Here is a 116,591-nt window from a genome sequence, read left to right as displayed (position 1 = left end):
AGATTAATATATAAAAGTCACTAGCAGTAAATCAGTTCAGATGCAAAATAAAGGTCACCAGAGAACAGGGGATTGATATACCTAGCAGCAACCAACCTGAGGCTAAATTGCCAAAATTTCACCCAGAAAGTTAGTAAATATCTATATTTCTACAAACTAAAGACAAATGGTAAAAGCATGTATTAAGTAGTCTTTATTTATAATAAACTGCGGTATATAATTTTCAATAGGATACAGTTAGGTAACTACATCTTGGGCACATCTGATCTTCACCCACTAATACCATCCCAAGATCTCCACATAAAAGGTAACGCATTCAAAACATTTTTGACCCATCACAAATTTCTTTGGGGATATGTGACGAAGGAGAATGAAAGGTTGCATAGTTTACATTATCATGTCGGTCTTAAAATCATCCAGAGTGAACATAAAATCCACAAAGTCAATCTCTCTCACATTTACTACAGCTTCCTTGAAACAGTGTTTGTGCAGAACAAGTCGAGCACGTGTTAATAGTGCATAGAATTCAAAACTCATGCTCATGCTCTGCCTGGGTTTGGGGCTTTCCAATGGGCTTGTCTCGACTTCTAAAAAATGTATAAGCATATCATATTTATGTCAACTATGCTTCAATGGGCATTTAGAGTAACAATAATCAGAGAGATATAATGCTAGCTCGAAGATAATACAAGAACTAATCTATCTCACTGAGTTCTGACTTTCGGGTAACAATAATCACCGCGAGGGATAATGCTAGCTCCACGATACTAATACTATGTCTCATTGAGTTCAGACTTCTGAGTAAGCACAAGCAATCAAACAATTCAAACTCAAACCTATAGATAACTGGCATAATGTACAGAAAACTCTTTGGGTCAAGTCACTGAGTAATGGAAATCTCTAAGCACCCTTGTCTTGGACTTGGAATCCCCCTGTTCCTCCACCTCCAGCCATAAACTGCTTGGTGTACACGCGGTGCCTTCGTTCCCTTGCGTAGATTACCCAAAAGATCAACGATAACATGACAGCTGCAGATACCATTACCAGCCCAATGTAGATCCAGCTGCTATGTTTTCGAAGGCCAGGACAATTCCTATTACTTATGTCAGTGAATGTGTCCCTGACAAATGTGCAGTCTTGCAGATCAACCAAGAATGGACCATAACGATACAAACCATAACTCACATTTACTGCAGCTTCCATTTGGTCGTAGAAGATGGGAGTCAACCGTCCAGGGGTTATACAGATGCCTGCCGTGTTAACCTCACACACATAACTCTTCCACACCTGCTCAAAACAAAGTTCAAAGTGTTGCTCCTTACAATGCTGACATAAACATTACCAAACCTGGAGAAACTGAAGGAAGCATGTAAATACTTCATTAACATTACGGTCATTACCTGTGTGGCATTCTTCAGTTCCACCTCACCAAGGGCACACTTTCGATCAGAGAGATCGGCGTTGTATGGGTTGCAAAGAACAGGTAATAGAGGGCCAGACTGATTGAAATATAACGGTCCAAGTTGGGGTACTGGATTGTTAAGATTTGAGAAATTGTTGATGACCTTGTCTACCATGCTCACAAGGTTGTAGGTTGTATCCTTGCTGCGTGATGAGGTCTCTTGAGCAGTAGCATTGTCCACACAAGGGAGTAGATCATCTAAAGCAGTATGGGCGGTGGGGTGCTGGACCCATTCATCCATGGAAACACATGCATCTGCAACCACACTATGCACATACGAAAACAAGTTAGATGATATGAAAATGAAAGTCATGAGTTCCACAAGTTATTTCATCCATTCAAAGTTCAAAGACAATTACTATCTCTAGTACCAACTATGTCAACAACCCACTTCAGGATCAATTTTCCCCCAACTTTATGCATGTATAGCACAAAATGAACTAGGAAAGAGTTATTTTGTTATTTTCCTTGGGAAACTAGGGCAGTTTTCCAGGTGGACCGAATATCTAAGAGCAGCCTTTCTATCCAACCAAACACGCTCGAAAGACTTGAAATGCTTCTGTTTTCTTTTCTTTCTTTAAGAGAGATGTATTTAATTGAGCTTAAAGCATAAGTGATAAACCCTTAATATGTTTACATAAAAAATTCCCTGACAAAATTTTATATCCTTATTTCAGACTGTATCCAAATGAGGGAGTATCTAAGAATCACCAGTCTCTGTTAAAACTTATAAGATACAGCTTCCTCACATAAATGTCTCATGCATACATCACGACCGTCAAATAAATTGGATATTTCAGTTTGCTTACACGTGCCAGGAAATGAACCTTCCAACTTCAAACGTTTATCATGTCCATATTCAAACACGATCAATATGCATGACGATGCATCTAAGCAATCAAACTTTAGGGCACTAATATACTCTGTTGGAGTCTATAACGTTAGCCTCTAAAAGAACAGGGATAAGAAAAACAGAATAAAATTATCTCCCAGAATCATTGAAGTTGTATAAAAAATTTTACCTAATAGGTCCAACTACAATCATAAGACTATCTAGAATATAGAGAATATAAATCCATAATAAAGTCCATTAGTTAGTTTACATCTGAAAGGCTGAAATTAACATCTAAATGTCACATTGAAGGGTAAGATGAAAATCCAATATAGGTATAAACTGTAAAGTAGGAGTAATGTGATGTAATCATAACAAACAGTACTTACTTATGGAGGAGAAGAAATACACCACACAAAATGAATGTGCCCGCAACAAGAATCCACCCAATAATCACCAAGCTGCACAAAGTATGTGAGTGTTTGTTTAATAAATGTTTAAGGAGCTTTTTATGAGAAAGTAAAGAAAAAGATAAAAAAAAGGAAAGGTTTCAGGGGATTCACTTACAAGTATACAAAAGCCTGCATCCCCAGAATGGAGAATACTGCAACAAGTATTGAGGGAAAAAATGATTTAATGTTAATAATCAGATCTTCAAAATCCCTGCCTCTAATCAAAAGAATCAAAAGACTTACAAAATCCAAGAAAGGCCAAACAGAGCATAACAGCAGCAAGGACAATGAGAGCCAGTCTTCTGTGAAACATAGCAAAAGATAAATGTTATCCAAAGCATTGTGGTCAAAGTTCAAGGCTCAAGAACTTTTACTTACACGCTATCCAATCCATCGTCTATACGATCTGAATTCTTTTCAGTTGTATCAGAAAGTTTAGTGGCAGCAGAGTTGAGTTTCGTTATAGTCGTGTCAATGTTACTCTGAACATCTGATGGCAGAAAGACGGAGTCAACTCCAATCCGCTTAGCGGCACCAAGATAACCTGACAAATTCCGGAGGCTTTCAACAGTAGTATCCGCCTGATTCACAACATAATCGAGTGTCTTTGTTGTACTGCTGTGGAACTTTGCCTGACCAGTGTACAGAACAATGCATCCAACACTAGAATGGCCGGAAAAACATTGAAGGAAACCATCAGTTCATATGAATTATAGGCAGTACTTCTCCGTATATGTGTATTGAGAGAGAGAGAGAGAGGGGTAGGTTACATTGCCGCAACAGTGAAGAAAATAAGGAGGATGAGAGAGAGAGCATAGGCTGTTCTCGAATAACCATAAGGCTCTCTTGGGCAACAGCAGTAACAGAAACAAATAAGGGTCAAGCTTAGCCCAAAGATCACGAACCACAGACCAGCAATGAGAAAGAAGGGAACCGCAGTCCAAGCAACAGACTACATCACAAATTAAACATCACCATTAAAATATGCACTACTGAAAAACAAAATCAACGCATATATTTCAAACAATCACAAACATAAGAACAGGATTTGAGAAACAAAAGACCCCACACAATATCAGCAAAACCCAAAAAATCAATAACAGATAAAAAGTCCATGTTTTTCTATCTGGCCCTGCTTTATCTTTCTACTCTTCATCCAATTTTGGTCTTAAGCAACATCAGTATAACTTAAACATCCCCAATTACTCATAAATTGAACGAAAACCTGAATGCCAAAAAAGTAAACAAGCAAATGACCCAGAAATGATTGGTTTTAAACATCCACAACCAATCAATTACAGATGTAAAGTCCCAGTCTTTCTTTCTTTCTGGGCCCTGCTTTATCTTTCCACTCAATTATTCATAAATTGAACTAAAACCCAAATGACAAAAACAAAACCAGCAAACAAACAACCCAGAAATGAACACAAATTAGAGATTCCAAGAACTCACAGCCCAGTAATGACCATTGCTGATATTCCATCCACCAGTGTACTTATGAAAATCATCAAGAGGGTCCTTCCTGCGAGTCCTCTCCTTCGCCAGAATCAGAGACGAGTTCTGCAGATTCTCATCCGCAAGAGACCTTCTTGTATCCATTGTCATCACATCTCTCTCAACATCACCACCACCTACACCAAAACCAAATCAACAAAATTCAAAACCAAACCATAAAGCACCAATTTTTTAAATCAGAATTACATTCCGGACAAGAACAGAACCAAAACCCTTCAACACAGTACCTCTGCCTCGAAATGTGTGAGAAATGTGAGTGTTTCCGGAGGTGAGAGCGATGAAGAGGAAAAGGGAGAGGAAAAGAAGCAGTTTTTTTGAGTTAAAGATTGACATTTTGGGTTCTGGGTTTTGGGTAGAACAGAGTGAAAGCCTAGAAGAAGACCAGCAGAATGTGCAGAAGCTAAAGCGGAATAAAGGAGAGCCGCGTAGAGGGTTCTGTTGTTTATGGAAGAAGAAGCGTCTGTTTGTGTTTAAGCGAGTGCGAGAGAGAGAGAGAGAGAGAGTGGCGTGACTGCCACCTATATTCTCTGTCGGTATTTCAGTCCCTTACAATAATGCCCTTTTCGTTTTTCTCTGATTCTTTTTTTCAAATTTTAGATTTTTTTAATTTTTTTTAAATTGAGAGTGAGGTAGAAATTACGTCAGTTACGTTAGAGAGTCAGTAATACGCCCATTCAGTCTAAATTGGGACCAAAGTCCTTAAGAATATCCTAACAAAGTTTGCCAAACTAATCCCTCATTGTAGGCGCATGAAATTACATATTTCAATCCACCATTTACTATTTTTATATTTTATTTGAAGTTAATTTTAGATTTTTTTGAGATATTATATCTTCCACCTTTTCTTTTAAGTCACATAATTGAGCTATCTATTTCTGTGCAAAAATTTCTATTTGAATCATTTGACTGTTATGGTGTTACACTTTTACATTCGAAATCTGCACGTGTGTATTTTGATTCGGTCCGTGGAATAACTTTTATGATAAATCTATTACCTGAAGAAATGAGACTGACTGAATCAACTAATTGGCATTAACATTGAGTGACGGTAAATATTGTTCATAGTTGGATCTTAAACCCTTTTTGAATGTATTTTATTGAAAAAAAAAATTATGTATAATAAAAATAAAAAAGAACAAATTGAAATTTCAATCGTAATTTTGACAAAACACGAATCTTGGATTATAGTATCTGTTTTCCATTGAGACTATTTCTTAATAAACATCTACATAGGGTAAAAATGGAAACAATGCCATTTGGCCTTTGAAAATATCTTGCTAGTACATTTATAGATAGTTGTTGGGAAATACATGATTATTTGTGGTATGAGAATTTACATTAATTGAGTAGTAGTGCTAATTAAGATAGGGCGGTCAATATTAGTTGAAATCATGATTTTTTATTTTTATGCTTATCTAGACTACTATCTTAGTGAAGAAGAAATTTGAAACGCGTGATAATCCTCTTGACCTTCTACTTGATTACGAGTATTAATGATTTGTAGATTAAAGTAGCAAAGTTTTTGATTTATATGGTGAAACAAGAAAGGCAGAATGAAAGAAAAAGTATTGTGGTCACGAAATGATCGATGAAGATTTATACTTATTATATTGCAGGGTTTCTTCTTGATTCGACCATTCATATTACAAACTAGAAGATGATGAAATTGCTACATTTGAGACCATATATAGTCCATTTCGTCTATATTTATGTATGGCTTGGGTGGCATGCATGTGGATCGTTTGCATCAAATGAATAACATCACATCACATGCAATATGGCATATGAGAATTGCTCTAAAAAGATAGTGGTGGAGTTGGGTGAAAGACAAATAATCTCATCAAGTATAATTTCCGATATGGTTCATTAAATCTTTCAATTATATTTCTCTAGACCTACTCACGAATCGAACTGAGATTCAATCCGTTTAAATTTGAAATAGCTCATTAATTAAAAATGAAGTTCAATTTGCACCGACATAATCATCCGAGTGGATCAAATTCGGGTTGCTACAAGTCTAATTGTAATTTTTTGTTTCTGAGTTGTGACCTATTGTTAATTTATAATTTCAATATTGTAAAAGTCATGGGTTCAATTCATGCTGACATATGTAAAAATGAACTGGCTAAATTTTTTTATATTTTTTTTTAAAGAAAGTCTAATATTAATTTCATGAATTTTTGAAAACGGGTGTTTTGTGAAGAGATAAATTGGGTAAAACCGTAAAACGTCCTTTCTTTTGGACAGTTATTGTCAAAGCCTTAATTATCATTCTTTTTTTTTGAATGGAAATTTATTAATAATCTTGAAATTAATAAGTTAAAAGATAATTGAGTGGAGTTTTTGGTCATTGTGTAACATGATATTTAGAGAATGTTGCTACAACGTCGCCACACGTCCTTTAAATGGTATACACTTCATACTTTACTTTATTCTATAATTTTTTTTTTGAAACGTTCTATAATTTTTAATAACGGGGGAATTTGCTTTTGCTTCTCACTCAGTCACTCCAAATTCCAATCTTCTATGCGGCAGCAACCAAATATTGACAGCCACAAATCTTGAGGACGAATACACATGATTAAACAACTCAAATCATCTTCTTCACAACGGTCACAAGTCATAACACGAAATTGAATTTCAACCATTTTTTCTTAATCATATAATTAGCTCATTGAAAATTATAACGATAGCAACATTAATTGATTTAATTTGATGGATTGTCATTGCCTCATTGCATTGTGAACTCATCATTCTGATAATGGAGGATTGGCTGGACTCCTCCTTCGGGTCGATAAACACGAAAAATTATCGTGTAAATCAGGTTAATTATTTCGGAATTTGAGATACGACTTGATACTGTTTTACTTTTATCAAACCATCTTAGACTGAGATTGCTGTAATTTTTAAAAAATGCATAAGCTCATTTTGGGTCTAGTACAAGACTTGAGATGCATGAGCTAATGTTGGGCCTGACCGCGAGGGATAATGCTAGCTAAACAATACTAATACTATGTCTCATTGAGTTGAGACTTCTAAGCAAGCACAAGCAATCAAACAATTCAAACTCAAACCTACAGATAACTGGCATAATGTACAGAAAACTCTTTGGGTCAAGTCACTGAGTAATGAAAATCTCTAAGCACCCTTGTCTTGGACTTGGAATCCCCCTGTTCCTCCACCTCCAGCCATAAACTGCTTGGTGTACACGCGGTGCCTTCGTTCCCTTGCGTAGATTACCCAAAAGATCAACGATAACATGACAGCTACAGATACCATTACCAGCCCAATGTAGATCCAGCTGCTATGCTTTCGAAGGCCAGGACAATTCCTATTACTTATTTCGGTGAATGTGTCCCTGACAAATGTGCAGTCTTGCAGATCAACCAAGAATGGACCATAACGATACAAACCATAACTCACATTTACTGCGGCTTCCATTTGGTCATAGAAGATGGGAGTCAACCGTCCAGGGGTTATACAGATGCCTGCCGTGTTAACCTCACACACATAACTCTTCCACTCCTGCTCAAAACAAAGTTCAAAGTGTTACTCACAATGCTGACATAAACATTACCAAACCTGGAGAAACTGAAGGAAGCATGTAAATACTTCATTAACATTACCTGTGTGGCGTTCCGCAGTTCCACCTCACCAAGGGCACACTTTCGATCAGAGAGATCGGTGTTGTATGGGTTGCAAAGAACAGGTAAAAGAGGGCCAGACTGATTGAAATATAACGGTCCAAGTTGGGGGCGCGGATTGTTAAGATTTGACATATTGTTGATGACCTTGTCTACCATGCTCACAAGTTTGTAGGTTGTATCCTTGGTGCGTGATGAGGTCTCTTGAGCAGTAGCATTGTCCACACAAGGGAGTAGATCATCTAAAGCAGTATGGGCAGTGGGGTGCTGGACCCATTCATCCATTGAAACACATGCATCTGCAACCACACTATGCACATACGAAAACAAGTTAGATGATATGAAAATGTAAGTCATGAGTTCCATAAGTTATTTCATCCATTCAAAGTTCAAAGACAATTACTGTCCATCTCTAGTACCAACTATGTCAACAACCCACTTCAGGATCAATTTTCCCCCAACTGTATGCATGTATAGCACAAAATGAACTAGGAAAGACTAAAGAGTTATTAAAGCACATAGAAGGGAGCAGCTTAAACAAAATGACTTTATTTTGTTATTTTCCTTGGGAAACTAGGGCAGTTTTCCAGGTGGACAGAATATCTAAGAGCAGCCTTTCTATCCAACCAAACATGCCCGAAAGACTTGAAATGCTTCTGTTTTCTTTTCTTTCTTTAAAAAAGACGTATTTAATTGAGCTTCAGGCATAAGTGATAAACCCTTGATATGTTTACATAAAAAATTCTTTGACGAAATTTTATATCCTTATTTCAGACTGTATCAAATGAGGGAGTATCTAAGAATCATCAGTCTCTGTTAGAACTTATAAGATACAGCTTCCTCACATAAATATCGCTTGCATACATCACGACCGTCAAATAAATTGGATAGTTCAGTTTGCTTACCCATGTGCAAGGAAATGAACCTATCCAACTTCAAACGTTTATCATGTCCATATTCAAACACGATCAATATGCATGAAGATGCATCTAAGCTACCAAACTTTAGGGCACTAATATACTCTGTTGGAGTCTATAACGCTAGCCTCTAAAAGAACAGGGATAAGGAAAACATAATAAAATTATCTCCCAGAATCATTTAAGTTGTATCAAAATTTTACCTAATAGGTCCGACGACTACAATCATATGACTTTCTAGAATATAGAGAATATAAAACCATAATAAAGTCCATTAGTTAGTTTACATCTGACAGGCTGAATTAACATCGAAATGTCACATTGAACGGTAAGATGAAAATCCAATATAGGTGTAAACTGTAAAGTGCAAGTAATGTGATGTAATCATAACAAACAATACTTACTTATGGAGGAGAAGAAATACACCACACTTTATAAATGTGCTCGCAACAAGAATCCACCCAATAACCACCAAGCTGCATAAGGTATGTGAGTGTTTGTTTAATAAATGTTTAAAGAGCTTTTTATGAGAAGGATAAAAAAAGATAAAAAAGGAAAGGTTTCAAGGGATTCGCTTACAAGTATACACAAGCCTGCATCCCCAGAATGGAGAATACTGCAACAAGTATTGAGGGAAAAAATGATTTAATGCTAACAGTCAGATCTTCAAAATCCCTGCCTCTAATCAAAAGAATAGAAAGACTTGCAAAATCCAAGAAAGGCCAAACAGAGCATAACAGCAGCAAGGACAATGAGAGCCAGTCTTCTGTGAAACATAGCAAAAGATAAATATTATCCAAAGCATTGTGGTCAAAGTTCAAGGCTCAAGAACTTTTAGATTTTACCTACACGCTATCCAATCCACCGTCTATACGATTTGAATTCTTTTCAGTTGTATTAGAAAGTTTAGTGGCGGCAGAGTTGAGTTTCGTTATAGTCGTGTCAATGTTACTCTGAACATCTGCTGGCAGAAAGACGGAGTCAACTCCAATCCGCTTAGCTGCACCAAGATAACCTGACAAATTCCGGAGGTTTTCAACAGTAGTATCCGCCTGACTCACAACATAATCGAGTGTCTTTGTTGTACTGCTGTGGAACTTTGCCTGACCAGTGTACAGAACAATGCATCCAACACTAGAATGGCCAGAAAAACATTGAAGGAAACCATCAGTTCATATGAATTATAGGCAGTACTTCTCTGTATATGTGTATTGAGAGAAAGAGAGAGAGAGAGGTAGGTTACATTGCCGCGACAGTGAAGAAAATAAGGAAGATGAGAGAGAGAGCATAGGCTGTTCTCGAATAACCATAAGGCTCTCTTGGGCAACAGCAGTAACAGAAACAAATAAGGGTCAAGCTTAGCCCAAAGATCACGAACCACAGACCAGCAATGAGAAAGAAGGGAACCGCAGTCCAAGCAACAGACTACATCACAAATTAAACATCACCATTAAAATATGCACTACTGAAAAACAAAATCAACACATATATTTCAAAAAATCACTAACATAAGAACAGGATTTGAGAACCAAAAAGACCCCACACAATATCAGCAAAACCCAACAAACCAATAACAGATGAAAAGTCCAAGTTTTTCTATCTAGGCCCTGCTTTATCTCTCGCTCTTCATCCAATTTTGGTCTTGAGCAACATCAGTATAACTTAACCATCCGCAATTCCTCATAAATTGAACGAAAACCCGAATGTCAAAAAAGTAAACAAGCTAATGACCCAGAAATGATTGGTTTTAAACATCCACAACATATCTAAGAAAAACAACCAATCAATTACCGATGTAAAGTCCCAGTCTTTCTTTCTTTCTGGGCCCTGCTTTATCTTTCCACTCAGTTAATCATAAATTGAACTAAAACCCAAATGACAAGAACAAAACCAGCAAACAACCCAGAAACGAAAACAAATTGGAGGTTCCAAGAACTCACAGCCCAGTAATGATCATTGCTGATATTCCATCCACCAGTGTACTTATGAAAATCATCAAGAGGGTCCTTCCTGCGAGTCCTCTCCTTCGCCAGAATCAGAGACGAGTTCTGCAGATTCTCATCCGCAAGAGACCTTCTTGTATCCATTGTCATCACCGCACCTCTCTCAACAACATCACCACCTACATCAAAACCAAATCAACAAAATTCAAAACCAAAACATAAAGCACCAATTTTTTTTTTATCAGAATTACATTCCGGACAAGAAGAGAAGCGAAACCCTTCAACAGAGTACCTCTGCCTCGAAATGTGTGAGAAATGTGAGTGTTTCCGGAGGTGAGAGCGATGAAGAGGAGAAGGGAGAGGAAAAGAAGCAGTTTTTTTGAGTTAAAGATTGACATTTTGGGTTCTGGGTTTTGGGTAGAACAGAGTGAAAGACCAGAATGTGCAGAAGCTAAAGCGTCCGTCTGTTTATAGTAGAGGGTTTTGTTGTTTATGGAAGAAGAAGCTTCTGTTTGTGTTTAAGCGAGTGCGAGAGATAAACAGAGATAGAGAGTGGCGTGACTGGTGGAAGGTCTGTCGGTATTTCGGTCCTTACAATAATGCCCTTTTCGTTTTTCTCTTATATTTCTTTCAAATTTTAGATTTTTTTTTTTTTTAATTGTGAGTGAGGTAAAAAACCACATTGGTTACATTAGCGAGTTAGTGATACGCCACCTAATCAAAGATATCCGAACAAAGGCAGAGTAATCTCCCGTCGTAGGCACACTAAATTTTAGATTTTAATCAATTCTTTCTTATTTTAATTTTTTTTTGAGATATTTTATCTTCCACTTTTTCATTAAGTCGTAGAATTAAGCTGTTTATTTCTATGCAGAAATTTCTGCTTGAGTCATTTGACAATTACGGTATTACACTTTTACATTCGAGAATTACACGTGTGCATTTTTATTCGATTCATAGAATAACTCTATGAAAAATCTGCTATCTTAAAAAATGAGACCAGCCGAATCGACCAAATTGACATTTATATTGGGTGAAGGTGAATATTGTTCATCATTGTCGGATCTTAAACCCTTTTTGAATGGTTAAGGTATTTTATAAATAAAATAAAATAAATTATGCATAATAAAAATAAAAATGAACATATTGAAATTTCAAATGTAATTCGGAGAAAACACGAATCTTATATTATAGTATCTGCTTTCCATCTAGATTATTTTCCTAATTACTAAACATCTATATAGGGACAAAATAAATACAATGCCATTTGGCCTTTGAAAATATCTTGCTAGATTAGCATCAATGTTGTACATTTATAGATAGTTGTTAGGAAATACATGATTATTTGTGGTGTATGAGAATTTACCGATTTGCTCACTTAAGAGACAGTTTTAACGGACTGTGAGAGACAAATGTACCTCAAACACATGTATTAAATATAAAAGCAAAAATTATAACAACTTAAAACTGTGCATTTATTTTCAGCCATCAGATTCACTTATCTCTCAGAGTTCCTTAAAAACCGTCCCTTAGATGAACAGGCCTTTGAGAATTTATATTAATTGAGTAGTAGTGCTAATTAAGATAGAGCGGTCAACATTAGTTGAAATCATGATTGCTATCTTAGTGAAGAAGAAATTTGAAACGCGTTACAACCGTCTTGACCTTCTACTTAATTACGAGTATTAATGATTTGTAAAGTAGCAAGGTTTTCGATTTATATGGTAAAACAAGCAAGCCAGAATGAAAGAAAACGTACTGTGGTGACGAAATGATAAGGATTTATACATATTAGGTGGTAGGGCTTCTTCTTGATTCGACCATTCATATTACAAACTACAAGATGATGAAGTTGCTATATTTGGGACCGTATATAATAGTCCATTTCGTCTATATTTTATGTATGGCTTGGATTGCATGTGGATTGTTGAATAACATCACATCACATGCACTATGGCACGTGAGAATTGCGTCTAAAATTATAGTGGTGGAATTGGGTGAAAATCAAGCATAACTTTTTATATGGTCCATTAACTCTTTCTGTTCCATTTGTCCAGACCTACTAATGAATCAAACAGAGATTCCATCAGATTAAATTTAAAATAGCTTTAATTAACAATTTCAATTTGCACCTATACGATCATCCGGGTGGATCAAATTTGAGTCATTGCAAGTTTAATTGTAATTTCATGAAATTTTTGAAAAGGAGTTTTTTTTTTTTTTTTTTTTTGAAAGAGGTTTGGAACCCAGCCTAACTGAGTAGCGCGCGTAGGCAAGATGCCAAGCATCAATCTCCATGCAAATAATTTTCGGAGGAACATTAGCCCTCCAAACTGCTTTCCAGTGCCACACCGGAGGAGATGACGTCGATGCTCTATCAGTTCTACCTTCAATATTACAAGCAACTCGGTATCCACTTTTAACGCTATATACCTCTTTTTTTTTATCATAGTGCCACATCCAACGATCATCAATTTGTCGCAAACTTAATGGAATACCCAAAATAAAATCGCTCTCCATCTTAGTAAATAGCTCGTCAACCAATGGCTCAATCCACTCACTGTTCTCCGCATCGATGAGATCTGCAACTCTCCACTCAGAGGTCCCCTCCATTGGCCGTGAAAAGGGTCTGAAGGAATAGGCCAAAGGAATCCAAGGATCCCTCCATATATTAACCCTAATTCCGCTGCCAATTTGGTATCTCATTCCTTTTCCAAGTACTTCTCTGCCCGCAAGTATACTACGCCAAGTGAAGGACATGTTTTTCACAGGGGAAGCATGTAGAAAGTCTGAATTTGGGTAATACCTAGCCTTGAAGACTCTGGCTGCCAAGGAATTCGGGTTTGTGAGGAGCCTCCAGCCTTGCTTCGCCAAGAGAGACAGGTTGAATAACATCAAATTTTGAATAGTCCCCCTCCTCCTTAGAAGTGCATAGCTTTTCCCAAGCAACCCAATGAATTTTGTGAGCCTCCCCCTTATCTCCCCACCAAAACCGAGCCATGAGTTGGTGTATGTCACGACACAATTGCTTTGGGATTTCAAAACAACTCATCACATAGGTTGGGATAGATTGGATGACCGATTTGAGAAGTACTTCCATCGCCACTGCACTTAACATTTTCTCCCTCCATCCTTGGAGTCTTTTTTCCACCTTTTCTTTTAGAAAGTCAAATGCGTCAATTTTGAAGTAGATGACGTCCATAGGCAAACCTAAATATTTTTCATGTTTATCCACCCGTAAAACTCCTAACAAACCAGCAAGAAATTCCTGTTTATCCAATCTGACATTCTTACTAAATGCAATAGAACTCTTCTCATAGTTGATCTTTTGCCCGGAAACACGTTCATATAGCTGGAGAGTATTTCTCAACTCCAAACTCTCATGCTCTTTTGCTTTAAAGAAAATGAAGGAATCATCGGAAAAAAATAGGTGATTTATACTAGGGGCACCTCTACAAACCCTAACTCCATTCAGCTTCCCAGTCTCCTCAGAAACCATGAATAAGCGAGATAAAACCTCTGCGCAAAACAGAAATAGATATGGGGAAATTGCATCACCTTGCCTCAAACCCCTTGACGGTAAAATCTGTCCACTAGGATCCCTATTTAGTATGAATGAATAAGAGACAGTACTCACACATCGCATTATCCAAGTCACCCATGCAGTATCGAAACCCATTTGAACCATCACGGCCTCTAAAAATTGCCAACTAACCATGTCATACGCCTTGCTCATGTCTAGTTTCAAAGCCCCAAAGCCAACCTTCCCACTCCTTCGTCGTTTCAAAAAATGTGCAATTTCGAAAGCCACAAGTGAATTGTCTGAGATTAGTCTCCCCGGAACAAAGGCGCTTTGAAAAGGACAAATGAATTCAGGTAGAAGACGCTTTAACCTGTTGGCGAGGACTTTCGAACCAATCTTATACAAAACGTTGCACAAACTAATTGGACGTAATTAGCTCATATTCTGTGGGCTCTTCACGTTTGGAACCAACGTGACATGGGTGCAGTTTAATCTTCGCACCTCTTCATCAGACCCCAAGAAACTCCTCACAGTCTCCACAACATCCCAAAATCTTTGATAATTAAAAACATGGTGAGAAACCATCTAGACCTGGTGCCTTTGAAGGATACATTTGCTTCAACGCTCTAAAAACCTTATCTGCTGATATATCTTTTGTTAATTGTACATTCATCTCATCAGAGATCACTCTAGGAACCACACGTACTGTTTCATTAATCTCAGAACTGAAGGAATTAACTCAAAATGGCAAACATTTGCAGCCGGCCCTGTCTCTCACTCTCTTCAGCTCTGGACTCACCATATAATAACCTTTTAATTTTTTCTCAACATACCCTAGAGATCTCAAATTTTAGTTTTCTAACCCAGGTTTAGTGCATAAAGCAGTTTAGATCATTTGTTGGAATATAAATATTTTTTTATATTACATATTAAAATAATTAATTTAAAAAATTTTACAGTCTGATACTTATCTTGTAAGTGTATCAATTCTTTTAAAAGCGTCGATAATAATTCTCTTTGATTTTTTTTTTGCTGATTAACAATTGTCATGATTGGAATTAACCTAAATTGAGATAAATTGGGTGAAACGTCTTTTCTTTTGGATAGTTATTTTCAAATTGGAATTAATAAAACAAGTTGAAATTAAGATAATTGAGTGGAGTTTTTGGTCATTGTGTAACATGATATATTTAGAGAATGTGCTACAACATCGCCACACGTCCTTTATATGGTATACACTTCATACTTTACTTTATTCTATCATTTTCTATAATGGAGAATTTGCTTTTGCAAGTCGCTCCAAATTCCAATCTTCCATCTGGCAGCAACCAAATATTGACATTTGACAGCCACAAATCTTGAGGTCGAACTAGGGATGGCAATGGGGCGGGTTGGGGATGGGGATCACAATACCATCCCCATCCCGAGGTCATTCTCAACCCCCATCCCCACCCCAATCCCCAATAAAAATATATTGGGGATTCCCCGTCCCCATCCCCATTGGGGACTAAGCCTCCAAACCCGCCCCAAATCCCCAATAAGAATTTAATAAATAAAATAATTTTTTCTCATATTGTCTTTTTTAAAATCAAAATCTACAACAAATAAATTTAAAACATGATTAAATTCAGAAATCATAATTTAGTGAGTGCAAAAGTCAAAACACAATTAAAGTAAAGTTGTAGCCACTAAAGTAAAGTAGTAAATGTATATATTTGTGATTTATATTATAAAAAATAAATTAAAATATATATAAGTTAAATATATGTATATATTATTGGGGCGGGTTTGGGGATGGGGATCACGAACAATTCTTAGATTCACCCCTAGGGGTGAATGAGCATATTCACCTCTGTTGTCGATTAACATATTTTTACTTAATAAATTTATAATCAAACGGTTTATATCTTAAATTATCCTGTAAAGATCATCTCTGTAAAAAATCAATCGAATCGGAAATCGTTTAATTATCTAATTGAATCAAACAAATGGATGGTTCTAACAACACTTACTACTGCTATGATGAACCGTCCATGTATTTCATATAAATGAATAACTAAAAGGTCTTCAATTAGATTGATTTTTTACAGAGCTAATCTTTATATTACGTTATACAACATGAATGGTTGGATTAGAAAATTATAAAGTTATTATGCGTTAATCGCAAGAGATGGTGAATTTGCTCATTCACCCTAGGGGTGAACCTAAAAATTGTTCGGGGATCACAATACCATCCCCGCCCCATCCCCAATCTTAGATAGCGGGGATTGGGGATCCCCATCCCCATTCCCCATTTGTCCCCGAATTCTCCCCCCATTAGGGGCGGGTATCCAATGGAGCTCCTCCCCGCTGGGGATTTTTGCCATCCCTAGGTCGAACCCACATGATTAAACAACTCAAATCTTCTTCTTGACAACGGTCACAAGTCATAACACGGAATTGAATGTCAACCATCTTTTCTTAATCATATAATTAGCTCACTGAAAATTATAACGATAGTAACATTAATTGATTTAATTTGATGGAACACGAAATTGAATTTCAACCATTTTTTCTTAATCATACAATTAGCTCACAGAAAATTATAACGATAGTAACATTGATTGATTTAATTTGATGGATTGTCATTGCCTCATTGCATTGTGAACTCATCATTCTGATAATGGAGGGTTGACTGCCGACTCCTCCTTCCGGTCGGTAAAAACGAAAAATAATCTTGTAAATCAGGTTAATTGTTTCGGAAATTGAGACTGTATTATTGAACTATCTTTTTTTGGCAATTTATTTATCTTAGACTTAACAAATGCATGAGCTCATTTTGGGTCTAGCCCAAGACTTAAGATGCATGAGCTAATGAGCCCTGGCCCAATACTTTGCTAAGTGTGGACATTGGATTGGGATCACCAACTAGATTCAAGAAATGGTATGTGGCCCAACCCAAGATATACAATAGGGAGCAAAGGGATAATGAGTCTTGAGTTGTATGGTATAGAAACTTATAAAGGGATATGAACATTCAAAACACAAGGTCATAATACATGTATCAACTGTCTCAGACCATATCAGTTCATAGCTCACACCCCTTTGCAATGGCTGCAATCTTCCAAACACTGCTCCCCATTTGTTCTTCTTCAAGCTCAAGGCAGACTCCATGGAATACTCCCTCCAGACCCATCTCAGATTCCATGGCCTCTTTGCCCATTTCACACTTATATAGGCAGCAAGGGCAAGTAGCAGTCTCAGTTGCCTTCAACCCTTCTGGGAATTTTGACCTCCCTCTATATGATGATGAAGAAGGTAACAAACACCCTTTTTCTCTAAAAATAAAAGGTTATTAGTAAATTCCTAATGTGGTGCATTTTTGTTTATCCCTTTATCCAAATTCTAAGTTGTTTTTGTGGTGCACATTTGACAGACGCATCCAAGGTTGAGCCTCCAATGCCACCAAGTGAAGGCAGATTTGAGATTGTTATTGACAATGATGTAATTCGTCGTCTCGACTTAACTCCATTTCATACTGTAACTGGCATTACTAATCCTTCATCAGGTACTTAAGCATCAGATAATGTACAAGTTGAAAAGAAACTCACATTTTTGTATCTAGAATTTCTGATGAAAGTTTTGTCCTGCTACTTATGTTTGTATAGCCAAGCCAAAAGAGTACCTTGAGCGTACAATTGGCTTTACCATTAATTACGCAAGAGAAGATCCTCGCGATCCTCGAGAGCTATCCGAGTTTCCTGATATAAGGCTATGGTTTTTGAGACTTGATGCTGCTTATCCTTGGTTGCCTGTGCTCTTGGATTGGCGAGCCGGAGAGCTAGCTCGTTATGCTGCTATGTTGGTGCCACATCAGGTAATAGACTAAGAGCAAATAACAATGTCACAGTTTGAGAGACCAAAAAGAAGCAGGCTTGTTTAGCTAATGGCATGACTTTCGGAATCTGAATTTGCAGATGAATATGAGGATGGGTGTTGTGTTCAATCCTGAGGCACTAGAACTGTTTGTTATGCAGAAAGTTTTTGTTGTGTACTTGTGGCTGAAGCAACACAACATTCCAAAGCCTAGATTGAAGACTAGTGACATGGCTAGAATGCTCGGGTTTGGTATTGGAGATGAGCTTTATGATTTGATTGATAAACATCCGATTTCCACATCATCAAAACACAAAGCCTAAAGTCCCAGCTTAGTGTAAATTTTTGAACTGTGACAGTATATCAATGTCAGAGAGCAGCTGCTACTAACATCCATGAGGTCATCATCCTTCAGAGGCACACCGATTCCTTCAAAGTTGATACAGGTTTCGTAAACCTTTGCTTGTAAGTTGTCTAAGGAAGGGGCTTCATACATTTCCAATATATGCATATTGCTATGAAACTATACTGCATAAGAAAGTATACAATGAAGTTCGTTAGACAAAAGGGTTAACTAGGAAAAGCAGAAGCAGAAGCAGCTAGGCAATCCAAAAAACAAATACTGAAGCAATCAAGTGCAAACAAATTCATAGTTCATTCACAAAAATTGGAAAACAGATTTAAAGCTACATAATTTGTTAGGGTGCTGGTGGTTAAGGATAGAAGGAGCTGCTACCGACATGCACGAGGTACTCATTCCTCAGCAGCACACCATGATTTGTTTTAAGCTTTAATTTGAACTTTTGATACAGGTTTCATAAAACAATTTCCAAGCTTTTGTTTAAGATCAAAAAGGGGTTCATACATTTCCAATATCAAACTGTATAAGAAAATTAATTGGTCTGTACCTTAGGCACTGTAGTCATGGATAAATTTAACCGTGATGCATAACTGAAAGTCACTGTAGTCTTGGAGAAATTTCCAAAATGTAGACAGAACTAAAGATGAAATCGATAGAACGTGATAACAGGTTAGGCCTATCTCAATTATCTGGGTCTCATTTATGTAACTGACTACAATCAGACGATGCAGAAGCAGCTAGGCAACCCAAAAAGAATTACCAAAGTACTTAATTGCAAAAGAAGTCATAGTTCATTCAGAAAAGAAATTTAAAACTACATAATTTGCTTTCATACTCAAAGTTATAAAGTGCAAGTTATCAGTGCAAATCAAATGCCTTCAGTAAGAAGTCTATATCATGTGTTAACATACGGGGAGTTTCTGAGGTTGCTGCCACAAGTACTTTTCAGAGAGATCAAGCAGGCTTTGACTACCTGGTTCTGGCTCTTGAATCAAATCCCCAAAATATTTTAGGGAAATCAATCTCCTTTTAAGACTCAAAATTCGTCCAGATTCCTCCACATATTCTCTTTCTTATTTGGACATTTTACCCAGCTCACGGGAAAATGTCTTAGATTGAAGAAGAATGTTGTTGCACCCCATAGGAAATATATGCCATTCTCCCATTCACCACAATCAGTAGCCATCCGAAATTTTTTTTGAAATTTTAGTTCAAGCATTTGGAGATTTATGGTGTACTCTTGCATCCACTCTTTTTTATTGCGGTCTTTCATCACCCTTATGTCAATATTTGTACCAGATGAACTATCCACTATGGCCACAGATCCTCTCAAAGTAACAAATTTCAAGTACCGCAATTCAGATTCAGAGTTTGGTAATGTGGCCGGGTAAGGAGTTGAATAGAACTCTTCTTTTGTGAAGTAGTCAAAAGAAATTATATGATTCACTCCTTTGGTTTCTTCTGTGGCCATTTTGTGAAAGAACCATGCACGTCTTTATACAACAGTGTGCAAATACCCATATTTATACTTCAGCTTAGACAGGCATATTACAGACAGTGTAACCGACTCAAAGTAGCTAGTATAAGCGCGAGAGAGGCATCTAAAGATGCAAAATCCGCACCAAAATCCAAAGATATAAAATCCACAACAAAATTCCAAGTTGCAAAAGTGTGCAAGTAATTCCATATATAAACTACTTATCTTGAATTAGCAATGATAATCTAACATTCACATTATGACTCCCTTTAGCTTAACAAATTTATCAATAAGGACCTCACCTTTCCTAGATTTTTTTTTGACTTTGTCAAGGGGAACCCAAAGGCTTCCTACAGGCCCAAGATATACCCCTTCGACCACCTTTCCTAGATTATTGCCTAGAAGATATTGAGCTTACCCATAATTCACAAGATTGCCTAAGTGAGACTTCATCTTCCTAAACACCTCTGTATTTCAATCTCCTAACTATATTCAATCTTGCTTTATGGCATTAAGTGTCCATACACCTAATTAATGCAATCATAAATAACATTCCTCAACAATCACAATCTTTCTGCAGGGCATTAAGCATCCACACACCTAATTAATTCAATCATACACAACATTTCTCAAACATAAATTCGCTAACTGTAACCATGCTATGCTTGCTCAAAATGATATTTCAAGTTATTTTATGCTTTGAATCATTTTGGGCTTACACAGTTAGCAAATAGATTGATTATGCTGTTTTTAATATTCGGTTGTCATGGATTTTGCTTGCAGGTTTGCGCTTACTACTTCTGTTCCTGTCATGGATTGGTCGCCAAGACCATTTGCTATTTTTTGATGGCTCCCAATAACCAATCAAGTGGTACGTGCTGCATTTGAGTGGATTTGTGCGGCAATACACCAACAAGAATAAACCAAGTCCAGAGTTTATATAGAAAAGAGTTTTTTGCTTTCACAAGGTTTTTTTTGTCTTCATACTGCTTCGTCTCAACCAAACCGTTTTTGTAACCAAAACAGATCAACACCCACCCCTGCCGAGGAAGCCATTTTTTGTAATGTATTTTGCTACTTTTTTCATCAAAAGCAACCTAATTACGATACATTATTTTGGTTAGTCTGCAGTAGTTAATAGTGAAGAGGAGTTCATTAGCTGGTAGTTTCTAGCTGTTTCCTCGATCAATAATATTGGGGTGCAATTTCTTTGGTTATGTAACTTATATATATATATATATATATATATATATATATATATTCATTCATTTATTTATTTTTATACCTTGAATGTAATGTAGATTATGCATTTTCACATGCTCACTGGCTGATAGTTTGGTTATAATGTGTGAAGCATCATGATAAATATAATAGACATAGAATCAATTGCACACACGAGCACCACATTTCCGCACACGGCCCCGTTCACATGGTCACCTACTGATCAAATATCATTTGGTCAGTCACCGTTTGATTGAGATCAGACGGTTGACAGCTCTCATCTTAGATTTCATCACTTAGCTGTCAACCGTCCGATGTCAATCGAACGGTGACTGACCAAATATTTATTTGGTCAGTAGGTGACCAGGTGATCATGACTGTTTCCCCACATAGGCAAACTACTTTTTTTCTTTTTTTGGAAAGTGTCTGACTAGTTTAATAAAAGCAAACGGCATGACAAGTTTAGTGACAATCATTTAAGTATTTAATCAAAGGGTCACACTAAGTAATTAATGAAGCAAACAACTTAATTGTGCCAACTGCCATGCATGCCCAACAAAATGAATGGGATGAAATCAACTGTCCTCATTATTCTATCTTATTTTGTTCTCTCAACATGATTGGTCCACAGAGATTAAAAAAATATTTTCTTAATCTTTTGTTCTATTTTTTAATCTCTGTGGACCAATCATGTTGAGGAGACAGAATTTGGATACAGGAATCTGGGCACAAGTGATTTCATCCCCAAAATTAATTCAATTTGAGTCAAACAGTTCATAATGACAATAACATTCCACTCACAAAGGAGAGACTTATGTAATGACCAAATGATATTGGGCCGCCCAATATACTATGAATTAGGAGGAGAAGTTGACTTATATATATGAAAAGTCAATCAGTGATATCGTATTGTTGTCAATAGTATAAATCTACACTAGCTTAATGATTTTTTTTCTTGCTTAGTAAGAGAACCATGCACATGTAGCTAGCTAGATATGTGATTAGGATGTACAATAACAAAGCTTTTCAATCACATAGCATACAAAACTTTTTCAATTGCATGCGTTGTTCTGAACTTCTGATGAATGAACGCACAGTGTGAAAAAAGTCATGCTCAACAACAGCACTAGCTAGTAGATAGCGCTCCCACGGGAGAATAATTCAGTAAGCACCGAAACATATATATAAATGATAGAGAATTTAACTAATGAGATATATAGAATTAGTTGGATCACTATATAAGATAGTAATTCAATTATACTGAACATTAGAAATTTAGAATACACCTACTGCTAGAAGCTGATTCACAAAACCATGCCAGTTTCTCAAAACTTGCATATCTACAAATTATTGGTAAGAACATTCTCATACCCACTTATAAACTTCCCAATTAAAATTTTTTTTTTCTGCAGACTTGCTGTCTATCTTCAAATCCATTTTCATGCCCACCTATAATCTTTACATTTTATCTTTTGTAAGATTTCATTGCAATTATCTTTTGGATGCGTATAATAGTACATTAGTTTCCTCCATCATCTCAATGATTGAATTCAATGTTAAAAGTACATTAGTTTCCTCCATGCGTATAATATTACATTAGTTTCCTCCATAATAGTACTTCGAAGTTGATGAACGTTCTTAAAAGAAAAAAGAAAAAAAATTGAAGGGGTTGCATTTGTCCAATGTTAAACAAAACTTAGGTTCTTTCTTCCTTACCATATAGATAAACAAGAAGAATAAAATTGACATGATATGATGGTCATGAGAAAACTACTTAGAAACACATGCACGCATTAAAGGTAAATATCAAATCTGGCTTGGACTCCGTTATTCAGTTATTACTATACTGTTGATTTGAGTTGCAATTCATGCTTAATTTCATAACATAATCCTGATTCTTGAGTCATAGAACGTTCTATTATTCCCAGTCATCCAACCATGCACTATTTTGATGATCAGATCGTAAATGTTAATTATGCATTCCAATAGTGTCGATATGATTTGGTTTTCATATTATAGGCTAGATCCCCCCCCCAAAAAAAAAAAAAGAAAAAAAAGAACTACTCCAAGGCATCTGCGGCGGTAATCCTTTTAGATGGATGATGCACAACAGCTCCCGCACATCTTGGAGGATAAAAATGACAAGCGTAGTTTAACTCCATCTTAAGGTTTAGTTTGGGGGTGAAATTTGCACACCCCCTTTTACATTCTGCACAGTGCACACCCTTTCTAATATTTTAATATTTTCTGATGTTCTCTTATGTTTGTTTCCCATAATACCCTTCTTCTCCAAGCACTCAGTGCCTGACTTTGCTTCTCTCCTCTCTTCTTCTCTCTTCTTCTTCTTCTTCTCTCTTCTTCTTCTTCTTCTTTCTTCCTCCTCTGAAAAAAACCCACCATTAACAGACTCAACCTTTAAAACCAACCCACCATTACCAAAGACTCAATCTTTACATCACACCCAACACCCAAAGACTCAACCATTAAAACATTTGAAACGCACCACAACCATAGAATCATCCCCACACTCGATCTGCTTCTCCACCACTTTCTGTACGGACAGCCACTCCGACGCAGTTCAAAGCTCCCGGTTCAAGGTCTTCGATCGCGATTTCCGACGCAAACAGGTTCTACCTCCTTCTTCTCCTTCACTTTTCCTACCGAGTCTCCCAATTCAGAAACTGGATCATGCAATTACTGTGTCAGTTAAAATTGATTTGATCCCGAGCAATTTTATGTTGGCTACAGCTTGATCGAGCATCATGGTTGTGCTCCTTCACCCCCAAATAGCTCATCCCTAGGTTCCGAAACGCCGTGAAATCACACAATGGAAAATGGATGTGGACGTCGATTTGACCCGGTCTGAGGAAATTCGGGTCGACCTGGTCTTTCGAGTTCATCATGAACACCATGACTCTCTCTTCGGCGCGTAGCACGAGTTGAGCAAGCCGTCCATGAAGTTCAATATGCCGAAGAAGCTGACCGCCGTCGATTTCTCGGGGAAGAACTGATCCAGGTCCTCGATGAGGATCACCGACTTGCTCGTGGTCTGTAAAAGAAGCATCTTCAACTCCGAGTCGTCTTTAACCCTAGAGAGGTCGAGATCATAGACGTCGTAGCCGAGAAAATTGGCCATGGTGGCGATAAAGCTGGATTTCCCAGTGCCGGAGGGGCAGTAAAGCAAGAAGCTTCTCTTCCAGACGCGGCCGAGTGGGTTGTAGTACTGCTTGGCTTTGAGAAACGACTCCAAATCGGACTTGATCTTTGATTTGAGATCGGCTTCCATGGCAATCGTCTCCAGCGTAGATGGGTGCGTGAACTGCACGGTCCTCCACCGCGCGTTGCGGAAGTCGTCGTCGACGTTCATGTACAGCAGCAAATCTCGCTTCCGCTGGTCCAGCTCGTCTGCGACGACGTGGATGTGCTGCAAATACGGCCGCAGAATCCGCCGCTTATCAGCTTTCCGAACCTTCAACACCAAATTCCAGTAGTTATTAGAACCCTTGCTTACTTCGCTTTGCCACCTGAACTTGGCCCCGAGAAAGTCGTCTTCGATGGTCTGGTTGGGGTCGAGCTAGAGGACTATTTCGTTGGGCTTTTTTCCGGTGAAATCGGAGTCGTCAATGGAGGTCAATGAGTTGAGATAAACGGTGACCTTGCAGTAGAGCTGATTCAAAGAGGAGAGAAGCAAAGTCGGGCACTGAGTGCTTGGAGCAGAAGGGTAATATAGGAAACAAACATAAGAGAACATCATAAAATATTAAAATATTAGAAAGGGTGTGCAAAATGTAAAAGGGGGTGTGCAAATTTCACCCCCCTTAGTTTATGACTTAAAGCAAAACGACGTAGTTTTAAGGATTCCGGTTTGGTTATGTTTTTTTTCGGTTTTCGACACATTAAAATCCAAAAGCCGTTATGTTCAGTTCGGTGTTTTTATTTCGGTGCTTTTTTTTTTTGTTCATTTTTTTTTTCTTCAGTTTTTGGTTTCGCAAACCCACCCCTATCACTCGGTCTGATTGAATCAGCTATAATCTCTCAATTAGGTCTATCAGCGTCATCTTTGTGTTGTCCACCTTCTATTGATCATAACTTCTTCTTTTTCATTGTGATTGAAACTCTAATTAGATAAATCAAATCTTTCAGGTTTTCTAGAAGTTTATGAAATTTTTTTTTTAATTGCCGGAATCAAAATCCAATAGAAAGTGCATTCCAATTTAAATTCAATATTCATTCTTAGAAATATGAAAAATATAAGAATTTGATGAATTTTGTGGAGATAAACCCAAATATTGGGTAAGTAAAAAAGATTTTGAGGAAAAGAGAAATGATTCTCCATGTGGAGTTTGCCACAAAAATAATCATCAAGAAAATGATTGTTTGTTTTGGGGAAACTACTATAAGTTTGGCCATATAGAGGAAAACTGATTTTTCAAGAAAAATCACTGAGTAGATTTTTCAGAAGAAAGTGAGCAAAATGAATGGTTCTTCTATGCTTGTAACTCGATTATTGAAGAGAAAAACAAAAAGTAGTACATTGACAGCAGAGATACCTAGGAGTGGGCAGCACAAAGGCCCATGGAGAGCAGATAAAACAGGCTCTTCACCCTTGCGACGGGGAGATGGTGGCCAGGAGAAGCCATCCTATACATGGTTAGATCAGTGTCGCAATGTTCGTACACCACAGAAATGGTGGAGGCCGTCTTAGGATCATGCCACCTTGATCGAGCTTCAAAATCATCCTCCTCATGCCTAACTAGGTTGACGACGAAAGGACAGTCAGCGAGCGCACGTAGAATTGTAATCTCCTTCTGGGCTTCGAGGATTCCGTCATCGTCGTAGGCAGCAATTATGACGGCGCGCTCGGTGGTCTTGTCTAGTCCTCCAACCAAACGGTGGCATTTTCCGGTCCTCAGCTCCTCGCCAAATGTGTACCTCTTCATAGCTATGGCGGATTGAAGCCTTGCAGGTAGCTTGAAGAAGGAGGAGGAGGGTGGTTAAAGGTTGAGTCTTGGAACGGGTTGCTTTTGGGTTTTGGATTTAGGAATTGGGGCTCCAGGCCTCTTCCTTCATATAGCAAGGCACCTTTGTGGATTGGGCCTTCTTATACCGTTCGCTCCATTCCAATTTTGGGTTTTCTATTTCCTTTTATTTGTAGAATCTAGAGTTAATTACATCTAAGTGCATATTTGAATGTTTTTTTAGCCATAAGGCCACCATATATTTTTTTTCCCTCAAAAGGCCACTAGATTAAAAAAGGTGTTAAATTTTGAATATAAAAACTAACATATTTACATAAATGCCACTACAGTAAAAAGTCAAGAATCATTCTCTCTCCTCTCCGGCTAACTCCTAGAAATTGAGAAAGCTATTCTCAAAGACTAACAAATCTATGAACGTAGAGGATACAACCAAAACAAAAATGCTACTGCAATCGAGAAAATAAAACTTATATATAAAAAGTATGCAACGTTCAGTAATGATATCACTATGTAAAAATTAACTTCCATAGTTGTCAAAAGTCACTACTATAGTTGTGAAAATCTATTATAATAGTTGTATAAAGCTACAGTCGATGTAGTAATGCTATTGTCATTTTTCAATGGTGACGTTCTAAACCCATAGGCATCATTTTGCCACCTTCAGCACGTTCAACATTTCTTGGTTGGCCAAATAATCTCTTGGTTAATGGAGTCTCTTGGTCTATGGAGGCTTCAATATCCAAATTCACATGATTTACATATGCAAAAGAATTCTGCAATAACATAGATACAACAAAATATTAGTATTTGAAATGAAAATTAAAAACAACAATTATCGTTGTGCCGCAAACGTGGCACTCTTTATCAACTAGATAATGAAAATTAAGCAATCTAAAAAGTTACTTTCATAGGTACAAAAATCTATTATAAAATATGTATAAAGCTACTGAACCAGTAATAAGAGGGATCACACTTGATGTGACTATGAGGTGAAAGGAAGGTAACTGATAAGAGGGATCACACTTGATGACTCTCCCCTTTTCCTTCCTTACATCACAAGACATGCACTCACCACAACAAATGTGGGCAACAGCCACATTTGTATTGCCACGAGCTGAAGGAAATGTTGAAATTGGGGTAGTTGGTGTCCATATCTCCCGCGTACAAACACAAAGTGTGGGTATGTTTTATTTTATAATTGTTAAAATTTTCTTTCCTGCAAACCCGTACATGACATGGTCCTAGCTTTTAATGAATTTATATATTTTCATTTTTTATTCATGAGTGGGTGTTTAAAAAATATTAAAGTTCATGGGAAACAGAACCTGATATTCGTTTCTCATCTCTCTTATCTATTCGAAACTCTTATCTTCTTCCCTTCTCCTTGAACTCACTGAAACCATCAGTCTATCTCTCGATCTTCTCTATTTTCTCTCTTCTCTCATCTCTTCTCTTTAGTTACAGATTTAAGCGCTGGAAATTAAATGGGTTTCTTCTTTTCCCTTGCTTTTTAATTACTTTGTTTTGGTTGATAGTGAGAAAGTGGGTGGATTCAACACGAAGGTAGCCGCCATGTATTGTATTCTCCGCCTCCTAGATCTGGGACAACTCAGCAGTAAAACTATTGTTCTTAGTTGTATGATATCAAATTTGGTAAGTCTCTTGTACAGATCAGATTCTTTGCTCTATATATATATGTATTCAGTTTGCTTTGATGTTAATACAACCTCTTTGATTTTGAAGGTCACAGGTTACTGGAGGCCTAGCTTGTGGAACTCCTCATATGATCAGTGCTACGATTCAAGGCCTTGCTTGGTTGGCTTATGAGTTTTCTGACCTTGTTTTCAATTGCTAGCAATTTGCTACGATTAAAGTTCATTTCATTTATAATTTCTTTTAGATCTGAACAATTGCTTTGGTGCGTCGTCGTTTTCAGTCTCGGTAGAGGTAAGTTTGATCCGAGTTTGGATCTGGTATACTTCCTCTGTGGGTAAGAGTTGCGGCCTTGCCTGTCTCGTTTGTGAGAAGTTGATGGGGCTAAGAATTCTGGCTGATCTGCTGGTCGGTGGAAGTGGCCTTCGTCGACGACTTGTGGGACTGGGTATAAGGCGAGGCTTTCCTCATATGTTGTTGGGTGATGGTGATGCTGAGGATGAGCTCGTTTCTTTAAAGCCACGGAGGAGGGCAATGGTTCTCAATTTGGGTGCGATTGCTGGTGGTGCTAATGGCAGCGGTTTGGCTGACCAGATCAACCTCATCAGAATATGATTTCAGGCATGGGTCTACGCCTATGATCTCTAATCCAAGATCTCAAATTTCATCACTGAGTAGAGGCTGAAACCATGGCAGTGACTGAATTCAAGCCGATCATCATTGAACCCATTCATCCCCAGAAATATGAAATAAAATGAATAAGATCAGGATATTAGCCATCCATCCCCAAGAATACTCGATATTGGACCAGAAGCAATTAAAAAAAAAAAACAATTATAATAATAATTCCTACCCACCATTGTTGTTAGTGGTCCCAATGTATAAGAGCTTCTTCAGAGAAGCCACAGACAAGTAAATCGAGACTATTAAGGGGAAAGCCAACCCTCTACAGAGCACTGACCCTATTAAATGTGGCTGTAGTGTGGCTATGGCTGCTAGACACACACATGTGTGTCCTTTGAGGTCTTTTTGTCACGCAAGCTGTGTGTGGCCTTTGCTCATAATTGTAGCAGTGACTGTCGATTCCTTATATTATTTGAAGAAGTCAGATCTAGCTGTATGACTACTGTAATAAGTGATTTGATTCCTGCTGGATGCACTTGGAACTTTTAGTTCAATTGCTGCTCATGGAATTTAAACATTCAGCTCATGGGCATTGGATTTTCCTTGAATGATTAGCCTTTGGTTTAGATTTTGTTAGAGAGTTCTTTACAACTTGAACTTTCTTGAAGTTTCTAATATGGCTGTCTCAATAACTACTTATTTCCTCTGTTTATCTGCAAACTTATCATTGCTTGCTACTTGTTCAACTAGTATTCGTTTCCCCTTCTACTGCATTCTTAATTTGCCTTGGTGAATCAGGCGACCCTTTGTGAGAAGTTTATTAAATATTGGCTTTATTTAATTGGTGGGCAAAATCCAATTGAATGGCCCATGGTGATCACGTGGGCAAGGCCCCTAGGTTAATTAGGATAACATATATATATATATATCCATGTCTGGATTGACTAGGGTATATATATATATATGCTGCTGCCTCCAGAAATATATAGAGAGGGAGAGTTAACCTAGTTATTGGGTTATTGGGATTTTGAGTAGAGTTTATTCTAAAACTCTAATTGTATTATCTCCAAATTGATTATAGTAGAATTTCTCGCCGGCTCCGAAGTGAACGTAGCTCAATCACATTGATTGAGTGAACCACTATAAATTCTTGTGTTCTTGTGTTTGCTTTCTTTTTCGTTGTTTGGTCGCTCATCTAGTTCCATATCAATATTGTATTTGTTACGCTTCCGCACAACAAACTGGCATCAGAGCTCTGGTTCTGAATTGGGAGTTGATTCATTGATTGGAAATCATGGTTGACGAGAAAAAGAAAGGGACTGAGTCTTCAGGTTCTTCGCGTTGGTCGACTTCCAGGCCATCAATTGGTAATGCCAAATTTGAAGTTGAAAAGTTTAATGGCACCAACAATTTTGGCATGTGGCAGTGTGAGATGATGGATATCTTGTGTCAACAAGAATTGGATATAGCTCTGGAAGATAAACCTGCAGACATAGATGATGTAGAGTGGGCGAGAATTAACAAGTGGGCTTGTGGTTCTATCAGAATGTGCCTTGTTAAAGATCAGAAATTCTTTGTCATGAAAGAAACTTCTGCAAAAGCGATGTGGAAGAAATTAGAAGACCAATATATGATCAAGAGTGCTGAAAATCGGTTTCACCTGAAGAGGCGGCTTTTTCGATTTAATTATCGACATGGTGTTTCTGTGTCTGAACACATCAGTGATTTCAATAAGATACTTGCAGATTTGGCTAATTTGGATGTGAAAATTAGTGATGAGGATAAAGCGTTGTGTTTACTAAATTCTCTTCCTGACGAGTATGAGCATTTGGTTACAACTTTGTTGCATGGAAAGAATGATGTGAAATTTGATGATGTGTGTAATTCATTGATAAATAATGAGTGCAGAAAGAAAGAGAAGCAACTTCAGAATGTTTCAGGTGAAGCACTTGTAGTAAGGGGCATATCTGATGAGAGAAAATCTATTGGAAAAAGAGATAAATCTCGTTCCAAGTCAAGAAGTAAATTTCCTGCAAAAGATGAGTGTGCTTTTTGTCGCAACAAAGGTCATTGGAAGAAAGATTGTCCTAAGTTGAAGAATAGAGACAAGAAGGATTCTGAAGTGAATGTTGTAAGAGATGATGAAGATGACGACTTTGATTTTGCTTTGAGTTGTTCATCAGCTTTTGAAGATTTTGAAGAAGATGAGATTGAGTTTGCTTTGGCTAGTTCATCTGCAGTTGGTTATTCTGACAAGTGGATTATGGATTCAGGTTGGTCACATCATATGTGCCCTAATAGGGAATGGTTCTCTACTTTCAAGGAGTTGAATGGTGGAGTAGTTTTGATGGGAGACAACAGTCCTTGCAGAACAAGAGGAATTGGTACAATTCGTTTCAAGATGCATGATGGAGTAGTTAGAGAATTAACTAATGTCCGGTATGTTCCAAATTTGAAGAAAAATCTTATCTATTTGGGAACTTTAGAATCAAAAGGGCACACAATTACATTGAAAAGTGGAGTTGCTAAAGTTGTCTCTGGTTCACTTGTGATTATGAGAGGTGAAAGGTTCAGAAATTTATATTTTCTACAAGGGAGCACAGTGATAGGTGAAACAGCAATATCTGAGACTACATATGATGATGATGCAGACAATACAAAATTATGGCATATGCGTCTTGGACATGCTGGTGAGAAAGCAATGCATGGATTAGTGAAGCAAGGTCTATTAAAAGGTGCAAAGACAGGAAAATTAGAATTTTGTGAACATTGTGTCTTGGGAAAATAGACTAGAGTTAAATTTGGCACTGCAGTTCATCAGACTAAAGGTACTCTAGATTATGTTCACACTGATGTATGGGGACCTACCAAAACTGCATCTTTGGGAGGTAAGCATTATTATGTCTCTTTTGTTGATGACTTCTCTAGAAGAGTATGGGTGTACACCATGAAGCATAAAGATGAAGTCTTAGATATATTTGTGAAGTGGAAGAAGATGATTGAGACTCAGACCGGTCGAAAAATTAAGAGGCTCAGGTCAGATAATGGTGGTGAATACAAATCTGATCCGTTCTTGAAACTATGTGAAGATGAGGGCATTGTGAAACACTTCACAGTTAGAGAGACACCACAACAAAATGGGGTGGCAGAGCGCATGAATCATACTTTATTGGAGAAAATTCGGTGTATGTTGTCTGATGCTAGATTAGGCAAAGAATTTTGGGCTGAGGCAGTTGTGTATGCAAGCCACCTTATTAATAGGTTACCTACTGCTGCACTTGAGGGAAAAACTCCCATGGAGGTATGGTCTGGTAAACCTGCTACTGATTATCATTATTTACATATTTTTGGTTGTCCTGCTTATTTTCATGTCAGGGAAAGCAAGCTAGATCCAAGGGCCAAGAAAGCTATATTCTTGGGATTTAATGAGGGTGTTAAGGGATTTAAGCTTTGGTGTTCAGATGTGAAGAAAGTTGTTGTAAGCAGAGATGTGACTTTTGATGAGGCTATTTTGGTTGATCAGAACAAGCAGAAAAATTCTGATGAGCAGAGAATGACCGTAGAGAGTTTGCAGCAGGTAGAGTTAAAGAAAAAAATTGTTGAAACTCGACTTGATCCAGTGAGTCCTAATGTTGATTCAGATGATTTAAATATTGAGGACATGAGTATTGAAGTAGAGGCTCCAACCCAAGAGCCTACACAGCAAGATGGACCAATTGCAACTACAAAGGGAAAAAGGAATGCTCAAAAGCCAGCTTGGCTTAATGATATGGTGACTTATGCACTTCCAGTTACTGAAGAAGAAATTCCTACTACTTATGAAGAAGTTGTCATACATGCAGATTGTGTAGAATGGGAAAAAGCTATGGGTGAGGAGATGAAGTTTCTTCACGAGAATAAAACATTGGAGTTGGTTCAGTTACCGCATGGGAAGAGAGTAGTTGGTTGCAAGTGGGTGTTTGCTAAAAAGGAAGGATCATGGTATAAGGCTAGATTGGTAGCTAAAGGCTACGCACAAAAAGAAGGAATTGACTACAATGAGGTATTTTCTCCTGTTGTTAAGCATTCTTCTATTCGTATTTTATTGGCCTTGGTTGCATAGTTTGATCTTGAGTTAGCACAGCTTGATGTAAAAACTGCTTTCTTACATGGTGAATTAAAAGAAGAGATATATATGACTCAGCCAGAAGGATTTAAAATTGCTGGTAAAGAAAATTGGGTCTGCAAACTGCATAAATCATTGTATGGTTTGAAACAATCTCCAAGGCAGTGGTACAAGCGGTATGATAAATTTATGTTCGGTCAGAAGTACACTCGGAGTCTTTATGATCCATGTGTTTATTTTCGCAAGCTACAGGATGGAACCTTCATTTATTTGCTCTTATATGTTGATGATATGTTAATTGCATCTAAGAGCAAGGTGGAGATAAATAAATTAAAATCACAATTGAGTGGTGAATTTGAGATGAAGGACTTGGGAGAAGCTAAAAAGATTTTGGGCATGGAAATTGAAAGAGATAAATCAAGAGGCAAAGTTTGTTTGTCACAGAAGCAATATTTGAAGAAGGTACTGCATCGGTTTGGCATGAATGATAAATCTAAACCTGTAAGTACACCTCTTGCCCCTTACTTTAAGCTTAAATCTACTATGTCTCCTAGCACAGATGATGATATGAAATATATGGCTAAAGTTCCTTATGCTAGTGCTGTTGGTAGCTTGATGTATTGTATGGTGTGTACTAGACCGGATATTTCACAGGCCTTAAGTGTGGTGAGCAGATATATGCATAACCCAGGTAAAGGTCATTGGCAAGCAGTAAAGTGGATTCTACGGTATATTCTTGGTACTGTGGATGTTGGATTGGTTTTTCAGCAGGATAAGACGAGTCAGTGTGTTGTTGGATATGTGGACTCTGATTTCGCAGGTGATTTGGATAAGTGCCGATCTACTACAGCTTATGTGTTTACTCTTGCTAGTCGACCGGTGAGTTGGAAGTCGAATTTGCAATCTACAATTGCTTTGTCGACTACAGAAGCTGAATATATGGCGGTAACAGAGGGTGCAAAAGAAGTTGTTTGGCTTCGTGGTTTACTTGAGGACTTGGGAATTATTCAAGAATATGTGGATATTTTTTGTGACAGTCAAAGTGCTATTCATTTAGCAGAGAACCAAGTTACTCATGCTCGATCTAAACATATTGACTTGATACACATTTACGCAAGCGTACGTATCATTGTCAAGATAGGGAAGTATTATGCCCAAAGTTTATCGTATCACAGGGATTAGTGGCTAACCCACAATCCTTGGGTAATCGGAAATAAAGACGCTTAGCAAACAAAGAAAAGAAAAAGAAAATAAATAAAAATGTTAATCTAAGGCACCAAGCCCTAGCAATGCTCGGTTTTGGTTCTAACCAAAGCCTAATCACAACTAAGAGCCTAGTGATGATTATCTACAATGAGTCGAAATTCAATATTTTGAGAGATGATTTTAGATTAACAAAATGTAATGAAATGTAAAGCAATTAATAAAAATGCAAAGAAATTAATAAAAGTGTAACAAATAAATGGGAATGTCGGGTGCTAGGGAGGTTCCTTTACCAAATTTCATGTGTCGGAAGCTAATTAATCTAATGTAGATGCATATGTCCTACTTTGGCGGTAGTCGTATCCAAGGCGGTTCAAGGCTCAAGGACCTAAATTCCCTTTCATGGTATTCCTACTCCGGTTCAAGGGCCGTAGGAACTCACTTGGCATGAATTAGAGCCGGTTCAAGGGTCACTAATTCACATCAAGAGGCGTAGAGATCGAGGAATTAGACTACTAAGCGATCCGCCAGCGCAATCACGCAACAGGTGTAAATCACTATGCTTATAACCCCTCGAATACGAAATTGAAGGTTTCTAGCTTAGGAATTAGAGGGGGTCAAGCCTCTAACTCCGTCCTAGACATGCTCAAAATACACACCCTAGAGTTGACTAGGCTCCTAGACATGCATTTTAACCCAACAAAAATAGATATAAGCATCCATCATATGAAAATTGCATCATTATATTAAATTAAACATCTTTTACACAAAATTTGGGTTAGGGACACAACCCTAACCACCAACAAGGAAATTACTCACAACCCATAATCATAGACATCAAAATTACAAAATTCAAATAGCAAAGAGTAGAGAAGTGTGAGAGAAAACAAGTATAGTCACAAATAGCTAAAAAAGCTAGTATGACTAGCCTTGAATTACAACTCCCACAAAATACCCAAATATTGAATCTTGTAGAGGTTGAGCCCCTTGATGGATCCTTGAAGCTTTTGGTGAGTAAACCCTTCAAATCTCAAAATAAAATAGAAAGAAAAGAGGAAAAATGAAAACTAACAAAAATAGAAAATGAAAAATGGAGGAAGAAGATGGGAGAAGAGAGCAGCCCAAAGGGGCTGCCTCTGTTTTTTTTGGTGCGGCTGCTGTAGCTGCTCTCTCTAGGTTAGTGAAATTCATCTCATATATATATATATAGATGGCTGTGGCTGGTCGGGAAACCCAGAAGGAAGAAGGGTGATGGGGACATGTGGCACCATGGGATAGGAGAGAGGAGAAAAAAAAAGGAAAAGAAAAAAAAAAAACAAAGAAAGAAGAGGAACAGCACGTGGGAGGGGAGGAAAATATGCTGATGCTGATGTCATGAGGGCTTATTATTATTCTTTTTTTTTCTCTTTTTCTTTTCTTTTCTTCTTTTCTTCATTCTTCCTTCTTCTTTTTTTTCTTTCTTTTCCCTTCTCATTGCATTTCCGCAAATACCATCGGAGGCAATTAGATTTTGTTCCCTTGATGGCATTGACCACAGTTGACCCGTATTGACAATTTCGTCCTTTTGTCGGAAACTCCAATTTACTCCAATTTCGCACAATTTTCTCACGATTTCCGCAACGTACTCCACTTATTTCCTACACAATAAATAAAATTGGATTAATTACATTATAATTGGCTCAAGGATTAGCTTACTTTTTAGTATTTTGGATACAATTACATGCATAGAAATGCGTGTAATCACATATTAATGTCAAATTTCACAAGATTCGTCAGATGGTGGAGGACGGTGATGTTCAACTCCTCAAAATTGGAACTGCAGATAATCTTGCTGATATGTTGACAAAGTCAGTTCCACTGAGCAAGCAAGCTTGAACTTGATTGGTATTTGTAGAATTTGAAATTCCCTACGGGGATGTCGAAGCGGCGATTGTTTTTTGAAGTTCTGCTTTGGAGAATTTACATCAAAATAAAGCCAAGGTGGAGATTATTAAATATTGGCTTTATTTAATTGGTGGGCAAAATCCAATTGAATGGCCCATGGTGATCACGTGGGCAAGGCCCCTAGGTTAATTAGGATAACATATATATATATCCATGTCTAGATTGACTAGGGTATATATATATATATGCTACTGCCGCCAGAAACATATAGAGAGGGAGAGTTAACCTAGTTATTAGGTTATTGGGATTTTGAGTAGAGTTTATTCTAAAACTCTAATTGTATTCTCTCCAAATTGATTATAGTGGAATTTCTCGCCGGCTCCGAAGTGGACGTAGCTTAATCACATTGATTGAGTGAACCACTATAAATTCTTGTGTTCTTGTGTTTGCTTTCTTTTTCGTTGTTTGGTCGCTCATCTAGTTCCATATCAATATTGTATTTGTTACGCTTCCGCACAACAAAGTTGACAGCAGTAAAGGATGTGGAGTCAAAACCAACAAATGATGCGGACATGGAACTAACCAACGATGTGGAGTTGAAACTAGCTAATTAAGGTTGTGGAATGGGAACCAGCAAATCTAAGCTGCAAAATATATGGAGTTCAAACCATTATAGGATGGAGAGGCATCCCCTACTAGTTTATTACTAAAATCGAGAGGCAGCTTCTTACACGACTTCATGTCATTGACGAATATAATTACTATTTTTCACTTCATGTGTCTAGGGTTTAACACTTTAACACATAGAATGTCCATTCCTAACTCAAACTATATAAAGGTGGGATAGACAATCCTTATTTGTCTGTGTGTACCATATTTTGTCTTTCCCATAACGGATATCATTGATCATCCCACGAGTTAAGTCCACACTTAGATCAACATCGATCACGTCCTCCAGAGAGGGTCATATTGTCCAATAACACTGACAACAACTGGTATAGGGCTTGTGCAGTATAACAAAAAAAGGGGGAACCGAGTACTGTCTAACGCGATGTCTTATCATTGGTTATTTGAACAATAATTAGTTTATGGGAAGAAGGTCTAGAGTTGAGATCAATTCAGAACGTGATTGGGAAATGTGCTACCTTATTAGCTATCATCGATCGACAGAACCAACCATCCACCCGCCAGGCCACCTCTAGTCGTAACATGATGATTCTTACTCACAATTAAGTAAGAAAATGAGAAGAGAAGTTGAGATGTGACGTTACTGGAGGAGAAGTGGAAGAGGGTGAGAACAGTACTATTTAGGGTTTGATGTGGAGAAGAACAAGGTGTTGCTGTCTATGCAGTTTGAAGATGTATAGAGGAGTAATAAAAGGCAAAAGACCAATGTGCGTGGTTGGGTAAAGGAGCCAGACCTTGCGTTAAATACGTATACAACCATAGCAGCTAACTGTCACCCATCAATACATATTACACCACAATATGCTTGAACTCAATTTCACTAGTACGTACTATGTGATAGCTAGTCAAACCTCAATGTCTAGTACTTGAAATCAACGGCAGAAATCTAATGCATGATTCCAGTGAACTTTGAGGCCTAATGCTTCAACATATTGATTCACAAGATCGAAATCAGCCATGTAATTGATTGCTTCTCCATAGAGATTGGGTCAAAAACATATATAGCATGTATATATGCGAAGTTAAGTGTTGTGAGTTTTGGGGTACCATTCAAAAACAAAAAAAAAGCAACCGACTCAGAAGAATTAAGAGACCGAATAACAACAAAAAAACTATAAGACTCGATCGGGTATTATTCGATCTCATCGGCTTATGTGATTACTGATCGGGTATTATTCTGCATCTGATTAAGGGCGCAGTTCCTAATCGAAAAAGTTGTGCTCAATCGCGGCAGCAGCTGACAGCCTTTCTACTGAAGAGTAGCTCAACAAACGCTGCAGATGATGAGAGAGAGAGAGAGCTAGAGTTTAATTAATTCATGATACATGTATGTAGAGTCGCTTGAATGAACACGAGAAATGTAGAATACACTTACCGCCAGGAGCCGATTGCCAGAAACACCAAGCATCGGGAAACGTCGGAGGAGGTTGGCTCTGCGAAACCGAGGGACAGTCTCCCAGTCCAGAAAGCCAGCTACATTTGCTGGTAGAAGGTGAAGGCGAGGAGTACCGCGTATACTGCATGCAAACACAAAGTGACAAAACAATCAATGAAAAGTCGATCTATGGATGCCCAGCTACTATCTAGACCATCATATATACGATATATAGTAATTAGGGTCAATCATATATACCTGAAAATCTTGTATAGCTGACCTAGATACTGTGTCCCGGTATCCTGCTCCCTGGGTTGAATTAGAGTCCTGTTTGAATCAATAAGGTTCATTCCAGGGAACAAAACCCTGCACCTATCTGCCAACTCGGCTGCATGTAATTAAAGAGCTCTTAACAGTCATAAAAGTGACAGTAGATACTGACAAGTTAACAAACAGAAACCATACCAAATTTAGTGAAGTACATCCCCGTTTGATTTGGTGCTTAAGCATTCACATTTTCATAGTACAAAACTAATGTAAATCCGGGCTAGAGCATTCACATTTTCATCACACACACATTAAGATCGGACTAGAGCTCCTAACATGCATACAATGACATTAAGTCAATTTCTGGAGATTAACAATTTGCTCATGACAACATATGTTCATTCATAAAATTAAACCACTAATTAAATGAATTTCATGATAAGGACAAGAACTAATCATAAGATTGACTCATTTCTATAACAAATTTTCATCAAAAAATGACTTCGCGTCATGAATAAAAACCACAACACACTTTCATTAATCACAAAAAATTAATGTCATTACATGGTAAACCCAAATAAGAAATTACTGAGAATCCATCAACATACTCACAAAGAAATTCATCGATTATAAGAAATTAAAGCAAGAATAGAGTATAATTCCAATATATTCATGCTCGCCACACTACTTAATATATGATGTGTAATCACACACTTTGTCTATCTTAATATAACTATAAGTCGACTTATAAGGGTCACACTAATTAAAATAGTTATATTAACCGTACCATATATTAAAAATCTTTACGCAAGTAAAACATAAATGTAATATAGTTGTCGGATAAATAAGGTCAGAAGTTTCTAGAAAAGAGAGGATGAAAACTGCACTTTGTACCAACCAAGAATGCATCCGACAACCCACATGTCGACGGCGGCGCCGTAGCTTGTGGAGCCCATGAGTTGCTCCGGCGACTGGTAGTAAAGATTTACCTTTTCGATGTCTCTAGTTGGAGTGACGGGTTCCGGTCGACCCACCCTTCTGGCATCCCTGAAATCCACTATTTTGACCGTCAATAACCCATTGTCGGCGACCGCGATGACGATCTTACTGGGCCGTATATCACGGTGAAAAATACCCAGGCCGTGAGCGTCGGCCAAACCCTTCAAGATTTGGTATGTGATCGATTTGACGACCCGGAGCTCCAGAGACTGTTCGGGGTTGGCGTCCAAGAACCGCCTCAAACTTGTCGCGGCGAGAGCTTCGTAGACCACCGTGACGGCGAGTCGCTCACCGGAGTTCGGAATTTCCTCCACTTTCTTGATAACATGACCCGACCCGGATAGCTCGTCCAGGAACCCGCATTCGCGCCGGGCAACTTCAAGGCCCCTCCGATTGAATTCTTGGGCGATTGGATTTGTCCAATGTTAAACAAAACTTAAGTGATAGGAATAAGTACACTAGTTTCCTCCATCATCTCAATGAGTGAAGTTAATGAACGTTGTCAAAAGACAAAAAACTCAAGAATACTAAACAAAATTTAAGATATAGGAAGAATTAGGTTCTTCCTTTCTCACCTTATAAATAAACAATTCGACTAAAATTAACATGATATGGTGGTCATGAGAAAGCTACTTGAAACACATACATTAACCACAAGCCAAAAGGCCATGCCAATACAAGTGCACACACTAAATCCATTGCATGGATCTGTCACGAGAGTGTGTTGAAAAGTGTACCTACAAGTGCATGTGCTTATACAGTTATACTAAGCACTAGATTAAAAGTAGCATTATGAATGTTTGTCTACTCCTTTAATTGATAGAACACCAAATTTTCAACAACAAAAAAATTTCTTATATAAACGTTTATTTTTTTGTACTTTAGAAAATCTTTAAATTAAAAAAAAGGGATCGAAATTTTGAATTTTTTTAGTTTGAGAAGCGCTTATAAACCATGCATATTGTTCCTCCAATCCTCGTGTTTGGTTAGCTTTCATAGCTTTGTCTACTTTGAGTGTGTGGATATATATATATAGACACACACACGCACACATACATACATACACACACTCTTTTTCCTATTTACGATAGGGAAACGAAACCCTAACCTAAAGCCTAAAGGGAATTAAAGGTAGAGTTGGGATTCGGTGATTCAGTTAAAAATACAATATATCTATATATATGATCTGCACATGTATAAACTATTGAATATTGGCTTTATTTAATTGGTGGGCAAAATCCAATTGAATGGCCCATGTTGATCACGTGGGCAAGGCCCCTAGGTTAATTAAGCTATGTATGTATCCCTATGTTAATTAGGGAATATATATATATATATATATATAGATGCCTTGCTGCCGCTGGGATTTTTTTAGTGGTGTGAGAGATTAGACAATTAACCTAATTGTATTTGGGGTTTTGGGTAGAGTTTATTCTCAAACTCTAATTGTATTCTCTCCAATTGATTATAGTGGAATTTCTCGCCGGCTCCGAAGTTGACGTAGCTCAATCACATTGATTGAGTGAACCACTATAAATTCTTGTGTTCTTGTGTTTGCTTTCTTTTTCATTGTTCGGTTGCTCATCTAGTTCCATATCAATATTGTGTTTGTTACTCTTCCGCACAATATAAACAATATGTAAGTATGTACATTTTGTAAAACAAAACTAAAGACAAACAGAACAATGGACTCAGAAAAATTCAACTACTGTACATGACACCTCATTGAATTTAAATAAGTGAGAACGTAGTAGATAAGGCAGGAGATTTGCATATAGGACACACGTTTTTATATCCTAGCCATTGTTTGATGCAACAAATGTGGAAGCTGTGTCCGCAATCCAATGTTCCTAGCTCATCTTCCTCTATAAAATCCTCCTGTTATGAAAACCAACATGGTAATTGTTATTATTCACATTGATAATATAATCATTTTTCACTTGGCCACAGAAACTATATAATATCCGAAGAAGATGAAACTATAAACAAAGTACCTGGCAGATGCTGCAAAATTCTTTCTGAGCATTTTCATCAGCAAGCAGAAAATAATTACTGCATTTGAGAGATGCAACAGCTGCTTCCTCCGATAATCCTGTGCTGACATACCCTATATGATCTTCTAAAGCCAATAGTTCCTGTAAAGGTGGTAGGAGAAAATAAAGAAGTATTGATATATACAAGTAAAGCATTATTCATCAATAAATCTTTCATGTAAGAATACCTCATATGACATGTTATCCACATCAAGCCTCATGCCTCCAAAGCGATGGCGCATTTCAATAGAAAAGTACACTAGTGATTGGTTAACAACTTCAGCGTTCTGCGCATGTTTTATGAGGTAATCAATCAAGTGCAGAATTAGACTATAGGAATGTAATCAATTATGCAACAAAGTTGAATCATGCAGAAATTTAAACACGTTGCACATATGTAGTCGATCAACGAACTAGACAAACCTCTGTTACAAGTCTGAAGTCCACTGATCCATTGTCAGCCGTTACCCTAAAGACGGAACTTGAACCTTCTAACAAGGTATCAGCCGGCCTATGTATATATAGAGTCGATTCCATGAGGAGTTGCCTCCATATATCAATTATTTGGTTCTCACTAGGGAATCCACTATCATCAAAAGTAGCAGGAGCTTCTTCTATTTGAGATGTTGAATCTCCACTGGCGTGGGGAAGCTGAATGGCAGGCATTACAGAGTGGAAAAGATTCGAAGGCACCCCCAAAAGACCTTGAGAAAGAGAGAATCGGCAAAGAGGAGTGGATCCGAAAAGCAATGTGGTGCAATTTCCAGAGTTAATAAGGTTTGGAGTACTGTTGGGAATGCAACTTGTTAGGCCTCTTACTGTGGCTTCTGAATTAGGATGCCAGTTCCTTCGGACCATTAGTCTTTGCGACGAGTTATGATTGACCATTGATGAAGTACACTCTGCCTTGTTTGATACCTGGCTGCTTGTATGCGCTTGATGTGAATGTGATCTTTGGGATGAGGATGAAGATGAAGATGCCTGCAGAAGATTCACCATGTATTAAAACTCAATACTAACGGTCATGGAACCCAAGAAACACTATGAACAGCATAAATTCAATGCCATGGCATTGAAAATCTATGAACATTTGAGGCCTATTGTTTCCACATATTGGGTCACAACCAACTTGTATCAAGTAATAACAATACGAACATTATGCATGCTAGTATTAATGTAAAGGTTAAATCTTTATGCTTTAGGATACTACTAAAAAAAAAAAAAAAAACTCACAGGATGAGATAAAAGATGGCCATTGACCCTCTCGGATTCAAAATTGGCAAGCAATCCAACACCGGCATTATTCAGCTGAGGCCCTTGACTTTCACCCGGAATAAGGTGTTTTATAAAATGTGCAGCAGAAGTCATCCCTCTACTACATTCACAATTCTCCTCATTGGAACACTCACATATTCTGAGCACAAGATAAGAATAACTCAATGAGTCACTAAAAGGGTATTCGGTTATTGATTTGTTACATGTACAAGTTTGATTCACTTACATTGGCTGCTCAGATGGTTGTTCTTGAGGGGAATCATCGACATTGGAACAAGTCCCACGCATAATTACAGACTGAAAGAATTGAAATTACAATAGGTTTCATTGAAACAGAGATATATTAATAAAGATTAGTGTTAAAAGATTGAGAGCCAGAGATGTAAAGAATCAAAATAGTGGAGGAAAATGGGTGCTGCATCGTGGGGTGGCTTAGCGATTTAGGTGGCGCGGGATTTTAATGGTAAAATGACGAGCCTCTCAAGACTGTAAGGTGGTTGTACATTTTGTGCTTTTTACCTTTCATTAAAATAGCTATGCTGTTTTACCTTACATTACACCTAGTTTCAAATGTCTCGAATTGTATCCTCAAATAACAAAAAGTAATTTTTTTTCTTTTCACCTCATTCTAAGATACATTTTTGTTACGGTTGCTAAGAGAGTCCAGTTTAGGGAGTAAAAGAAAGCGCCTCCACCCACTAGATCTAGAAAAAGATTTTTTTGCTTCTCCGTCCGGCAGCACGTCCTAGCGACGTCATCGTCGGACGGGACCTCGTGTTCTAGCGCCGTTTCGGCTGCTTGATTGGTTGGTGGACGATTTGGGTCTGAAATCCGGATCAAGGATGGGGAAAGGAGATTGGGATGGTTGGAAGAGTGGCCAGGTTCGATGGTGGCTGTCGAGGTTAAGAGGGTGGTGCAGGCGGCATTCACCGCTACCGGGAGCTAAGGCTCGACGGAGTTGGGGGCCGCGCAGCGGATTGAAGCTGGGATCGGTGATCTTTCTGCCAGGGGGAGATCGATCCGATCTGAATCGATCGGTGGTGCCAAACCCATTGCAGATATGGTATCTGGCCAATGGGCATTGTTATCTCCGGTCTGGCAAGTGGCAGTGTATCCACAACAGTGCTGCGGCGGCAGTGAAGGCTCTATCGACGGATGGTGGTGGGTGTGCGACGGTGGGAATGCGGCTGGAACTTTTCCGGGCTTGGTGGGGCTTTTCCACATCTTTGGTCGGGTCTTGGGCCTGCGTCATGGTGTTGGGCCCAATTAGGGCTGTATTGCTTTTAATTTTCAGTTTGTTTGGTTCTTTAGTTGTAATTTATTTTTTACTTTTAATAAGTCCTGACCATGTTTTGGGTTGGAAATGTGGGCTTCGTCCCGGCCTGCGCACCTTGCGTGCCATGTCTACTCTAAGTAGGAGGCGAGTTCCTTGCTTTGTCAAATGGTCGCAGCCTCTTAGTGGCAGAATGAAACTAAGTGTCATAGGGTTATATTTCCGGTGGCAGCATACTAGGAAAGCTGATAATGTTGGTTACTCATGGCTCCGAGTGTGCATTATCTTTCCAGTTTGTCCCCTCAATTGTAAAGCGAATGAAGTAAACCGTAGAGCACTCTTCACTAAATGGTGCATGTTAGAATGCATATTCATAGATGAGACGCCTGTTATTATCTCACGTGGGTCTCTTGAGGCTTATTGTAATTTGGGGTTAAGACACTATGTCCCCGCCCCCCCCCCCCCCCCCCCCGCGTGTATTCTATGGTTTCATTAATGGTTAAAGCGTGAGAGCCGCTGCATCAGCCATTTCTTTCAAAAAAAAAAAAAGATACATTTTTGTTTATCGGATCAAGAAATTGTAATTTTCTAAACAACATGATGCAATGCGCAAAAAAGATAGTATTATTGGTAAAATTCATTAACACTCAACTTAGTCAATTTTGGTTCATCTTTGGACTTCAAAATAATAAACATAACATCCATTGATGAATATCTAATGACGTAACATTAAACATATCCTAATAAATCTCAAAATTCATAGTAGGTAGCTCAAATCCAACATGGAAGGACGACACCTCTAACCAAAGGATCGGTACCGGCCATTAGTAATTCGATCGTGAGTCCGATGACAAGACAAGTAGTATTGTCAAATCAATCACTGAACGCTAAAATGTTATCACTTGAGCCAATTTGTGTCGAGGATGTGGCCCAAAAAAATGTCATGCACCAACTTGTTGACTATACTTTGTAATCGAAAAAAGTACTTGTTGACTATACTTGGAGAAACAAGTACTATCTGACAAATTACTAGCTATGGCTTACTTGCACCAGCTATCTCGAGCTCCATGGTTTTCGAGTTGAAGTCTTCAACCGTATTCAATTTCTTCGATCTTGCTCTCGAGCTCCATGGCAAATGGGGTCGCACCCATGTGCCATCCAGCAGAAAACGTGTTAGGTATTTTTTTATTTTTTTTTTGAAACGGGAAACGTGTTAGGTATTTAAGTAAGCCTAGTATGGGAAGGCCTACAAGTTATAACCCAAATAGAGGCAAACAGAGAGTAACATATTTCTTCCTTCCTTATACCAATAATGCAAAGAGTACTAGCTTGTGGTGGAGGACAAGTTTACATAAATTTCAAAGCCTCCGCATGCACTGTGTTATTGTTTCTATCTGCATGTGTGAACAAGACGGTGGTCGGTGGGATTCTCGATCATTTCCCAATCTGCGTACATTTCCAAGCTCTAATCTGTCGTGCATGTTCTTCTTCTTCTTTTTTGATCAATTTTTATGCATGTTCAAAGACCTGAATTATGGAGGAAATATTTGGTAAGGGAGGATCATCTTCTTCGACCTATGAATAACAATACTATTAAGCAATCGCGGTTTGAAGAATTTGAAAAAAAAAGGAAAAGGCCAGAAGAGCAAGATAAAGACGTAGGTAGCATCTTTTTCAATATATGTGAAACTCAGTCTTTATAAATTGTCTAAATTCAAACAAAATATGATTTTTTACATTGATCCGCGCTGAAGGATGGTTCTAGTTATATATTTTATGTGATGAAACTCGCATCTAATGTGGTGTCGTCCATCCTAAACTAGCCCATACCACTTTCTAACGTGAATTATATGTGCTTGACATGGTAATGCTATTTGCATTAGTTCATGAAACCCTAATGGATGGTGTAATCAAATCGATATGTATCTAATTGATTCATTAAAGAGTACCAACCTAGCATTCATATATTATATACATAGAGATATTGCATCGATCTTGCATGAGATGTTCATGCTCTTTTTGGTCCTAGCTAACTACCAATATTTAATTTTGATGCATGGTATATGTTGCTAGCATATATAAAAAACTACGTAAATTAAACTCCGTGTCCTACTATAAACCTATCCATTGGGTCCAACATTAATTTCTGTATTCATTGTCCAAATCATAACACATTTCTGGCCGGTTCTGTCCATCAAAAAAATTAACCGCTTGAGCTAGGAGAATAGGCTGTCTAGCCTGGTTAATTACTTGGGTTTTTTGCTAATAAGAATATAATTTCATCCATTTGTTAATTAACTAACTGGATGTCCAATTAGATTATAATCATTATATCTCACAATCGAAATGTACTAGAGTAGTTCCCCTATTGAATAATTCGATTATCACGATAGTACGTAATATTGTTTCATCAATTAGTCAAGAGTTTTGAATTCTTGATCGATATGTAAACACGTAATTAACATGTTAAGTTATCTTGCGATTGAAATGTACTAGAATAAAGTCTCTCTATCAAACAACTTAGTCAATTTAGTGCATGATATCTATATGCATGGTGTACGTAAATCTTGATCTATCTATTTCTTAATCGATCATGCATTAAATCATATTGGATAATCTGGTTGTAAATCAACATTGGAACCAGACATACCACCACAAAACATGTATCTAGATCAACGAAATGTTCAGCGTTGAAATCAGTGGACAATGGCGGTCCATGCCAATTTCAAACATTAGCTCAACCCTAAAAACATGTGATGTCTCACTGTCGGCTCAATCTATATGCACATATCCACCTGCATGTAATCAAATCCAACTTGATTAGTTTTCAAGTAACTTACACATTTATTAATATTCATCCCATGACTCTTTAAATCTTATAATTCGTTTCAACAATCATTTGTATTCAACAAATAACAGTCACTTTATGTCGATGAAAGACAGTCTATTCTGATTCTGAAACTTCTGAGAGGGACTAAACAAGAATTCATTCATTCTTTCTGCATTAAATTTGTAATAACTAGTTTAGACAGCACGTACAAATGAGAATAACTAAAAGGGATTAACAAATGGCAGCAGGAGTTGAGAGAATACTTTAAGAGTAATTAGTTTATAATTAACGATCATTTAAGTATATAATATAGTAGCTGGTTAGGTCATTTGACAGCAGCCCCCAATTTGAGCATTTTTCTATGACAGAAAGCACAAACAGAACTTAGCATGATCGATTATCCATTGGGATTGACTCTTGAGTTAATAATAATCTAACTAATTAACTATACTAATCAAACTAGGACACACATGTAGCTCCAGAACAGTGTCTCTAAAGTGACATCATAATTAGTGAGGTCCAGATTGGCTTTTAACTTCACTGATCGATGAGTGATTAATCATTCGAGAAAACTCTTTGGCTTTGTTCAAAAGGTGAGGTTCTGTTTTGTATTTTCCTACGAGATGAACAACGTGTTTCTGATAAACCCTAAAACCACTCCGTTACAGAAACTAAAAGCAACGGAAGGTTTCTAAACCCTAAAACCATTTCCTCACCAAAAAGAAAAGGCAACGAAAGGTTTGGCTTAGAAAGTCATCGCAAGCATAAAGTAGGTCTGTGGTTTCGACAAGGTCCCCACCGGGGATGTTTGGCTGACGGCGAAGAAACAGACATGGCTCGTGGCCTCGTGATACGGCGGTGACCGGGTGGCCAAGCTCCTCGCCACGTAGTAAAGGGTGGGGGCCGCCAGATGTGGACGTCCACGTGGAGTGGGCCTACTGGTCATCACTAGGTTGGGCAGGGCCGGCAGCCAATGGCATGCAAGAGACATGCTGCCACGTCGGGTCGGCGGTGGTTTGGCGATGTGAAACGGTGACTTTGTGTTTGCCTGTCGCCGTCAAATTAACTGTGGTTGTTGCCTGACACGTGGGCTGCTGCCCGGCCACTCTGTTTTTGAAGGGTTGAAATGGGGCAGAAATATTCGTTGATGATACTTATATCACTAGAGTCACTAGTAATGTCATATTTTTCACAAAAACATCTATTAGAATTTAACCACCATTGTTAAAAAGTATTATAGTACTATGTTGATGTCATATATGTTGGTTGCATTGCTCTCATCGTGCGACAAAATTATCACTCATTCATGTGTTGAGGAGATTATTAGCTTACACGTTGTATAAATTCATACGACTGAACAAGATTTTACATTTACTACAAGTAATTACCAAAAAATAAAAATAACAATAATTGAGTTATAATTACAAATCATCAAATTTAAAAACTAGGTATGATCTTATGGTGAAAAACTGAAAATGAGGCAATGCAATTGATTATAGTGATATTTGTAATGGATTACGACTGAAAATCCTTACTAAACAACCTAGATCAAAGAAGGAGAAGTACAACATGTTTTGGAACTTATTTAAATCAATCTATTCCAGAACCTTATTTTCACTACTCCAAAGTGGAATTTCGTGGAATTTCATTCCACTAGTACTTTAAAGTGAAATTTCTTTCCACTTACTATAGAAATGATGAAGGCCTTGTATATATATATATATATATATTTTTTTTTTCTTGAAAGGTCCCATCGCTCCCTTACTATTATGCCCTACCATATAACCCATAGGTTATTTTTCACGAGATAAATATGCACGTCATATCCATTCCTATAGACATTTGAAATGATTAATCACCCAAAGTGGAGTACCTCTCCTTGTAGTACGTAGCCATATGACTAAATAAAGTAGTCATGTATCAATATGCATTCCATTCTTCAACCTCAACCCAAAAGCAAGCTATGTAGCTTCGTTGACTAACCAAAATAATCAGACTGTCTAATCCCACAATCGAAAAGACCTACTTTGTTGCATGAAAATTGAGGCACAACATGAAAAGCTAGCTAGCTGTTATATTGTGATTGATGCATCATCCATCTGAAAAGATTGAGCAAAGACTTCCCTAACCTCTCAAATGAGCTTTAGAGTTTCTCATATTTTCCGGGAATGAAATTAAATAGCTGATATTTTAACAAATCATTGTATGTCTTTTCTAATTTGGTGTTGGTGGGATGATCCTCCACATTTTATAGTATCATATTATAATAGTAATATCAGAGATCTGCCTCAATTTATTAGTTAGTCTGTTGTTTGTTTTTTTAGGAGGTTTTGGTTTTGGTCCCCCTCTTTCACTCTTCTTCTTTGATTAATAAAATGGTGCGATAAGGAGACTTTTTCCTCTCCTATCCACAATCTTTTAGCCAAAAAAAAAAAAATCAATTGGTAAAAAGACTTCATTACTTATTTATATAACAAAATGTACCATACATACAACGACATATTCACATAATTTGACGATACGTAAATTATAAGTAGTATTTTCTCTTATCTACTTCCAACTTACACACCGTTAAATTATGTGTGCATATCATATATGCGTGTATAGTAGAACTTCCCTTTATATAAAACAAGACTTGAATTTGAAGATCGATCAAGATTCATGAAAACCCTCATTATACCCCAAAAAGATGGGACTATTGAGAAGCAAAGCAAATGCACTTTTCCCATACTTCCTATATATTATTAGGGCTTTTTTTCAAAAAAAAAAGATCGACAATGCCGGGTCCCCATAATTTTATTTCTGGTCGAATTGGGTCTCCATGATAAATTGATCCTATTAAATTAAGCTCATGTTGGAGAAGTTAACGGGGGCCTACATTCATATTTGTACTCAACTATTTAAGCAGCTAGCTAGGTACCATTTCTTCATTCACAGAGCTCCCCTACTTAAACTTAAAACCGTTGAACAGAAGGTGAGAGAAACCTGCAGAAAAAAGAGATCTTTGTTCCTGACAACATTTACTAATTCCTCCAATCCTTAGTTCCTATATATTTGTATTTAGTGCTACTAGCTAGCTTCTCCATTTTCTTTTTGATAGATCATCATAAGCTTTAGTCCAAATGAGTACTACTGCATCTCTAGCTGTCTATCTTCTTCTTCTGTCCCTGCTCCTTTCTCAGGCTCAAGGTATGTATATATATATGCACCAGTTATGTATGGTTGCAAGTATCAGATGAATCAGGATCTTGTTTTGGCATCATATACTTGTATTTGAATTCGTTCTGAAATGAGTTTCTGGCTATCTTAAATTGAAGGGATCCGATTGGAGAAAGGATTTATATCAGTCAAGCAACAGAACAAGAATATACATGTGGGTACTTTTTCTCTTTTCTTTTAGAAGTTCCTTACATTTTCTTCCCCTATATACATGGATCTAAAACTAATTAATCTAATTGTTCTTGAATATTTCAGGGGGATAGTACTGTTTTAACCCCAAAAAGCGAAAGCACTGCAGCTTCTGGTGTACTCAGCAAAGATTGTGGACGTGATGATCGCTGCTTATCATCAGGTACTACTAGCTTGAAGAAAATTAAAGTTCCTAGATCTTCTTCTTCTTCTTCTTCAGCAATATCTCCGTCCGAGAAGTCCCCATCATCACACTCGCACCACTGGTTACCAAGAATTCATGAAGATTACTGTGGACCTAGGAGACACAGATCCAAGCACCATTAGTTAATTAGATTCGATCATATATTCCTTCCTAGCTAGCTTCATAGTTAGATTAGATGTAGATAGATCCATTTCATTCTTCTCGATCTTTTTTCATTTTGTGATTCTCTAGCTATACTGCATGTTCTTCACGAGAGATCAGTTGGGTTTCATAAGATTGGAACCTCTAGCTTAATTACCATGTATTAGTCAATCTAGCTACAGAACAAAATTTGGTCCCATGCCAGCAGAACTAGTCTAACTATTGACTTGTATACTTAATTAGTACTAGTTACTACATGTTTACAAGCCTTATGATTAACTAATATATATGCTAGTGCAACTAACACACACACACACACACACTCTTCTGGAGAAGACTTTGACATAGTATTTAATTAAAAAATATATAAAGACCCATACCTAAGTGGCTTCATTTCTATTGTTGCAGGAAGCAGTAGAAAACTAATCACTGTGACATCTTCTACTACCACTACCTCCACTACCAAGGTTGGTTATTGTTCATCAATAACGAATACTGATTAACTAATTGGATCAGTACATAATTAGCTAGCTAGCAATTGAATAATTAATTCGATCTATGTATTTACAGAATGAGAAGAATATTGTTGGTAGGAACGTTGGGCATCCGAAAGCTGAGTCGTCATCAGCTACTAATTCCGATAAGCACCATGAGGAGGAGAAGGAAGAGGTTGCAGCAACCGGACACCAATACCCGGACCCCATAGACATGACCGAAATGGATTATTCTCCTGCCAGGAGAAAACCTCCGATACACAATTGATCAATATCAATATAAATCAAAACTAAGTACTACTCCTCAGAGTACTGTTAGACCAATAAATAAAGAGGATATATTAATATATAGCCAGCTAGCTAGAATTAGTATTTAAGTACTATTGGACAGCATTACAGAAATGCTGCAGAATTTAGGGTTAGGAACTTAGGAATGTATTAACTTTTGTAATCGTAAAGTATTATTCTAAAATTCTATTAGCGCTTGATTCTCATCGTTATTGCTGCTTTTAAAGTATGATTTGGAATTTTGGATCCTTCTACTGGGATTTTTCTTAAGCACTTTAAGCAATAAGAACGATTGGCAACTATATAGATAGAAATGTTGAAGTCCGGCGTGGTGTTCACTGATTGAGTAGGAATGCAGTAAGTTCGATCATGGCATTGGGCTCATGGGGATTCCGCGCCCACCATATTGATTGCAGGGTACATGTGGGCTCACATGTTCTACATGTAGGCTCACATGTTCTTTATTGGGTCAGTATCTCTAGTGGCCCATAGGAGACGTGAGACTACGGTCAACCAAACCACCATGCTCAGTAATACATTCATTTATTATTTTTTGGTGTATAACGCTATCTCATGGGATTCAAACTCACAACTTTTATTTTATAGTAATATTATCACCCTACCCTATTAAAACTTGTCAGGTCATATAAAATTAATTGAATAATTGAATATTTAAAATATAATTTTTTGATAAAACATTATGATAAATTATAATTATGTTTTATAATGCGTAACAGTTTTGTATTGAGTGGTGGTATCACCACTAAAGTATTGGTAGTAAGCAAATTTGAATCCCTATCTCATACATTGCATGTTAAATCAAATGACAAGAAACTAATAAATACTCTTAAAGCAATTAGAGGATCATGTATATACACCTTTTGTTGTTGGCAGCTGGCATGGTTGGATTCTTGAATAATTAATGAAAATTTATTAGATAAATATTAGTTAGCTACAAAATAATTCCATTAAATGGGAAAATCTAACTTATGATCATGAGCTCATATCCATGATAAATCTGAGTGGTGTGCTAATCAAATATTTTTAGAGTTATGATTTAAATAGATTGTCTATTAATGATTATCATAGATTTAATTCATTCAGGATCAATTAGCTGCTACCTAAAGATGATGATCAAGCAAGTTCTTTTACAATGTCAATCAAAAAATTTATCTCTGTTAATTAATATGACGGCCAGATAAGATATGATTGAGAGACAGAATCTGTGTATATATTTAGGATAATTTATAATCAAATTGTAATTTGATGGATGATAGGATCATGAGATCATGATTGATAATTTGTTCGGTACGCATGGAACTAATTTCCTAATTGACCTCTTGCTTTCTTACTTGGTCGTGAACTTGTGATTGTTGCATATATGATTGTTAATATACTCCACTAATAATGCAATATACGTTACCAGAGAATGAAGAAGTTAAGGGTTGTAGGACTATATATAGAGGCCAGATTCTGTACATTTTTGACACCAACAGAAGTTAGAAGCAGTAGCAGAATTACCTAGCAAGATGAAGTTTTTCACTATGCTTATGGCTTTGCTATTTCAGTCCTTTTTGTTGCAAGCCCAGGTGAGCTTACCACCACCTCCCATTCCTAGCCCTGATCCTTCCCTGGGGTTAGTACCACTAGGTGTTCCTTATTATTATAGTTATATCCCACCTCCTCCTCCCGTTGTTCTTCCATCACAGCCACAACCGCCACCATCAGGACCACCTCCCATTCCCAGCCCTGATCCTTCCCAGGGGTTAGTACCACCAGGTGTTCCTTATTATTATAGCTATATCCCACCTCCTCCTCCCGTTGTTCTTCCCCCACCCCCACCACCTCCCGTTGTTCTTCCCCCAGCGCCACAACCGCCACCATCAGGTCCTAATCCGGCTGATAGAGCTCTTTGTACTGTGCAATGTAGTGCTGATTGTGCCTCGATCTTTGGTCCATCGATACAACCCAATAAGTTTCGGCGCACCCCCAGAACTCCCCCCAGCAATCCCACAACTCCTGGCACTCCCACAACTCCCAGTACTCCCGCAGCTCCAGGCACTCCCGCAACTCCGGGCATTCCTACAACTCCTGGTACTCCCGCAGCTCCGGGCACTCCAAACACTCCTGTTACTCCCACAGCTCCTAGCACGCCTGCAACTCCGGGCACTCCAAACATTCCCAGTCCTCCCGGTTGGAAACGATTCGAAATACCAAGAGATATTCCTAAGGCGGCTTGTATACCTGTGTGTATTGGAATATGCATGAATATAAGCCCCACACCCCCACGCATGTTCTAGTCAGGTATGCTATAATTTAGTAAGACATACTCTGCACAAGTTATGGCGCTCTGCGAGTATACTGTTGACCATATATATGCAATTTCAGTGAATGATTTGTTAAAATATGTTGCAGACCAGAACAATGATGCGGACCAGAAATCATCAGTGTTCGACTTCAACAGTACTGCTACTGATGATGGAATTGGATTTCGATATTCTAATTAACTATCTGTCACATTTAAAATTAGTTTCTTATAGTCTGTTAGCTGGCAAACAATATTGTAAGCATGTAATCGGCTTGATTGCATCATGAATAAATGATTCTTATTGTCTCGTTAGTACTAAAGTTGGAGTTTAAAAAGTAGCAAAAGTACGTATCTCAACTGTGAAATATGATTAATTTCGAATTTAAATTTCAACTGGTGAAATATTATTAATTTCGAATTTAAATATTTAATTGAGCACCTGGACAAGAGAATTCTTGGGTACCTTGGTGTTTGTCATACCCTCATTTTGTTAAATATTTTGGACCATTGGATTAGTAATATATCCAATGGTTCAAAATATTTAACAAATTTGTAACTTGTTTAGCCCTTAGCCTTTCTATTTATTTTTTTTTGCCTTTTTTTTCCATTAGGGTTAAGTTGGAACAGGAAGAAGCAAATTGTTTTTTTATCTCCAGCAATATTGCACGCAGCCGCATATCAAATTTCAAAAGAATCAATGGGAAGAAGAAGATAAGAGAAAGAGGAGCTGATTTTGAGAAAGGCAGCCACATATCAAATTTCAAAAATATCAATAGAAAGAAGAAGATAAGAGAAAGATGCATGAGCTGATTTTGAGAAAGCTTGTTTTGATTTTGAGAAAGCTTGGTTTGTCAAATTTCCAAAGGTTGAAGCTTTCATTCACTCTTAGCAGCATACCTGGTGAAGCTCTACAATTGACTAGGTACGCAAATGCTTATACCGCAAAGTTGATCTCAGTTGTTACTTTTCTTTAGTCTTCATACTTTCTGATTTGAAATAGAACTCCATTTTTGCTTTTGGAGAACATTGTAAATTATTATTTATTTCTTTGCAATGGAAATTTTTGTTTGTTTACAGTTTAGATTTGAGAGACAGCTAGAGTTATTTTCTTTTGAAGTGGAGAATCTATCTTGATCTGTTACTTGAGTTTTGATCTGTTACATGCAGGCACGACGATTTAAGTTATTTGGGTAGTAAGGTATCTTACCTAGTATCAAAGACAAAGGAGGGCATTGACATTTTGAAAAATGAACTCGTTAAACTAGAGCCGGTATTGGAAGAGATTTTGAATCAACAAAAAGTAAAATCATTGTTAGTTCAAGCGGTTGTGATAACATCCTGAAAGATCCAATCAAGGTCAGAAGCAAAGGTATGCAGGGTATTGAAAGCAGCAAACGACCTAAGAACAACTGAAAATGTAGTTTGTGCAAGAACTACGGACATACAAAACCTAGATGCCAAAAGAAAAATAGGGTACGTGGCAGAATCAGTCATGTAAACCGTGATAAGAATTTCAATTCAGACAATGTACAGCAGCCTCCCAAAAAGAAACCAAAGGTTTGACGATTTAGTGAGATTGGCAGTTGGATAAACATGTATTTAGTCATCTTCTTGACAACTGTTATGAGTACGTAGTATATGTTGCAATCTTAATCTTTTCTTCCAACACCAGAGTTTGTATTGATTATTTTCATTATGAATGAAACGGTATAACTGGATCATTTTCTTGTCGTGTGAGAGTCTCACGTTATTCTTTTGAGCTTATACAATTAAGATTATGACATAGTAGGGTAGCTGGGATCTAAAATGACATAAAGATCTCTCCTCGAGATGGTCTGAACTCTGAACCTTTCACTACTCCAAATTGGTGGGCTTTCTCTTGATTAAAACTCGACATCATCAATCTTATTCAAGTCGACCTTAAAGAGATTGGGCGTCACTTGGATTCTTCCTCGAATGGATTTGCCTCATTGAGATCTTCTTTGAAGGGATTTGCCTCATTGAGATCTTCTTTGAAGGGTTTTGCTTTATTGAGATCCTCTTTGAAGGGTTTTGCTTTATTGAGATCTTCCTTGCTTGATTCTTCCTTAACTAGATACCTCCTCCTTGACAAGATTTCTCCTCCTCAAAGAGAAATTTTCTCCTTAGCAAGATTTCTCCTCCTCGAAGAGAAATTTACTCCTTAGCGAGATTTCCGCTCCTCGATGAGATACTTGCTCCTTAGCGGGATTTCCCCCTTGAACGATAGATTTCCTTATTGAGTTTTGTTTATGGGTTAATTTGGTGGTAGTCAATTTGGTACTTTTTTGCAATTCACTACCTAATGTGTAGAATCGGTTGAGGAAATTTAGACCTGTGAATTTGTAAACTTAAATTTATTATTTATAAGGACTTAAAATTAATTCCCTAAAGACTTCAATTTATAGTTTGAGGAAACTCTGTAGAAACTAAGTTTGTAGCTGACTGATTACTTAATGTTACCACTAGGGGATTGCACTCAGGTATCTTACGTATACAATGAACTCAAGTATCTTTGGTTGCGTAGTTTGTATAAGTACCAATATTTTGTTATGACAGTTTAGTGATGCAATGCCTAACACAAACACAAGATGAGTTGTAAGTTCCACAAAGAGGAGTTAAGGTACCAAGTATTTGAAATGGCTTACAATCGTCTTAGACACACAATATGGAAGTTCGCTTGCTTTTTCGGTTGGAATGAAGAACTCTCTAGCTATATGCATGAAAACTATACATACACATACATATGTGTTGTGCATTAATATCAACCTCTCATTACTTACATAATCTATAATAGAAATTTGATATACACACAGTGCGTCATGTATGTCTTATAACAAAAACTATCATTTCGCGTCTATGTAGAATATAAACTTGACATACACGTAGTGCGGCATGTATGTCTCATAAAAAAAGACCATGATTTTGCATCTATCTAGAATAGAAACTTGATATGTACGTAGTGCGGCATGTATGTCATACAAAAAACACTATGATTTTGTGTTCTATCTACAATATGAACTTGATACACATGTAGTGCGCGATGCATGTCTTATAACAAACACTATGATTCGCTAGACGCAACTACATTTTATGAGAATACAAAATACAAATATAAAGATTAATTTCAGTTTACCCCCCTGAGATTTAGGGGTGTCATCATTTCACCCCCTCTACTTTCAATTTTGAATTTTTACCCCCTAAACTTTCTAATTTCAATCAGCCGTGTCCATTTTCTACTATTCCGTCCAAATTGGACGTTAAGTTTGACTTTTGAGGGCTAAAATGGTCATTTCAACATTAAAAAAAAAATTTCTGTTTTTTAGTTTTTTTTTTTTATAGTTTTTTTTTATTATTATTATTTTATTTTTTTTTCTGTTTCTTCGTTTTATTTATTTATTTATTATTTTTTTATATTATTTTGTCTTCAACCTATGCACCACAAGTTATAATAGGTTTATAAAAACAAAAAAATACTTTAGGTAGTTGAAAGCCTCTCGCTGGTCTACGATATTTGTGACATATCTCCGATAAGTGAAGAATTAAGGATATATCCCCAATAAGTGAAGAGATATCTGTAAAAAAAATAATTTTACACTTTATTTGTAAATAAATATCTGTAAAAAATGATTTTACACAAATATTTCTTCACTTTATTGGGGATATATAGATATTTACAGATAAAGTGTAAAATCATTTTTTACAGATATTTCTTCACTTTATTGAGGATATATCATAAAATTCTTCAATTTATTGGAGATATATCACAAATATCGTAGACCAAAAATGATTTTACATAGATATTTCTTCACTTTATTGGGGATATACAGATATTTATTTACAGATAAAGTGTAAAATTATTTTTTACAAATATTTCTTCACTTTATTGGGGATATATCCTAAAATTCTTCACTTTATCAGAGATATATCACAAATATCGTAGACCAGCGAGCTGCTTTCAACCACTTAGAGTATTTATTTTGTTTTTATAAACCTATTATAACTTGTGGTGTATAGGTTGAAGACAAAAAAAAAAAAAAAAAAAATTAATTTTTTATTTTCTTTTATGTTGAAATGACCATTTTAGCCCTCAAAAGTCAAATTTAACATTCAATTTGGATGGAATAGTAGAAATTGGACACGGCTGATTGAAATTGAAAAGTTTAGGGGGTAAAAATTCAAAATTAAAAGTAGAGGGAGTGAAATGATGACACCTCTAAACTTTAGAGGGGTAAATTGAAATTAATCATTTAAGTTACAGCATCTCTAATATAAATACATCAACATTAACGGTATAAGCACCAAAATCACTCATCTCAAAAAAAAAAAAAAAGCACCAAAATCACAAACTTTTTCCGCACTTCAGATTTCAGAATAATACCCAATCAAAACTCTTGGTTTGATTACCGCGGGCTAGCTCTATCTGAATATATGCTAAACTTTTGCTATACTATTGGCCCAAAATTAACATTTTCTTCCATCTATATTGTAACCCCTAAAGCAGGGTTTTTCCATTGCTTGGGAAGAAAGTAAATAGTGCACAACACAAAAACTATTCCACATTCACAATTCACTATACCAGACAAAAACATCCCTAGAAAACTTACTCTCACTCCCATCCATAACATCCCTATATTTACCCTCCATAACATAATAATAATAATAATAATAATAATAATAAAATCTTTTAAAGGTAAAAGATTTATAATTTACAGGGTTTGTGAGACCACCAATTTTTAGTATGCCAATATTTTTCCCTCCCTGGAGTCATCATCAGCATCGTCCTTCATTCGCCACATAGTGACAGAGCCGACGACGACCCACCGCCCAAGTTGGGTCAGCAGAGCCGCCGACGACACAGACGCCGAGACCATTCTCGTCTCGGAGCTCCCAGGGCTAAAACGGCCAATTCCCCTCTTGGGCTCTGCGCCGAGACCTTAAAGTTTTGGTCTTTCTTGGCCAAGCAGGTAACTTTTTTTCATGATCGTGGTTTTTTCCGAATTGGGTTTTCCGTTTTCCGGTTCCGGCTTGATGGGTCAATCGGGTTTTCCGGTGGGTTCGGGTCTGGTGATTGGTGGGTGCTGGTCAGATATGAGTTTTGCGGTTGTGGGTTGCGAAAGTTTGAGTCTTTTTGGTGGTTTGCTTGGGTCTGAAAACCCTAGGATTTTTGGGTGTGTGAGTGAAGGGTTTCAGGGTTTGGTTCTGTGAGGTTTTGAGGGATTTGCTTGGTGGGAATTGTGAATTGAGTTGGTTCAGTTGAAAGGGTTTTGTTATTATGGGTGGAGTTTTTGGTTTTTGATTGATTGATTGATTATTGGCTTGAAGTTTGTTTAATGAAGAAAGTGTCTGCTGTTTATGATGACTTAGTGGTAATGGATTGAAATGGGTTATGGGTGCTGTCAATTGGAACTACCTATGTAGTGCTGATATACATTATAACTTATGGTTGGTTGGGATTTCGTGGAGCATGAATTTAGCTTTAGATTTCATTCACAATGTCATAGTGTTCAGTTTTGTGTTGTCTTGCATGTTTGCAGACTTGGAATTGAGTTTAGTTCTGTTAGGGCAGAATAATGAGCAAGAGTTTGTTTTTAAGTGAAATTATGTTTACAATATTGGTTTTGATTATGGAAAATTGTACAGGAGGAGAAAAAGTACAATAATTTTGATTTCTACTCTTGCCTCTTTGTAGGGATCAGTGTGAGCTGAGAAAAATGGGAAGTAATGGTGCTGAACATATTCCAATGAGTGAGCAGATGGATGGGTGTGAACCCACGATTGAGATAAAAATAAAGACATTGGATTCACAAACCTATACTCTCAAAGTGGATAAAGAGGTACACACTCTTTTGGTAGTTCTGAATACTTAAATATTTCCGATGAGGGGATGCTGGTATTAATTGGTCTGTGAAAGATTTCTAAACATTCTGTTTTCTGAACTGCAGATGCCAGTTCCTGCTTTGAAAGAACAGATTGCCTCTGTTACTGGTGTGCTATCAGAGCAACAGCGGCTAATATGCAGAGGAAAAGTTCTTAAGGATGATCAGCTTCTCTCTGCCTATCGTATCCTATTCTGTTGTTGTTTTGATTGGTAGAAATTGAAGTTTTTAGAAACCTTGTGGCTCTCTATGTTACTTAGGATGTTCTTTCCGTTTGTCTTTCCTGATATATAACTGTTCTAATATGTCACCAATTAATTTGGGATGTTAACTATTTGTGGCTATAAGTTACTGCATAAGATGGGTTTAATATCATTTTATCTAGTCAAGCTCATATGCCCCTTTCTACTTTTAAATACATTTCACTCACCAGATTTTGATGTAAAGCATTTGAAATTGTTTTCTTAACATTATTTAGATGTTGAGGATGGCCACACCTTACATTTGGTTGTCAGACAACCTATTCCACCTTCATCCGAGGGACTACTGAATCATTCAGGTTGATATACTTCATATAATGATATTCCTTAAATGTTTTCTTTAGACAAAATATTATTGACCGCATCTTCTATGGATATTGTGTTATAAGCTTTGGACATGTTAGCAAAGCTTGTTTCTCTTTTAGATCTCTTGGTTCAATTATTAAATCTCACAGCTGTTATTGGCATGCTTTCACTGTATGTAGCAACTGATCCTGCTTCTAGTACAAGCCGTGGTCGATCGAGTGTCTTCATTGAAAGTTTCAGTGTGCCTGTTCAGGGGGATGGAGTTCCACCAGATTTTAGTCGGGTAAGTGCTTAACTGAATGATTCATGTTTCCACACGTCGAATTATGTCTTATTTTGATGGTTTTCTTATTTCTGCTTGTGAGCAGTTCCTCTCTGCTGTTCTCGGCTCTGTAGGAATCCCAAGTATTGCGAGTGGCAGTGAAGGCGTTGATGTCACGGTAAACTTTAAATTTAAAATTTAGAAGCTAATCCCTATATGACTAAAAGCATGTCTGTAAATGCACACTTGACTTATTTGGGTCTGGTGGGTGCCATAGTAAAAGTATTAGCCATGACTTCTTTGCATTGTTTGATGTTAAAAGAAAAAGAGAAATTCCAATGGCCTTTTGACAATTGATAAATATTGTGTATATGCATGGATCAACATTCATATATCAGTTTTTGTTAAATTTTATGTACTTCTCTGTGCTTGCATATTAAATTTGGTATGTGGATGGTTGATATGCTGCAGGATCCTGGGACACAGAGGCCAGAAAGGACATCAGGTTTGAGCGGTTTGTTTGATTTATCCCAACTTCTATCGGAGCAAGCTACCACAAGGGCTCAATCTGATGGATCAAATGGCACTTTTGGTCACTCAGCACCATTTTCTTTGGGGAATCTGCCACCTCTGGCAAGTTTGAAATTTCAACTTTCTCAGTATATGAATCAGTTTGAAAGAAAATAAATGACTTTTTCTGCTTTATTGGCGGTCCTTTTAGGTGATTCCTGATTCGTTGAATACTTTATCTCGATATCTGAGTCATATAAGGCGCGACTTTCTGGCCATTGGTGAGTTGTCTCCATACAAGTTCTGATGATAATTTATGTTTGTTTTAACTAGGCTTCTGGTTTTCTAAAATTGCTTTCACTCATTCACTAACAGCCAGAGATGGAGGACGCAGTCAAGAAGCTATTCATAGGAATGACGAAAGTTCCAATTCCTCGTCAGGTCCCGGAATAAGACGAGAGGGGATCCCTTCACCTGCATCATTGGCAGAAGTCATTCGTACTGCTCGATTATTACTCATTGAACAAGCCGGAGAATCTCTACTTGTGCGTTCTCAAGTGTAATTGTAAATTTCCCATATATTGTCGCAAGTATATTATTTGGTCTTTTAAATTCGATAATGTGCTGGTAGCTTGATTTTATTTGTTGTCCTCATAAGTGATTTATTATATTGTTTTAGAGTAGAAGAGATAAGTGGACACCTCCATCCACCATCCCATAGTAGTCACAAGCTTACAACTCTTTGATTTTATTATGTCAAACAAAAAGACATAGTGATTTTTCATTTTATATCTTGGCAGCGACTTGCAAGCCAGTTGGAGAATCAAGCGAATGTGACGGATCCCTCAGCACGGATGAGAACCCAAGCCAGTGCATTGAGAACTGGAACTTTGTATCATAATTTAGGTGCCTGTTTACTTGAACTTGGCCGTACTATGATGACATTGCAAATGGGCCAAACACCGGTATTTTCTGAATCCAAATTTTCTTGCTAATTCATCCAAGTCCTTTTGAGTTTTAGCTGATCTATGTAACTTTTTTTGGCTCATCTCTCATACAGTCTGATGCTGTGGTTAATGCTGGACCTGCAGTTTTCATATCCCCGACTGGTCCTAACCCTATAATGGTTCAGGTAATTTTCTACAATTAAACCAGAGATTCAAATCTCTCTTCTGAAGTTCTTCTATCTGTACTGATTGAAACTGAATGATATTTGGCCAGCCTCTTCCTTTTCAATCAGGAATGAGTTTAGGTGCCATCCCCATGGGAGCTCTACAGCCTGGTTCTGGTCTACTTAATGGACTTGGTTCTGGTTTTCATCCTAGGCGTATTGATATACAGATACGAAGAGGTACCTTTTATATATTCCACGTTCTGTTTAGTTCTTGTTTGATGTAAAATATATGCCACTGTTTAAGTATTATTTACTTTAACCATTAGGTTCACCAACGACCACTGCCAATGTCAATCGAGAGGAGCATCGTGATCTTCAGCAACCTTCACAAAGAAACTCAGCACCAAGTTCAGGTGGTGAAAATCCTGCCAATCAAACACCGCCAAGTGTCTCAGATGGTTCAGCTTTGGCTGGAGATTCGGGTGTGAGGGTAGTGCCAGTCAGGACCGTAGTTGCCAGTCGCCTACCATCTGAGTCTGCTGGTAGTTCGATTGGGTTATACTATCCATTTCTCGGAAGGCTTCAACATGTAGCTTCTGGAAATGTGAACGGTGAGCGAGGATCTCAAGCATCTGGTGATCATCATCCTGCCGGCCTTCACACTGATCGGCAGTCTTCTGAAAACATTACAGATCCTGCAAGAGACGGTAATATATCCATTTTTTTCTGGCTCCCTCAATGAATGTACCCTGCAATATACTAGTTGAAGTTAATCATATCATGAGTACATAAAATGCAAATATGGTAGGCTAAATTGCTTCCCCGGGATTGATAACGGTGAAGAGCAGGCCCTGGGGTTCTTTGGTTGGGGTACCTAGTTTATAATCTTGTTGTTTGCAACAAAATGGGAAAATGGTGAAGGGAGACCAATAGGCAAAGAGATTTGAATAGTGAGTAAAAATATGTTGGACTAGTCAAGGAAGAGGAGCTGTGGTAACTTGCCACATAGGCCGCACAATCATGTTTCCAAATTTAACCCCATTAATCTAGAAGTAAAATTATGATGTGCATGCGTCATTGCTTTTATCTTATTTTTTGTACTATTAGATGCTCAAAAAAGCAACAGCAGGTTTCATCTTGTTCATAAGTTTCAAGGATCACCATGTCTTGAAATTGTTACTGTAATGTTGCAAATGGCACGTAAAAGAAATGGTTGATTTAATATACAATCATGTTTTAGAACCCTGTAAGATCAAGGTCTTACTCACTCGATTTGAATTAGTTGTTAGCTCATACAGGAACTGGATTTTAGTTTGTTTATCTCTTCTACTTTAGTTAACCAAGATGGTGAAGTAGCTATATGAGTTGAATACTTATTACTGGCTGTGTCCTGCAGGATCAACTCCCAATATAAGGCAACCAGATCCCCCCACTGGACGAAGTGTTAGTATCAGCTTTTTATCGTCTGGTGGGACCCAAAACGATCAAGAATCTGAGAGGCAGGTCCCAAGTGGTATTTTAAATTTACTTAGGGCTCTCTTTCCTGGTGGTGAAATTCACGTAGAAGATGGCAGTGTACAAGGAATGAATTCTAGTTCTGTATCAGATCAGGCAAGGACTTCTAATGGTGTCGCTGTTGCTCCAGAAGCTGAACCAAGGGTTAGCGAAGAAGGAATATTTTTGTCTAATTTACTTCATCAAGTAATGCCATTGATATCTCAAGCAGCAACTAGAGAGCCAGGTCTTGTACCTGCAGAAGCGGAAAACTCTTCTGAGCACACAATGGCCCAAGACTCTTCCACCGTGGTATGCATGTTACACCATCTATCATTTCCTGGCCTTCTATGCGTCATGTATCGCTTTGGGTTTCTAATTCAATTAACATTTTTCCCATCATGGCCAAAGGAAGAATAACATTGTATATCTTGTTTTTAAAGCTAAAATGAAATGTTATTTAATTAATAGGAGAACATGAAGTCATCATGTATTTATTTTGCAGGCGGAAAACTCCAATGTTGGGACATCGCGTCGACATAGTCAGAGTGATTGTGATGAGCCTCCTAGTTCAAAACGTCAAAAGGTGCTGTTGATGAAAATCTTATCCATTTTTTTGTTGTTTATTCTCTCTCTCTGTTTTACTGATTTGTCTAAGGTTGCCATACGCCATAGTTGTGTCTTAACTCAAATAAAAGCCTCTCACATTTTAAAGTTGATAGTGGAAGCATGCAGCATACAATTGATGATTAGAACTAAGTCATGGCTTCTTAAAATTCGGAGTGAAGGTCATTGGCATAAACTTAAACGTGTCACTTAGTGAACTTGAGTTCAAGTACTACAGTTAAAGAGTGAAGGTCAGCCTTTGTGGGAACAATATTTTTACGCTGCAGAATTAGGAATTTATAGTGATAATATTCTTGAAGTTTAAGAGTTTCTCTTGGTTTTGTGAACTGACAATATGGCTTTTAAAATGCAGAAGGAGTAGGTTACCTGGTATAAGCAGCTATCCATGGTCGTGAAACGTGATCAGTTGTCAATGTCTTGAGTTATAATCAATCCTGTGCTTCTGCCGCTGGCAAATGGTGGCAGTACTCATTGTGTCAATATCGGTCTTTTTTTTATTATCTCAAGCGAGACTGTAAAACTTATTTTGAGTTATGGATTTGCTCTCGGGACATGATTTTGAAGATATATAAATATGAGAGAGTTATTTGACTTGAAAATTATGAGTCTGAATTTCATCTTTGGTAATTCATGTGCAGTTTTGAAGTATCTTGTATATCTGCTATGCTAGATCAGCAGGTTGAAATGTGAACCATACCTGGCTGATTAAGTCTACAGAAAATCCGAGTTGGCTCCATGGTTTTGTATATTAATATAACCCGAGCCCTTAGTTGTTGTTATTGTCAGAATTTGCTTGAAACATGAAGATTAATGCTGCAGTTCTTTTGTTATATATGAGTGCAGGATGAAACAAAGTATATTACCTTCATTCCAAATAATCTCGAATATCATAACTGATATACTCCATGAAAAAAAAAAAAAAATACATTCAATCTTTCATGCGTTACACCAAAAATAGAACACTGAATTAGGGGCCTTCGAAGGTATTCTCGGGACTGGCATGTGAAAACCATTAGAAGGAAAATTCTTCTATGCACTGACAGTGTAAGTGATCCAACACTTATTAGGTGAATTCAACGCTTGATATTTATAATCAATCTTTCTTTTATTTATAACCAAAAAATGCATTTGATGTTACCGTGCTTTCTATTCATGTTGATTTAAGTGCGTCGGTGCTCCAAATCCAATCCATGTATCAACATTCATTTCGGTTTCTAAAAAGTGGCCCAAAAGTACCATCCATTCTGGCCCAAAAGAGAAAACCCGTCCAAGCCCACCCAAACCGACCCGAATTCGCGCCCTTATAAACCTATAGTAGACGCAAAAACGCAGCTGATACATCTTTAGGGTTTAGAGCTTTTTCTGCCGCCGCGCCTCCGCCGAAGCTCACCTTCATCTCTCCGATCCCGAGAAATCAATCATGGCCGAACAGGTTTGCTCTTTCTCTCTCTCTACTCCGTGGTTTCGATTTGATCCCAACCGTTAGGGTTTAGTTCTCACTAACAGTGTGATTTGGTTTCAGACCGAGAGAGCTTTTCTGAAGCAGCCCAAAGTGTTCTTGAGGTAAATTTCTCAGCGTGATCAAGATTTGGTTGTATTCAATTTGATTGTGATTTGTGTTCTTATGGAATTTTTGTGGCAATTTTAGCTCGAAGAAAACAGGCAAGGGTAAGAGACCTGGAAAGGGAGGCAACCGATACTGGAAGAGCGTCGGGCTGGGCTTCAAGACTCCCAGGGATGCCATTGAAGGTATTACACTCTCAATTTTGTTTATATATGTTGTGAAATGGAGTAGTGTGATTATGAACATGATGGTTTATTTGATTTATTTGTGCCGTTTGATCAATCTGTTTCGATTTTGGCGTCAGTGTTTGGATTGAAAGATCAGTTCTTGAATGTGTACATTCTGTTTGATGTCATGAAGTTTTGGTCTCTGTTATTGGATGGATTGAATTCTCATAGAGTTGCCGAAAGGGTCTTTAGTATTTGTTTCTCATGTCGATCTTTCTGATATTAGTCTTGATGAGAGAACCCTTGTTATATAAAATGTTGTGGTGCGATGTATAGGCAACCTCGCAGGGCATTTGTTGAACTTCTATGCAGTCAGATTCTAATTTACACTAAATGCATAAAACCTTTTACCTTCTTTTTTTCTCAGAATTTGTGTAAATCTTTTCAGATAATATATGTTAGTTTTCTCAAAAAAGAAGAAGATAATGTATGTTAGTTATAGCAGTACTTTTGGTTAGAAAATTTAGGCCAACTTGGGCAAATGTGGGGTGTATAATTTCTGTTGAGTTGAGTAATTGGATGATGAAATCTTTGTTTGCCTCAATATTCAATGTTGTTGTTCTATCCTATAATATTGGGAGCATTTAGCTGTTGCTTTGTCGTTTTTGCTGATATGAATTCAATATTTGTGGTTCTAACAGGGACTTACATTGATAAGAAATGCCCATTCACTGGAAATGTGTCTATCAGGGGTCGTATCTTAGCTGGTACTTGCCACAGTGCTAAGATGAATAAAACCATTATTGTTCGACGGAATTACCTGCATTATATCAAAAAATACCAAAGGTATGGTATTGAGGTTCATTTCTTTCTTAATTTCTACCAGTTACGTTTTCTTTGTGTTAAAGAAAAGCATGCTCTTTTATGTAATACTGAAATGTTTTCTTTTGTATGTTGCTTAAGATATGAGAAGAGGCACTCTAACATTGCTGCACACGTGTCTCCATGCTTCCGTGTGAAAGAAGGGGACCATGTTATCATCGGGCAGTGCAGGTCAAATCTCTAATTCACTATTTCTCTTGATAAATATAATCTGATACGTGTGCATGGCTCATTTTTTGTTTCTTTGTCTATGTTCAGGCCATTGTCCAAGACTAAGAGGTTCAATGTGCTGAAGGTGATTCCTGCTGGATCATCTGCTGGTGGCAAAAAGGCTTTCACTGGAATTTAAGTCTGATTCTCATGGTAGGGTGATGTTGTAGATGTTTTAGGGTGAACTGATTATAGACTTGAGAAGGCTATTAATTGTGCTGCCCGCTTTTTCCTCTTAAAACTTTGATGTATTCTTTAGATTTTGGAGTTTTGAAGATCCTCTGGTATCAAACTAGCAATGTTATCTATTTATCTAAGATCTTATAATTTGCTTCATCTATAGGTTTGACCTTTGATCTAAAATAACTGTTTTCTGCTGGAAAATTGCTTCTGTTATCTTAGTTCTCTTTGCATTATCAGTTCTTATGTATAGTCAATTTATTTTTTTGGCAATCGAGCTGTGATGAAATGGAACTCGAAGGAGTCAAACCAACCTGTTTATGCATCTTCATTGGAGGGAAAGCTTAGCTGTAGTGTAATCAGACAGAAAACAAAAAACTCTTGAAATGATGGATTCTTGAACACCAGTGTTTAAAGCTTAATGCATGACAAACTTTGGGAATGACTGACAAATCTCAGCTACAAAAGAGAAATATTATTGCACTTTCGGAATGACTAACAAATCGCAGAAACATAACCAAGGGCCATCCATGCGACATCCAGATTCCTTCCAGCAAAAAGCTAGCCGTATGTGTCAAGCCACGGTGTTTGTTCAGGTGGTTCTATAGCAAATCGGCAAACAGGACACCGGCGGTTGGTCACCAACCACTTAACAATGCAGCTCCATGAAAAAGGTGCAAGCAAGGCAGTTGACTAGCATTAGTTTCAACCTCATATAGTGCAAGAAAGGCAATCGACTAGCATGTGAATGACCTACCTAGTCCAAAATTCTTGTGTCAGTGAGACCACCAAGCAAGCTCTTCTCAAAATCCAGATTACTCCCGCAAATTCGTATTAAAACCGTGGAACATATTCAGATGGTATAACAAACCGGCAAAGGGGACAATTATCACTTCTTTTCAGCCACTCAAGGCAAATTTTATGAAAAGCATACAAGCAAGGCAATCGACTAGCATTACGATTAACAACAGTCATCATATAACACATGTCCCGCATTGCGTGGATTCCATTTTATCACGTAATGTCTTTTCACTTGCCAGACCAGTATGATGCACAACCACAACCCCGTCTATAAGCTCCACATCAATAACACGATCAGGAGGCAAAGGAGAGACGACTGAGTTCTGAACTAGTTCAATTACCTTATCTAAAACAGAAGACGGATTTTCTCTAGGAAACTCGGTTTTAATAAAGTCCTCGATCATACGTATGGAATTAGATTGCTTGGCCGTATCCACATTACATAACTCTGAATGACGGATCGAGATGAACTTTTTAGCTTTGATGATATCAAGTCCTTCCCGAACATTTTCAAGTGTTCCAATAGTATGGTAGGTTTTCTTGATGAATACAAATCGGATCCTAAGCGCATCAGCACTCGTTGGCTCATCGGTAGAGCTGCATGGTACTGTCTTCCATTCCACTTCGGTTGCCGGATAATAGTAGAGGGTAACATCTCTGAACTTTGATTTTGACAGTGCCATACTCGCGGAATTTTGTAATGGAGGACGAGGAATTTTGAGAAGAGTTCTCTAATGGGCAGGGCAATGTATTCTCTTGTGGTGGTGGTGGTGATAGCTAGAGCAGGCACCAGGCACCAGATGGTTCCTTATATAGGCCAATTAGTTTAGATACCTTCCCGTAAAGGTTTCATATACCTATTAGCAATACCTATTAACAGGTTTCCTATATCTGTTAGTATAAGAATTTTTTGTGTATTGGCATTCCCTATACAAAACAATGGGTCTTAGGTCTAGGTTAGAATTGTGTGAGTATTTGAAGCAACGAGATGAAGATCAAGACCTCAGCTGATCCTAGATGATTCTCTGAAAAGGTAATTCATTCATTGCATCTCATATAGCATGGTTGTTTTTTTGTGTGATTGCATGAAGGGATTGAATACTGTGTTTCAATCCTGAAGTAGTCAGAAAGGTATTTGTGCGTGATTAATGTTAGTTTGCCATTATGGACGAGTTTCAATTGAAATCAATCATACGTCTGATTTATAGGATTGCATTTTATTTGATTATTAGTTATGCATAGCATTTTATTTAGGGATGAAAATCAATTTTTATTACCTAGATATTCTTTAGGAATATTTCTTTACTAATAGAAATCAATTAGGTCTAGAGTTTTAAATTCCCTTGATGTCTTGGGATGTTGGCTGTGCATGCAAATAGGAGAAAAGTATTTTCTTTCGTCAACGCTTCTAAATATTATATTGTGCGTCCATTGTTAGTTGAGAGAGTTTCTTCATTCATAGAAAAACTCATGATCTTCATTGAGAATTATTAGTTCACTTGTTCCATGTTGAAGTGAATTGATAAGTCAATCAAACACCTTCATATCATCTGCATGTTCAAGAACCCCACGAGGTCAATTGGGAGGAAGTGGCGTGCCTAGTTTGTGTGTCAAAGTTAGGGAGACGAGTGAAAGCAGTTCTGAAGGTAGAGAAAAACAAGGTGGTGTTCGTGCAACCTTCTAGAGGAGTCTAGTGGGAAATAGCTGAGGTCAGAGCTATTTGTGTTGGTTGTAAGTTCATATTTGTAGTGAGTGGCTTCACACTTGCCCTTCAGCAGTTAAGGCCCGCAGTTGTTTACCTCAATTCGAGGGTTTTATTGCGTCAACAAACTTCTTCTGTTTGTGTTCTTTATTTTCATTGTGCTTGTTTAATGTGTTGGTCTCTTCAAGATTAAATTTGAAAACTCAAAATCTGGGTCATAGGGATTGATAGGCATTATCAATCCCCTTGTTTGGTAATTTTATTCAAGTTAAAATTGAGAATAATTTTCATCGAAGCCTATTCACCCCCTCTAGGCTTAAACGATATCTATCCTAGTACTTTCAAGAACAACATTCCTTATTCATGTACAGAATCACATTAATCCTAATCTAATGAGATATGAACTAGGAATCCCTCAATGAACTAGGAATACTAATTGAAATATCATTGCCAAGTCCGATCTAGAGTAACAAGTTGCTGCTTCCTTAAGTTGACATTGATAAGTCACAGAATCTTTCAAAGGTGATTCCAAATGTATAGAACATATAGGAGCCCAGCAAGAGTGAAAGTGATCTTTAATTTATTCAGTGCAAGTTTTTGAAACCACAAAAAAAAAAAACAAAACAAAACAAAACAAGAGCTACAATCCCATGGCCAGAAACAAAGACAGTAGAGCCAACTGTAACAAAAACTTTTCAAGTGTCTCCAAAAAACTTACTACCCAATTTTCTATCTCCCAACTGAAATCCCGGCATAAGTGAATATCTCCCAATTGTCTATCGATCAAAAGTTCAAAACTGAAAGTGTCTTTGTAACTTACTCCCACAATTTTCTGTGGAACTCAATATCTCATACAGAATCAAATCAATGAATGTATAGGCACCACTAAACAGCAAATATAGTCTCATACACAATCTTACGCACAACCTCAATTATTCTTGCCACAATCTTACGCACAAACTTTTTGTCTAATGGAGGAAAATGGGTGTTAATAACGTCCACAATCATGCGCACTGAAAAAGATTGCATAACACTAGCAGCATCCTGGTTACATAACTCGAAACGACGGACCGTAATGAGCTTTGCTGATTGGGGCTTGCACCAAATATTCAGAACTTCTTGACTCATTGTAAAAACATGTTTGGTTTCCTTACAGAATAAAAATCGGATCGTAAGCGCATCATCACTAGGTATTATCTCAGCCGAACTAATGACAGAGCAGCCACTTACGCTATTATTCCAGTCCAGACTGCATCTGCCATAAGGGTAGATGGTGTCCGCTGACGTTCTCACATACATAATTGAAGAGTGATCCAATTCAGTCATGTTTTGCCAAGCTACTGCTTCGGTTTAGCCATATATAGTTATATACTGTATATATACTGAAGCAACTAGGACTGCAACTTTGACATGGATCTCAATCTCTGCTAAGAAATCTCTTCTATTTTTTTTTTTGTGAGTTTTCTGTTGTCTTGTGAAAATGCGTTATAGTTTGCTTCCAGGCTTCCAGCTAGGACATGAATCACCAGCTCACAACTGATTTTTATTCTTTATTTTTTATGAATCACCAATAGTGAAGGATTCAAATAATTGCTACATGTGGAACTTTTGAAAACTTGTTTCTTAGCAGAGATTGAGATCCAATCTAGATTATGTTCGGATGACCCTCCACTATTAAAATTTATCCTCCATATGAGCATGTAATAGGATGGAATAAAGGGTTGAGTAAACCATATGAGCGATTTGTAAGAAACACCAAGACTCCTATTACATGTTGTAATAGGATGATTAAAGTGATGAAAATACTAAACCCTTTACTCCCAGCAATATATTGTTTCACATTAGACTAACCCTTCACTGACAAAGGACGATGATTTGGGTGTCCAAGTCCTTAACTATCTCGAATCTTTTGAGTTCAAGTTTGAAGCAAATGTTTGGAGGACAACACTATTTTACTGCTCTATGACCTGACCGAACACGTTTCATACAGTCAATGTCTACACACATACCAGAAATAGAACATTTAGGTCTCACATTAGAAGAGTGCCTGCAGATTTTCCTTATAGGAGAGGGTATGTATGTGACCTTGCATGCTTTCTATTTCAATATCAGCACATTTTTTCTGACTTTCCAGTTTCAGCGCTTCTTCTTAACAATTAGTTAGAACTGTTTTATTATTACATTCATATTATCTTAGTATTTTAATTTGATGAACAAGAATTACCAAGCACGTTCAAAGAAGATTGACCGATGTTGTAGCATTCTGCGGAAAGGTACAAGTTAAGGAACCATGAGATCATGTCCATCAAGATCACAATGATTCGTGTTGTGAAAATGCCAAAGTTAAAACGCCATATTTTAATTATATCTCCCTAACATGACCGGCCAGTTGTTTGAGGTTTCTGTTTGAAACCACTAGTTATCTGGTTACGCAACTAAGGCCAAAACAAGCCGCACAAATTTTGAGGGCACAACTCTTGGGCCACGTATGAGTCTCACTAGTGTGTTGTGTCATCCACAAGCTCAAGATTCTCCTTCAACCAATACTTACCAACTAATTAATTAAAGGTTCCCCATAAAACAGAGCTCGTCACCTTGGCTCGACTTTGAAGCAGAAAGTGCTTCTGAATATGACATCAAAGAATTACAGCTAAACTAAATTCCATTTCTTCACTATGTTCACATTGGCAAAAGAATTTTACCCAAAACTGTAAATATAGTATTAGTGGACAACTTACTGTTAATAATATGTAGTGGTGTTGTAGATATAGACTAGTATTGTGGAAAACCTTTCACATGGGCAAAAGGCAATAGCAATGGTGTACCCAAAAGAGCAAATTATCATGCACCTAATGAACAAGGGGCAGTATTTTCATCTGTTCCATATAAGAGGAGGAGAAGATATTTTCTGGAGATGTTGTCAATTTGTTAGTGAAAAAGTTGGAAGCAAAATAAAGGAGGGACAAAAAAAATCTAAGGTCATTGTCTTGCATGATCACTTTCACATTGAACATACCTTTCTATTCACTTTAAAACTTTTGGGGTCAATTATTGTCAATTAAATAAAACAAATTAAGTTTCATCAGTTGTGTTTGAAGTTTCAACCTAATAGATTTGATTTTTTTGATACGAACGTATTAGATTTGATACCGAATATGAATTAGAGACATATGGGAATAGAAACAAAAAGAGCACAGGTTTTAGGATCTACTTCATACTAATACCTAAATTTATATTTATAAAATAAACAAACAAATTGCAAAGAGAATATAAAACATTCATATAAATCAACGTTAAAAATATATAGTGAGTCTTTTAATGAGACAAAACACAGTATATTTCTCCTATTCTTATATCTTTAAAGACTATTAATTATTCCACAGCTGTAGTCTTTTTCTAAACATGCTATTGGTCCAACTTAATTATGATACATAACCTTTTCCAGGACATTTCTTTGAAAATATCACACACCCGAACCACACATGGCCTAAATCCTCTTATATAATTATTGGTGGTTAGGCACTAAAGATAAACCTATGATTTTAGTGGTTAAGACGTTTCAAAAAAGTGGAACCCTTTTGGTCATGTTAGATGTGATCCTAGTCAAACACAATTTTATAGATATTAAACAAACACAAAACTTTGGCATCTTTTACCTCCAATAAATTTGAGAAAAACAGAATGTGCATGAAAATACAGTACCACGTTTAGCTTACCTCACTGGCAAGCAACAGCAAGACCAAAATATTTTTTCATTTTTTATTTTATTTCATAGAATAATAAATATTAACAAACTGATTTTCAGCCACATTTTCACAGAAAAATCTGAAATTTCCGTTCTTTCTATCTGATAAATACTACTAACACCAAAACAGAGGCCCCCATTTCCCACTCACATATTCCCAGAATCTTCTTCTTCTCTCCACAAGCTTATATTTTTTCATTTCTTCCCTCTCTGTTTCTCTCTGTTTCTACTATTTGATTCCTTCACCAACTTTGCTGAGAATTTAAGCACTGAAAAAATAGCACCTCCATTATAATCTTCTTCATCTCAAAGCACAAAGGCATGTGTTTGAATGATGCAGAAATGGGAAACATGGAGAACAATAACATCAATACCAACAACAACAACAACAGCAAGCAGCAGTCTTTGCATTGTGAAAACGAGAAGGATAATTTGGACAGGGAATCTCCGGTGATGAGCTCCGATCAACAGAGCACCGTGTTGAATTCTTTTCAGGTGAGAATTCAATCAAATTCGTGTTCTTTGATGGCTTAGCTTTGTTGGGTTGTTGTCAAGTTTGGAACTTTTGAGGACCCATTTGGTTAAAATTGAGTTCTGGAATTTGGGTTTCTTATGTGGTTCATGATTCTGAAGTTTACTGTAGTAATTGGTTTAATACTGTATCATATAGGAAACTTTTCAGCTTGATTAATAATGCGGTACTGTCTTTTCAGTTCAATTTGGGTCACTGGAATTGTTTTCATATGTTAAACTGTCAAAGACCAACCCTTTTTGGTAAGCTGTAATTAATTGGTTTGCTGTGATTGATTGGAAAATATGGAAGGTGAACTTTTACCAAAGATGTGTGTTTATTTATTATCAAACTCTGTGTAGAACAAGGCAAAAGAGATTGATTGATCTTTCTTTCTTTTTATATAATGCCTTTGTTTTTAGCAGTTCATTTTCCACCCTTTTGTGGGAATCCTGATGTGGTTGATGGTTATGTACTAATTAGATTTTGTTCTTTAATCCGAGGTTCGTTTTCTGGTTGGTTTGTGCTGCAAAAGTTTAGATATTAGTTGGAGAAACGTTTGGGTTTCCAAAGTTAATTGTCCTTGATGCTTCACACTCTGATTCAAGTTTCATTATTTTGTTGTTCTTTCAGCTTGAAAGCATATCTGAGGATTCAGTAGCTGTAGACCGAAAACAGAACGTGTCACATTTTGTCCCTGCCCTTCGATCAGGAGAGTGGTCTGATATAGGAGATCGTCCCCATATGGAAGATACTCATATATGCATCAGTGACTTGGCTAAGAAATTTGGTTATAATGTACTCAATGATGAAGCTATCTCCTTCTATGGTGTAAGTTCACTTACCTTCTTCTGTTTACAACAATTCACACCATGGCAATGCTTCTTTAGCTGTGCATTCTAAGTCATGGTTGAATGATGCGATGCCAATTTGAACAAGCAGGTATTTGATGGTCATGGGGGAAAGGATGCAGCGCAATTTGTTCGTGACAACCTGCCAAGAGTCATCGTTGAGGATGCTGACTTCCCTGTAGAGCTTGAAAAGGTGATAACAAGGTCATTTGTTGAGACAGATGCTGCATTTGCAAAAACTTGCTCACTTCAGTCTTCCCTTGCTTCTGGCACAACTGCACTCACTGCAATGATATTTGGGAGGTAAGGAACTCTTTCTTCCAGTGTACATAGGCTGTCATTTACACCGTCTCACAAGCAATGTATTGAAACATCTGCAAGCACTTCCGATTAAAGTATAGGAAAGGAAGAAACAGCCCATTCATGTGGTGTACATCGGAATTGAATTACTTCATTTTGTTACATCTATTCGTTGTTGGCCCCTTCTCATGTCTAGTTCTTGATACTGCGTAGTTTGTATTTATCAGAGCTTTCATTGGAATAGACACATTTTGCTTGTTCCTTGAAAAACATTGTTTCTGGACAGGTCTTTGCTCGTGGCGAATGCTGGAGATTGCAGGGCTATATTGTCGCGAAATGGAGCAGCTATAGAAATGTCAAAAGATCATAGACCCTGCTGCACAAAAGAAAGGATGCGAATTGAGTCTTTGGGTGGATATGTTGATGATGGTTATCTGAATGGTCAGTTAGGGGTCACCCGTGCATTAGGTGATTGGCATCTTGAAGGATTGAAGGATGAGGGTGGAAGGGGAGGACCCTTGAGTGCTGAACCGGAACTTAAATTGACAACACTGACCAAAGATGATGAATTTTTGATCATTGGTAGTGATGGAATATGGGATGTGTTCACCAACCAAAATGCTGTAGACTTTGCTCGAAGGAAACTCCAAGAGCGCAATGATGTGAAGCTGTGTTGCAAGAAAATAGTAGAGGAGGCAATAAAACGAGGCGCAACCGACAATTTGACACTTGTTATGGTGAGTTTCCACTTGGAGCCACCTCCACATCTGGTGGTAGAAAGGTCTAGAGTCAGACGTAGTATTTCTGCTGAGGGACTACAAAATCTTCAGTTCTTCTTAGATCGATAGATGAACTAGTGTGTTTCATTTGTTGATGTTTCTGGTGGTGGGCAAAGGTTAGAATTGATCAATAAGAAGTTCGGCTCCTGTATATGTCCAGAATGGGACTGTGGCCTTGCTTCCTGTATTTCTGGTGCTTCAGTTGGTTCTACAGAAGATGAGAAGGATACAGAAGACATTCGTATTACCAAGTTTTGAGATAACAATTTGTACACTATTAGAATATAATGGAGATAAACTTTGAGGGAAGGAATTGTTTTACATATCAGAGGTGGCTAAGGCAGTTCTGAGTTGCTTATAAATTGTTCTGTAACTGTACTTTTAGCTTTTGAATTATGTATATACTTTTTTTCTCTTTCCAAACATTTGGACATTTGGTGGTTTTCCCTTTCTCTTCTTTTACGTTTCATAAGTAGCACCGGATTTACCCAGCTACTATGCGTTTGCACACAAATTAATCAAATTGATACTCAGACTCAAAGAATGCACTAAAAGAAGAATTTTTGTTAATTAATTCTTAATCATTGTGTCTATGCTATACCAAAACCATACATGAATTTGTGTCTATAACTTCTCAATTACTGTGTGTCTATGCTATACCAAAACCATCCTTTCCCACTCAACTTCTCTTTAATCTCAGTTCTGGCAATGCGTATCAAAAACAAAATGGCACAAAAAATAGCAAGAATTAGCATCAAGAAAACGCTGTTCCATCCCCTGGTCGAAATATAGCCAGCCAAAAGTGGACCAAGAGCTGCCCCAACGGACCCCGTACCATCTATAATTGCGGTTACAGTAGCCAAGGCACGAGAATTGCCTCTGATTAAGGTCTGAGTACCAAGATCAGCAGCAACAGCTGTTGTGATGAGCGCATATGGACCATTCACCAGCAGTCCGGAAAGAAACATCAGAAGAATGTTGGCAACCATAGATAAGCTTCCATAAGCCCGGTAGAGAACAAGGGCTGGAACTGAAAGTAACAAAAATGCAATCGATGTAACAGCCCGAGCTTCAAGCATATCTGATATCAATCCCGCTAAAATTCCACCAAAGACTCCTCCAATATCAAATATTGTTGAAAGGTTTCCAGCAGTTTTGTGTGACAAATGCACCCCAGCAACAGCTACAAGGTAAAACAGAATTTATGATTAATATGAGAAGTTCATAATAACACCTTAAACTACAATAGGTAAATTGGAACCTCTAACTTATGAACACTGATTGCTTTTATTCTATTCAGCATTTTATACAACAAATGCATTCTTCCTTTGAGCTAATTTTTCGTGATCCAAAAACACCCACATTGCCACAACAATTCAGTTAATCAAAGACAAACTCCTGAGTGGAAGAATTACCTGTGTGTCTTAAGTAGAAAGGTAACCAGTACAGGAAAGTGTAGGACACCAGCTTCGAAAAGAAGAGGCAGAACGCAAATGGTGCAACACCCGGTAATCTCCACGCCTCCAAAAACCCAATTGCAGTCAAAGACTCCGCATCAGCATCAACATCTACATTTTCTGCTCTAAGTAGCCCAGCTTCTTCTGATTCCACTTTCTCCACATTCTCCACACCATTAACCTCCACATTCATCTCAACCTCTTCCTTCCCGGGAGACTCAAACCCCAAGTCCTCCGGACTCACAGGAAGAAACAAAAACACCAAACCCCCAACCAAAATCACCAAAAGTCCAGGCACAACAAACGACCAACCCCACCCAAATTCCAAAACCCCGGAAGCAATAACCGATCCAACAATGTTCCCAACCGAAGTATGGGAACTCCACACACCCATTATCAACCCCCGCTTCGTCTTCCCAAACCAATTCCCCACAACTGCCACAACACAAGGCCAACCTATCGACTGAAACAAGCCACAAACAACTTGCACACCCACAAAATACCACAACATATGCACATTGCACCAATACCCTAACCCGAAAAGACAAGTCAAAACTCCACTCCCCAACATCCCATAAGCAAGAAACAACCTCAGATCAATCCTATCACCAACATGCCCTGCAAAATACATCCCAATAGAATATGCAGACAGAAATGCAAGATCAAGTTCTCCGAGCCTGTGGGTGCCCTGAGGCCCATTAAAGGGAGCCCACCCGGTGTCGAATGAGCTCGAATTGGACTGGAGTTTGGGACCAAGAACGCTCTTGACGATGCTGGGGGGCTTTCTGGACGCGTGGAAGGAAGCGTAGGCGAGGAAGGTGATGATTAGGACTGAGATTTGGTGGAAAGCTAGGGTTTTGTTTGGGGGTTTTAGGGTTGGGAAGAAATTGAGAGCTGGAGCTAATTGGGTTTTGGATTCCATGCTCAATAGAGCTAAAGGAGTAAACTTTAGTTACAGAGAATCATAAAAGATGGAGTCTTTAAGTTGCAGAGAGGATTCAATTACTGCAAAGAAGAGAAAGAATGTATAAAGCCCTCAAATTGTACCTGAATTGTTGATCCCAAGTGTTGATTGTGGCAGAGGAGAGGAAAAGGATGAATCTTTGATTAGGGTTTTGGGGATTGCTTTGTGTGATTGAGAAAGAATGTGTACAGAAGAATAAGGGTGATTTTGGATCTGTAGTGAAGAAGAAGAAGAAGAAGGGCACCAGATTCAAAGAAAATGAGGCCTTGCTGGTGAAGGGTGAAATGTCTGAGAAGCTACCTGTATTACCTAAAAAACAAAATTAAAACTTAAAATGAAGGAAATAAATTATTTTTTTTTTTTTTTTTTTGGGGGTCAAATTTGGAGGGAAAGGAAATTGGATTGCGCCCTTATGTTCCTTTTCCCACAAGGAATGATCTGAACCTAATACAGGTATGCAGCCATCTGCTGCTCAATTGAGCTAAGAGTGACATGTCTAGCACTTTGTTCAAAATTGTCATTGCATTACATTGATTCGAAGTCCCAGAAACTAAAGAATAATCTTTTGTCATAATCAGGGGTGGTCTTAAGATTTAGAAGGTGTAATGTAAAAAATTTAAATAGTTTTCAACTTTTCGTTATGAGATGTAATAAATGCATCAATGACAGAACTGCACACTGAAGTTATAATTGTATAAATTCTCGCTTGACGTACAACAATCTCTTTTGATGTATCTAGGCTATATCGTATTCATATTGTATACGACTCTCTTCCTCAACTCTAGTTTTGTAGACATTGTCTGATGAAGATACCCTCTTGAAATTTGACTAGCCTCCTGGTGAGCCAGTTCCACCATTACAGCCGCATTGAAAAGTTTGCTTGTGCTCATGTCCTGCACTCATTTCCTGCAAATTCACAGAAAACCCGTAAGGTCCCGTTTGGATATAGGGATTTGTAGTTGAGGATTTGGATTTGAGTCTCTAAAATCCAAATCTTCCCGTTTGGCTATCTCATTTAGTGGGTATTTGGATTTCTCCAAAATCAGCCCAGGGATTTCAGATAGCAAAAGTTGATGATTTCAAATAACTAGGGGACCCTAGTTATTTGAAATATTCAGGTCTTCAACTGGAGAAAAAAAAAAGATCGCAGTCTCTCTCTCTCTCTCTGGTGGACGAGCATCTGCCGTCGACTTCATCTCGTCTGAGTTAAGTTGCAGATTGGTGCAGATTGCTTTGATGGTCGACTTTGGCTACGTTGGATGCGGTAATCTAATATTGCAAAATCTAAATCTTCACATATCCTTTTTCAATCCAAACAATAAAATTTCAAATACAAGTATTTCAATTCTACAGATTTCAAATGCATCAAATTTGAAATTCAAATCCAAATCCAAATCTTGTTTCCAAACGGGGCCTAACATTATTTGTGACTGTTTTCTTAGCAATAGGGATAGACTTCGGTATGGGCCTGATAGATTTTTATTTGGTGAGTTGGGCCTTCAATCTCATTTTTCTTTTGGATGAGAGGCCCTCTAGTCTCTTTAGTTCTGTTTATTCTTGGGCTTTTGGGGGTAATTGATCAGAGTCCAAAAAAATTTCTTTTTTCTCTTTCAAAAATATACGTATGTAGTGGTGGACTCAAAATTTAATTTAAGCGGGGGCGAACTTGGATCATAATAAGCTAATGAGCAATAATCTTTATGAGAAACTATAAGATAATTGTATAATTTTTCCAAAATTATGTATAACAAGCTCAATTACTACTCCTTATAAGGAAAAATCTTTTTTTTTTTTTCTGTTTTTTTTTTTTAAAAAAAGGGAAAATCTTCTTAATATACCTTCAAATTCACACTAGCAACTAAGGTTTCTATATATAAAAGACCGTTTATGTTATTTGAGTGGGTGCATTAGCCCACACTAGGCTATTGCTGGGTTCGCCCGTGGACGTATGCCACGTCTTAAAGCGGGGCTCACACAATTTTCTTTCTACCAAGCGAAAGAATAGTTTGCTATGTGCTCAACGCACAACTTCGTCGTAAAAAATGACATTGGTATATTCTGCCAGGTCATTATCCTGAAGAAACCATAATCAATATGGAAAATGATTTGTGGCCTCAATGAGGCCTTAGATTTATGGCCTCAATATTAGATGTCATGCCATGTCACCTACACACATCACCTATTTGTCAAATCATGCCATGTAATTCTTGAGAAAAATACAATTTTAGCCTTCCAAAATCTAATGACTCCAAGTTATTTTGATTTTTTTTCTAAAAGAAAAAACTATTGTCTTTTTTTTTTTTTGAGGAGGTCTTTTTTTTTTCTTTTCATTACACTCATGCTTAGATTTAAATAACAATGTCAAGAATAGAAAAAATTTCATGTAATTCAATCAATAGATTTGCACATACATTTGATCAATAGATTTGCATAATACATGTATATGAGTTCAACCTTTGTTGCGTTTATGTAAATTTTGAAAATATAATGTGAAAAATACATAGTTATATCATTATATATGTTCTTATGTTCATTCTTTTCTCTTTATGTAGCTAGGGTTTAAACATTATATTTTAGTTTATTATTTTTTGTTTGTTTATTTTCCTTATATTTAGATTGTAGATGATAATTAATGAATGCTACTAACATGAATTTTTTTTCTTACCTCTTAATTTAGACATATGTATTTTCCAAATTCAATTTATTAATGCTATTTTTTTTGGATGAAATTAATCAATAAAGTTATTACCTATTTCTTGACACCTAATTCAATATATTTATGCTATTAATTTGGAAAGAAAAATTATAGGAAAGAATTTAAATAAATGAAGAAAATTATTGGTTAAAGAATTTGTAGACATATCTCTTAAATTAATGCATAATTAATAGCTGATTTTTTTGTTCGTCACATATTAAATTCATTAATGTAATTGATTCACCCCTAACATCTAAAAGGAAATATAAAAGGGTAAAGTTGGTGTTGCAATAGTATGATGTGGCAAGATATATTATGTGAAATTGAAAATAAAATTAGTATTTGCTTACATGGCATGACACCTAGGATTTGAGACCATAAATCTTAGGCCTCATTGAGGCCCTATATCATTGCCCAATCAATATATGATACTTCTGTCGACGTCTTAGACGATTGATAAATTTAGCACTCCAAAAAATTACTTATATTTTCGGTACCATATACAAATTTTGTTTTTGTTCTGCAAAATTGTTCTAAGCTACTAGATGGGTTCTCAGAAGATTCCTAATAGTCCTGCTGCAAAGTTCCTTGTGAATTACCAATTAGCTTGGATTACTGCTCTATTTTTTATATTCTTAGTCAATTGAGGATATTGTATAATCTGTAGCTGCAATCTTGAGCCTAAGAGACGAATCAAATACATAATCAGTAGGGTTTTTTTATTACACATCCATGCACGTTACAAACTTAAAACAGAAGATCGACTCCTCTAGCTATTGCTAGGATCTCATCGACCCAACTAGGAACAAGATAATACAAACGATACCACAGTCACATAGAGAGACTTATCCCTCTAGCTAGTACACCATAAGTAGTACGTAGTCTAGCTCCATGATCAGCGACCACCATGTCCTCCTCCCTGGCCGCCTCCTCCATGTCCTCCTCCCTGGCCACCTCCTCCATGTCCTCCGTGACCGCCTCCTCCCGGTCCTCCTTGGCCGCCTCCGCCTGGTCCACCTTGACCGCCTCCGCCTGGTCCTCCTTGATGACCTGTGCCGCCATGACCCTGAGGACCGCCTCCGGGTGGACCTCCATGAGGCTGTCCTCCTCCTGGACCTCCCGGACCTCCTCCCTGGTGTTGGTCACCGTGATCCATCTTCGAATTCTTGCTGAGACTGACTTGTATGAAGAGAGTTGTTCTGGATGTGGCGAACGGTTGAAGAGTTAAGCTAGGTAGGAGAAGATTTTATAAGAAGCTAGGTACGTAGGAGTAGATTTTATAGGAGAATACTGTCGGTAAAGGGCTCTAAATTAAGAAATGTCGACATTATCTTCAAAATGGCACATGCTTCGTCGTAATAGGTGCCACATATAATATCCATATAAGGATAAACTTATTTAGCTTATTTTGGCAGAATGGTAGCTCAGGATATTTTATAAACAATGAAAGCTAGCATGTGTATCATGCACTGTTCTTGTTTTGTTTTTCTCTTCTGATTTTTTTTTTGTGTGGTGATGCCTTTTTCTTTTTCTTTTTTTTTAATTTTTTTTTTTAGGGTTGGGAAGAAATTGAGAGCTGGAGCTAATTGGGTTTTCGAATCCATACTCAATGAAGCTTAAAGTTTACTACTTTATTAGAGAGAAAGATGGTGGATCCTATAAGATGGAGTCCTTGAGTTGCAGAGAGGATTCATGTACTGTAAAGAAAAAATGTATAAGGACCTCAAATTGTACCTGAATTAATAAAGTAGCAGAGGAGAAGAAAAGGATGAATCTTTGATTAGGGTTGTGGGGATTGCTTTGTGTGATTGAGTCATTGAGAAAGAATGTGTACAGAAGAGTAAGGGTGATTTTGGACTGTATTGAATAAGAAGAAGAGGAAGAAGGCCACCAGATTCAAAGAAAATGAGGTCTTGCTAGTGAAGGGGGAAATGTCTGTGAAGCAACCTGTATTACCTAATAAACAAAATTAAAAATTAAAATGAAGGAAATAAAAATAAAAATTTAGGGGGTCAAAAATGGAGGGAAAGGAAGTTGGGTTGCGCCTTTATGTACCTTTTCCTGCAAGGAATGATCTGAGCCTAATTATGCGGCCATCTGTTGTTAAATTGAGCCTACAGTGATGTGTCTAGTACTTGGGTTCAAAGTCGTTATTGCATTACATTGATTCGAGGAGAAACTAAATATCAATATTTGATTATAATCATGGCCGGTTTTGAGATTTAAAAAGTGTAATATAAGACTGTAATATAAATATTTAAATGGTTTTCAACTTTTCGTTATAAAATGTACTCAATGCATTAGTGACGGAATTGCACCCCGAAATTTATATAATTTTTGTCTGATGTATAACAATGTCTTTCGATATATCTAGACTATATCGTATTCATATTGTCTACAACTCTCTTCCTCAACTCGTTTTGTGGACATTGTTTGATGAAGATACCCTCTTGGGATTTGATGCTGACGACCAGCCTCCTGGTGAGCCAGTTCCGCCATTACGGCCGCATCGAAAAGTTTTGCTGGTGCTCATGTCCTACGCTCATTCCCTGCAAATTCATAGAAAAAAAAATCCATTACATTATTGGTGAGGGGTTTTTTTAGCAATAGGGATAGACTCGGTATGGGCCTCATAGATATTTTTTTGGTGAGTTGGGCCCTCCAGTCTCATTTTTCTTTTGGATGAGAGGTCCTTTAGTCTCTTTAGTTATGTTTATTCTTGGGCTTCGATCTTCAGAGGGCGTACTTGATGTCTTGATCCGAGTCCAAGAAATTTACGAGGGGGCACACTTCAGAAAAATAGACGCATGCCACTTAAAAGTGGAGCGCACACCATATATTCTTTAGTAAAAAAAACAAAAGAATAGTTTGTTATGTGCCCAACGCAGGACTTCGCCGTAAAAAACAAAAAACAAAAGAATAGTTTGCTATGTGCTCAACGCACGACTTCGTCGTAAAAATATGACATGTATAGTTTCTACAACTACCATACCAATCCGCCACGTACGTGTCCCGAAGAAAACCACCATTGATGTATGATACTTCTGTACATCCTAGAATGTTGATAAATTTAGCACTCCAAATAATTACTTATATTTTTGGTACCATATACAATTTTTTCTGAGGTGATGCTTAGGACAGCCAATAAACTCAAATACAACTTGAATTTTGTAAATCACCAATTAGCTAGGATTACTGCTCTGTTTTTTATGTTCTTAGTCATTTGAGGATATTGTATAATCTGTAACTGCAATCTTGAGCCAAAGAGACAAATAAAATTCATAATTAGTAGGGTTTTTTATTACACATCCATGCATAATTACGTACAGACTTAAAACAGAAGGTCGACTTCCTTAGCTCCAATAGCTAGGATCTCATCGACCCAACTAGGAAAACGATAACACAAACGATCGATACCACAAAGTCATGCACACAGAGATCGATTTATTCAGCTAGCTAGTACACCATTAGTAGTACGTAGTCTAGCTCCATGATCAGCGACCACCATGTCCTCCTCCATGGCCGCCCGGTCCACCATGACCGCCTTGTCCTCCTCCTCCTCCTCCTCCTCCTCCTCCTCCATGGCCGTGATCACCCGGTCCACCATGACCGCCTGGTCCTCCGTGGCCTCCTCCGCCTGGTCCTCCGTGGCCTCCTCCTCCTGGTCCTCCGTGCCCTCCTCCTGGTCCTCCTTGATGACCTGGGCCGCCATGACCCTGATCATGGTGAGGGCCGCCTCCGGGTGGACCTCCGTGAGGCGGTCCTCCTCCCGGACCTCCCGGACCTCCTCCCGGACCTCCCGGACCTCCTCCGTGGTGTGGGGGTCCGCCGTGATGGTCACCGTGATGCATCTTCGACTTCTTGCTGAGACTGACTTGTAAAAGACTTGAAGAGACTTGTTCTTGATGTGGCGAACTGTTGAAGAGTTAAGCTAGGTAGGATAAGATTTTATAGGAGAATGGTGTGTCGGTAAAGGGCTCTAAATTAAGAAATGTACACATTATCTTCAGAACGGCACATGCTTCGTCGTAATTGGTGCCACATAATATATAAGAATCAAATATAAAATTAATTCCAATTCACATAATATCCATATAAGGATAAAGTGATAAACTTATTTAGCTTATTTTGGCAGAATGGTAGCTCAGGATATTAATTTAATATAAACAATGAAAGCTAGCATGTGTATCATGCACGGTACTTGTTTTGTTTTTCTCTTCTGAATTTTTGTGTGGTGATGCTTCATGCATTAAGAGCCACAAGATCAATAACAGTGTGTAAACCAGGACACTAGGGCAGTATGGAACTCCAACTTTCTCTTTTTTCTTTTTTGGGCCAGAGCAACTTTAGCTTTGCTGGATTACAGAAACTTGTTGCTGCAATTGTGAATAATTGAACTCTTGCTGAGTTATTAACTTATTATCGGAAAGGAAAAGGGGATAAGAACAAAGTACGTGAGTTTTGTTAGTGCGGCAATGCCAGAATTAATGCTCGTCTTCGTCAAGGTGGGAGCCATGAGTTCGTACATGGAGGATAAGGAGGATTTGACAGAAGAGAGGTTACAAACAGAAGCTCACAAATGCATCTAGGAGATCAATCTGTTGAAATTTTACAGAATAGGGCATACTTAGAGCCTACTTTAATCTTGCTCTCTTTTTCTTTATGAATTCCCATTCTGATTCATCACTTATGGTTATAGTTAGTTTAACTGTTTAAGGCTAGCTTGCTGGCGAAAATAAATCCGTATGAATAGAGAGACTTTGTTATTCCACCCGTAGGTTTTTGTTTTAGCCAATTCATCGCTCCAACTTTGAGATCGATTTGAACAAATTTACCCCTTATGTCAATAATTTTTTAGGATTTAGATGGATGCATTTGCTTTTTGGTTTACATTTTTGTTAAGGAGCAAATGCGAGTGTATATGTGGTTATCTTTTTTGACGGAATAGCTGATGAAATCCTAATAAAAATTTGATAAAATTGGGGACATTGGTTATTAACTGACAATTTTCTGATTTCTAATGGGGAATTTTAACCATCACTTTTTAACCATCGTGGAAGAATAATAGAAGAAGATTTACACAAGCTGATGATACATAAACCACAAAGCTAGTACTCTTCTTATTTTACATAAATGATCAGCCTTCTTTTGGGTACATAGTCATCATATCGTAGTCATTACATGTATACAATCAGTGCCCGACAGATGAGATCGAAGGAGCAGAGCCAGTAAACCCAGCAACTTAGAACTACAAGCTCGCTACATCACATTACAAACACATACAGATATATAGATCACAGCTAGCTGACTAGCTTCATGGCCTCATGGGTAGTTAGGTTCATGGGTGGTGGTGACCGTGGTGCGGGTCATGTGGCTTGTGTGGATCATGAGGAGGGCCGCCGGGAGGAGGGGCATGGGGTCCCGGAGGGGGTGGATGGGGTCCCGGAGGAGGTGGATGAGGTCCCGGAGGGGGTGGATGGGGTCCCGGCGGAGGGGGTGCATGAGGCCCCGGAGGAGGAGGCTCGTGGTGCCCCGGACCTGGAGGTGGCGGGTGACCGTGGCCGTGTGGCGGTGGTGGATGGTCTGGCATTTTACAATATCTCAAATGATTCTGATTAGTTTAGATTTTGCTGCGATCAACTCTGAAATTTATATATAGAGGGTTGTCCTTTAGCTTTGATTTATAGGCTTGAGAGTACGTATTCCTTCTCTTTTGTGGCGGCAATACGTGGCGAAAAGATATAAGCTAGGGATGGTGATATAACCGGGTCGCCAATTGCCGAGGGAAACGTGTCCCCCTCATCTGGAAAATAATAGAGCAACTGCAAGTCAGACCAGTGTTTGTTATTGTTAGGTGTTTACCTACAATTCATATGCATGGCACTTTCAGATCTGCGATCTGATATTCATACCACACCTACTGACCTACAAGTTTTTGGTTTATCATTGGAACTCTCTAGATAATGAGAGAAAGTATTCACTAGGATGGTCGGCTGGGCTCCCCGCACCATTTTAAAGATAGTAAAATTTTGATATTAGTTTTTGCACGCGAGAATTCGAGACTTTCGATCCTTAATTATTTACTTTAAATTTATACACATGACGAAAATATATTGAACGGTGTAGATATCTAATGAGCTACCCGTTCCACTAAAAGCTATCTCCTAGCTAAGCTAGCATTTTCTTCCAATTACACCAGTACGACGTCTAACCACTAATGGCTCGATCAGTAAATTAAGCCAAATTTCTAATTGTTTGGTATGAAGAAACTGAAAAGAAAAATGACAAAGCTTTTTGAAATGGCGATGGTACATTGGTACCACAGACTCCCCTTTCTGATCGACAAAGCACTATAGTAATAATGCCACAGACATTCCTATTCGGCATTCAGGATTTCAGGCCCATTGTCCTTTACCTTAGTGGATTTGAAGCTTTTTTTCGTGGCGTCTACTATTACTTGTACATCTACCAGACACGTTCCTTTACATAATCTGTATCTTTTGTGCATGCTTCAATTATTGTTGAGTGGATAACACCTCCTGGCTCGTGCTTTAGGCATATATGACTCCAAATGAGTGAGAACACCAGTTTAATATATAAATGGTGATGTGTTTAATTGTCTTCTTGTTCCTATAGAGAATATCCTGATTGATAGATTTGCCAAGCTTAATTAGAGGTTTATTGTTTTAATTTGTTAATGGGCAATGATATAGGGCCTCAATGAGGCCTAAGATTTATGGTCTCAAATCCTAAGTGTCATGCCATATAAGCAAATACTAATTTTATTTTCAATTTCACATAATATATCTTGCCACATCATACTATTGCAACACCAATTTTACTATTTTATATTTCCTTTTAGATGTTAGGGGTGAATCAATTACATTAATGAATTTAATTAGGTGACGAAAAAAAAAATCAGCTATTAATTATGTATTAATTTAAGATATATGTCTACAAATTCTTTAACCAATATTTTTCTTCATTTATTTAAATTCTTTCCTATAATTTTTCTTTCCAAATTGCATAAATATATTGAATTAGGTGTCAAGAAATAGGCAATAACTTTATTGATTAATTTCATCCAAAAAAATAGCATTAATAAATTGAATTTGGAAAATACATATGTCTAAATTAAGAGGTAAGAAAAAAAATTTCATGTTAGTAGCATTCATTAATTATCATCTACAATCTAAATATAAGGAAAATAAACAAACAGAAAATAATAAACTAAAATATAATGTTTAGACCCTAGCTACATATAGAGAAAAGAATGAACATAAGAACATATATAATGATATAACTATGTATTTTTCACATTATATTTTCAAAATTTACATAAACGCAACAAATGTTGAACTCATATACATGTGTTATGCAAATCTATTGACTAATGTATGTGCAAATCTATTGATTGAATTACATGAAATTTTTTCTATTCTTGACATTGTTATTTAAATCTAAGCATGAGTGTAATGAAAAAAAGAAAAAAAAGACAAAATAATTTTTTCTTTTAGAAAAAAAAATCAAAATAACTTAGAGTCATTAGATTTTGGAAGGCTAAAATAGTATTTTTCTCAAGAATTACATGGCATGATTTGACAAATAAGTGATGTGTGTAGGTGACATGGCATGACACCTAATATTGAGGCCATAAATCTTATGCCTCATTGAGGCCACAAATCATTTTCCTTTGTTAAAACAGATGTAAAGCTTTAAATTCAATCTCGCTTTGTAGAAAATAGTTGAGTCACATTTAAACCTCCATATCATGTGATACAGGTCTTACCAAATACTCCAGTTTGCTGTCCAGTGAGTGAGGACTCGCTGATGAGACTTTCACCAAATGCACGATGATCCAGCTCCTCTAAATGAGAGAGTTGTGAATTTATTTAAATTTCATAAAATCTACACCCTTTGAGTCATCTAATGGTCAAAGAAATTGCCACATCAGCTAAGAGGATTTTTATTGCTCTTCCTCTCAAACAGACGTTTATTCCATCAGACAAAAAAAAAAAAAAAAAAGGGACTCTTCTTCTTCCACGGTTTGCTCTCAACTTTCTTCTCAGGCAAAACTTCATTCTTTTGTCCTTCTTCCTTTTTTTATTTATTTTATTTTTTTAATCCCTCCACAACTAAAATGAAAAAAAAAATAGAAATCATTGCTGCAAATCCTCCAAATTGCATAGAGCATAACGAAATTACAAGAAAAAGAAAACAACATTAATCTATAATCTATTAGCCTGTTGATGTATTGAATTATTGATATGAGAAAGTCTAAAGGAAAGCTCGAATCGAATCGAAATTACAGGAAAGATATATGTGCACAACATAGCCATTGAGATTCAAATATGAGAAGATTTAGTCGTTTAATTTCGTTTCAATTAAAGAAAGGAGAACATAATTAGAAAGAAGATACATAATTTGGTTTCAATTCATGAAAGCAGGATTAATTTCATTTGTTTTAATAGAGGACGACTGCATTTTTTTTTTTGTTCCAGAGTCAACGACACCGTTAGCATCAGTTTGAGAAGGAAACCATAAAGTTTAATTCCAACTGATGTGGCATTTTTTTTTATCATTGGATTACTTGGAGGATGTAAATTTTATGAAATTTAAATAAATTCACAGTCCTCTCACTTTAGAGGAGCTGGATCCATTTTGTAAAATAGGTAAAGCCAAAAACTACACAGTATAAGTATTACACAAAAGCGTTATGAATTTTATGATCATTACATATCCAATGTCATAATGCCTAGACCTCCTCATGATCTTACTCTTTTCTGGAGTTCTCGAGCCTAATCAGATCAAAGAGACTAGGAAAACTTGCTCATTTCCTCATTGACCAAGTTCATATAGCCTGGTAGCGTTGCATCGCTTCGAAATACCAAAGGGATAGCCGAGGAATTGTCTGTCAAATATTTCCTTATAAACAGTTAGAGGAATGTTTCCTTATAAACAGTTAGAGGAATGTTTGAATCCAAAAATAATTGTCGAGATTCTAGTGCTTGCTTTGGTCTTACATGAACCAATACTTGCGTTTTGTCTAAGTTATTCCTTTTTTCAAAGGGAAAGCTAGGGTTTGCATTGAGCACTTCCTATCTACAAACTGATTGTCCTATTACTGGACTAAATCCATGACTAAATCTGAGTATCAAAATAGAAACTAGTGAAAACATAACTAATCATATAAAGCCCGCATTCAACGACAACAAGCTTAAAAAGGAACGTCAAACTATCAAACAGAGATCGAAGGAATTAGAGTGTATGTATTTCTGGCGAATATGAATATGGATAGGCCAATCTACCTATAAATTTTGGTAGGCGGAGAGCGGCATTTGTGGTATGTGATTATGGAAAGATGGAGAAGCAACAACAACATAGAGGAATTGGCCGGGTTTTGTTTCCATAATCGGAAACCGTTTGCCGGGTTGTGCTTAGCCTAGAACTAGGGCAGTTACTCTCTATGCGTACTACCAAGCTGGCCTTAATTGTCATCAACTCACTATCATAGGCTCATAGCAACCAAAATCAGAAGTATGAGTTGCCTCGGCAACACCAAAAAGTGAAGTTCAAATTAAACAGGAGGGAAGACAAAGGTCGCATAAGGTCAAGGTTTGGGCCAGGATGAGCTTGGGCAAGAGACTCTTCATTATGTAAAGGTCAATGGTAGAGAGAGATCCACTATTTTAGGTTTGGGTTGTTGTTCCAGCCATTTCCAATTATCAAGCCCACATTTACATTTGTAATGATAGAAGTCATAGAACCATTCCACCTTATTACAAAACATTGTATAATTATTTTTTTTAATCCTGTGTATCTTTCTAATTTTTCAGACAAGGACTTCCCTTTTTTTGAACATACGTTTCTAAATTTCCCGTTAGTCTTTAAGATTCATCGTCACTCAACTTCTAATTCAATATTCTGTTTACACAAGCTTTTAATCAAACTTTAACTACATTTACTTAAACTTTAAGCATCAATTTAACATTCTTGACGTCACTAACCGAACATTTTTCATTTGTGTAGAAAATTTTCTATTTCAAGTCTCATAAATACATAATTACTTATAAATTGTATAATTGTCTGTAAAGTACGTGATTTTGTTTCTAATAATAGTTAGTCCATCCTTAAGCATGAACTTAGGTTTTTCAACCTCCCTGTCAATCCCCTCCATCTTTTCTTTTCTTACATCAAATCTCTTTCCCAAAACGTATTAAAAAAAAAAACAAAAAACAAAAATTACAATGCCAATAAAAACTAAAAATAATAGAAAACACACAACAAAAATGTCTCTCTGATATTATCACAGTCCCTCTCAACTGTTTAGAAGCATCAAAGATTAAGTCTTTCTTTACCCCAATGATACGGTAGTCCACAAATTCATCGAATTTGAAACATAAACAAAGCACCTCTCTCTCTCTCTCTCTCTCTCAGTTGGGTGTGCTTCAATTATCATCAATCTCAATCTCTTTATTCATTTCTGAAGCTTTCGTCTTCTTCTTCTTCTTCTTCTTCTTCTTCTTCTTGTTGAAATGGGCTCGAGCACTAGCCGACTGGGTTCGCGCCCATCTCGGCCCCGACCCAACCGCATCGCCAATCGTTCCCTACTCTCCTCTCTCGTCTGCGGAGGCTCGTCCTCACGTGCCGCTCACGAGGTACCCCTTTCCTTTCTTCTTCAATCTTCATCACCCATTATTTCGTTTGTGCTAATTTGAATCAAAGATTCGATCTTTATTGGGTTTGGATGATTTGGGATTTGGTCGTTTGGTGCAAAGGTCGGTGCTTTTTAGTGGAATAGAGAAACCCAAATGTTTGATTTGGGGTTTATTTTCATGAATTTGATAAACTGGTGGTGAAAGATTGGTGCTTTGTGATCGGTGATTTTGCAGTTTCCTTCGTCAATTTGACTTTTTGTTTATCATGTATCTGTGAATATTGGTGGCTAATGAACAATTGCTCAATTAGGATCATATTGTTGATTGGCAGTTTTAATTAATCAGGTCAATTATCAATTCCGGGGATCGAATTATGTATTTTTTGGTCTTTAGGATTGTTTAGATTCAGTTAAACAATCGTGGATGAAGAAGAAACCAGGTTAGACCGAGCGTTTTCAGGGTCTTGGAAGACCCTGAAATCGGTCGGGGAAGTGTTAGATAAGAATGTTGCTAGTGTTGTGATCTTTTGTTGCATTGGTTTGTACTTGGGATTATAGATTATGATAGATACTGATATGCTTAGGTGTCTTTCTTGCAGATGGAAGATCATCCAGCTGAGTGTCTTGTGAGATACGCAGAGAATTGTGATCGGGGTAAAAATCCAGTTCAGAACTCCACAGACGTATCCTCGTTGATCTCCAGTGCAGGGGCAGGGTCCACCTTCCCTAATACTGAAATTGGATCCTCATCTCAGAGCGATGTTCCAGCCGGTCAGGGTACTTATTTTGAAGAAGGTTTAAGAAGTCTTGACACTAGTAACCAGGGGAAGTGCTTGTCCAGAAGTAAGGAGCTCATTTCTCATCCGGTAAGTGCTGGTTGTAATCATGATGAATCTAGTAGGGATAATAGTACTACAGCTAGTACTTCGTTTAAAGAACAACAATCTTCCCACCCAGTCTCTGTGAATAGTTCGGCTAACATGGATGCAGTCAATGGCTCCGCAGACAAGAATGTATCTCAGGCGTGTCCTGTGGTTATGCGTCCAAGTAGTTCTTCTCCACAAGGGATTGGGAATTCCCGTTCTGATGACATGTCCGTTGAGAATCATGTAGCTGAAGTAATGGCTGTCCATAATACTAATGCTGATACTGATTCTGTTCATGTTTCTGATATACCATTACCTTTTCCCTCACGCGGAAATGATTCCCTTCGGGAGGTACCTTCTGGCTTAGGATTCCTTGTGTCCAACAGGGAACAAAGCCGGGAAGATGGAAGTGTAGTTCATGTTGATGTCATGAGCATTTCTTCGAACTTTTTGTCCAGTAGTAATGCTGATACAAGTAACCGTGAGTCCAGAAGGAATGGTAGGCGTCTGTTTTGGGATGCATTTTCAAGACGCAGTTCCAGAAGGTTTATTGATTCTCCAACCATACTTTTCTCTACTGATGAGACTGAGGATCTAGGATTTCATGACAGATGGCTACTTGGTTTGAGTGGTGATTTTCTTGATGATCGAAGTGGAGCTGATTCTGGTCACCGGGTCAATAGAACTCCCAACTTGAGTGAACGGCGCCGGCACTCTAGATCTGAGGTGATCTTGTAAAATTTAAAAAACTTCTGTTATGTTGTTTCAATCATGTGACTTAACTTGGATCTGAAGATTGGATACTTGGGCTCCATTGACTTGAGGGACTTATGTGTTATATGGAATAATCAGTAGTGTGCATTCATCTACAATATTATATTGATATACGTTATCATTGGCCAATAGTACTTCAATATTCGGTTCATAATGTTTTCTATTTAGATGTTATTACCAAAAAAAAAAAAAAAAGTTGTTAGAGGGCAGAAAATCCTATCAATAGTTACCAGCAGCTGTGTTCTTATTCTCCCCAGTAATTATATCTTACGCTTTTGCATGACTCTTTACAGGTCTGGGAACGGCTTCGTGGTGGCCTTGATGATAATGCTCACCGCAATACTACTTGTCCTACAGGAATTCACCCGGGTGGCATGTGCTCCTGTGGTTCATTCTTGATGACAGAGGAGTCTAGTGCTCGGGCAAGTATATCGAGAATTGTCATGCTTGCTGAAGCTCTATTCGAGGTAATTTTATTTCCTCAGGCTTCTGTTTCTTGTATTGTTCAATATTGTGATAATGTATGGTACTTCTAGAAGTTGCTTACATGTTTTGGGCTATAACAATGAAGGTTCAAACATTCTTGTTTAGGGTCTGCTTTCATTTCAAAAGGTCAAGTCCTTTATGGTCGCATGCATCTGGTTAGGTAGATTGCACTGCTGTTGGTTATTAATGAGTGAAGACATTAATGAAATTTGTTTCTCATTCATCAATTTTGGTTGAATGGCTCGGTATATTTTTCTGCTGGTGCTTATTAATCTCATTATGGAAGTTTCTGGCAAGTATATGTTAGGAAAGCCTGGTTAAGTGAATGACACAGGTTTCAAGCAGGTTTTGGTGTTGAAAAGTTTTTTCTGGATGTCATCATTCAAGGCAGTGATTAAACTTAGAAGTTGATAAAATTATTTTATAGGGAAAGTAATATTCAGAATCTCATCATATCTCATTGCTTTCCAGTTTGGTTTCTGTTCTGTGGGAACATGTCCATGTGTTTATCAACTTTTTGGTTACGTACTTTGTATAGCTTGGAGCATCTCTATATGCTTGTATTCCTTTCAAATATGCTTCCTGGTTTGAAGAATGTAGATACAGCATCCTTTCAAATGTTACAGTTTTTATTCTGTCTGCACTTTGGAGATTACAAATGGATAATATCAGTGGAGCTTCATCACATAATTTTGTAACATGTTTTGTTCTAATTTATGACGTGCAGGTTTTGGATGAAATTCATCGCCAACCTGTGTCACTTTCACTGTCTATGGTCTCAGTCCCTGCCCCAGCATCTGTTGTTGATTCGTTTCCTCTTAAGAGTCACACCAAGGTTGACAAATTGAAGCATGGGGATGATGCTGAACAGTAAGTCATATTTAGTACAAATTTTTCTTTTGTTTATTATCAACAGTGGGCATAATGCATCTGTCAATGTTTGATCATGGTGAGTTAATAATTGACAGGTGCCACATCTGCCTTGCTGAGTATGAGGAAGGGGACAAAATTCGAGTTCTGCCCTGCCACCATGAGTATCACATGTCATGTGTGGATAAGTGGCTTAAAGAGATACATGGGTATGCTTATTGCCATCCCTTGCTTTTACTTTTAATATTATCCTTCATTTTCCAGTGTTTTATACTGAAAGTCTTTTGGTTTCATTTCCTACTGCCTGTTTTCCGCTTACAGAGTTTGTCCACTTTGTCGAGGAGATGTTCGTGAAGGTTTAAACGACTGTTCCGTATCTAACTCAGGAATATCTTCTATTTGATATAAATTGTACATATGAATGTAAATATTGATGGCCCTTCACATTTACAATCACGTATCTATTTGTCCTCCATGGACAAATACTAACTTATTTTGTGCTCAGTGCTAACTTGCATCTGAATTTTCCAAGTCAAATCTCATGATGCGGATTTGTAGTACTTGTACAGAGATTGAGAAATATGAGATATTTGTATCAATGTTTATCTTACGCATACGGGTATTTTCTCTTACTTGAGAATGCTTTCAACAAAGATGAGACACATTCTGCACAAAATGGGAGCTTTTCAATAAATTACCAACCCTGTTACTTTAGGACAGCACAGGGTGAAATTACATTGCCTAATTTACAAGTCAAACATAGAGTTTGAATTACTTGGCTAGCCGAGGAATCGCTTATGGATTCCTCAATCATAATAACATCATAAAAGCAGATAACATTACTTCCCTATAGCATTACCCAGAATATATATCAGTGCCTGCTGTTATCAATAGCCATGTCCAGGGACCCAGAAGGGGTTCTGGTTCTGGTCTTGGGCAAAAGCTGGTTTAAATCCCAGCTTGCTAGCATTGCTTCCATTCCCAGTGATGTGATCATCACAGAAAGGATTGGTTTCATGGAACTTTGAAGTGCCACTGTTATGGTATGAATGATCTCGGGTTGCAAATAGATTCGGGTGACAATTTTCATCGTCGTCTTGGAATGTTGTCCATCGCGCTGAGTTCATGCCATGTTTCTCTCTAGCTGCATTCCTCAAGCTCTCCATTTCCCCAACATGGTCCTTGAATTCTTTCTTCACCACATCCAAGACCACATCACCGTAGCGATCACACCACGACCTGCAACATTGAAACAAAGAGAGCTCAAAAGGGTGACAATTTTAGCTGATCCTAGGCTCAAAAGGCAAACGATTTGGAATTGAACTCACTTGGGGAAAAACTTCTTTAGCTCAGCCTTGTCTACTGGAAGCTTAGTTGAAATTGCTTCAATTTGGTCATTCCTGATCAAGTCCCAAGAATCATTCATATATTCATAAAAGAAAGATTGCTTTTTCAAAACACCAATGCTCATACAACAAAGTCACCAGAAACTAGTATAAAGGCTTACGAAAATTTGAGATTTGGATTTGATGTGCAAAGTTCGGTCTGAATTCTCGACAGCTCCTTCTTTATCTTGTCCCCTACAACCTGCACATTATAAAGTGACCAAGATTTAGTTTCAGCTCAATTTTCAAATATCAACTCAATCATTAAGAAACCAAATCAACAATGTCAAACCTTATCAATGAAAAAATCAGAAGGAGAACCATCTGACAGCAGCTTCCTCTTGATAAGCTTAGTGTCTGGTCCTTCACCCATGGGACTTGCCACAAGCTTCACATGAACTTCACTATCTGATCTCTCATTAAGAGGCAGAGGAGTTGTCTCATCCTCCACCTCACTCCTCTTCCACTTCTTCAATCCATCAAACCCCCATTTCTTTTTCGCTGATTTCGAAGGTGTTTGTTCTTGCTCGACACAATTCTCATCCCCATTTCCCTCTTTCTGTTCTCTCTGAAACAAATTCCTAAACGGTTTCCTCTTCGTCCTATCTGAGCTACCACTTTCTTTCACAGGAGGCAAGCTCTCTGGCATGAGAATTGAGCTTGTTTCATGATTAGAGTTGTTAGCCAAATCGAAAATGCTCCTCTCTTCTCTGTTCTTCCCCTGTTTGTAAGGTGACACAAACCCCAAAACCGAAGCTGCTCCTTTAATCTGCTTCATTGCCGAGCCATGCTTCCCTTTGTTGCTCTTCGAATTCGAGCCCTCTTTGTTCATCAAGCTTTTGTCATCCTTCAAGTCAATCACAGACCACTCCTCCTCTGCATTCTCTTTTGGATCTTTAAGTGGTGCCCCTGCAACAATTACATCTCTGGCCTCAATCTCGGCTCCTTGGACTGCCAATCTCTGCAGCAGCGGCCTTTTCGAAGAATGGTACTCATCTTCAGATATGCATTTTGCATACAAAAGTTCCTACAAAATTAAAATCCCCATTAATCTCAGTGGATCGCAGCAGCAAGAACAATTTGCCACCTGCAATACCCCGTCGCGTAACTTTACGAATAAAAAAAAAAGGAAGGCAGAGAGCTTTTAGATTTGTTACCTGCAAGAAAAGCAGCTTATCTCTCAAGATCACTGGCTGCTCATGTTCGGCCGGAGCTGCAATTAGAGTGTCGAGCAAATGGGATCGAAAAGCTGAGACCTCAGTCTCGGCCAAAATGCCTTCTTTGTGAAGACCCATCAAGTTGAGAATCTGGTGGAAAGAGTCCTGCTGCCATTTGAGATTATCAGACTGAAGCTTCGACAGCTTGTGTTCCGCGGCCGGCAAGCGGCGTTTCTTGAAGCTGAAGGGAAGGATGGTCTTGCATAAAGAGGTGACGGACTCATGTAGAGAGGAGTAGTATGTGGGTGCGTACGAGTACACCATTCTTGAAACTCTCGGATCTAAATTTGAAGAATTGCCGAAAGGGTTCGAGAAAGATCGAGTGTTTGTGGGTGTTGAAAGACAATGTGTGTGTGAGAGAGGTAGTAAGATTTCAGATTTTGAATCTGGGGAGACTGGAAACGGTCACTAGGAACTAGCCGTTGAAGAGTCTTTTGAAACCCACATGGGGCAAAAATAATGAAAGATGCAATGACGAAACGTCGTCGTTTTGGTGCTTGGGGTTGGCAATATGATTTTTGTTTTCATTATTAAGGAGACGTTTTCATGTGCTAGTGGTATCAATAAATAGGATTGGGTACATTTTGGTTTTTCTTGACCCTAAATTTGAATCTCCTTCACTTTGATTAAAGTTATAAAAATTATTACTAAAGTGTAAACGCAATGTCTATAGATTAAAACACCAAAATAGATTAAGAAATGATTATAATTGGTAACTAGGTAGTCTGGTTTTAAGAACGATAAGACTGTTTTATTTTTTTAAGTATGATATTGATTGTCTCTCTTCATACTTTATGTTGCTATTCAACTATAGTCAAAGCTATTCATAACAAGTTTATATGAACATTGTCGGATTTTAACAATTAGTACCAAGTGATGTACACAATGTCTTTACATTAAAACACCAATATAGATTAAGAAAAGACTATAATTAGTGGGTAGTCTAGTTTTATAGACAATAAAGGATGTTTTATTTTTTTAAGTACGATATTGTTCTTTTCTCTTCATACTTTATGTCGCTATTCAATTATAGTCACAACTATTCATGACAAGTTTATATGAACATCATCAAGATTCTAAAAATTAGTACCGCCAAGTGATATACTTTAAATTAAAACACCAAAATAGATTAAAAAAAAAGACTATAATTAGTAGGTAGTCCGGTTTTAAAAAATAAAAATCAAGATGTTTAATTTATTTTTTTAAGTATGATATTGGTCGTTTCTCTTCATACTCTATGTCGCTATTCAATTATAGTCATGATGAGTTTATATGAACATTGTCTGCATATTAGATACCCTAGTGGTTCTAATCTAAAGAATATGAGTGGATGATCTTTAAAATAAAATTATAAGTTGAACTATTCCGGTTACAATTGTATTGAATCGACACAAGATGAGTACCTATAATGCGGCACAGTGGGCTATCCAGTTTTTCGATCATTATCAACAACTAAATCGTTCTAGGAAGACTAAAAAATGGAGGGTGCAGGCGAAATGGCAGAACCCTCCCAGTGATAGGCTAAGGTGAATGTTGATGGGAGCTACAAACTTGATTATAGGGATGGAGGAATTGGGGTAGTGATCCGAGATGAGCATGAAGTGTGTTTAGCAGCTCTAGCTTGTTACTTCCCTCATGCACTCTCTACGCTTCACATGGAAGCAGAGGCATGCATGAGTGGTCTCCTTTTGGCTATTCACCAAAAAAAGGCTGATTTTGATTGAGAATGTGATTGCTCACTTGTGGTTGCTGCTTTACAACAAGACGCAGAATATAGATCCGAAACAGGAAAGATTGTTGATGATTGCAAGTCTTATATGACATTTTTACACTATTCATGATACACATATCTTTTGTGAAGCAAATAGTGTAGCCAATAGATTAGCTCACCTCTAAGTTGAATTACCTTAATTAATGATGTTTGGCTAGATGAGTCTCTTGTTAATATTTATGATGTACTTTATGAAGATTATTGTAATAATGTTAGAGTCTAAAGTTTTATGTGCCTCTCGATGCATGCATTTAATTCTAATGCAATAAATCAGACGTGGGGTGAGCCTTCAACTAAATTCCGAACAGCTTAAGAATAAAAATAGAGAGAGATTGTCCTCTTTAGAAGGATTTTGAACAATTTATAACACCTATGAAGGGCCAAGATGTATGTCTTGGACAGATAACATATTTGAAAGTAAACATTATCAAAGAAACCTAATTCGTACAATGTGTCTCAATCTTCTGTTTGCAATGGCGTGCAGTGTACCTTTCACATATGAAAACTTTCAAACAGTTTGGACTCTTGTTTATCACTCACTCTAATCACAAAGAAAAAATATTAAATAAATAATCAAATCGTATCTTAAAAGCTTAATTATATTAACACAACCCAGCTAATGAAATCAAAACAGGTTTGGGACAACATAATGGTGCTCTCCAGCTAGATAACAGGAAGGTACAAACTTTTAACCAAATCAGGATGGAAACTTTTAACCAAATCAGGATGGAAATAATGGAATGTCTAATTCTATAGCATCCTAATAAATCTAGGACATGATATGGGAAAGACCAACATATATATTTGTTTAACTCTTCTCACTTAATGATTCAAACTTTTGATCAAGCACTAATATGAGAGTGATGATTCACCTAAATGAATGGTTTAATCATTAACAAGAAAAAATGGAAGAGACCAAGACAACGAGGCAATCCCACTCCCATATGTCCAAATCTTTGGGCCACTAGTCACATGTGAGGTGCATTATCTCAAATTCAATTTCAGCTGGTGGGGTGAAAAGAATTGATATATAGATTGTGACACTTGGTGGAATTAGATTCATTCACTTGCATTTCTTTAAAAACTTTTGTCTATTATTTGTTCGTCCTTAAAGCTAAAGGATAATTGAAGAAGACAAGAAGCTCTATATGTCCCTTTCGTTATATATATGCAGCCCCTAATTTACTCAAATTTATACCATATTAACGGCCATTTTCATTTTCTAATAGCTTAAGTTTTAATACTTTAATCATATTTGAATTTTTTCAAGAAGTCTCGAGTCCCAAATGTTAGCGTGAGTCATAGCTTAACATTAGGAATAGAATATATTGTAATTATATCGTAGTTAGTACTTACCTTTTCTGTGTGTGGTAGAGAATAGAGACGTAAGTCAATTGTATTCCTGTAATCCTCTTTATATACCTCCACTGTGAGATGAATAAGATTATCAGTAAATTCATTCTTTTAACCTTGTTCTATTTGACCTGGTATCAGAGCAAAGATCCGCAAAGGACTTTATCTTTTTTCTTCTTCAGTCTTCTCTCAATACGAGGAAGACAGTTGACTTGGAACCTTCTGTGGGTTAGACGACGTCGTTCTCCAACTGTTGGAAGACGTCATCCTTCTTCTCCGTCAACTTTATCATCTCACAGGGACGATTGGCTTCGCCTTCAGCCTAAGGTCGTCGTTGCTCCTCTAATCCAGTCGGCCTCGTCTTCAAGACCGCCATCGCTCCTCTTACCGAGTCTGCTTCGTCTTCTGCTCGAGACTGCCGCCGCTCCTCTCATCAATACAGATCGGCGCCATCCTCTCTTGATCCAGCCCGGAGTCGTTCTTGGCTACCAGCCCAGAATCGTCCCTTTCTTGATCACCAGACCGGCGTCGACTTTCTCTGTCCAGATTGACGTCGACGTCTTCTGCAATCAAGGTGACCCGACCCGTGCTACAAGGCGGGGCATACATAACGTGCGTCGCACCTGTTCGAGGTCCCGTCCGATCGCCGTCATCTTTTCAGAACAAGGTTCGTCAGTTCCCGGCGACACCCCAAAGCACCCAAATCATCGGCTTCATCCTTCGGATCGTCGTCCTCATCCTTCGGGTCGCACTCAGTCCGGTCTCTTCAGTGCGCCTTCAAATCGGTCAATTTGGTCAGCCCAGTCAACACACCTCAACTCGGTCAACTGAGTCAGCCTAACTCAGTCAACCCATCAGCCCAGTCAACTCCCACAAGTCTAAAAAAAAAAAAAAAAAATCTGTTATTATTTTTGGAGCCTTCTTTCTTCTTATTTCCGCTGCATACTTTGGGATTTGTGTGTTTTTGCAATTGTATTATTGCAATGGGTGGTGGTGACAATGACAGTCAGAGTTCCAAGATCCATGAGGTCCAGAAGGTTGAGGTTTCTGTCCCACAAGGCTGGAAACTGAACGGATACCCTAAAAAGAAGGGTTATCATCCTACAGCCTCTATAGCTGGTCGTGGTAAGATTGGTATGGTTTTAAAGGTTTCTAACTTTGTTGGTTCTGATACATGGATTATTGATTCTGGTGCCTCCGATCATATGACTTATGATAAATCATATTTTACTGAATTGTCTTCCCCACCAGTGTCCTATGTAACCAATGCCAATGGTGAGGCTTTTCCTGTGTTAGGGTCAGGGTCAGTTCGTATTACTCCTACTTTAGAACTTCATAATGTCTTATATGTGCCTGACTTATCTCATCATCTGATATCAATTCCTCAGTTGAATACTGAGTCTCAATGCTCCGTAACCTTTTATCCTATGTATGTGATTTTTCAGGATCTTCTCACCAGGGAGGTAATTGGTCGGGGGTATCTGAGGGGCAGGTTGTTCCATCTGGATCAGACATACGCATGGGAGAAACCAGGAGCACTGTCCCGCGCTGCTTTGACTTCGAGTTCTGATAAGCTAAGTGAAATTTGGTTATGGCATCGCCGTTTAGGGCATCCCTCTTTTAGTCTCATGAGAAAAACCATGCATACTTTGTTTATTGGTGTGGATGAGTCTGTCTTACATTGTGAAACATGTGTTTTGGCCAAAAGTCATCGTGCTACTTATTCTCCTAGTATTTCTAATAAGAGTGTTATTCCTTTTGAATTGATTCATTCTGATGTTTGGGGACCTTCTAGAGAGCCTACTATATCGGGTATGAGATATTTTGTGTTGTTTATTGATGATTGTACGAGATTGTCATGGGTTGCTCTTCTTAAAACCAAAGATGAAGTATTTCCAGCTTTTCAAACCTTTCGCACTCTTGTTCAAACCCAATACCATAGCACCATTAAAGTTCTTCGTTCGGACAATGGGGGAGAATATGTTAATCATGTTTTCCAAGAGTTTTTTAAAACCCATGGGATTGTTCACCAAACTACATGTCCACAAACACCAGAACAAAATGGAGTGTCCGAAAGGAAAAACCGTCATTTACTTGATATGGCTCGTGCCCTTCTTTTTAGTGCTCATATGCCTAAGTATCTTTGGGGTGATGCTGTTTATGCTTCCTCCCATCTTATCAATCGTCTTCCATCTAGTGTCCTTCAGGGAAAAATTCCCTTTGAGGTTCTTGCATCTTATGTCTCCTTACCTTCATTTCATAATCTTCCAGCGAGTGTCTTTGGTTGTGTTGCTTTTGTCCATGTTCCTAAAAACCAGAGGTCTAAGTTGGATGCTCGGGCACTTAAGTGTGTGTTTGTTGGCTACGGAGGTTATCAGAAAGGGTACAAGTGCTATCATCCACCTACCAGAAAGTACTATGTCACTATGGATGTTACTTTCTTTGAAGACATGAGTTATTTTTCCTCTTCAGATACAGCTCTTCAGGGGAGAATTCATTTTTTGAAGAGCTGTATCATGGAGAGGGGGAGGAATCAGAAGGAGGAGAAGAAGTCACACAGGCAGGAGGTATTTTGACGGATCCAGTTGAGACCATCAGCTCGTCACCTCCAGAAGCAGAAGCTGCAGACATCCAGACACCAGTTTCAATCACTGAAACTACTGAAAATGAAGTTGAAGATGCAACTGCCCCTCCTGCCATCACTTCTACCCCTGACCCACAACTTCCTGGTACTGAAGATCACCTATTTGAGGTATGTCCACCCACTGGTACTAGCAGTAGTGAGTCTAATGTTGAGCAATATGTGTTACCAAATAGGACCACTCGAGGTCAATCAGCCAAAAGATTTGAACCTACTCTTACTACCAAATCAAAATACCCAGTAGCCAATTATATGTCCACTAGGAGGTTGTCTAAGTCATATGAATCATTTGTGAATCAAATATCTGCTGTATCAGTACCTAACAGAGTGCAGGATGCATTGGGGGATCCAAAGTGGAAGAAGGCAATGGAGGAAGAGATGGAGGCGTTGCAGAAGAACAATACTTGGCAACTTGTGCCTCCACCACAAGGTAAGAAGGCTGTAGGTTGTCGTTGGGTGTTTACCGTGAAACATAATGCAGATGGATCAGTGAATCGGTACAAAGCACGCCTTGTAGCAAAGGGGTTTACTCAGACGTATGGTATAGACTACGATGAAACGTTTGCTCCTGTTGCCAAGATGAACACTATTCGGGTTCTGCTCTCGTTTGCTGCCAGTTTAAACTGGCCGCTCCGACAGTTTGATGTCAAGAATGCATTTCTTCATGGTGAGTTAGCTGAGGAAGTTTACATGAGCCTTCCACCTGGGTATGTAGTTGCTTCTCCTGGTGATTTTGTATGCAAATTGAGAAAGTCTTTATATGGTCTCAAACAGTCGCCTCGTGCTTGGTTTGGGAGATTTTCACAGTTCATGCGGAAGGTTGGTTACAAACAGAGCAACTCAGATCATACCTTGTTCCTCAAGCATCAACAAGGGAAGGTAACAGCTTTAATTATTTATGTGGATGATATGGTAATCACCGGCAATGATACTGTTGAGATTGATAGACTACAGAGACAGCTAGCCTCTGAATTTGAGATGAAGGATTTGGGTGAACTTAAGTACTTCTTAGGAATTGAGGTAGCCAGGGGGAGAGAAGGGATCTACTTGTGCCAGAGGAAGTACGTTCTTGACTTACTAACAGAGACAGGTTTGTTGGATTGCAGACCTATTGATACTCCTATTGAGCAGAATCATTGTTTGGCTGAGTATCCAGATCAGGTGCCTACTGATCGAGCTCGCTATCAGAGGTTAGTTGGGCGCTTGATTTATTTGGCTCATACTAGACCAGATGTTGCATATGCAGTGAGTGTGGTGAGTCAGTTCATGCATAACCCGAGTGAGAGTCACATGGATGCTGTTATGAGAATTTTAAAGTATCTGAAGTCAGCTCCAGGAAGGGGAGTATTGTTTTCTAAACACAACAACATCCTTGAGGTTTGTGGCTTTACAGATGCAGATTGGGCTGGAAATATTACAGACAGAAGGTCGACATCAGGTTACTTTACCTTTGTGGGAGGTAATTTGGTTACATGGAAAAGTAAGAAACAGAAAGTTGTGGCACGATCTAGTGCTGAGGCTGAGTATAGAGGTATGGCTCACAGAGTGTGTGAATTGTTGTGGCTGAGGCATCTGTTACGTGATCTGGGTTTCAAACTCAAAAGTACTATGCAGTTGTATTGTGACAACAAGGCAGCCATTGACATATCACAGAATCCAGTACAACATGATCGTACTAAGCATGTGGAGGTTGATCGTCACTTTATAAAGGAGAAGCTAGATGCCAAAACTATTAGCTTTCCTTTTGTTCCAACTGAAGAGCAACTTGCAGATATACTTACCAAAGGAGTTTCCAGGAAGGTGTTTTATGACTCACTAAGCAAGTTGGGCATGGTTGATGTGTATGCGCCAACTTGAGGGGGAGTGTTAGCGTGAGTCATAGCTTAACATTAGGAATAGAATATATTGTAATTATATCGTAGTTAGTACTTACCTTTTCTGTGTGTGGTAGAGAATAGAGACGTAAGTCAATTGTATTCCTGTAATCCTCTTTATATACCTCCACTGTGAGATAAATAAGATTATCAGTAAATTCATTCTTTTAACCTTGTTCTATTTGACTCCAAATTTCTAATTCCCCACTCATTTGATTTGCAAGGGGGCAGAATGGAGCTGCACAAATATGTTTCCCTTCCCTCTATACGTTTGATCATGAGGTCCGGAAGTTAAGCTTTTGAAGTCTGGTAGTTATCTAAATTGAGAAGAATGTGTGAGAGTTGATCGATCTCTACAATGAAGCACCTTGAAACTACCAACCATATAGTATATACATAATTTCACTCACACAGAGTTCTTGCTAATCTTTCGTTCTTTCTTCAACAAAATCATATGGTGGATACAAGCTAAAGCCCCATAAAGTCAACATTCTGATCCACACCAACCCTACAACTGCAAGCCTCGATCATTACAGATAATTAAAACAAATTAAAGAGAAGTAAATTTACTGGGACACTATAGCTATCCCCATTCTACAACAAGGGCAATGAGCATTGTTCTCTAGCCATGGGACCATACACTCAGAATGGAACCTATGTGCGCAAGGCAGGTGCACCAGAGTCTCACCAGGCCTGAACCTCTCAAGGCAAACAGCGCACTCATCTTGGTCAGATGACTTCCAGCTGAACTTGGCCCAGCTGAACTTTCTTGACCCAGTCCTAGTAGTCTTCTTTGATCCATACACTTCTCTCTGCAACTCCCTCAGAATCATGGTAGATCTTGCATCATCAACACTACTCAGTGATCCTTCTTTGCTAATTAGCCTAAACCCAATTCATCATTTGTATAAGAAAACTAATGAAGCCATCAGTTTGGTAACTAATATGCCTTTGGGGTTGAGTAGTTACCTTTTGGGTTGTGATTTTCTTTGTGTTCTCAATCTTTCATCTAATCTCTCTTTGGCAACTCTGGCTTCCTCTCCTAGCTTCTCATCCTTGTATGAAGCCTGGTTCAACATGCTTCTTTGCTATAAGATTCAAAAACAATTGACAATCAAATAATCATCCAAAAATAAGGAAAAATTAAAGATAAGACCTAGTAGTTAATTGATTACCAGAGAAAAAGTTGAGGTTTGGTGTGTTTCATGGTTGCTAGCATACAAGCAAAAAGATGAGCGTCTGGTGCAGCCATTTGTATTAGCCAGACTTGGCGATTCGCTGCTCTGATGGACTCGTCTTCTTCGAGCACATTCCACACCAGGAAGCATCCCCGCCATTGCAGCTAAGGTCTAATATGCCTACGAGCTTTTTAACCGCAACAACTTAAATATACGCTGTTGGCGCTAGAAGTACTATGTTCTTCTCCTATTTATATACAACCCATCTCTTCGGATATGAGAAGCTGCCTGAAATGACATCCCTTATGGTATGTTATGATGAAGAAGAAAGAAAATGGTACTATAGAAGAACGAAAAGATGGTTTGTTCTAAGATCAGGAAGAAGAAGACAATGGAAAGTTAATCAGAGGATTGGTGGGAGACAAAAGAGGGTCCATACCATTGATGGTAGCTAAAACCATCTGAATCAATCATGTCTTCAACCTCTGTTCTTCTTCTTTCTCTCTCTTCTCAATTATGGGTGTGAGAGGGAGAGAGAGAGAGAGAGGTTAGAGAAGAAAAGTAAAAAGAGGGTGAGGAACAAGGTGGGAAAGGGAATGGAAAGAGTGAGGAAGTTTCAAACGAGCTTAAAGAATAAGAATTGTTGTAGCACTAATTTGGGTACACAAGGGTGAGCCACGTGACCAACCAAATCTCTTCTCGATTTAGGCCTTACGTTTTGTGCTACAATTAAGTGTTTGGTAATTGTTGGTTTTGAGCTCCAATGCTTTTGATTATGGTAAATCTATGGTGGCAAAGCTGGCTTTATCTATTTCACATTTTCATGATACAGTCTTTCATTTTTAGCCCCCTCTATAATGGAAGAGATGGTAAATTCGTAATTTTCTTTTTTCTCTAGTGGAATATTAAATGCTTCTTTAGACATTACCTTTTTAACGGTATAAAATATGGGAACATCAATTTGTTATTGTATTTAGGCAGCTAAGCACGTGAAAGGGCAATTTTTTTTCCTTTAGAATGTTGTATGATTCTCACACTTAACTGACTCAAGGTTATTTTTTGTATTGACCGTAATTTTATTAATTTTATGTTTTTGCCCTTATAAAAAGAATTGAATCTTGAAACTTTATTTTGTATGTGATGAGTTAATTTTTTTTTTAACAGTCTTCACTTGCATACAAACGTCAACGTGTGTAATTGAATCATAGATAAATTATTCAGTATAACTTCTTAATTGATGTATATTTCTTTCAATGGTAAAAACTTCAAGATTAAGAGGCACATTTTCGCATAGTTACAGTGCATTTCTTTTAATTTTGATAACAATTTTTTGATTCGTTCACGATAGGATCCTTTTAAGAAAGGATACCAAAAAATATTATAAAAAAAAGGACTAAATCTGCTTATTTTAGTAACAAACAAAGGTTATTTTTTGTATACTCACTTAATCTCTGTAACTTTTCAAATCTAATAAATCGTGAATCTTATTAATGGTACACTCAATTAAAAAGTTGTTTATAATCACCCAAATCCGCCCATAGCCCCACTGAATCTGCAATACTTTTCTACATACATAGAGAGTCCGGACACTGATCTCTATCATATGATATGCTGATTAAGTAGGTGGCATGTTAGGAGAACAAGGAAGGATCCTCAGGATCGTATAAATTCATTATCAGATTGGCCAACCTATTAGTCACTAATCCATCTTAAGCTAACACCCAAATCCCCTAATTTCATCTACCTTCTGTCTTCCCACGTCATCATGCGCAAATCTGATTGGGCTTAACGACAAACCCAACCTTTACTTGAACAATAAGCTACATAGAGCCCAGCCCCATATCTGACTTCATTTACATTTTCTTAATTTAGGTCAGAAAGCGATAACCTCTGAGCATCCCCACAAATCCGGGCCTTCGCAAAATCTTTTCCTCTCAAACCCCCAAACCCTCCGTGTTCTCATCCGTCGTTTCCTCCAAACCTTCCTCATTAATGCAGCCCAAAACCACCACCACCACCACCACCACCAAAAACAACAAAAGCACCACCCACCACCATCCCCTAACTTGAAAAAGATCAAACATTGCATTGAATCCATCACAGAACGTCATCGGAGAGAGACAGGAAAATGGACCTCCGGCTAGTGGAGCCAGCTGACCCGACTTCCCCTAGTGGCCTCAAGAAAAAGCTACGTTCTTCCCTTTGCATTATCCCTTGCTTCACCAACTCTAAATCCCACCACCACCACGGCTCCGTCACCGCCCCTACGACCCCACAAGGCTGCAGCGCCAGCCGCCGCAGCCGAGATGATTTAGGCCTCCTACCCTCCTCCGACGCCTCCCTCTCCACCCCTAAATCAGCACGCTCTCACCACCACCACCACCACAACCACCACCACGAGTTCTCCGAGCTGAAGGACAAGTGTCGGAAAGTCATTGGTCGCATGGGGCGCCACAGCGGGAGGAGGCACTCCGGGGACTTCAAGTACGACGAGTTGAGTTACGCGCTCAACTTTGATCACGAGGACTCCAACATGGATGACGACAGCTTTCCCCTCAGAAACTTCTCTGCGAGGTTGCCGCATTCCCCGCCGGCCGAGTCCGCCGCCGCTTCTCCTTCGTCCAAGGAGATAACCGCTTGTAGCTAATTAAATCCCGCCCGAGGGATTGAGGTTAATTCATTATTGATTGACTAGGCTAATTGTATTTCACTGTTTATACATCAATGCTGTATATAAAAGTAGTACACTATACGTAACCTTTCTCGATCTGCATGGTTTTTTCTGTAAATTTTTCATTAAAAATGTTCTTCTGCAGAATTGGAATTCGCGTAGGGGAGGTTATCATCGCATAATTAGTTACCTCCTGTATACTGTTTTGTATTTGCCTAGCTCTGGGTCCAAGAAAAAAGAAATTACTAATGACTAGCTTCCTATCAGAATTATCCATGAGTTGACATCCTGCTGATTAATTAATTAACACGCCACAGAACCAAACCCTAGAGTCCTAGTCTTCTAGACCATGCCATCATGGCAATGATTGGAAGTTTCCTACAACGGTTAAAGAAATAAAAATAAAAACAAGACGGAAGAAATGTTAAATAATTTGCAGCAAAGTGCAGTTTTTTCTTAACTTCACAATGCATATATATATATAGATCGATGTAATAGTTGGAAAACAGATGGATTCTCTAAGATTAGATTGCGGAGGACTATTATGTTTGAAGTCCTGAACGGTTGAATTGATTCTTAATTAACTCTAAAATTACATCTAAATACTTCAGTTTTATAATATGTGATTGTATTGCTGAGGTCTTGTTTCTGGAGCCAAAATGCATATGTGTTCCAACTTCCAACAGCACCTTCGAGCTCTTTTCCACATAAACTGGCGCGTCAGGTTTTAAGTACATTCCGATTCTGAAAGGAACATCTTTCAGAGGAGGAGGAGCATTCTTAATTCCTTCGATATAGAGATATGCACTTGAAGCCTCACATTTAGACGTGAAAAAGAAGCGGTAGAAGTGGAAGCCGCCCCTCTTTGCCACCCAACGGGCCACTGTTAATACCTCGCCTTGTGGACCATCAAAAAGAAAATACGGGAAAAAGAAAAATTGTTTTAACAAGACTATTTGTTATATGTATCTATCTACACACATATCTATATGGTTTAAATGAGATATAATAGATTGGTTTATATATACACCTGAACTCGACTTTAATGAGCTGGTCAACAATACTTTGATGTATGTCATATCTTTATGTTATATATATATATATATATATATATATATATATTTTTTTTTAAATTTTATAGCCATATACTAAATTATTGGAATGAAAGAGGTGTGGATGTAGGGACTGGGCTCAGAAAATCAGAATGGGTTTTAATTATTTGCCTTTTCCTTCCTTTGTTATTATGGTGTGCACTGTGTTAGTGCATATGATGATCGCCATCCTACTATGATAAAACTCGATGTGTCTGCGGTATGCAGATGCACTACTGAAATAATGACCATCGTTTCAAGATGCACGAAACTTAACTAGCTTTCATATGAAAATTGCTCTTCATACTCTGAGTAATTACTAATTAGAAGGTGAATGAGTAAATATGTATGGTGGCAGTTCAGTTTCTCTGGAAATCATGGGTTTGCAGTTCCGAAAGTCTAGTGCTATGTTTTTGAGAAATTTCCTTATTCTAGTGGTATTAGGAATGATTTCCTTTTTATTTTAGGAATAGGATTACTTACGGTTCCGAAAGTTCCAAAACATAGTATTTCCTTATTCTAGTGGTATTAGGAATGATCTCCTTTTTATGTTGGGAATAGAACTACTTGCAGTTCCAAAATTCTAGCTAGTGCTTCTCAGAAACTTAGTTCTAGTGGTATTAGGAATGATTTCCCTTTTATGTTGGGAATAAGATTACATGAAGCATCCCTATATATAACTTGTGTAGGGCAGAAAATTAAGGATAAGAATAACAATGTCGATGTTGAATCAGCTTCAACTGAGTCTTGAAGCTCTTCGAGTTCTGAAGTGCGAGCTTCACCCCATCATAAAGCAGCTGAAAGGGTGGTGCTCCCAGAAAATCAAGAGCTGTGGGAGTGGTCAAATTCTGCTGGGCCTGCAATTAAGGCGATTAACTCCATAGTTAGTATGACGTTAAATTTCAGTCATGGATGCGGCGATTATTACGACAATAACTACGCACAATGATTATGATTATAAGTGCGCAATGAATGACTATCATAAATACGCAATGAATGATGATAGTAAGTACACAATGATTAACTGTTATTAGTGCAGCAATAATTGTCATTATAAATGCGTAAATAAATGTAGCCATCAAAGCAGAAATAATGGCGGCTTGTTCCCGAAGTAAGTCATTGCCTATATAAAGGAGGCTCAATGTCCAGGTAATCCATCGAATTCCAACTTGTTGTACTCCGCTACTAAGAAACGTACTGAATTAGGCATCAGAGGGTTTTCTGCAGGTACCCCCCTTCTCCTCAAGCCGACGGTCAAACTTTGGGTCAACGCTCGAGAGAAGCTTCTCGATTGTTCCCGGTCAGCTCCCGCTCCAGTCCGCATTAATTGTTGGGTCAAACTCCTCTACGAAATTTTTCACCTCTAACAAGTGGCGCCGTCTGTGGGAAACACTTATCCCTAAAAAGTGATGGCGGGAGCTGCCCCTGACGGGATTCTATTTCTATCACTAAGGACTGGGAGTGATGGAATACAAGCCCGAAGTGATAAAAGTTTGGGTAAAGTAGACTAGCGTTCTTTCCTTTAATAATCATATTCTGACTTTTTCCTTTTATATTTGAAATATATTTGTGGTCAATGTTGTTGAAATGTATGTGTAAGGCTAGTGGCTAGAGTAAATACCTAAGGCTGGTGGCTAAGGAGAATAAAATGTTGTTGATCAGATTCAAAGGGAAATGAGGGCAATTCCATGTCTCATGCTGAAAATGAATCTTCACCTTGAGGAAAGAATCGAGGCGGCTAGGGCCTGAGGAGAGAATTGAGGCGGCTAGGGCCTGAGAAAAGAATCGGGGCGGCCAGGGCTCTAGGAAAGAATCGGGACGGCCAGGGCTAGAGAAAATATTCGAGGCAAGATTTGAAGCAGCCAAAGAATGGAAATTTCCTCTTAGGATGAGTGTCCAAAGAGAAAATTTGGGGGCATTATGGGAGTGGTCAAATTTTGCTGGGCCTGCAATTAAGGCGATTAACTCCGTAGTTAGTATGCCGTTAAATTTCAGTCATGGATTCGGCTATTATTACGACAATAACTACGCACAATGATTATGATTATAAGTGCGCAATGAATGACCATCATAAATACGCAATGAATGACGATAGTAAGTATGCAATGATTAACTGTTATTAGTGCAGCAATAATTGTCATTATAAGTGTGTAAATAAATGCAGCCATCAAAGCAGAAATAATGGCGGCTTGTTCCCGAAGTAAGTCATCGCCTATATAAAGGAGGCTCGACGTCCCGGTAATCCATTTAATTCCAACTTGTTGTACTCCACTACTAAGAAACGTACTGACTTAGGCATCGGAGGGTTTTCTGCAGGTACCTCCCCTTCTCCTCAAGCCGACGGTCAAACTCCGGGTCAACGCTCGAGGGAAGCTTCTCGATTGCTCCCAAGTCAGCTCCCTCTCTAGTCCGCATTAATTGTTGGGTCAAACTCCTCTACGGAATTTTTCACCTCCAACAAGAGCCATATCTGGTGCAACCTGAAGAACGACGAAGATGAGGCGAAGAGGGAGGAGGAACTTGAAGAACGAGGTGCTCCTCCCAGAATTTGGTTGTTGCAAGGAGGGGTTTAATTATTGCATTGTATGGATTCAGAAGATAATTAGTTTATGGCTAAAGGTTTGATCTTTTTATCTTTGGTATGCATTTTATTTTCTTTTGGTATGAAATTTTTATGCTCCTACATACTATATATGCAGTTGTTACCTGATGTTTGGTATGAACGAGATAATATCTTTAGCTGACATTTCATCAATAGAGAGTAGAAGAGAGGTTAAACTCTGTTTCAGGAGTAATTGGTATCCTTCCAAGGTAGTTAGAATGTTGTTGTCAGAACGGTCACTATCCCAAGTACCCTTGAGTGACTAGATGCTTGGACTCTTGTCAAGTTCTTTGGTTTTGTTTTGTTTTGTTTTTCTTGTCATATGCAAAAAATTTACGTTTTTCGAACTCATGTAGGATGCTTTGGTAAATCTTCCATTGCCTATCTGTTTAGAATATAAAAAATTTCATCATCATCCTTGGAAGCCTTTACTGTACTTTCTGTGAATGTCTAAACAAAACGAGGTAGGTCATCAAATTTTTAAATCACAATTTCTTATTCGGTCGAATTTAAACTATACTTCATACATCTCAACGTTTATGATATGCTGTCTCTGCCAAAATTAGAGGCAAATCGAGTGTCGTTCTAGTTCTTTTGTCTTGGCTAGGAAGTTCTACAGTCAATGTAATTCAAACAAAGGAAACGTAAAAGAGACTCGAACACACCAAGGGAAGGAGCAAGAGGTGTTGCAAGAGTAACTATGAAGCCCCTAACAATGTACAAGGAACTTGAGATTAACACAGCAAGGGAAGGAGAAAGAGGTGTTCTAATAGTAACTCTGAAGCCTCAAACAACGTACAGGGAACTTGAGATTAACACGAAAGGACCTGTTCACGAAATTGGTTTTGGGTAATCTGAGATTATCCTGGGAAATGTATTTCCAAAATTCGAGGCCTCACCAAAAAGGGAATTTCAGTCTATGGATTCAGCAGTCTCTTTAACCACACCACGTACGACTAGCTCATAGAGACTCCTAAGTCCAAGTTCATCATATTACCCATTCTATTCGATCATCTTATAAAATGGAATTAGGTACTTGTTAATTTGTTTAGTTTAATTGGGTTTGAGATATGTTTGTGGATGATGATGACCTATGGAAGTTACTTTTTTGTGCACCACTTCAACCAAGATGAAGGTCAAATAAGCACTTCAAGCATGCAGCACAGCGTTGTTTATTTAGTAATTCATATGTGTTTTTGAGGATGTGCACTAATACACTTAAATTTATGAATTTCTCGTTCTCATGCACAGCATTATATTTCAGGCTTTCTCCAACTGCAGCATTCTAATTTCTGTTTTATATTTCAGGATGTCAAGACTCAATATCCAGATAAGCCAAATATGTGGTTTCCAGTATCAGATGGCATTGGTTGGCTGTAGGTTAAAAACTTATTGTTCTATGTTTCCTAAATGTGATCTGGTGTTGTTAATTTGTGCCATGAATATATATATATATATATATAGTTGTTTTTGGTTGATTATTAAGAATAGTGACCTTGAAGAGCTCAGAGAATTGGGTTCTGGAACCTTTGGTATCTTCTACCATGGAAAGTGGAGGGGCATTGATGCTGCAATCAAACGAATCAATGATAGGTGTTTTGCTAGGAAGCCTTCAGAACAGGAGCGGATGGTTTGTCTTCTCAGACACTTGTTTTTAGAAACTACTAATTTTGTTCATTAATGTATCACTTATTGGGCTGTATTTTGGTTTATGTAATTTTATCAGAGAAATGATTTCTGGAATGAGGCCATCAACCTCGCTGACTTGCACCACCCAAATGTGGTAGCTTTTTATGGCGTTGTACTTGATGGCCCGGGAGGTTCTGTGGCAACCGTGACAGAGTTTATGGTTAATGGTTCTCTTAGAAATGCCTTGCAGAAGAATGAGAAGTAACGGCTTTGCTTTGTGTGATTAAATTTTAATGGATGCAATAGTCGGAATTTAATTTTCATTTTAATAAATAGCTGACTCTTCAGGTAAATAACACAGGAGTTTGGACAAGTGCAAACGTCTATTGATTGCAATGGATGTGGCATTTGGAATGGAGTACCTGATGGCCCGGGAGTAGATGAATGGAGTAAGTAGAGATGTAATTAACAACCATTAACACGTTAAGCAGATTATCAAACATAAACTTAGAATCAAACATGTCATAGAAAGAATTCAATCAAGAACGGAGATGAACACATACAAAGTCTTTAATTATTTAACTAGATGAATGCACCATAGTTAAACCTATTAAACATGCATCACTAGTGAGTGATCAATTCCCTAACAAAACACAGTTAACGCATAAAGTTCCATAGGAGTTTGATTGATTTAAGCAAAGCACATAAGTTAGAACGCTAATCAAATATGCAGAACTCATTGTTGATTTACCTAAGGAACTATAAGTTTTCCACTAAGCAATTAAGACCTAGAACGCTAACAAATCTTAATCTGGAAACAATTATATGTTTATAACTCTAAGTTTGCAACCAAAGAACACAAAACATATCAAAGGTGGGATTGAAGCACAAAATATGGCGCTACTACGAATTCTTAAGATGGAGAATATGGTGCTACTCGGCCGGCTTGCTATTTTCTTAAAGTCAACCGAAGAAAAAGTTGATGAAATGAGCAAATGTATGTTTGAGGTTCATAGCAATCAGAAAGTAGAGATAAGTAGGGATCGTTCTAGTTGGGGATTGGGGTACCCTTCCTATCAAGAACGTTAAATAAATAAAAGTATAAAAAAAAGTATAAAAAAAGTATAAAAGTTTTCACAAAGTATAAAAAAAAAAGTATATGTATTTACGAAAATTACAAGATAAGGGAGGATTTATAAAAGTTTGTATTCTAATCTAACTATATAACTTAAGTGATCAAACAAATCTGAATCAAAGTAGAAGTAGTTGAATGGAGGAAGTAGAGATGTAATTAACAACCATTAACATGTTAAGTAGATTATCAGATGTAAACTTCGAATCAAACATGTAATAGAAAGAAATCAATCAACAGCGGAGATGAATGAATACAAAGTCCTTATTACTTCCCTTAATTATTTAACTAAATGAACGCACCATAGTTAAACCTATTTAACATGCATCACTAGTGAGTGATCAATTCCTTAACAAAACACAGTTAATGCATAAAGTTCATGGAAGTTTGATTGATTTAAGCAAAGCACATGAGTTAGAACGCTAATCAAACTTGTAGAACTCATTATTGATTTACCTAAGGAACTATAGGTTTTCCACTTAGCAATTAAGACCTAGAATGTTAGAAAATCTTAATCTTGAAAAATTATATGCTTATAATTCTAAGTGTGCAACCAAAGAACACAAAACATATAAAAGGTGGGATTGAAGCAAAAAATCAACAAGCAATCATCAACATATCATGAAATCGCAAATTATAATTTGAAAATTCTAAAACGTTTTCATGCTTTAAGGTTATTGAAAACTAAACATTAAAACATACTTTTTATTTTCACATAATTTCGAAACATCCATTTAAAAAAAAAAAATCCTATAACGCTAGTGGTTAAATACAATTTAACATTACAAAACAAAGAAGTCATGGTTACACTTTTAAGGAAGCTTCAAGAACACAAGAAGATCTTCAAAGGTGGTGCACGACAATGGTAGTTACGACAAGAATTGAATGGAGATGATGAATTTTGCTTCACAACTTCAATGCCTAAACAATGGAGAGGTGCCGAAATTTAGAGAGTAAAGGGAAATGTGCCAAAATTTAGAGAGCAAGGGGAGAGGTTTTCAAAATTGATTATGGATTTGATGATTTTTCAATGTCTAGAGCCTCCCTTAGTGCACGGCATAGGCTTGATGTTTGGGTTTTTCTCTAGTTCTTCTGCATCATCCAACCAATAGAAATCCACCAAAGGAAGTAGCAATCCAATATGAATCTAGAAAGTAGGAGTTTTACCTAATTTACCAACGTATCTAGTGCATATTTTGGCCAACTTGCAATATTTATGCAATCAGGAAACCTTATTTGATAATTATTCTCTTTTATTTTCTTTTCCTAATTGCATACGAAGTAGATTCTCCTTAAAACTTTGAAATTCGTCCAAAATTAATCTGTTTCCAATACGGACTCCAAATCTGATTTTTTATTAATCTTTTCTTGTTAGAAACGACTCCCAATCCATTTCACCTTTGTATAGGATGTTTTGGACTTCTTCTAGATGCTTCTTGAATGTTCTTGGGCTCTCCTAGTCCACTTAGGTATCCCAGTGTCATCAAGATCGCGACTACTTATGCCAACAGGTTTCCTAGTCTAATAAGGACTCTTCATTTTTGAGATGTTCTGGAACCTTCCGAAGCTCTCCTTGTATAACAGGGACTCTTAGTCACATTAAGTTTCCTTTTCCTAGTAGAATTAGGTTTCCTTGTCCAACTGAGATTCTGTCATTTGTCATTTCCATCATTTCCGCGAGTTTGACTCCTAATTGACTCAAGATTTCTGTTTCAACTGAGATTCATTTTCCTAGTAGGATTAAGAATGCTTCATTTCTCTATTTCTGATTCATTTCTGCACCTCATTTCCTCCTTGCCTTCATTTCTTTCATTTTCGGCTCTCTAGAGCTCATTTCCTACGTTTGGAGCTTATTTGTACCTAATAACAACAAACTAAGTTAG

The 116,591-nt window shown here is 37.7% G+C and overlaps 17 protein-coding genes and 1 pseudogene across 18 annotated transcripts; 9 read left to right on the top strand and 9 right to left on the bottom strand.

Moving 5' to 3' along the window:
- Window positions 1-584: 584 nt before the first annotated feature.
- Window positions 585-11,298, bottom strand: LOC112188168. Its single transcript, XM_024327225.2, has 10 exons — window positions 11,202-11,298; window positions 4,489-4,643; window positions 4,199-4,377; window positions 3,517-3,698; window positions 3,125-3,409; window positions 2,990-3,048; window positions 2,862-2,898; window positions 2,684-2,755; window positions 1,401-1,728; window positions 585-1,287 (listed from the first exon to the last, which is right to left on the bottom strand). Exons 2-10 carry the CDS (start codon window positions 4,592-4,594, stop codon window positions 901-903), a joined length of 1,635 nt encoding a protein of 544 aa, XP_024182993.1. The 5' UTR covers window positions 4,595-4,643; window positions 11,202-11,298; the 3' UTR covers window positions 585-900.
- LOC112190102 lies at window positions 7,156-11,195 on the bottom strand. Its single transcript, XM_024329528.2, has 9 exons — window positions 11,058-11,195; window positions 10,763-10,944; window positions 10,066-10,247; window positions 9,672-9,956; window positions 9,530-9,588; window positions 9,402-9,438; window positions 9,227-9,298; window positions 7,888-8,215; window positions 7,156-7,786 (listed from the first exon to the last, which is right to left on the bottom strand). The coding sequence occupies exons 1-9, from the start codon at window positions 11,161-11,163 to the stop codon at window positions 7,400-7,402; spliced, it is 1,638 nt and encodes a 545-aa protein (XP_024185296.1). The 5' UTR covers window positions 11,164-11,195; the 3' UTR covers window positions 7,156-7,399.
- Window positions 11,299-13,571: 2,273 nt separating the features above from the next.
- On the bottom strand, window positions 13,572-14,501 carry LOC112188962. The gene has a single exon (XM_024328201.1). It carries the CDS (start codon window positions 14,499-14,501, stop codon window positions 13,572-13,574), a length of 930 nt encoding a protein of 309 aa, XP_024183969.1.
- Window positions 14,502-17,310: 2,809 nt separating this feature from the next.
- LOC112189076 (protein CHLORORESPIRATORY REDUCTION 6, chloroplastic) lies at window positions 17,311-18,537 on the top strand. Its single transcript, XM_024328347.2, has 4 exons — window positions 17,311-17,585; window positions 17,704-17,835; window positions 17,936-18,144; window positions 18,245-18,537. The coding sequence occupies exons 1-4, from the start codon at window positions 17,327-17,329 to the stop codon at window positions 18,464-18,466; spliced, it is 822 nt and encodes a 273-aa protein (XP_024184115.1). The 5' UTR covers window positions 17,311-17,326; the 3' UTR covers window positions 18,467-18,537.
- Window positions 18,538-23,904: 5,367 nt separating this feature from the next.
- On the bottom strand, window positions 23,905-24,953 carry LOC112188951 (annotated as a pseudogene).
- Window positions 24,954-37,539: 12,586 nt separating this feature from the next.
- On the bottom strand, window positions 37,540-39,648 carry LOC121051766 (cyclin-dependent kinase B1-1-like). The gene is made up of 5 exons (XM_040515014.1): window positions 39,612-39,648; window positions 38,878-39,378; window positions 37,971-38,100; window positions 37,713-37,854; window positions 37,540-37,611 (listed from the first exon to the last, which is right to left on the bottom strand). Exons 1-5 carry the CDS (start codon window positions 39,646-39,648, stop codon window positions 37,540-37,542), a joined length of 882 nt encoding a protein of 293 aa, XP_040370948.1.
- A 1,030-nt stretch (window positions 39,649-40,678) lies between these two features.
- On the bottom strand, window positions 40,679-42,782 carry LOC121051862. The gene is made up of 6 exons (XM_040515384.1): window positions 42,513-42,782; window positions 42,245-42,425; window positions 41,435-41,992; window positions 41,200-41,298; window positions 40,973-41,113; window positions 40,679-40,856 (listed from the first exon to the last, which is right to left on the bottom strand). Exons 1-6 carry the CDS (start codon window positions 42,572-42,574, stop codon window positions 40,710-40,712), a joined length of 1,188 nt encoding a protein of 395 aa, XP_040371318.1. The 5' UTR covers window positions 42,575-42,782; the 3' UTR covers window positions 40,679-40,709.
- Window positions 42,783-49,312: 6,530 nt separating this feature from the next.
- Window positions 49,313-51,137, top strand: LOC112189920. The gene is made up of 5 exons (XM_024329301.2): window positions 49,313-49,578; window positions 49,707-49,762; window positions 49,864-49,960; window positions 50,552-50,610; window positions 50,714-51,137. Exons 1-5 carry the CDS (start codon window positions 49,512-49,514, stop codon window positions 50,903-50,905), a joined length of 471 nt encoding a protein of 156 aa, XP_024185069.1. The 5' UTR covers window positions 49,313-49,511; the 3' UTR covers window positions 50,906-51,137.
- Window positions 51,138-52,454: 1,317 nt separating this feature from the next.
- On the top strand, window positions 52,455-53,225 carry LOC112188883 (proline-rich receptor-like protein kinase PERK2). The gene has a single exon (XM_024328115.1). It carries the CDS (start codon window positions 52,455-52,457, stop codon window positions 53,223-53,225), a length of 771 nt encoding a protein of 256 aa, XP_024183883.1.
- A 4,744-nt stretch (window positions 53,226-57,969) lies between these two features.
- Window positions 57,970-64,478, top strand: LOC112187661 (ubiquitin-like domain-containing protein CIP73). Its single transcript, XM_024326547.2, has 16 exons — window positions 57,970-58,218; window positions 58,944-59,088; window positions 59,197-59,314; window positions 59,609-59,689; window positions 59,876-59,979; window positions 60,065-60,136; window positions 60,430-60,591; window positions 60,680-60,749; window positions 60,844-61,013; window positions 61,269-61,433; window positions 61,529-61,600; window positions 61,690-61,819; window positions 61,909-62,289; window positions 62,979-63,388; window positions 63,582-63,662; window positions 64,056-64,478. Exons 2-16 carry the CDS (start codon window positions 58,966-58,968, stop codon window positions 64,062-64,064), a joined length of 2,148 nt encoding a protein of 715 aa, XP_024182315.1. The 5' UTR covers window positions 57,970-58,218; window positions 58,944-58,965; the 3' UTR covers window positions 64,065-64,478.
- A 537-nt stretch (window positions 64,479-65,015) lies between these two features.
- On the top strand, window positions 65,016-66,866 carry LOC112185439 (40S ribosomal protein S11). Its single transcript, XM_024323692.2, has 6 exons — window positions 65,016-65,135; window positions 65,226-65,266; window positions 65,352-65,452; window positions 66,136-66,280; window positions 66,398-66,487; window positions 66,575-66,866. The coding sequence occupies exons 1-6, from the start codon at window positions 65,124-65,126 to the stop codon at window positions 66,663-66,665; spliced, it is 480 nt and encodes a 159-aa protein (XP_024179460.1). The 5' UTR covers window positions 65,016-65,123; the 3' UTR covers window positions 66,666-66,866.
- Window positions 66,867-73,035: 6,169 nt separating this feature from the next.
- Window positions 73,036-75,826, top strand: LOC112186789 (probable protein phosphatase 2C 27). Its single transcript, XM_024325299.2, has 4 exons — window positions 73,036-73,449; window positions 74,099-74,296; window positions 74,408-74,619; window positions 74,903-75,826. The coding sequence occupies exons 1-4, from the start codon at window positions 73,276-73,278 to the stop codon at window positions 75,462-75,464; spliced, it is 1,146 nt and encodes a 381-aa protein (XP_024181067.1). The 5' UTR covers window positions 73,036-73,275; the 3' UTR covers window positions 75,465-75,826.
- Window positions 75,827-75,939: 113 nt separating this feature from the next.
- Window positions 75,940-78,118, bottom strand: LOC112186788 (putative glycerol-3-phosphate transporter 5). The gene is made up of 2 exons (XM_024325298.2): window positions 76,811-78,118; window positions 75,940-76,578 (listed from the first exon to the last, which is right to left on the bottom strand). The coding sequence occupies exons 1-2, from the start codon at window positions 77,772-77,774 to the stop codon at window positions 76,034-76,036; spliced, it is 1,509 nt and encodes a 502-aa protein (XP_024181066.1). The 5' UTR covers window positions 77,775-78,118; the 3' UTR covers window positions 75,940-76,033.
- A 12,754-nt stretch (window positions 78,119-90,872) lies between these two features.
- Window positions 90,873-94,780, top strand: LOC112187359. The gene is made up of 6 exons (XM_024326118.2): window positions 90,873-91,169; window positions 91,768-92,760; window positions 93,102-93,275; window positions 94,022-94,164; window positions 94,263-94,373; window positions 94,486-94,780. Exons 1-6 carry the CDS (start codon window positions 91,047-91,049, stop codon window positions 94,565-94,567), a joined length of 1,626 nt encoding a protein of 541 aa, XP_024181886.1. The 5' UTR covers window positions 90,873-91,046; the 3' UTR covers window positions 94,568-94,780.
- Window positions 94,781-94,895: 115 nt separating this feature from the next.
- On the bottom strand, window positions 94,896-97,328 carry LOC112187360. The gene is made up of 5 exons (XM_024326120.2): window positions 96,707-97,328; window positions 95,842-96,576; window positions 95,672-95,751; window positions 95,493-95,564; window positions 94,896-95,403 (listed from the first exon to the last, which is right to left on the bottom strand). The coding sequence occupies exons 1-5, from the start codon at window positions 97,028-97,030 to the stop codon at window positions 95,052-95,054; spliced, it is 1,563 nt and encodes a 520-aa protein (XP_024181888.1). The 5' UTR covers window positions 97,031-97,328; the 3' UTR covers window positions 94,896-95,051.
- Window positions 97,329-104,764: 7,436 nt separating this feature from the next.
- LOC112190609 (probable E3 ubiquitin-protein ligase RHY1A) lies at window positions 104,765-106,188 on the bottom strand. Of its 2 annotated transcripts, XM_024330059.1 has the most exons (4): window positions 106,023-106,185; window positions 105,581-105,871; window positions 105,375-105,493; window positions 104,765-105,290 (listed from the first exon to the last, which is right to left on the bottom strand). In XM_024330059.1, exons 2-4 carry the CDS (start codon window positions 105,740-105,742, stop codon window positions 104,972-104,974), a joined length of 600 nt encoding a protein of 199 aa, XP_024185827.1. In that variant the 5' UTR covers window positions 105,743-105,871; window positions 106,023-106,185; the 3' UTR covers window positions 104,765-104,971. The 2 variants fall into 2 exon arrangements, with proteins under 2 accessions (XP_024185827.1, XP_024185826.1); XM_024330058.1 differs by having other exon boundaries at window positions 105,581-106,188.
- Window positions 106,189-107,711: 1,523 nt separating this feature from the next.
- Window positions 107,712-108,230, top strand: LOC112188829. The gene has a single exon (XM_024328048.1). The coding sequence runs from the start codon at window positions 107,712-107,714 to the stop codon at window positions 108,228-108,230; it is 519 nt and encodes a 172-aa protein (XP_024183816.1).
- A 5,140-nt stretch (window positions 108,231-113,370) lies between these two features.
- Window positions 113,371-114,016, top strand: LOC112185365 (tyrosine-protein kinase TXK-like). Its single transcript, XM_040515002.1, has 3 exons — window positions 113,371-113,577; window positions 113,674-113,837; window positions 113,938-114,016. Exons 1-3 carry the CDS (start codon window positions 113,386-113,388, stop codon window positions 114,014-114,016), a joined length of 435 nt encoding a protein of 144 aa, XP_040370936.1. The 5' UTR covers window positions 113,371-113,385.
- Window positions 114,017-116,591: the final 2,575 nt, after the last annotated feature.

The sequence above is a fragment of the Rosa chinensis genome, chromosome 2 (genome assembly GCF_002994745.2).
Source record: "Rosa chinensis cultivar Old Blush chromosome 2, RchiOBHm-V2, whole genome shotgun sequence".
NCBI lineage: Eukaryota > Viridiplantae > Streptophyta > Magnoliopsida > Rosales > Rosaceae > Rosa > Rosa chinensis.
This window is presented reverse-complemented; position numbering and strand designations above follow the sequence as displayed.

Excerpts from the sequence above, each read along its gene's own strand:
- LOC112189076 (XM_024328347.2), top strand. The coding sequence starts at position 17,327 with ATGTATCAACTGTCTCAGACCATATCAGTTCATAGCTCACACCCCTTT. Across the intron at positions 17,586-17,703 it reads TCTATATGATGATGAAGAAG|ACGCATCCAAGGTTGAGCCT; the intron begins GTAACAAACACC and ends CACATTTGACAG. Across the intron at positions 18,145-18,244 it reads CTATGTTGGTGCCACATCAG|ATGAATATGAGGATGGGTGT; the intron begins GTAATAGACTAA and ends CTGAATTTGCAG.
- LOC112188962 (XM_024328201.1), bottom strand. The coding sequence starts at position 14,501 with ATGAGCAAGGCGTATGACATGGTTAGTTGGCAATTTTTAGAGGCCGTG.
- LOC112188883 (XM_024328115.1), top strand. The coding sequence starts at position 52,455 with ATGAAGTTTTTCACTATGCTTATGGCTTTGCTATTTCAGTCCTTTTTG.
- LOC112190102 (XM_024329528.2), bottom strand. The coding sequence starts at position 11,163 with ATGTCAATCTTTAACTCAAAAAAACTGCTTCTTTTCCTCTCCCTTCTC. Across the intron at positions 9,957-10,065 it reads TTCTTCACTGTCGCGGCAAT|TGTTGGATGCATTGTTCTGT; the intron begins GTAACCTACCTC and ends TGGCCATTCTAG. Across the intron at positions 9,439-9,529 it reads TTTGGCCTTTCTTGGATTTT|TATTCTCCATTCTGGGGATG; the intron begins GCAAGTCTTTCT and ends TACTTGTTGCAG.
- LOC112187359 (XM_024326118.2), top strand. The coding sequence starts at position 91,047 with ATGGGCTCGAGCACTAGCCGACTGGGTTCGCGCCCATCTCGGCCCCGA. Across the intron at positions 91,170-91,767 it reads CCTCACGTGCCGCTCACGAG|ATGGAAGATCATCCAGCTGA; the intron begins GTACCCCTTTCC and ends TCTTTCTTGCAG. Across the intron at positions 94,165-94,262 it reads CATGGGGATGATGCTGAACA|GTGCCACATCTGCCTTGCTG; the intron begins GTAAGTCATATT and ends AATAATTGACAG.
- LOC112186788 (XM_024325298.2), bottom strand. The coding sequence starts at position 77,774 with ATGGAATCCAAAACCCAATTAGCTCCAGCTCTCAATTTCTTCCCAACC. Across the intron at positions 76,579-76,810 it reads TTTCTACTTAAGACACACAG|CTGTTGCTGGGGTGCATTTG; the intron begins GTAATTCTTCCA and ends TTTACCTTGTAG.
- LOC112186789 (XM_024325299.2), top strand. The coding sequence starts at position 73,276 with ATGTGTTTGAATGATGCAGAAATGGGAAACATGGAGAACAATAACATC. Across the intron at positions 74,297-74,407 it reads AAGCTATCTCCTTCTATGGT|GTATTTGATGGTCATGGGGG; the intron begins GTAAGTTCACTT and ends TTGAACAAGCAG. Across the intron at positions 74,620-74,902 it reads ACTGCAATGATATTTGGGAG|GTCTTTGCTCGTGGCGAATG; the intron begins GTAAGGAACTCT and ends GTTTCTGGACAG.
- LOC112188168 (XM_024327225.2), bottom strand. The coding sequence starts at position 4,594 with ATGTCAATCTTTAACTCAAAAAAACTGCTTCTTTTCCTCTCCCTTTTC. Across the intron at positions 3,699-4,198 it reads GCAATGGTCATTACTGGGCT|TCTGTTGCTTGGACTGCGGT; the intron begins GTGAGTTCTTGG and ends TTTGTGATGTAG. Across the intron at positions 1,288-1,400 it reads AACTGAAGAATGCCACACAG|GTGTGGAAGAGTTATGTGTG; the intron begins GTAATGACCGTA and ends TGTTTTGAGCAG.
- LOC112188829 (XM_024328048.1), top strand. The coding sequence starts at position 107,712 with ATGGACCTCCGGCTAGTGGAGCCAGCTGACCCGACTTCCCCTAGTGGC.
- LOC112185365 (XM_040515002.1), top strand. The coding sequence starts at position 113,386 with ATGAATATATATATATATATATATAGTTGTTTTTGGTTGATTATTAAG. Across the intron at positions 113,578-113,673 it reads CTTCAGAACAGGAGCGGATG|AGAAATGATTTCTGGAATGA; the intron begins GTTTGTCTTCTC and ends TAATTTTATCAG. Across the intron at positions 113,838-113,937 it reads GCCTTGCAGAAGAATGAGAA|GAGTTTGGACAAGTGCAAAC; the intron begins GTAACGGCTTTG and ends TAAATAACACAG.
- LOC112189920 (XM_024329301.2), top strand. The coding sequence starts at position 49,512 with ATGAGTACTACTGCATCTCTAGCTGTCTATCTTCTTCTTCTGTCCCTG. Across the intron at positions 49,961-50,551 it reads TGATCGCTGCTTATCATCAG|GAAGCAGTAGAAAACTAATC; the intron begins GTACTACTAGCT and ends CTATTGTTGCAG. Across the intron at positions 50,611-50,713 it reads CCACTACCTCCACTACCAAG|AATGAGAAGAATATTGTTGG; the intron begins GTTGGTTATTGT and ends ATGTATTTACAG.
- LOC121051862 (XM_040515384.1), bottom strand. The coding sequence starts at position 42,574 with ATGCGTGGGACTTGTTCCAATGTCGATGATTCCCCTCAAGAACAACCA. Across the intron at positions 41,299-41,434 it reads ACTTCAGACTTGTAACAGAG|AACGCTGAAGTTGTTAACCA; the intron begins GTTTGTCTAGTT and ends AAACATGCGCAG. Across the intron at positions 41,114-41,199 it reads TGGATAACATGTCATATGAG|GAACTATTGGCTTTAGAAGA; the intron begins GTATTCTTACAT and ends CCACCTTTACAG.
- LOC112190609 (XM_024330058.1), bottom strand. The coding sequence starts at position 105,742 with ATGGCGGGGATGCTTCCTGGTGTGGAATGTGCTCGAAGAAGACGAGTC. Across the intron at positions 105,494-105,580 it reads AAACCTCAACTTTTTCTCTG|CAAAGAAGCATGTTGAACCA; the intron begins GTAATCAATTAA and ends TGAATCTTATAG. Across the intron at positions 105,291-105,374 it reads AGAAAATCACAACCCAAAAG|GCTAATTAGCAAAGAAGGAT; the intron begins GTAACTACTCAA and ends AATTGGGTTTAG.
- LOC112187360 (XM_024326120.2), bottom strand. The coding sequence starts at position 97,030 with ATGGTGTACTCGTACGCACCCACATACTACTCCTCTCTACATGAGTCC. Across the intron at positions 96,577-96,706 it reads ATAAGCTGCTTTTCTTGCAG|GAACTTTTGTATGCAAAATG; the intron begins GTAACAAATCTA and ends TTAATTTTGTAG. Across the intron at positions 95,752-95,841 it reads CTGATTTTTTCATTGATAAG|GTTGTAGGGGACAAGATAAA; the intron begins GTTTGACATTGT and ends TATAATGTGCAG.
- LOC112187661 (XM_024326547.2), top strand. The coding sequence starts at position 58,966 with ATGGGAAGTAATGGTGCTGAACATATTCCAATGAGTGAGCAGATGGAT. Across the intron at positions 59,690-59,875 it reads GGGACTACTGAATCATTCAG|CAACTGATCCTGCTTCTAGT; the intron begins GTTGATATACTT and ends CACTGTATGTAG. Across the intron at positions 63,389-63,581 it reads CCCAAGACTCTTCCACCGTG|GCGGAAAACTCCAATGTTGG; the intron begins GTATGCATGTTA and ends TTTATTTTGCAG.
- LOC112185439 (XM_024323692.2), top strand. Across the intron at positions 65,453-66,135 it reads TCCCAGGGATGCCATTGAAG|GGACTTACATTGATAAGAAA; the intron begins GTATTACACTCT and ends TGGTTCTAACAG. Across the intron at positions 66,488-66,574 it reads GTTATCATCGGGCAGTGCAG|GCCATTGTCCAAGACTAAGA; the intron begins GTCAAATCTCTA and ends GTCTATGTTCAG.
- LOC121051766 (XM_040515014.1), bottom strand. The coding sequence starts at position 39,648 with ATGGCCTTTTGGCTTGTGGTTAATGTATGTGTTTCAA. Across the intron at positions 37,855-37,970 it reads CAGCTATACAAGATTTTCAG|TATACGCGGTACTCCTCGCC; the intron begins GTATATATGATT and ends GTTTGCATGCAG. Across the intron at positions 37,612-37,712 it reads CTGGCAATCGGCTCCTGGCG|CGTTTGTTGAGCTACTCTTC; the intron begins GTAAGTGTATTC and ends CATCATCTGCAG.